Source organism: Diceros bicornis, chromosome 4, assembly GCF_020826845.1.
Source record: "Diceros bicornis minor isolate mBicDic1 chromosome 4, mDicBic1.mat.cur, whole genome shotgun sequence".
In the NCBI taxonomy this organism is placed as follows: domain Eukaryota; kingdom Metazoa; phylum Chordata; class Mammalia; order Perissodactyla; family Rhinocerotidae; genus Diceros; species Diceros bicornis.
The window spans coordinates 64,944,654-65,086,361 of NC_080743.1; the positions used below are offsets into that span (position 1 = coordinate 64,944,654).

Sequence of the window (141,708 nt, forward strand, 5' to 3'; positions counted from 1 at the left end):
ATAACTCTAGTACCATGGAATTTTCCAGGTCATATGGCCCAAGCAGCAAGGCTGCTCGTATCACAGACTGGACCTGCTGCAGAGGCCTTTCTTGCATTCCCAAGTACAGAATATGCTGCCACCCAAACTGGAAGAGCCCTACCAAGGCATTGTGCTTCTTTCTTGGGGTAAAAGACACAAGATGCAGTAACTTATCCTTTACTTTAGAGAATGTCCCAGACTGCTCCAGATCACTGGACTCCTAAAAATTTAACCAATGTGACAGGGCTCTGCATCTATGCAGGATTTATCTCCCACCCCCTGGAGTATATGTGTCTCCCCAAGGAATCCCAAAATATTTGACACTGCTTGTTCATCATATCTGATTAGCATATCCTTAACATCTGAGTAGCATAAGCTTAACAAATATAATATTCTGCGGAATGTCCAGGTCCCTTTGGACTATACTGTGACAGAGAGGGGGAGAATTAACATAGCTCTAGATCAAGACTGTGAACTTATACTGTTGCCATCACTTGCAAATACAAACTGCTTCTGATACTCCTTCCTGATGAGTATGGAAAAAACATATTAACTAGACCAGGGGTCAGCATACTTTCTGTAAAGGGCCAGATAGTACATATTAATACCCACATACCTATACCAGAGGCTGTGTTACTCTCGCCAGCAAAGAAAACACATCCAACACAGGACTGCAATTGGGACTACTATTTGCTTAAGTTTGCAGTAGTACATTGTAATCCCCAGTTTTTGCAAGGGCCAGACAGGTAAAACTAAATGAGGATATGATGCAGACCAATATCCCTGCATCCTTTTAAGTTTTTAAGGGTGGAACTAATCTCTGCCATTTTCCCCAGAATGCAATATTATTTTTTATTTACTAAGTAGGCAGAGGTGGGGGTATAGTTTCAGGGGCTTCTACTCGGCATTTCTGCCAACCACCAAATATGTCCATTCTGAGTATACATTTAGAAACTGGGAAAATGACCATAAAGTGGGTTTTTGGACCCACTGTGAGACAGATTTGAGCCAGCACTCCATTTATTATCTGACCCTATATTTCCCTATTGTAATGGGGTGGGATGGGAGGTGCTGTGGCAGTGCTTTGGGTCCCTGGGTATCAGTGTCAATTCAAACACTGTATCCCTGTTTTCTAACTCAAGAATTCTTTCCCTAGTATATGGTTAACTAAGTAAATGGCTCTTTCAATTGATATGTTAATCTGAGAACTGTCTCAGGTCTAGAAACTGAGCAAGGAATCCTAACTTTTCACTGAAGTTACTGATTTCAGCCTTCTGTTCAACCATTCTTGGTCTCTCTTAATTATATATAAATCAATACCCTCCTTGGCTGCCCATCTATCTGGTCCCCAGGACCACCCACATTCCATTTGCCATCTCCACTTTGACTTTGCTGCCCGTATGGCAATTCACCCACCTTGCTTCTGAGAGTTAAGTGTTGCCATATGGCCTCTGCTATGCCAGGATCCTATCATCCCCACTGCTAGTAGGGAAACCAGTTCTTAAACAACATCCCCTTCCATCAGCCTCCACCCACAGAGACAGCCACTTCTAAACTTCTCAAAGATGCTGGTGACCCCTTCATTAGTGCCTTTCATTTACAAAAAAATTTTCCCAAGGACTTCCTGAGGAACATAGTCAGCTGGTGGGTTTTCCAGTGTAATATACATTCATTCTTGCATGCCCACTTTCTCTAAGCCTTTTGATCATTTCTCATATGGTTGTCATCTCTGCTTCATTTACTGTGGGCCATTGTTTTTCCCAAGCCCCCCAAAGCCCTCTCAATAGCATTTTATAAGCACCTCATGGGGCCCTTGCCAGGATGTTCCAGGGTCACAGGAAAATGTTCCTATTATCACAAATTCTGTGTGAATTCAATTCTCAATTTATGAAACCATCCAAACAACCACAAATTTCTTTTCTAACATACAGAATTTTGGTACAAAGGGGCACCTTCTTTAAAGTTTGCGAGCACTATAAATACTTCACATACAGCTTAAACCTAAGCTTTTCTAATGGTTATTTTTAAGCAGAAGAAAAGGAAGGCTAGAAAAATACTAGAGATGTCCTTACAGTGACACATTCTTGCTGAAGAAAAAGCTCACTAGAGGCAACCCTCACATAGGAGAGAACTACAAGTATAGAAATGTATCAATTTGGCTGATGGAGCTATGGAGAGACTGAGGAGAGCCCCAAAACAGTGCTATTCGAAGGTGGTCTGACAGTTTTTCACCAGTCTGCAACATGATGAGTTAGAAATTGAGAGTGTTTAGAAACTTTTTAGCATTTTGACATTGCTGTGATATCCAAGCGCATGATCAGTGACTTACCCTGCTGAACAAGGGCTGGTCAGTTTGAGTGTTGTCAGACTTGCATGGTGGGTAGCATAGTGTGAACAGCACACTTGTCATGGACAACAGGAACACACATTGGTGTATGAAGGATTGGATATTTATAAAACAAAAAACATGGTCCTTTACCACAGACAGTTTAAGAAGAACTGCTTCATCCTTTCATAAGTCCTAGAATAATTCAGATGGTGTTTTCGGAACAGGGAGTTACCTGAGGTCAATTTGTTCCTGTTCAATTAAAATAAAAATGAAAATGAGTGACTTGGGAAGAAAACTAAAGTGGACTAGGGCATCTGTTTAGATTCATGGAGTAAGCTCTTGGCCAGGCCAGCACAAGTGAGAACTAGCAGGACAGTAGGCACACTGTTCAAGGGGGAGGGCCCTTTTTTGTTCTCCCCTCCTCCTCCCTATCCTTGTCCAATTTTTGGCTGGAGATATAAGGAGAGAATTTTGGCCATTCAGGCCTTGTGGCCATAATCACAAGTCTGCCTGTACTTTTCCCATCTCTTGCAGAGTAGAGGAGTCTCAGATTCAGACCTGGGCTCTTACATACTCTGATAAGGTACAGTAGCTGGACCTTCCCAGACAGCCTGAGGCCTCAAGAACACTACCTCCCTTGCCAATACCACAGAACGTATGGGATCTTAAGGGGTGAAAAGCTTTAACCCAGGGGAAAGTGACATGTCAGGAGCTCAAAGTGACTCAGATGATGAATGTGAATTTGTTCTGGCAGTTATTTTCTGAGGGCTGAACCAGGACAGCCAGCTGGTCTGACCAGACTGTCCACCAACATATGGCAGCCAAGGTCCATAGATCCATTGGCTCCCACAGAGAAGAGCAAGGTCAGTTTAAAGATAAATAATTTAGAAAACATATTAATAATATATTACCAATATTAATAATAATAATGTGAAATGTTAAAATACAATACCAATTGAAGGGCTTCCCAGATGGAAATACTCAAAGTTAATGAGGAAAGATAGCCATTCTGTCTCTTTTGCCAGCTGAGGTACAGACTGAGCTGGGGAAAGGGTGGTGGGTGCAGAATCCAGCACTGCAATGTTATGCAGAACTAGTCTGCTAACATTCCTCACACTGCAGCTTACAGAAGCTGAGGAAGATCAGAAAAAAACCTGGATGAAAAACAGGCCACACTCCTTACTTACAGTATTTATTAGTCAGGAAAAAGGACCCAGGATGCACCCCAACCCCTTTCCCAAGCCACTTCCCTGAATCAAGGGACAGGATTCAAAGGAATCAGACGTCTCAAATATGCCAGAATGTATCTAGAGAAGAACAGTCATTCATTTCCTAGACCTGATACTATAATTATATGTGTTTGCCAGGGAGAGAGGGGGCCAGGCAGAGCGGCGGATGGACTAGATGAGGAGAAACAGGAAGAGCCCTTCTTTGTCACAGCTTGGGCTCAAAGAAAGGTTGAAATAAACAGGTATTTATAAAAGAGAAGAGATAAGAGAAGAGGTAGGGGGAAAGGAAGGTCAAAAGCTGGGTTCACCCAGATCACACAGCACTGTAGAAAGAACCAGGGCAGCAACTTGAGTTCTCAGGCTGGAACAGGGAGTTAAGGGCTCAGCACCTGGACAGAGGAGAATGCCAGGGCTTCTCTTTCAACCCCATTGTGATTAGATGCAAAGCCCCCACTTTCTTTCCCTTCAGAGAATTCAGAACAGTCTGTCTGTTGAAGGCAAGAGGGCATGGTGACAGACCTATAGCCCCAGCCCAGGCTAAGTTTCTCCCCATTCATTCCCAAAGGTCCTGCCCAAGAGAACTACAGAAATACAGAATACCAGGACTCTGTCCCTGCTCCCCAGTTCCAAGAGAGGGAGTAGAGACAAGGCACGAAAACCCTGGGTGCAAAGGTGAACATCAGTGTGGCCATATATAACATTATTTCGGGAGAGGGAAGGAGGTGTATGCCCTAAAAGGGATGCCTTCCTTCACCTGGTGGGTAGCTGGGCCTTGGTTAGCAGCAGAAACCACAATGGATAGGGCTCAAAGAAATGGCCTTCAGAACAGACCTCATTCCTAGAAAGACAGAGAAAAAGCCTCAGCTGGTATGGCACAATCTTGGATGGGATGACAGAGGGCAGTGGGAAGACCGCTCCTGCAGATGACACTCCTGCCTCAGCTCCCAGTGGTTCTGCTGACTCCAGATGTTCCCCATGGCTGGGAATCAGGGAGGAAAACGTGTTGTGTTTCACATGATCAGACACTGTTCGCCATTGGCACCTGGTGGGCCCGACAGATTGAGGGCATCCAGGTCAAAGTTGAGGCCAGGAGGCTGGAGAAGAGATGAAGGGACTTAGATAGCTGCTCATATTTCGGATTAGAGCTTCTGAAGGTCCATCCCCAGTAGCCACAATTATCATCTTAGGTAGAATCACTATAGGTTACAGAATCCTGTAAACTTGGGCTCAGATTAAAATCCAGGAGAAGATATACTCACCATCTCCCCAGCCAGTTCTTTTGGCGGATGGCCCAAATCCTGTAGCTGGAAAATAAGGAAGAAGAACATGAGATAGAGAAAAATCCCAGAAAACAATATAGCAGCCCAAAAGAAGAATCTGAACTACAGTCTCTCTGCTTTCTCCTGACAACCATGCTATGTGGCCTCTCTTGTGCTTCCTCTTCCAGCTGGGTTTGGCAGTGTGGCATCTTTCCCAGATATTTCCTCCACTGAACACCCAAGCAGACAGCATCAGTGGGAAGACAACAAGAGGAAGCCTTACCTGCTGCATAAGATCCAGCACCATCTCAAAACGAGCCTTCTGAGTGGCCTCACTGTCTGTGGGGGTCTCTGCCTCAAACTGCTCACATATCTTGCCCATGACACTGTGCTGCTCCTGATATTTTTCAAACTGCTCTGGGGGTAAAGACTCCCGGTGACTCTGCAACCATTCTGGATACTAAAGAAAGAGAGCATGGGTGGCGAAAAATTAAGCGAACAATGGATAAGACAACAAAATATGAAAAACAATAAAATATGAAGGAGAGAGGGACATAAAAGAAAAGCTAAATAAGCCAGCTCAGCATGAGAAGTAGCACTGACTCCAACCAGATCACCTGTCTATGCTAGCATTTATGGTCACCAGAGAATGGCAAACTCTTTCTGTGAAGGGCAAATAGTAAATGTTTCAGAGTTTAAGGGCTACATATGGTCTCTGTCACATATGCTTTCTTTTTCCTTTGTTTTGATTTTATAACCTTTAAAAATGTAAAAACCATTCTTAGCTTGCGAGTTGGATTTGGTCCACCCAGACCCTGGTCTGCTGACTCCTGGTCTGCACTATTCATTGCACACTTAACCATACGTTGCCCTGTGTCACTGAAAAGCTTCTATTCCAATATTTTATCTCTTCAGTAAAACTATAAGCTCTTTGATGGCAGCGACCATCACTTAAACTACTCTTAAATTGTTCATAGCATAAAGCCAGCAAATTCTCAGTGAAACCTTGTTAGAGAAATGAATGAAGTTAGAAATGCAAAAACGGGTTGATCAGACAACAGTCTTGAACCAGTTTACAGAAAACTAGAACTGAAGGATTTCCCCTTCTACCTTAACTATCCTCAGCGTGGTAGCTTTATTCTCTTAGAGACACAACTCATCCCCAACTTTCCCCACTCCAAATAAACAAAGGAGAAAAAAACAGATGGACTTGCGCACTCAAGTTACTCTATCTCTGCAGGCTCTAAGCAGACAGAGTAGCCCACAGAAGTTGATACAATGGAAAGCGAGCAGGAAAAGCAGACACAGAAGTTCACAAACCTTTTCTGTGATCTCCTTCAGTGATGGGTAGAGCACATCCTTGGACAGTAGGTTCTGCATGATACTCTGCATGATGGGGAGGATGTTCCCTTCCCCATCCCCTTCATCCATGCCCAGCCCTTCCATGGCCTTGGTCAGCTCCTCTTCTGACATACCCGAGTTCTAGAAAGGAGAGGAGAGAGGTGAGCAAGTATACTGCCTTCTTGGGATGTTACCACCCTTTCAGATGGAAAGAACTATTTAAGCTTGCCTGTAGCAAAATAGTGAAGCAGGGACAGGCTTGAGAAGATACCCAAGAGAGTGTGTCTTTTGAAACTTTGTTGGTCAAGTGTCTGGCAATGGGCCCCTATGGTCCCCTACCTATTCCCCCTCACCTGAAGGTCAGTAGCATTCTTGGCTAGTCCACTTAATGTCTCCTTTAGGCAAGAAGTGAATTCTTGTTGGGAAGTCGCATCACTGCCTAGGAAAGATCAAAAGAGCCAAGGTCAATTAGGATTTTAACTGTTTGCTTACCTAGTCTGACCTGGTTAACAGCTTGGATACGGAACATTTACTAGTGAATCACTAGCACTCCAAATCTTTGAATATGCTATGGTTATCTTCATAGTCATTTTCACCTCTCTAGATGGACTGTGTGTCAGTTTGTTCTCCACGATGACACCTACAATAACACTGTGACCTTTAAAATGGTCCGTTTTCAATCATCTTTTCTATTACTTTCCAACCCATCTCATCTCTTTCATTAAAGAGGGTCTCATCCCTCCTCCCATCTCCTCGCCCCACTCCATGGCAGTGATATCATGACTACAATCAACTTTACTAAGAATTTTGTTGTTTTCAAACAACAATGACTGAAGAGATTTGTTCAGATATTTCCAGTTGTCTGATGCCCCCTCCTCACCTACTCTCCCAGCAGCCTCTGAGAGCTTTTGGAACTGCTCTACCAGGTGGGGTTCTTCCTCAGCCAGTTCCTTCATTGCCTTCTCGAACTCTGCAGTGGCTTGGGAAGCCAGCTCGCTGTCGAACAGTTCCTGGAAAAACTTCTCTTGGGAGGCGAAGAGGGCATCCTGCAAGGAGGAGTGGTCAAAATGCATCTCTTACTTGGCACCCCACTGCACCTGGCCTCTAACAGAAGCCGCAGGCAGTGGCTCTGGGAAATGCAGTGCTTCCCTCCTACCCACCTCCATTGGACATTCTAACTACTTCTCTTAATGAGGACAGCAAGAAAGGCATCTGGCCACTCAGGGAAGGATATGGAGAGGCATTCCCAATCCAACCATTTAAATCTGCTCTTTTCTCAAGAAACCTCCTTGCGATTCCTCCACTCAACCTTAAGTCCCTGTTTCACAAGGACTGAGGCCTGCAAGAGCACTCAGCAATGAGGCCAAGGCACCCTCCTCCCAACCCCTCTGGCCCACAGGGGCCTGCCCCACCTCTGCTCAGAACTGCATGCCCATCCCCTCCCCCTCCCTTAAGTGGGTGGAATTTATACTTTGGCAGTGTCTCCTGGCGATCTCTTCTGGGGCCCCGAAGCAGCAGGGGCCGTGGTGGTAGGAGGGGGTGCTGGGGAAGGTTTGGCCTTATCGAAATCATCAAGAGCACCTTCAGAGACAAGAGACATGGTGTGTGTTGGGGATGGATGAAGATGCAATGCTGGGGGGTTTCTGGGCAAAGCATTAAAAGCACAATCTTGCAAACTGCCAACTTTCCTAAAGTTTTCTCCTTTTTTTTTTGAAACTCTCTTTCCTGGCCCATCCCTCAACAAGCCTCCCTCTTCCTCCCCATTACCTAATTCATTGTGATCAAAGGGGAAGAAAGCCCCTGAGATGGAACAAGCATCTGTCTCAGAGCTGGGAGAAGAGAGTTAAAAGAAGTTCGGCAGAGACATCTCCATCTACACAGTGCCTTCTTTGCCACACTCTAATGATTCCCCAGAAATCCAATACGAATATTCAACAGGAGCAGAGAACACAGATATCCTTAACCCCACTGAAATCACTCTGGAGCCCTAAAGAGAATAATCTTTGGCAAGAAGGTAGAAGCCACAAGATGTCCCACCCAGCTTCCCATGGGTCCTGGTACTACCACAAACTGAGGGACTCCACACTACACTCCACCGGAGGACATTAAACTCTCTTCTCTTATCCTTCAATTTAGCCTTTCCTCAGCTAAGCTCCTAAGAGCTGCCAGTGCTCTCTCTGGCCTCATCTCTGCAGATAACCGTATACCAATTCACAGAGTCACTTGGCACTCCTCACCCGTTCTGTTCATCTTTCTGCCTGCCCACATCTCTGTGACAGGGCAAGAGAAAAAAACATTCACTTCTTCCCTGAGAAGCCTGTGTCCTCACCACCATTCTACTTGCCAGGCCTTGGGGGAGGACACTGTCCCCACTCTGGGCAAGAAACCAAAAGAGAAGTGGACAGGGCTAAGGAAGAAAAGCACATCCACCCTCAAGAGGGCGAACTGTCTTCCCTTGAGGCCTCTCTTCTCAGTTTTTCAAAATAATGGGAAAAGAGTCGTTTCGAGTTTTGACATGATGAAAGAACTGGAAAGGGGCCTGGTGAGAGAAAGGTGAAAGGACTGGGAGACGGAAAGAAGTGTCTTTTGTATTAAGGAGGACAGGACAGCGCATAGAAGGACGCACTACGAGCTTGTTAAGAGTTAATATAAACAATCCGTGAGTGTCAGGTTCGCTGACCACCAAGGACCGAGTGTTGGTGCTGGCGGGAAGGAAATTAGACTTCAAGAACTTACTAATAACCTAAAGTAAGGGGAGTTTGGGGCGGGATCGTTAAACACCGTCCTATGGATTACTGCTTCCCCTCAGGCAGGGAGATCAACGCTCTGGGCCGCTCAGGGACCCGAGGTGGGCTCCCCAGCCCCCACCGCGCAGGAAAGGGAGAGTGATTTCGGGTTCGCAGTCAGACCCTCCCCCCCCAGTCCAACCTTTACAAAGCCTCTCCTGTTCCGCCCAAATATCTCAAGTTTACTGAACCCCCTGAATTGGTCCTGACACCCACCCTCTTTGGGTCTTTCCCAATACGGGCTCTTACTTTCCAGAAGCTCTTCCAATTCCCGGTCCGCGTCGGCCCCAACACCACAGTCTGCCCCAGCGGCAGCCATCTTGCTACCTCCGACTTGCCGTAGGAGGCGGGACTCCGCGGCGCCCCACCCCGCCCCCGCCCCTCCTGCCAATCAATGGTATTGTCGGCCGCTGCGGAGCCGCCATTTTTAAAGGGACAGGAAGCTTTGATTTTTTTTTTTTTTTTTTCCTCTTTCTCCAGGAACCATTGAACAGAGAACTTTCTGCTATCTTCTGCCAGGTTTCTTACTGGCCTAGCCTCCTTTTTTTCAACTTCCCACATTATCTAGAAAAGTAGGTCTTTCATTATTTCTTCCTGAGCTGTGAGTAGGCCAGATTGGGACAAACTGCCTACAAATAACCAGAAGCTGTGCATGTACAACCACTAAGACAGTTATGGCACATAACATTCTATTTTCCTCTCACTTCCTTCAGTGTTTTACTCAAATATCGTCTCTGAAATGCCTTCTTTTGGCTTCACTAAATAAAATTGCAACCTTTCCCACACACATACATATACACTGCCTATCCCCTTTATTTTTCTCAACACTTAACGCTATGTATTTTACTTATTTATTGTCTCCCCCACCCCTTTAGAGTTTAAGTACTATGATGGGAAGGATTTTCATCTGTTGTCTTCACTGCTGTATCCCCAGCTCTTAAGCTAGGGCCTAAAATTTAGTAGGCACTCATTGGCCATTCCTTGCTCTCCCACACCCTAACGAGGAATTTTTCTCTGCAGCATCTAGTGGATCTCTCTCATTTCCTATTCTCCATTAAAATTGTCAGACTAAAGGACACGGTGCCAGGAACTTAGTCAGAACTCAAAGTTAGTCGAATCAAATCAGGCAGAAAAAGCAACTCTAGGACTTCAGACTGAGCAAGCGGGCAATTCGAATGTACTAGTAATAGACCTGCCTTCCCTGACCTATCTCCTTTTCTCCATACAGAACTCAACCTCCAATCAAGTGAAGCTGGGGGAGGCTTAGATAGAGACAACTCTAGACATCCCTTCCCTCCTCTGGAATTGTTCTCCTATTTAGATCTGTCAGAATGCACCAACTGCTTCAGACACAAATCTATTTTAGCACTTAGAGGGCACCTACCGTTGTTTAAGATCCTGTGCTGGGCACACTGGAGGATACAGAAATTAGGACCAGCCCCTGCTGTATGGTAGCTGACTGGGAATTAGGGTGGAGGTAGGATTAGACATACACACAGTAAGCATGGCACAAGGTACATGTCTTAAGAGGTAAGGATAAAGTGCTATACAGTTTAAAAGGGGGGCCGGCCCGGTGGCGCAAGCGGTTGAGTGCGCGCGCTCCGCTGCGGCGGCCCGGGGTTCGCTGGTTCGGATCCCGGGCGCGCACCGACGCACTGCGTGGCAGGCCATGCTGTGGCGGCGTCCCATATAAAGTGGAGGAAGATGGGCACAGATGTTAGCCCAGGGTGGCAGGCCATGCTGTGGCGGCGTCCCATATAAAGTGGAGGAAGATGGGCACAGATGTTAGCCCAGGGCCGTCTTCCTCAGCAAAAAAAAGAGGAGGATTGGCGGATGTTAGCACAGGGCTGATCTCCTCACAAAAAAAAAAAAAAAAAGAAAAAAGTTTAAAAGGGATAAATCACATCTAAATGAAAAGGCACATCACGGTTTTCATCCTTAGCTTGCTAAACACACACTTGAGTACTGTGTTAAGCACCAAATTAGGTATTTACTCTTTCCTTCCAGATAGAGCACATACTTTTAAAGTCATACCTGTGCAAAACCTACTGTATTCTTCCAAGCACAAGTGCTGTGATTGGAAGAAAACATTCTCAACTAAGAGTAAGAAGACCTAAGTTCCGGTTCCGACGCTGTCAATTACTTTGTTCAAAACCCTTTACCACGCTAGGCCTCAGATTAAAAATACGTAACAGTAAAGTTGGGACTCTAACGTCCTTTTCAATTCTAAACTTCTATAATTTAATCCGTCCCTGATTAACCTCTTTCTCCCCAGCATCTGTAACATAATCAATTCCAGGCTTTCTCATTCAACTCTCAACTGCTTACGTGTGTACCTCTAATATGACTAGTTGTATCAGACACATATTTCTATTGGCTTTACATTAATGTGGTAATATAAGCATGTCAATAAGGAAAACACTAGATGGTAACTGAGAATTAAGATGGAGTTGAAAACAAGCATGATTCTTCCTTTGCCTTATTTCTTACACTTACTTCTGCTTTTATATTTTTCCTACTGACACTCCCAACATCTGATCTCAGTATTTATTCACCACCTGGCCTTTCTAATGTATAGTGACAAAACAGTATTTTACAGCATTTTCTTTGTATCACTCTATTGCTTCAGGTTTGATGACTCTCCACTGTCTATTGACCAACTTCAAATTCCTACCTGGTATTCACAGTTATTTCACATATATCCATCTTGTTTTCTCAATTACATAAGCTTCAGGAGGCATGGATTGTCCACTTTTTTCATATCCTTCAGTTCAGAATGTTTATGTTTGTATGCAAAGCTAATTCTGTAATTTAATAAACTAACAAAAAGATTTTTTGCCAAAACTTATCAGCAACTTGCCTATTTTTACAGAAAGAATGTTTATAACTTGAGAAAATGTTATCAAAGTAGTATGCAAATTTTTGAGAAGGCAGGCTTAGCTTGGGGATACTATGTTTTAAGACAGCAACTCATAAAGCTCAAAAAATATAAATGCCTGTGTTCTTTGATGCAGGAATTACACTTCTAGTTTATCCTCCAGACACACTTTCCCCACCTGTACAATGTATATTCAAGTTATTCATAGCAGCACTATTTTTTTTTTGGTAAGGAAGATCAGCCCTGATCTAACAACACCCATGCCAATCTTCCTCTTTTTGCTGAGGAAGATTGGCCCTGGGCTGACACCTGCGCCCATCTTCCTCCACTTTATGTGGGACGCCACCACAGCATGGCCTGACAAGCGGGCAGCACTATTTATAACAGCCAAAGGTTGGAAATAACCCAAATATCCATCAACAAGAAGGCAACTTACATAAATTACAGTAAATAGTACAATGGTACATAGGCAAAGAAGTAAAAAAAAGAGTGAAGCTCTCTAATATACTGATATGGAAAAATCTCTAAAACATGTTAAATGAAAAAATTAACAAGGTGCAAAATCATTAAATAGTATGCTTCAAGTATAACACGGGGATAGGGAAGAACATTCATATCTGTTTGCATATAGATAAAAAAATCTCTGGAAGGATATAAAAAAGCTAACAACAGTACTTGTTTTGGGAAGGTTATAGGAACTGGGTGGCCGAGGAAAGGAGTGAGAGGAAGAAGCTACAGAACAGCTTTTTACATTTACTGGTTTTTGAACTATATAAGTGTATTGTTTATTGAAAACATGAAATTAAAATGAAAAAAGTAGATATTTTAATCAAAGGCACAGTACATCAGTCTACCCAATTAGTCTTAGCACATGACAAGCAAATACTGTATTGCCAATGTAATCACTGTAACATATACAAAGCATTACTAATTAACTTTATATACGTATATTACACAAAACATCTAGAACAGTGACGGGTACATGGTAAGTGCTCAGTAAATACTGGCTGTAATTAGCAATAGATGGAAGGCTGCAGTCAATAACAGAATAGGGGAGCTACTTGCTATCATTCTCAAGCAGTTTAATATACCCTATGAAAAATATGTGCTTTTTTAAAACAATGGGTACTTATTACTTTTGTAATTAAAAATAATTATTGAATGAAAGATATCTGCTTTGGTGGGGCAGCTGCATGGAGTAAGTAGGAATAAGAGAATGTCCAGGAGATAAACAGCAAGCCACGAAACTGTCGCAGAAATTTACTTTATTTAGTGTGAGAAACAAAACGTAAGAACAATGGTTGTAAAGAACAAATCAATAAAAAGTGATGTGCATTTTTGGAAAACCACTTGACTTTAAGTTTCTGGCCAGAGAGAGGGTACCTGCCTGGGAGTTTAAATGCCCAAGGAAAATGGGGGATGGCTAAGAGTTTGTTGTGACTGAGTAAAATATGCCATCTTATTCATTACATGCTGCTCCTTCCTAGCAAAAATGATACAAAGGTGGTGGGGAGGGAAAGGATAAATCTCGAAGGAATTTACTAAACACATGTTCATCACTGAGTTTTCATTTGTTTCTTCAAAGATCTAAGCTGGCAAGGCAAGGCCAACTGTGACCACAACTGTAATCACCTTGAGAAGATGAGAGGTCCTCAGAGGCAAAAAAAACAAAAAAAAAACAAAGTCAAGTTGAGACATTTTGATTAGCCAGAGAAGAAGAGAAAAGGACACTAGGTTTTAGGGCAGGTAGAGCTAAATGTCAACAATCTGAAGGGTAGTTGAAGAAGAGGGAGTTAGAAGGACAGAGAGACTAATTCTCCGGTGGGAAACATGGTGACTGACCCTACACACACAAAGGGAGCCTTAACGAAACTGCAGAGGACTGATCCTTAAGCCAATCACATCTTTGCCAATCTCTGTCACCTGTGGAAGAGGAAACAGGAAAAAGTTAGGGATTTGTGAGCGTGAGAAGCCTAAAAAGCTTACTCCCTCCATTCCTCAATAAGCACAGAATGTTTTGTTACTGTTTGTTACTTATAGCAGTAGGAAGAAGCTCGAGCTTTCTCCAGTATCACTACCTCAAGAAGCTAGGGGCAAATATAGGAGAAAAAAAGGACCAATATGCTTCTTTTTTTTCCCCCTTCCCTCAATATCCCAGAAGCATTTCTTGAGGACAGTACTTACTGTAGTGACTCTGCAGATCTGACCCTTGAACTCTGGGGAATAGCAGGCCCCACTGAGTGGACATTTCTCCACTGGTTTTCCACGGTAGATGGGCCGATAAGATGCAGCACAGATGTCAAAAGGGTTGTGCATGTCATAATTGAGCTGGTAGGCATCTGTGGGGTTCTTCTCACAGGCTGACAGGATTTTGCGGGTCTAAGGGAGGGAAGGAATATTTTATTTAAGAGGACTGAAAGCTGTATACTACAACTCAAGTGATCTTATCATCATGGTTTAGTAGTATCTTTGATGCAAGATATAATCATACTGAGTCAATACGGAATATGTCCTCTGTACAGGACCTAAGCGAAGGGGTAACAATCGCCATTCCTGTTGTATCAGGCTTTCCCCTTCTCAATACTAAAGTGGCTCCACAGATCTAGACCCACACTCTTCCACCAAGCCTGGGACTTATCAGGGTCAGGCCTGAAAGGGTTAAAACTGGCTTTCATTGGCCAAGAAGAATGCTTTTGGAGAACACAAGTAGTGAGCCATGTATGTGTATGTGGAGGTTAGTGATGGTGGTAATGAGATATCTGGAGCTTAAGGACAGGAATGGGGTTATTCTCAGGTACAGTGGAGCTATTCTAGGTTGCAGGACACTCTCACACTGGCGCCATGTCTAAAGTTATTAGTTCAGTTTCCAGGAACAAAAAGAGGCACTCATGCCAGTTAATAAACAGAGGATGGCACTCTGTTGGCTCTTTTGGTTGGATGTTGTTATTCAGTGCTTTGTTTCAGAGGCAAGGACCTCGGTCTTCTACTCTCTCCATGTAAGACTAGATCTGGTTCCCCTATGCTCACTGAAGGAATTCCCATCTACCTGTTGAGCCACCTCCGGCTTGGGCCCAAGTTCCAACAGGCGCCGAGCAAAGGTGGCAGCTGTCTTAAAGTTCTTGAGCTTGAAGAAGAGGTTGAGGGCTGTACGCAACACCAGGATCATGTGCACAGGCTGCAGGTTTGAGTGCGTGAAATAGGCTGCCATCTGGTGGAGAAAAAGAGGAACACATGCCAGGCTGATGCTACAGCTGGGATAGGTCATTTATAAGCTGCTACATACGCATCAAAAACAAAACAAATAAAAACAGGACTATAAATAAAGCAGAGAGGACTTCTGCCTCCTAGGTGCGGAGGGCTGTTGGGAAGAGAAAGAAGGGTGGAGAAATACATCCCTTCCTCACCAAAATGGGCCCAAATTTCTCTTACTCCCCAGATTGAGATCTGGGTTTGGAATTAAAGAATTCAGACCTAAATGGAGGATGCCTCTGTACTGCTCAGAGGCCCAGAGATCTTACTTCACAGATGCGCTTCTGCTGTTCCAGAGTCTCTTTGGGCAGCTTCTTCCTTTCTATCTCCATGGACAAACCCACAATGTACTCACGGCAAATGGTGATGAGCTGCTGGGCCTGGAGAGAAAGGCAAAGGAAGGTCACGGTACAGAGGCAAGAACGTAGGGGTGCCCATAACTAGGACAAGTGGCTAGACCCCTCCTACCTCTGCAATCTCCTGTTTGTTGTCCACAACAAGAAGTGGCACACTGAGTAAAATGAAACGGAATTTTTCTACAGCCTCCTCAAACTTGCCAACTGTGGTGAGCTGATAGCACAGTTGCAACCGCTGGATGAGGTCATTAAGCTTCAGGCCCACAGCCGGTACTCCATTCTTCAGCCCTGCATCCTTCCTGGAAGGGAAAAGTAGGAAGACGACAGAGGATAGTCAGGAGCCCACTAAGACTCAACTTCTTTTTCTGGCAATATGATCACAACCACCTTACTGTGAAAGTAGCTGGGGAACAGGATGCAACAGGTGTAAACCAAACTTCATAGAGTGGTAAGCTGAAGATCTTTTCCTACTAGGAGACCTCAGCTCTGGGACAATTCTGACTATCCCTGAGGCTACCATGTGAAATATCTACTGCAAGCTGGAATAGATAGAAGCCAGGAGCAAGGGGCCTTACCAATTGCGATTAGGGTAGCCATACATGGAGGGCAGGCAGGGCAGAGCCTGATAGGTGGTACGGCCTCGGGCATAGGTCTGTAGGAACAGTTGTTTGTAGGGGCCAAACTGGGTTACCCCCACCTGGTCGTGAAGGAGCTGGAATACAAGAGGAAAGAAACATAAGGGTTTTGGCCTAGCCACTTAAAAACTAGTTGACCTTGGGCAAAGTACTTAACTTCCCTGTACTTGTTTCCTCATCAGTAAATTACACTTAATTAGAGGACGTACCTCATTTAATAATACCTATACAGCATTTAAGACAGTGCCTGGTACACAGTCACCACTGAATAAATGTTAGTGGTTGTTGCAGTTGTGGTTGCTATTATTATTATTATTATAACATATGGCTTAGTGTTCAAAACATACACCTGTTCATGAAGGGGTGCTTACTTCACTGACGTGAGCTAGAAAGCAGGCTATAAATGGGTGGAAGATAGCTGGAAGGATCTACTTTCAGAGATTACCAGGCCAAGTAGAAAACCAGGTAAGAGGAAGGCCTTATGAGGCAAGTTTCCTCAAGCAAGACCAAGGGCTTCCATGATAAATATACACACTTCTGCCCTTATGGGTAGGATAATTTCCATTTGGTTAAAATGAGTCAACCATCTCCCTGGGACCCTGGGCAAGGCTCACTCAAGAAGAGCCAGGGTTACTTTAAGACTTACCCGCATGGCTGTTTCAAAAGAGCCTGCCAGGATGTGATCAACTGGAAGCTGGGAGTTATTGCACCAGATCTATCAAAAAACAGAAAACCCAAGCCAAGTGAAATTTTGCCCCTTCTCTTCCCAAACTATCCTACCCTATATCTGTAGTAGAAAAACGTGGATACTCTACACATTAATCAAGTATAGCCAGCTCAGAAACACTCATCCCCATAGGGCTGTGTTTCCCTGCTTACCTGAGTTGGGCTGGTTCCCTTGGTGGGGGGCACAAAGAACCCATCCTCAGCCCCACCAGCTGCCCCAGGGGGTATATCCTAGGGGAAAAATAAAAAGTGAGTCATTTTTTAAGCCATTCAAGCACTTTGTTCTGGTAAATCTAAACACAGCCCTTTACCTTGTTCCCAGCCTCTACTGGGAAGGAGGGGTGGTGGTTGTGGGAAAAGACCCTCAAAAGAGGAGCAGCTTCACCAGTAACAAAATGATATATCAGAAGCTCCAATTCAGACAAAAAAGCTTGCTGCCTTTTCAGAAGCTGCCCCTGGTGCAACCCTGATTATCTCATTCTTCTTTCTTTTAAAGAGGAGATAAGCATCCAATTAGGAGGGTCTAGACTCCCTCCTTTTGGGGACCTCAGGACATGGGTGGGGGGCAACAGCGTCACTGGCTTCCACGGGGAGAAATGGAAGGAACCTTATAAGGGGTAAGAATTCCACATACCAGCTCAGGAGGGAGCTCTAGATCTTCTTCTACATCCCAGCCACCTCCTTCTTCCTGTCCCTTGCCAAGAGCATCATCCCCCAAACCTTCTGTAGCCTCCACAAATCCATCTGTAAGGAAAATCCAGGCTCAAAATAGATTTGCTCAGTAGACACAGTCTTAGCCAAAGAAAAGAAAAACGTTGGGAACCTTGTCGGTCCCATGGTTTGGAACCCTGCAGACCTGTCCCACAACTCTGCTCCAAGTGCAGGGAGTCCATCTGCCCAGAAAAGTCCTAGAACAGCATTCTTACCTTCATCTAGCTGCAGCTCTGCATCCTCTCCCCAGCCCTCAGTACCAACGGTGTCAATGTCAATGTCAGCAGCCAGTGCTCCTCCCTTCCCTATAGAGGGAAGGAACAGAAAGGAGCTGGTTACAGCCAGGCAAGTCTGAGATACGGCCTCCTCTGCAGGCAAGTTGCATCCTTACAAAAGCAGGTGGCAAAGTTTCGTCCACTTATTGTTTTTGCTTATTATTTATTTTTGCAGTATATATGTTATGCTAACTTGCAGTAAGTTTCACAGAGAGAGGGAATAGAAGAGGATGGAAACAACTGGCATTTCTGCTATCAAAAACTGCCTTTTAAACCATTTTTTACTTACCAGCCTTTGGCTACCAACTCATAGAATTTCTTGCTGAGATCTCTGCTAAGTTACCACCACTACAGTGTGTACAGGGCATAAGGACACAGGGTAGGTGAGAGGAGACAGAGGAAAGAGCAGGGCTGGGCACAAAATGCCCCAGGGTCTATTTAGGCTCTTAGTCAGGAGAAATGACCTAGTAGACACATCCAAGAAAACAGGAGAAGGGTGAAGGTGAGAGTGGTGGAGGGTGGGAGCACACATCTGCATATACCCACATGATGGAATTTAAGGCAGCTCAATTTGTATCTTAAGATTTTATGTCATGAATGATACAATACTGAATGGAGAGTATGATTATATATATGGTAAAACCTAAGGAAATACACCAAAATGTTAACAGTGGTTGTTAGAGGCATGGACTAAGGGACATCTCTCTTTCCCCCCACTATTTTCCAAATTTTAATGATCTCATAATGCTTTTAGTTAGTTTTAAAACACTGTACCATGACTCTGATTGGCATTGCAGTGCTCCATGAGCCTTTATACACAAAAAAAGACAGATGAAAAGGACAGAAGAGCTGATGGTACTCTCTAGGACAGTGCTTCATAAAACAAACAACAAAAAAAATGCTATGAGAGAAGTGGACACTTACCCTTGCTGGCAATGGTGCCTTCAAAGAACCCTTTGGACACGGTCAATAAGGGCCAATTGGTATCTAATGGCATGATAGGGGCAGGTGGTTGGAGCAGCTTGGCATTAGGGTCAATGTCTGGGATCTGAAAGGTGGAAGAAGGTTAAAAGCAAACAGCTCTCAGGAATCAAGTAGGCAAAATTACAAAGCCTCCTTTGATCTCACTTGTTTCTCTGCCTCTCCCGGTAACCAAGTGGGAGGGGGACATTTGTAGGTTTAAATTGTCCCAAGATTTCAGAGTTAATCCTGTAATCAGAGATGCTCATGTAAATAAAGACTCACTGTCTCCTTCTCTGTGTCAAATGTCTCCTTCAGGCTCTCAGCTTCTTCATCTAAGCCATGGGTAGCAGCTGTGAGATAGGCCAGTGATTCTGTAGGGAAAACAGACTTTGTGGTATAGGTACATTTCCAAGTGAATACTGCTGTGGTAGGCAGCCTCCAAGAAGTTCCCCCAGTGATCCCTACCTCCTGGTATTTAAGTTCTTGCATAAGCCCCTCCCCTTAAGTGTGGGGTGGACTTGTTGCCTCACTTCTAATGAACAGAACATGGCAGAAGTACAGGGATTAGGATACAAAGACTGTGGCTAATCCAAGATTAGGATACAAAGACTGTGGCTTCCATCTTGGATGCCCTCACTTGCTCTAAGGGAAACCAGCTGCCATGTTGTGAACTGCCCTATGGAGAACCCTACATGGCAGAAAATTGACATTTCCCACCCAACAGCCAGGGAGGACTTGAGGACTGCCCGCAGCCACATAGTGAGCACGGGAGTGGATCCTCCCCAACTTGAGCCCTGAGATGTCTGCAGCCTTGGCCAACACCTTGATTGCAGCCTCATGAGAATCTCTGAGCCAGAGGCACCGAGCTAACCCATGTTGCAAACCAAGGTAATCAATGTTTTTCGTTTTAAATTACTAAGTTTTGGGATAATTTGTTGCACAGCTACAGACAACTAATACAGCTGCTTATCCTTAAGATCTATCATCAGTATTGATGAGAACCTTGGAATCATCCCTGACGCCTCTCCTTTGCATCCCACATCCAGTCCTTCAATAAATCATACTGACTCTACCTTTAAAATAAATGCCAAACCTGACCACTGCTCACCACACTGCCAGGACCTTGGTCCAAAACACATCTTTCACCTTTCTTGTTGCCTAATGTATCTCAAATGTCAGTATAATGCTTGGTATATAGTGGGTTCTCAAAAAATATCCCTTGAATCTATAAAAGAATAAATAAATAAATGAGTGAAACCTCCAGACTTGAAGTAACAGAATAAAATTCCAATGGCATCCAACCAACTGCATTTACTAAGGTGTCTGCTTCAAGACCTTTCAAAACCTCCTGTCTCCTCCACAACTATTAACTATTTTCGTAAGCATGCTTGGCCAGTCTGAATATTCTGGCTGTACCTCTGTTTGGCTTTGAAGAAAGTCTTCTGAGCATTGTAAGAGCATGTTGACTCTTCCGAAAAAATGCCCAAATGAAGGGAAATATCTCACCACTATACATGAATAACTCACCATAAAGAGAAAATACTTCCTAAGGCCTCAATGGAGCTGGTGAGTCCTGGATAGACACTTACTCTGCCCACAGTTCTTCAGGATCCGCACCCGCTCTGACACGTCACCCAGGTACAGGGCATTCTGATAATGGCCACTCATGTCCTTTCGGATCTCAGCTGCACCAAGTCAATGAGAGACTTCAAGTTAGGTCTTCTCTCTCAAGTTCTCTCTCTCCTCTATTTGCCTTCCTCCTTCCCCCAAGGACCCCTCTTCCCATTCTTAGTTTCTGGGGCCTCACCAATCTTCATCATCTTGCGAAGTTTCTCTAGGTTGCCAGTAATAAGGTACAGGAAGGAAAGTTTGTCAAAGTTTTTGGTGCGCTGATAACACATTTCCACAATCTGGTGGTTCCCCTGTAGCAAAGCTACTTCTCCCAGCTTTTCCCAGCAGTTCTTGTCATCCAGTGCTTTGGCTGCTTCCAGAGCAATCTAAAGAATCAGAGTTAACAACAGGTTGGAGAATACTGTGACTCAAAACCAGGGACTACAGTCAAAGTGTTTGCCTCTAAATAAATCTCCCAAGGAACTCTCTATACTTTCAATCACTGCTAGTTTTTGGTCCAATCCTATTGAAAATCCTATCAACAAATAGGATCCCTTTGGATCCACGGAGAGAAGAATCACATCACATTATCATCCTCCTCAGAAATTTACTTTTACAACAAAATCATCTCCTAGCAATGGTTGATCCCATAAGGCCGATTCTTGCTTAGCTACCTTATTTCCTACTTGCCAGGTCTGAAGATCCACAGGGGCTTTAGGAAAGACAGAAGAAATAATAAAAGAAGGAAGTTCAGAACTGGAAAGTCAATTTTCCTAAGCCTTCTCCCCATTTAAAAATAATTCCTGTTAGGGCTGGCCCAGTGGTGTAGTAGTAAAGTTTGTACGCTCCCATTTCAGTGGCCCAGGGTTCGCGGGTTTGGATCCTGGGTGTGGACCTATGCACTGCCTGTCAAGCCACGCTGTGGCAGCATCCCACGTACAAAATAGAGGAAGATGGGTGTTATTAGCTCAGGGCTAATTTTCCTCAGCAAAAAAAGGACAGGCAACAGATGTTAACTCAGAGCCAGTCTTCCTCACAAAAAATAAAAATAAAATAATGCCTGTAGACTCTAGGCCCCAACATTTAATAAGTACTCCTTTATCTAAGCAGCCAATCAGCAAATCAAATGTCAAAGAAATAACAAGATTTTCAAATTCCATGCTATCTTGCTCCTGCTCTAGAAGTTACTGAATTCACGCTAACTGAGCATGACAACAACAGTAGAAATGCTGTGGCAGAGATAGGAAAAGTGGAGATGGGCAAACAGCAACAGGAAGATGGTTCTATCAAACAACTAAAAATGTCCCAAATTCCATCATACTGGCTAAAGATGCGAGTACAGAATAATGCCCTCCCAATGCCACCCTAACCCTCTCAACTTCTCTACAACAATATGGGGCTTATGACCATATTTCTCTCACCTCAATGTTTCCACACTCCAATGCCAGACTAAAGCGAGTTTTCTCATCTTTGACGAAATGCAGTGCCACTTCAGGATAGCCCTTCTTCTGGAGATACGCAATGATAGACTGGCCTACTAGTTTGGCATTCCTCACCATGTGCAGTACCTAGACATTTGGAGAGGAGTAGCGCAGGAAATAGAGATCACATCAGGAAAAAAGGAGTGATTCCCCTCTCAATACTCCTAGTATGCTTTCTCATTTCATACCTCATCATATTTTCTATTGATCAGGGCCAGCTTGAACTTGAACTCAGTGGGATCAATGGTGAGCACCCGAGGACGACACTCCCTGTCTAGGCAATATACATTGTTCCCCTTCACCCGTGTGACATAGATGGGTAAATCCAGAGTTCGGATGATCCCATAGTCCCTAAGAACAGGAATTAGAGAGCACACTTTCAGCAAGTGAGGAGGAAAATCCAGCTTGTAAAGAAATGGAACAAGCCTAGGACAGAGCCTTTTATCTTCTCATTACCCTTTTGTTAAGTGTCATTTGAACAATGGTATAGATGGGAAGTGACTCAAAAAAGAGCAGAACTAAATGCCATATTTACTTATTTTATTCTTTTGTATGAAATGGGAGAACATAGGGCACATGGTATGATCTTTCTTCATAAGCTATTACTCTAGGAGCTAACAGACATGGTGATAGGAATCAGACCTAAAAATTAAATCTTAAGTTCCGATATATAATCACTATGCCACTATGGACAGTTAACTCCTTCCATATAAGCTACAGATGAAAGTAAAAGAGGGGTAGATGTGAAGAGTTCTGACACACAAAGAAATGATGAAAAGCAAAATATATTTTAAATTGAGTGAAAATAAACAGTTTACGAATTAAAACATGAGTACAGCTATCACAATACTTGATGGATAATTTATATTAAAATGCATATACTGTATTAGAGAAATACTGGAAACCAATGAGTTCTAATGCATATATTAGGGAAAAGACTAAAAATGAATAAGCACCCACTTCAAAAATTTTATTGTTCTTTTTAAAGTAAAACCAGGGCTGGCCCCGTGGCTTAGCAGTTAAGTGCGCGTGCTCCGCTACTGGCGGCCCGGGTTCGGATCCCGGGCATGCACCGACGCACGGCTTCTCCGGCCATGCTGAGGCCGTGTCCCACATACAGCAACTAGAAGGATGTGCAACTATGACATACAACTATCCCCTGGGGCTTTGGGGGCGGGGGGGGGGAAGGAGGAGGATTGGCAATAGATGTTAGCTCAGAGCCAATCTTCCTCAGCAAAAAAAGAGGAGGATTAGCGTGGATGTTAGCTCAGGGCTGATCTTCCTCACCAAAAAAAAAAAAAAAAAAAAGTAAAACCAAAGAATGTACTTAGAAGGAAATAACAAAGCCAATAGCAGAAATTAAGAAATAGAAAAAAAAAAAAACCCAGAGATGTTCAATAAAGGCAAGATCTGGATAAAATTAACAGACCTCTTGTGAGGCTAATTAAGAAAAAAGTGAAAATGGCAATAATAGGAATGAAAAAGGGGATATTACTATAGATCCTCCAGAATGAGGATATGCATAAACTTTTTTAAAATGATCAAATTCTGAAAAAAATAAAATTTACCAAAATTGACTAAAAGGAAATAGAAAACCCCTACAGTCCTATAATTGTTACACAAAATAAATTGAATCAGATAAAAAAAATCCTTCTATAAAGAAAGCCGTAGGCATGGATGACTTCACTGGCAAATTCTAACCCAACTAGTCAAGAAAGAATTAATTCCCATCTTATAAAAACTCACTGACAGAAGAAGAAAGTATACTATTTTGCTTATTTTAGGAAATAAGCACAAGGTCAATACCAAAACCTGACAAGGACAGAAAAAGGGAAATCATAGGCCAATCTCACTTATGTATATACACAGATGAAAAAATCCTAAACAATATATTAGTGAACTAAAACTAGCCATATTTGAAAAGAGTAAAACATCATGACCAAGTTAGATTTGTATAAGGAATACAACATTGGTCTAACATTAAAAAAAAAACTCAATTTAATTCACTACATTAATCAATGAAAGGAGAAAATCATATGACTACCTCAGCACATGCAGAAAAAGTGTCTAATAAAATTCAGTACTCATTCAAGATATAGCAAAGAAATTCCTTAATAGATAAAGGGTAGCTATAAAAAATCTACAGCAGGCTTACATAACGCCAACACACTTGCAAGTTTGCCCTTTAAGTTGGGAACAAGACAAGAAAGTCTGCTATCAGCATGTTTATTCAACATTTTGCTGGAGATCCTGGTCGGTGCAATAAGCCAAGAAAAATATATAAAAGTATAAGTACTAGAAAAGAAAAAACAAAATTGTCATTACCCATAGATGCTATGATTTGTAAAGAAAATACAAATAAAATACTAGAATTAATGAGTCTAGCCATGTCTCTGAAATAAAATCAATTTAAAAATTTAATTGTATTTCTAAATATCAGCAAAAATTAGAAAATTAAATTTTTAAATGGATACTATCCATTTACAAATAGCATTAAAAACTATCAAGTGCCTAAGAATAAATCTAACCAAAGAAATGTAAGATCTCCATGAAGAAAATTATAAAACTTTATTGAAAGATGTGTCAGAAGACCTAAATAAATGAAGAGCTACTATACTATGTTCACAGATTAGGAAATTTAATATTGTAAAGATGACAATTATGCCCAAAATGACATACAGATTCAATGCAATCACAACAGGGTTTTTTTTTTTGTTTTATTTTGCATGTAATTTCACAAGCTGATTCTAAAATTTATACTTTCTCAAGGCAAAAAAATATTTGAAAATTTGCCTTTTCAAGGCAAAATTAATTTGAAAATAGCCTAATAACTTAAAAAAAAAAAGTGGGAAAAATTTGAGGACCTGCTTTACCATATGTGAAGACTTATAAAGCTACAATACTTCAGACAGTACAGAATTAGATCAGAAACAAATAGACGACAGAAAACAGATCCTTGCATTTTTGTAAACACGATTTACATATGACAAAGATGGCACCGCAGAACTATGGGCAAAGGATGGTATTTTCAATAAATCATGCTGGGACAGCTGAGTGTCCTTACGGAAAAATGTGAAACTCAGCCCCTTACACCTCACATCATACACAAAAATCAACTTCAGGTAGATTATAGACCAAGATATAAAGGGCAAAACTATAAAGTTTCTACAAGAGAATATAAAAGAATGTCTTTATGATCTTGGAGTCAATAAAGATTTCTTAATTAGGACACAAAACCTAAGATCCATAAAGGATAAGATTCATAAATTCATTAAAATCAAGAACTTCTGTTCATCAGAGAATATCATAAAGAGAATCAAAAAGATATCCTACAGAAGGGGAGGAAATAATATCTGCAACACACATACCTGACAAAAGACTAATAATCAAATATATAAAGAACTCCTAAAATTAACAAGGATAACTCATTTAAAAAATGGATAAAAGATTTGAACAGAATTCACATAAGAGGAAATCCTGATGGATGGCCAAATGAAAAGCCGCTCAATCTCAATAGGAATCAGAGAATAGCAAAGTAAAATTATAATGAGATATCATCAGCTATCTACTAGATAAAAATAAGTATCAGTTCATTTGATAGAATGGTGGTATATTCATATGATAGAATATATACAACAATGAAAATAAATAAATTAGAGCTCAACATGGATGAATCTTACCAACAAAATATTGAGCAAACTATGAAATAATACATTCAGTATGATTTCATTTATATGAAGTTCAAAACCAGGCAAAATTAAATCATATTATTTTATGTCACACACTAGGTGGTAAATTGCAAAGAAAAGCAAGGAAGAAATTACCATAAAATGAATAATGTTATCTTAGGGTGGGGAACAGAGGGAGATGTGATCAATAAGGACCATGTGGCAAAGGGCTTCTGGGGTGTCAAAACTGTTCTATTTCCTGACTTGGGTGGCAGTTATACGGAAGTTTATTGTGTAACCATTTGCTATTCTCTCTATACATAATCTATGTAATTTTCTATATTTGTGACATAAAATTTACAATTTTAAAGAGTTGAAAAAGAATGTTCTGATGCCCCTAGCACATATATGCCAGACAAAGCTTTTCCATGACAAAAGTTTAGCACTTCAGTTACATCTCAAGACAGGACAGTGATTTCAAGAAGCCACCTTCTCCCACTCTATATATCAGATAAATAACTTACCCAGTGGTGACGGCATATTTGATGTGGTTGCTTGTGGTATAGATAAATACCCCACTCTCATCCCAGGCCCCACTCTTGACACGAATGTTCTCATGAATGTTACATAGAGCCTCCAGTTTGCGGTTACAGATCACAATGGCTGTAAGAGGCAAAGGGCATGAGTGCTCTGCTGGACAGGGTGAGTGAAGTAGACTGGCAGGGATGGGGAGGGAGGGACTGGTCTCTAAACCAGAGTGGATATAATGAAGACTTACCATGTTTGGCCAGTAGTGCTACATGGGACATGTCCGCTGACCAAATAACATATTTCACCTTGGAAATCTTCACAGATGCCAGAGTTCTAGGATAAAGAGAGAAAGGTAAACATGAGTGGACCTGACTCCCCCGTCTCAGGTTATGACCCACCTCCTTTTCATCTCCAAATTAATATAAACTCCGATTTCTTAAAATAAAAGCAAATAAGCATTATCTGTATTGTAGCTCAGTGACTTAAACATTTTGGCTCACACTGTACACCCCCCCCTTCCTTAACTCCCTGCCCTTCATGTATTATTAGGGATTTATGTATGTCTGTTTTCACCATCGGACTATAAGTTCCTTTAAGTACAGGAACTGTGTTATTCATCTCTGTATCCCTATCATTCTAAGTCCTTAGAGCATTCTTTGTTCAGATAAGTGCTCTAAAAACAGATAAATAAATAAACCCGTCATTGTAATGCTAGTGTGTATGTACAGGTTAGAGAGTGATCACAGAGGGGAAAAAAGTGGCTAGAAAGAGTCTTGGAGTTATACAGCACCAGAAGTGGCCAATCCACGAGGCAAACTCATTTGGGGAAAAAAAAACTCCCACTAAAGATTCCACTCTCCCCCACTACATGCCTATCTGCTTAGGGACACTTGACATGTTACCGCTTCTGCTGTACGTCAAAGAGTGTGATGGATTCTGCATCTCGAAGTAGGAGGTTGCCTGTGCCAGCATAAAAGATCTCATCACAGTTGGGCACTTGTACCTTTTTGGTGATCTCATTCTTTAGATTCTTGATCAGAAGCTGAAATGAGCATTAAAGGTGGGGTTAAGAGAAGTGTGTGTGTATAAGATGACAACAACCGACAACATCCCTCAGTAATTGTTCCTTAGCTTTAATAATTTTATTTATTTATTTTTTTCTCCCAAAGCCCCCGTAGATAGTTGTATGTCATAGCTGCACATCCTTCTAGTTGCTGTATGTGGGACACGGCCTCAGCATGGCTGGAGAAGCGGTGTATCGGTGTGCGCCGGGGATCCGAACCCAGGCCGCCAGCAGCGGAGTGCGTGCACTTAACCGCTAAGCCATGGGGCCAGCCCCGTTCCTTAGCTTTAACAAAGTATTTTTTTTTCCCTGTCCAGGTCAATCACCACTCTAGGTAGACCATTCGAATCAAGATCCTCTCCTCTCCAAAGGCCTTGACAGTTTTTTTTTTTTTTCAATTGAAACATCCTGAGAAGTCCAACTAAAGTCTGAATTCCTCAATCAACCAGAGAGAGAGAACAGCACTTTCTGGGGCTTAAATTTTGTTACATATATTCTTGAGAGAGCTTTGCTTATCTTGTTTAGGACCTGTTACACTTTAACTACCAACAAGGGTAGTAGGATAAGGACGAGGATCTACTCCTCATCCAGCCCACTTATTTCAAATTTGATGGTTATTCGCTCCTGTGTTGTCAAGAGTGACTTTAGCTTGATTCTTAAGCCCAGAGCCACAGTGATCATCGACCCAATCAAATCAATTTTAAGGCCCTTTTTTCTTAGGGGGATTTGGGTGGGGCTAAGGATAGAGGCAGAAGTGAGACACATCACTAATGCTCAGGGGAGAGTAAGGAATAAAAATGTTCTTTACTCTGTAATACACAGGCCACTGCCATCACACTCCCCCATCAGCTTCCCTTTTTAGTCTTAACTCACCGAATGCATCCGATCTAGGACAGCAAATCGATTTCGAGCAACCCAAACCGCTGTCAGGCCTGACGACCGTTTCCCTTCAGGAGCTGAGAAGAACAAAACCAAAAGGCGGAAGCATGTGGTAAGCCACTGGCAGGTGACAGAGTCAGGTGCCATGGAGCTGCCAGTCTTGCTGGCTGCCATGTTGGCTTTGCCAGTTCAGCTGCTTCCTAACTAATTCAGCCATAACCTGAGGCTATTGTCAGTGACTTTTCCCCACCAGTCTCCTCCAAACTCCCAACCTCCACCCCTGCCAAGCCTCTTTTCTCTGGGCCAAGTGGCTGCATTTCAGCCAACATGTACTGGCAGAAGGATCCCCCATCTTGGGAGACAGTATACTCCATCAGGCTAACGAGCAGGGCCTCACTGGCCAAGCTGTGGTACACTGCAAGCAGCCTGTCAGTGTCGTTGGACCTCCCACCTCAACAAGCTGGAGTAGAGACAGAGCCCCCTCCCCAGGACGCAGCTGCTCTGCTGCTTTTAACATGCAAATGTAGACCTCCAAGTAGAGCAGGGTGGAGCAGGATGCTTCCAACTAAATCTTGACAGGCAAGCTCTATGCTGGGCAGTATTTAGCACCAAGCTGTTACTCCATAAATATCAATAAATCATTCTTATTACCCAGAAGAAAGTTATAAAATGTTCCTCAGTTCCCAAATATTTCACTGGCTGATAAGAATTCTGAATGGGTCCACTCTCTGGGAAACTTCAAGGGGGATACACAGAAGGATGCACCGAAATACTCTTTCATCTATTAGTGTCAGCAGAAAACTGGACAGAACATGCTGGTCAGCCTTGCTTTGTACTTCTCTGGCACCTGGGGGTGACAGCCAATTTAGAAAACTAATTCTTATCACAAGCAACACTCCCATTTTCCAGTGACTGGGGAGCCATGCTATTCAAGCTTTTGCTCTCACATCCTCCTCCTCTCTGCTGCCGATCACTGGGCTGCACCCTTACTCCTTTACTAATTATTACCTCCCTCAAAAGATGGAGAAGAGAAAATAAAAGTAGTAATAAAACAAAACTAAGGTATTTAAACTCTACTCATTATAAACAGATGGGGAAAAAAAGCAAGGGGGTGGGTAGGGAGAGACCAAATCACAAAATTTGGTCAGAAATGGCTTAACTGATTAATTTAAAGGGGACACTTGATTTATGGATACCAAAGCCATATACAGGTTTTCTCTCTTCTTGCGATGATCACACTTAAAAGAGAGTGAATCATATTAGCAGCAATAATGACACAATGGCACCTGCAGTAGGGACAGAGCTAGCAAAATATTTCTCAGAATCTGTCAATGGGGTCTAAAACATCATGAAGTATGCTGGTAAGAGTGGGGACCCGAGGAATAAACCTCTGACTTATAAACCTACTGGAGGAAGTGAACTGAAAGGAGCATAAGCAAGACTCAAATCTATTCTGAAAATGTTCTGTCAGCAAATTCTAATAGTAAGGACATCAACAAGGGATGGTGGTGATGGAAGAGGTAGGCAGGGGTCTCAGCTGGATCCTGTGATCCCTGGCAGAGTGTGGGGCTGTTAGCAGCCTCATCTTTTTGACATGCAAAAAGGAAGCAAATGGAATCTGGATGTGGATGGGAGAGCATAAATCCCTAGTCCCAGGATGAGACATTGCAAGATTGGAACCACATTTTTAAATAAATGAAACTACCAGGGTGAAAGTCATACCAGCTGACAATAAACTAGGATAACATGCTGTGCTGCAAGAGAAAATGGAGAGTTTCTAATAACCAAATTATAAAATATATATATCTAGCTGGAGTAATAAAATGGAGGAGGAACATGAATATTTCACACCATGGTTGTCTCTGATGCAATTGTCAGCGGCACCTGCCAAGAGACATGAGTGATGTGACCACGGCCTGGGTAAGGAATGTGAAAAACTTAAAGAGGAGTGATGATGTGGGTGAGGAGAGCTAGAAGCAGAGTCGGGTAGACAAACAGAACACCTACCATCAGGATTCTGGGAGTCAGCATCCTTGGGGATGGTGTACAGGTCATAGGTACTATTCTCTAAATTGCTGGCTCTCTGTAGATGAAAGGGAGAAATTAAATTGTTAGTGACAGAAACCCAAGATACCAGTTTACTCTGACAGAGAAAACAGTACCATTATACAGACAACAATCTGAAACTATGTTTTTCACCCTTCACCTAGAGGTCATTTGAATATTTCTACAGCTAAAAATTCTAGGGCTCGCGGCCAAAGAACTCAGCATTCATGTCACTTTATTTTTTTTATCCTCCAAAGATGCAGATATTATTTGAAGAAAGCAAGGATTGCTCTCTATTCCACAAATTAACGGACTAAGACCCTAACATTCTGGTGCTCCACCTGAGTATACTCCTCAACTTAAAAGTCTGTTTGAAGGAGGAAAAAAAAGATATTAAAGAAAAGACATTAAGGAAAATTGACAGGAGGAAAGTACAGGACTATTAGATATTGAAGAAGGACTGGGATAAGACACTAAGAAGTCCTATGGGGAAAAACAGTTTTCATTCTTTTTAACTTGGCAAACAGGGCACTAAAGTTAGAATGTCACTTCTCCCACCACCCCCCAAATTGTATGGCAAGAAATAAGGAAGGCTACTTGATGGCTCTGAAGGCAACACCACTGAAAGGAATCCCTCTCAAAATCAGAAATCAAAATATTTTCACCCAAATGGAGGGCTCAATATAAGCATCTCCTCTGCATAGGATATAGTCCTGAACATTCTCTCAAATTACTTTTAGTGATTTGGGTCATTCATCTTGATGCTCCATTACGTTTAGAAGTTGTTAGCTTTATGAAAGCTATAAGTTCACAAACCCTTAACATTATTATGACAACTGAAGCCCAGCTGGTTTGAGCCTCTGATTACTGGGTTAGTTCTCTCAAAATGACCATTAAACAGCTTAAGGAGCCATCAGAGATTCCCAAAGGGTGTGAAAAAGAGATTTATGCAAAATGGGGGGATCCTAGGAGGACTCCAGGGGTTACTTACCGTACACAGTAGGACTGCATTTTCTGCTGGATTGTACGACATATTGAACACTGGAAACTTGGAACCACTAGAGGTATATATAGAAAAACGGGAAAATAAGGAAGAAGCATAAGGATAGAAGGAAGAAAGGAATTACTCCTATACCACCTCCTACTTATCCAGTCTTAACACATATACTCATCACTTTTATAATCAGGAATAAAAATAAATATTGCACCTATTCTCTTCTTTCCTTTAAGGCTTGGGGACTTGTCTATCTCAGCTTTGAACAGTTTAAAAAAAGCAAACCCTAGTAAAAGTCAAATTATTCAACAGAAGGTAGGGTTAGCACACACTGTAGTGAGTGGAATTGGTTCTTCTTGAGTATAAATTCCTACACATAATTGCAGTGGACACCACAGAGTAACATGATGTGATTTGTCTCTGGCTAATTTCTCCTGTCCCTTAGAGTGTTCACATAAACCCGTCCTTTTATTGTAGTGATGCTGGAGGGTGGTTATCAAACCCTCATGCCAAAGTTTGCCACCATGAATGTTTCAGTATGCTGATGCAGCTGGCTTTCCAAGAGGACAGCTCCTTTTGCCAGGCATCCCAGAGGTTATCATATCTTCGGAGTTAAGAGTTTCCAGAGACATATATTTTGGTTTAGAGTTGTGTGCATTTTGCTGGAAAGCAAAGAGTTACAAAAACGCCAAATAAAGGCAAAAAGGCCTGTCATCAAGTTGGGCTACTCTCTACCAGGAAACTTTCTCTGGTTTGCAAGAGATCTGGTAAACTGAGGCAGTATAATTTCCTCTCCACAGGGTCACTAGCATTCTCAACAGGGGAACTCCCATCCTCTTCATGGCCACCTCCTTGCTCACCATGCTCCTAGGGAATAAACTGAGCAGCCTCAGCCACTGGGAATTCCATCTGTGACAGTGGGATGAGACCCAAAATGCCACTGAAAGAGCAGAGTTCGGTTTGTGGGTATTTTATCATGGTGACAAATGAGGGTTTGGAAGGGAAAAACAAGTCTGATTTACCTCCGCAACTGCATTACAGCTACATCTTTGGAGCTATTGAAATCCAACTGACGTAAGAATCGGTCCTTGACATAATGCAGCATATTGCCATGAACAGCATAGGCTGGCCGTTCCCGTTCTAGTTTAAACACAATCATACCACCATCATGGCCTGGGGCACAGGGAGAAGAGAGGAAAGAATTAGCTGCAATCAAGAAAGAAAGCTGGATACACAAGGATGAGGATTGTATATGCATGCTAAAGACCAAGTAAAGACACCTAAATGCATCTTTTATTTGCCTAAATTCTCATGATTCTTGGAATCTTTATTCAAATAAATTTCTGTGAATCCTTTCCTAATACTCTGTCACACTGCCACATTTAGATATGCCCTCCTCTGTGTTTTCCTAACGTTTCTGTACAAACCTCTGTTATACAACTTATCATCTTGCACTGTAATCATTTAGGTCTATCACCTCCACTCTACCAAGAGCTCCCAGAAGGCAGAAATTACAATAATTTCCATCCTTCCCCAGTCCTTAGCATATACCAAGAACATAAAAATAGTTGCTGAACAAATGGATGCTAGTTTAAAAAGTCCTTTTGGTTCTAGTTTTAAAAAATGTTTTGCTTTTTCCCCACTAGCATCATCCATCTCTTACAGAAATCTTCAATCTCTGTCCCCCTGGTCTGCTCTCCATACATAAACCGGATCATGTCACTTCCTTACCCAACACCTTCCAATGGCTTTCTACTCATTGAGAATAAAATCTTAAATTCTAACGATAGCCTATGAGGCAATGCATAATCTGGCCTGGTCTTACCTCCTATTACTTAGTCCCTTACTCACTGTACTCCTACTGGCCTCTCTGATGTTCCTCAAACATGCTAAGCATCTCTCACATTATGGTCTTTGCATTTGCTGTACCCACTGTCAACGCATTTGTCATTTCCCTTCACTTTCCTGAACACCTGATATAAAGCAGCAGTCCCCACACTCACCCCTCTCTATCTCCTCTACTTTCGCTTAACTCTTCTTCAAAGCAGTTCTCACCATATGTTGTTTCATATATTTGTTGTTTTATGGTCTCTCTCTTCACTACAAATAGAAGTCTCAAAAAATCAGGGACATTGTTTCATGCACTTCTATAATACCAACACCCAGACTAGGGCCTGACACTCAGTATGCATTTCCTAAAGGAATGGATAAAACTGAGCTTCCAACTCCTCAGTCTGAGAACTGGAAACGTCCAGTATTAGCCTCCTATGTCTCCTAGGTACTAATCAGAGAATAGGCTTTATTGTTAAATGGATCTTGGTGGAGAAAGAACACTAAAAGAATACTATTCCAAGAAGGTAAGAGGGGAGAAAAAATGAGAAAAGCTTCAACTATGTGGCTCTGAGAATTCTGTTTCTCCTGGTCATCCTACCATGCATTTACCGGAGACAAAGCTAATGGAGAATCACTCTCAAGTCTTATAAACTTTGGACTAAAACAAGGAAAAGAAGAAGAAATGGCCCTTACCTGCTGCAAAGAGGTTAAGGTTGGGGTGAGCAGCTAGGACCCAGAAACGATCATGGTCCCTGCGGAAGGTCTGAACTCCAGTCCTAGGAAAGCAAAAGGTACACAAAGAAAGCAATTTTCAGCCCATCATATACAAGAGTATTGTGTGGTAAGCCAGCACACCGATTAAAAATTTAAATCAAGGACAGTAAACTGCATATCCTAAGTAAAGGTAGTCATGATAAATTCTACCAGGGAATAGAAAGAGAACACTTCAAATTGACTCTACTGTTTTGATAGTTCAATTGCCCCCATTCATCATAATTTTCTACTATACTACTTTTATTTCGTATTTCTTATTTATCTAGCTACAGAAGAACATGCTTAAATTTAGAGGAGAAAAAGAATACAGAATGAGGGTCGGCCCCGTGGCTTAGCAGTTAAGCTCGCGTGCTCCGCTGCTGGCGGCCCGGGTTCGGATCCCGGGCGCGCACCGATGCACCGCTTCTCTGGCCATGCTGAGGCCGTGTCCCACATACAGCAACTAGAAGGATGTGCAACTATGACATACAACTATCTACTGGGGCTTTGGGGAATAAATAAATAAATAATTTAAAAAAAAAAGAATACAGAATGAGATTTCTATTTGATGGAAAGTTTGTAAATGTTAGCTGATCTCTAGGTCCCTTCAAGTTTTCATAATATATGATTTGACTTTTCTACACGCTGAAGATGATGGGAAACAAACAGAAGTGTTCTAATCTAATTTCTAAAAAGACAGAGTGAGAGAAAGGGGCTTTCCCTTGGGTTTGGTCACACAACATCAAAACTTCCTTACCGCTTAGACATATCCCAGACTCGGATACTCTTGTCCTCAGAATTGCTGAGGATCAGCTCTTGGCGAGGGTGGAAGACAGCACAAGATACATTGTTATAATGGCCCCGACAGGTATCAACCTCCCATGCCTTTGATTCTGAATGACAAAAAAGAATTAGGTCATCACAACTCCCTACTACTTTAAGTTTGGGATTTGGAATAACTGACATCCTCTAACCAAAGGCTAGGTACCATCACAAAATGCTAAGTAAGCAACTTCTTTCTAACAGGGCAGTTTTCTTCATTTAAGCCTCTGAATCTTTACACATTACTTTGTTCTTTCATTCTGACCCCTCTATCAATTACAGCACCTCTTCTCCACCAGTCTTTATCCCCTTACCCTGTTTTATTTGTCACTAGCTGCCATTATAGAATAAATGTAAGCCCAAAGGGCAGGAGTTTTATCTGGTTTAGTCACCACTGTATCTCCAGAGCTTTGAACAATGGTTAGTACAAAGTAGGTTCTCAATAAATGTTTGTTGAATGAATGAATTCTTACTCTTAACTATGTTCATACTCTTCAAAATCAGGATGCCATCACAGGAGAAAAGGGAACAGGGCAATTTTCACGCTCTCAGGATTAGCATAAAATAACCACCAAAGGAAGGAAAATGGGTCACTAAGTCCAGAAGACCTGGCTACTTCACCTTGCTGGCCAGCAGTCAATTTTTTAGACATGAACATGGTGATACTGTCACTGGTTCACCCACCATTCATGCGCCAGATCTTCACTTGACGGTCATCTGCCCCAGATACAATAAGGGGCATAGTGGGATGGAAAGCAGCCCAGTTTACTCCACGATCATGACCCTGTGGAAAAAAAGAAGTGGTTCTTCCAAAATGGCTTTATATCCCTTACTCAAAGCAAACCAATAGACTATGCTGGTGGTTATAAGAGACGTCTCTAATTTTTACTCTTCACGTGAAAAGACTCAAGGGACCATGCTGCTCTAACATTTGAACATTAGAGTTACTATGTGAATTTATTCAGTATTACCCCCAAATTTTTATGGGAACTCCCAAATCTTTCTACTCCCTAATTCAGCTTCATTTGCATTTGGGATATACTGCCTTGTTTTGTTACTTTTCTACCTATATCTTACGTCCTTAACTAATTATTAACATCTCAAGAATGAAGACTAATATTATAACTTAATGAAGAAATTATCAAAGTCTGGTCAAGAAACTCTTGGATGATCCCCATGATCCTTTTAGGAAATCTGCAAGGTCAAACACTATTTTCATAATAATACTAAGACATTATTTGCCTTTTTCACTCTTACTGTCTCATGTGTGTAGAGTTTTCCAGAGGATACATGATATATGATGATGTTATTGTTTTGATGGCTAATGGAACATGTCCTTATATATTTCATGCTCTAAAAAGTTCTTGCTTTTAATTTCAAATATGGTAAAAACTGACAGATATAACCCACATAAATAAAAACTCTTTGGGGTCCTCAATAAGTTTTAAGAGTATAAAGAGGTCCTCAGACCACAAAGCTTAAAAACTGCTGATTTACCTTATACCTTTTTTATATAGTTGTATTCTGTACTGGAACAGAATCATAGACAAGGCAGTTTCGAATCAGCAGTACTTTTGAGAGGTATCATGATGTAATGCAATGCACCTGGATTTTGGAGTCAGATCCAAGCTCAAAGCCTAGTTCTTCCAATTAATAGATACATGCAGACTTTGGTAAATCGCTTAATTTCTCTAAATCTCTATTTTTTCATCCGCAAAATGAGGTTAAAAATATCTACTACAGTGGATAGGTGTGAGGATTAAACTAGATATTTTTAAAGACTAGTTTTGGGGCCAGCCCCGTGGCTTGGCGGTTAAGTGCTCATGCTCCGCTACAGGCGGCCCGGGTTTGGATCCCGGGCGCGCACCAACGCAGCGCTTGTCCGGCCATGCTGAGGCGGCGTCCAACATACAGCGGCTGGAAGGATGTGCAACTATGACATACAACTGTCTGCTGGGACTTTGGGGAGAAAAAGTGAAAAAAAAAGAGGAGGAGGATTGGCAATAGATGTTAGCTCAGGGCTGGTCTTCCTCAGCAAAATAAAAAAGAGGAGGATTGGCATGGATGTTAGCTCAGGGCTGATCTTCCTCACAAAAAATAATAATAATAATAATAAATAAAAACTAGTTTCTTTCCTTTATGCTTTTCTATTTTTCCACCATGCATGCAAGTTACTTATACATGGTTCGTTCTCAATAACCGATTAACCATCCTACACCTACACCACTGCAAGAGGCTTGAGAATGGGTTCTGCTTTAGGATGGTGATGCAAAAGCTATGCCAGCTTTCTCCCTCTCTCCCATTGAATTTATAAGGTAACATGACTCTCTCTTAGCTGGTATATAAGCTTCATTCCTCTGTTGGCTCACCCACTATTCTACTTCCTAGTGCCTCAAACAGTGACTGACACTTAGTAAGCACTTTGTTGAAGGAATGAATAAATGAATAGCATATTGTCAGTTTCGCTGGAGAAGAGAACATATCCAGCCACCGGCTGTAGAGATAAGTACCTCCAGTACATGCTTCACCACTGCATCCGTAGTTCCAAACAGATCAACGCCAGTTATTCCTCTCACATCTGACTCCACTGCACCAGGAGACAAGTTTTTTTTCCTTAGACCTTTGAAGGGGTAAGGATTGGGATGAAAGATGCAAACATAATGTTACCAAAAAGAGCCCAGTAACAGAAGCACAGAAAGGTACCATGACAGACTAACATTAAAGAAAAAGAAGGGAAAAAGAAATTTAGAGAGACTGAAAAAAGAAAAGAAACTCAAGAGCTCCTATCTATTTCTTTCTAAAAATGTTCAAAATATTGAAGAACATTCACTATTTTTTCTTCTCTACTCTTAACACTTAAGAGACCCACTACTGGGATTTCTTTCTAAAAGAGGACAATCCAAACTTCTGATGCAGCTAACTTATTCTTCAACAAACCTCACCTCAAGAGCTGTCTACGTGAGATAATGCACATTTCCATTCTTCGATGTCTTGAAATGTGGCCTCAAATGATAAACATTCAATTTCCACTTTCAACTTTATGAAATCTATAGCAACTTTTCTTCCACCACCTCAAAAAATTTTAAAAGGACAGCCATTTGGGGAGGCTGCAGCTCAGTATTTCTCAAACTGGGAGTTTTTAGGCAACTCATTAGGCAGTTCCCAAAGAAGTTAAGTAAACTAGATCTATTAAATATAAAAACAGCTATTTGGTGGAAGATACTGTAAAACTATAAACTATGCAAAAAATGTACTCATATCTTCTACTTGACTCTTGGGCAGGAGACAAAATAATTAAAACTGCCACCTTTTTAAGTTCTTGCTTAAAAGGCTAGTTGTAGATCTGAATACATGCATTTTGTCATTAAAACTTTTGGAGGCTAGTTTCACTGGGAGGAATTGGCCCATAATTTGAAAACAATGGAAAAAAGACACCACAATAAGAGTCTTATTAGTATAGGACCCACATTTATGGCTCAACTACATTTATCTTTAAAAGCTGATTATTTGTGCTATAGTCAGAACCAAAATTATGATAACAATATTACTGTCTTACATTTGAAAAGCACTTTGTGGTTTTCAAAGAGCTCTAACATGTTATGTAATTTGATCCAGATAATAACCCTTTGAGACAGACAAGCAGGTGTAATTACACCAGTTTATAGATGAGAAAGTAGAATTGGGACTAAAATCCTATCTTTTGAAGTATTTTGGAGGAAAGAGGAAGATGAAACCACCTAGCACTTGTAAAATAAAAAACAAATACCTATAATAGGGAGGAAATAAAAGCTATCATTGAAAATAAAACCTAGGCAGTTTTAAGCCTAAATTTTGGCATCTGCACGAAAATACAAAAATTTAAATTTAATGATTGTATTTATCTTCATTGTTTTAAAATTACAATACCCCTCCTATATTATAGTGGCACCCAAACATCAGCATTGGAGAAGCAAGTGCTTAAAAGGACACAACAGTTTTCATTATCTTGTCCCCTGTCCAAGATGAGCCTTTAGCCAATACATAGAGAGAAATAAAGCCAATGCTTTAAAAAAAAAATGTACTCTCTCAAGGTTTCATAAATACATTATCATAGGGATGCCTCCTTTCACTTATTTCACTTGTCCCTTTAATAGGATCTGTCAAATTTTTCTAATGCGTCTGGTGTATGAAACAGATTCAAAGGAAGATACAAAGACAGCTGTGAGGAAGTTCACCTCCAAGAAGCTTCAACAAACACATTAAAAGGAAAGCTGTATGACAGAATGGAAGCCTTTGTTATACTTGCTTGTAACGATCCGGAAAAGGGGAAGGGCAAAAACAGACAGATGAATAGTGACAGGCAGTGAAAAGATACTTAGAGAAGAAATATCTGAGCCTTCGACAAGTCACTCACTAGCACTGAACGACAGATGGAAAATTTCTACAGCAGCTACTCAAATCCAGAGGGAGAGGAGGACACTCTCAGAGTGGACCAGTTTGATGCACGCTTCCCAATGGGCACCAGGGAAAATAGTAAAAAGAGAGGGATGAAGACAGGATTTGGCAGCAAATTAATACTTTTTTAGTAGTCATTTCAAAGATTAAGCCTGAATTACATGAGCTTGACATGCAAAGGTATAAGCACATTAAAATAATTTAACTGCCAATTTACTTGTAAGCTCAAGCTAAAAAGTAACCTATCTTCTACATCTAGGTTGTAAATATATTCCCTTTTAAACAAATATTTTTTGCCAGATTAACACAAAAGATTCAGGTTAAGCTAAGCCCCATGGGGCCTAATCCTCATAGGAGAGGTACCAAGAAGACAGGTTTTCCTTTAAAGACCTCTGTTTTCTTATTGTTTACCTAGGTCAGAGAGTGTCCTCTTTCAAAGAGAGACATTCAGGAAAATGAGAATTTTCATCAATCCTCTAAATTTGAGTGTATTCATTCTCTGACTCAGAACTAACTTTTTCCCTCTTGGAAATATTAGCTCTGGTCCCTAACAGACCTGAAAGCTAACTCCTCTTCCTGTGTTTAGGCTTATTGGAACCCAGGCAAAAATAACTCTGCTAAAAAGAGTATGCTGATTTCTAGAAGAGGAAAGAATGCAAAAGTCTAACCCAAAAGCTCCTTCCACTTGGTTACATACCAAAGCATCTCCTTCCACTCTGGTTAAGGGGTTACAGGAAGTCAAGAAAGATGTGAGCAGAGAAAAACACTCAGAAATGTTAAAGAGAACATTAACTTTAGTACAGCAAGTCAGAACAAAATATTCAATATCCCATATACTGCATATAGCAATTGCAATGTTATTATATAGTAATCCGTGCACTTTACACATTCAAGAACAAGCATAAACCCCAACTGGGGTCACACTCTCTCACTCTCTTCTCTGATTTAGGGCCTTAATTCTGAAGCAAAAATGTTCTTCTATGAAAGTGGAGAAAAGGATTTCTTGCCTTGGGCATTTCATGATCACAAATGAGAATCCATCCTTTTAACTGCCCCAAATTGCTTTAGCTAGGCCACAGGAACCTGCTGTGCTAGCATCAAGTGGCATAAACAGTACTCTTAAGAGTGGAGCAATATAAGGCCCTTCTCAAGCCGGTGCTCTAGGAAAGAATTAAGCCCCAGTAGTCAAAGCATCATTTTATGCATGTAACAAATTAACTTCTCTATGATCTAGAATGGCATTACCTGTATACTATGGTTAGAAAAACTGAGAGAACAGTCACTCAAAGTATTTGAGTAGTGCTCAATTCTCTAGCAGAACCCCAACTGGGACAAGCTATTCTAAATAATTGCTCCTGATCAGCTAGAACAGGGTGAGCCGGGACCCAACCCCATCAGGCTCCTATATCCTGAGACAGAGAGGGTGCTTTGAATGTGTGCACAGTGAAAAACCATGGAAAGCCACAGTTAGGTTTCTGGGAGAGTGAAAAATAAGCTCCCTGGTACTAGCAGTGAGGAGAGGGCACAGGCTCACAGTGCCTGTGCCTAACCCCTCCTGTTGGCACGGCTGGTCACATCTGGGTGTACTTCAAAAAGCCTAGCCAGTCTGACGAAAAACTGCAATGGCAAAAGCCCTAGCGAAGAGAGTACAACTGCTCTATCTCCAATACAGTCTTGTTTATACCGCTCCCTCCTAATTCTGGACTTTTGAAAACCGCAAGACAACATGATCTAGAGGTTCTACTCTCCAACTGTCCTCATCTTCCCCTTAGCTTGTTTCTATGCTACACGAATCTTAACTGCTATTAAAACATTCTAAATGCTGCACCCAGGAATCCAAATTTTCGACTTGTTGTTCATGAACGGTACAGCAAATACCATACTGCCCCAGCACACATGACACAACAGTGCTGGGAAAAGTTATCACCTCAGCAATACAATGCAGAAAGGTGACTCTCATTACCACAAAGAACCAGGCAAGGACCTACAAGAGGGCCTTCCTTTTACAGAATGAAAAGTGTTTTGTAGTCTAGACTGATCTTTCAGAGAACCCAATCTCCAAGAATTTCTAAGGCAACAACCAATAGAAAGAGACAATTCAGCAGGCGATAAGTAAATTTAAGTGGGCAGAGAACCACAGCATTTAGAGTTCCATGGGCCTATTCCAACTCTCAACAAAGCACTTCCATCTATCCAGCATGTCAATCTCATAGGTACAGTCCTTCCTCTGCATTTAAATTCTCTGCTTAGCAACTTCTCACATCTCTATACAGCACTAAACATTTAAATCTTTATCCCAAAATCAAGATATATAAACTGAAAGGAGGGTCATCCCAACTATCCAAAACCTACAAGTTATTTTAACTTCGGGTCCCAGAAGTCTGCCCATTAAAAGGTATTCTGGACATAAAAATCCCTCCCCCACTCCCCATGCTCCTTACACTAGAAGAAATATAAAACAGGGATTTCCTATTTCTAAATGAAGCCACAGGATCCAAGAGTCCTGTTTCCCTGCACTCATCTATTCTCAAAATTCGTTTCTGTCAAAGATGTATTTTTTTAATTCTAGTGGAAAGCTTGATTCTTAAGTACTCCCAACGGTACACAGATTTTAACTAAAAAGTGAAATTTTATTCAAATTACATGAATTTTCTAGAGCAACCACTTTTCTTAGGGACTACCCCTAACACGAAAAACCATCAAAGTGGATTTAATACCCTCAGAAACAAAGATACTATTATACGAGAACAGAATATTCTAAATTTTCATGTTCTAAGCCAACTATCTTCACTATTTTAAGCAATTGCAGTTTTGCGCCAGACATGACTAAGTTGTCCCCTGAACTTGGGCAGCTCACCAGAAATATCCCAAACGCGCACAGTCTGGTCCAGGCTGGCTGATACAACCAGGTCTTCTGAAGGGTGGAACTGAGCACACATTACATAATGGTTGTGCCCTGTTAACACACTGCAAGAAGAAAAAAGAAAGACAATACCAAATTAGAGGCAGGAATCAACAGACTCCCACATGCTAAATACCATTATCCATATTCAATAGATGCAGATTCAATTATACTTTTCTGGAGGCAAAGGCAAGTCATCCTAACAATTCTGAGCTAATAATAATAATCAAGGTCAGTTGTTTTAACAATAGCTCTCTTCTTGACTCTAATGCTTTAGTATTTAAATATTACAAATTTCAGGAGAACTCAGATTGCACAGCTCTCCTCTCAGATTAAAGATACTAAAATATCAAAATAAATGGAATCTTAGTAATTCATACTGGAAACTATCTGTTAGATTTTAGTGGGGTAGTCCTTTTAAAGGGTATCATTATAAATGATCCTTACATCTTCATGGAAAGCTCTAGACCCAAACACAAAGCAGGACAGAGGTCTAGACCTTGACTCAGGTTTCACGGGAACAGAACTAAAAACCAGCTAAAAGTTTTGTTCTAAAAGCCTAGCTATATGACCTCCTTTCCCTGGTAAGAAATTATCATAAAATCCAGACTTGTACATTACTAATAAAATTGCCTCTATTTTTATCACTTTGTATGTAAAAGCATCTTATAAATACAGTCAGTAATTAATCAGCAGACATAGCCCATTAGGGAAGAGAGATAACTGTTCCAAAGAAAAGCTGATTATGAAGAAACTAAGAAGAATGAAGACTCTTTGAGCCCTCTGTCTCCGGCTTTACCAGACACAGGTTCTAGACTGCCAGTTCCATACTCGGATGGTCTGATCATCTGAGGCACTCAGAATCCAAGGATATTCCTGAAATATATTCCAGACAAAGGGTTTGAATATTAAACAAATGTGTTCTTTCAGGCTCCTGTAACCATTTCTCTCTTTGAAGGGAGCATTCCATTGACTAAAGTCTCAGCTATATTAACAGAGGGACTGCTGCTTCTCATTTATCAAGCTAGTTGTCTTCTCCTTCCCGCCATTCTACCGGCTTTTCCCAACACTGGCACTTTCACCTATAAGATTTAAGATTGGAAGCCAGGCAAAGGCATAATAGATTCTCAGAGTATAATATTATACTACTATAGACTTACATTTACTTTTATATGTGTGTATGTATATTTACATTTACGTATAGTTAACCTTGTAAATTAAGAGCCTGTGAAAAGATCTTCTCTCTTTAACTCGAGGAGTGGAATATTGTTGTATAATCTGACTTCTCCCTGTCAGACCATTTAGTCTCAGAAAATTCCCAAGTCTCAGTAACCAAAGCAGAAAGTAACATGTAAAAACAATCTAGCCCTTTTAGAGTCTATAAGCTTGTTGAGAAAAGCACTTTTTATTCACAGTTCTATCTCCAGTATTTAGCACAGAACTTAGTAAGCACAAGGCACACACATACTTATTGAACTGAAAAAATAAAAGAAAATAGTTTTTCATAACTTTCCAGCTGGATGGCAACTTGCCTAGGCAAGAGTCTTTAGCAAGTCCTTTATGGTACTGACAAATAGTCTGATCGAACAGATTACCTTGAGTGGTTATCATTCTTAAATGTTTCAGCTGTAATTTTTGCAGTTATTCTACCTTATTCTACCCTAAAATTTTTTAAATTTTAAAAAAGGAAGTAAAGTATACTTAGCCAAGAAATTCTAGTTTATTTCATTATATTCTTGCTAGCTTAATTCAAGAGATTTAGTTTACTGAGAGTCAAAGAATAGTACAAGTTAATTCTAATAGCATAGAATTATAGAGAGATCCAGTCAGGTTGGGAGTGGATTAAGAGGTTGGGAGTTTCTAACCTATAACTCAGTATCTGTCTACTATGATATCTGACATATCAAAGAAGGTAAAAAGCCTGGCTAAGGAAACAGCCTCTACTAGACCCTAAAATCCTAGGATAGAAGTACATGATTATTAATGTTTTAAAATATTTATTAGCTCATCAAAATGACATCTTACCTTGGCCTTCCTCCAGACACACCCACTTAATAATACCCTACATGGGATTAGCCTGTAAACTTCTGTTTGCTGGCTCAAAAAACCTGAAATAAAATCTCCACTTTTCCCTACAGAGAATCAATGCCTTCCTTACAGAGCCCATGGAATCTAATTAAATTAAACTCAATATAATCCTGAGTCCTTCCTTCTGCAGAAGGAAGCAAAGAAGAAAGGTCAACACCACACTGATCCTGGAAGAGCCACTCTAATAACATAGTTCTGTTATGAAAGCATGGGTTCTTCAGGAGGAAGTACAAGATTTCTTCTGGGAAACTGAAGAATACTCTAAAACTAGAGCCACCATGGCTACTTACGTGATGAAAAAATGTGGTGCGGATGTAGTCTAAGTGCCCAAGTAATGTGAAGAGACAGCGCCGAAGCTTGTAATTCCAAACCTGCAAAGAGAGAAATCCAACTAAGGAATAGGACATAAGGATTTTGAACCTCTAAAAGGCTCAGTTTTCTCAATAAACAAGTTTGGATTTACATTTTAGCACTTCTAAATAGGTAAGAACCTTGATAGTGAGTCTTATTTACGGTTGGAGGGAAAAAGACCAAGAATGAAAATACAGGTCAGCTAAACAACATGTGGGGAGGGAAAAAAGGCAAGGCTAGGGAAAAACTGAAGATAAAATTATGGAAAGGTTTTTCTTTTCTTTGGGGAGAAACCATTTCTATTTAATAACATGAGACAAGATGCTTATCCAGGGCTTAACTTGAAACTCTTCTTTCTGCATAATTGTGTTCTTAGCTTGAATATGGGACCCCTTAGTGCTTTACCTTAGTTCAAGATAAAAAAACTAGGACAAATAACTATGACTCCAAAGGAAACAATAACATAACATATGGCACCATCTTCTCTTAGACTAACTTGGTGGCAAACAATGCCCATACACTCATGGTCTGTACTCACCTATCAGGCAAACAGATTTGAACTTATCACTATGGGAAATACTACACTGCTCAGTTAGGCTGAGCTAACCAGAAAAACATCATATTCAGATATGAAGTTGAGCCAACTACTGAAGCACCAGGCATCAATGGACACAACTGAAGAAGACCATATATGTAAGATAGCTCACACTCCCCATCCAGAAAACCTCTCAAAAAGTGAGAAAATAAGGGGCTGGCCTGGTGGCACTTAACCTGGTGGTTAAGTTCACGTGCTCCACTTTGGCGGCCCGGGGTTCATGGGTTCGGATCCCAGGTGTGGACCTATGCACCGCTCAACAAGCAACGCTGTGGCAGCATTCCATATACAAAACTAGAGGAAGATGGGCACAGATGTTAGCTCAGGGCTAATCTTTCTCAGCAAAAGAGGAAGATTGGCAATGGATGTTAACTCAAGGTCGATCTTCCTCACAAAAAAAAAAAAAAGTGAGAAAATAAGAGGTCACACACCTTTTTTGTTCTTTTTTAACATTTAATACCTGTTTAGAATCTATCCAGGACAGTTTGTTACTATTCTTTTTTTTACTTAAAAAATTTAAAATTTTCTTTTGTAGGGATCCAAATTGGAAAGGAAGAAGTGAAACTGTCACTATTTGCAGATGACATGATTTTATATATAGAAAACCCTAAAGAATCCACCAGAAAACTTTTAGAAGTAATAAACGAATACGGTAAAGTTGCAGGATACAAAATCAACATACAAAAATCGGTTGCGTTTCTATACACTAACAACAAAGTAGCAGAAAGAGAAATTAAGAATACAACCCCATTTACAATTGCAACAAAAAGAATAAAATACCTAGGAATAAACTTAACCAAAGAGGTGAATGATCTGTACACCGAAAACTATAAAACATGGCTGAAAGAAATTGAAGAAGACACAAAGAAATGGAAAGATATTCCATGCTCTTGGATTGGAAGAATTAACATAGTTAAGATGTCCATACATCCTAAAGCCATCTATAGATTCAATGCAATCCCTATCAAAGTTCCAACATTTTTCACAGAAATAGAACAAAGAATCCTAAAATTTATATGGAACAACAAAAGACCCCAAATAGCTAAAGGAACCCTGAGAAAAAAGAACAAAGCTGGAGGTATCACACTCCCTGATTTCAAAATATACTACAAAGCTATAGTAACCAAAACAGCATGGTACTGGCACAAAAATAGATACACAGATCAATGGAATAGAATCGAAAGCCCAGAAATAAACCCACACATCTATGGACAGCTAATCTTTGACAAAGGAGCCAAGAACATACAATGGAGAAAAGAAAGTCTCTTCAACAAATGGTGTTGGGAAAACTGGATAGCCACGTGCAAAAAAATGAAAGTAGACCCTTACCTTACACCATACACAAAAATTAACTCAAAATGGGTTAAAGACTTGAATGTAAGACCTGAAACTACGAAACTTCTAGAAGAAAACATAGGCAGCACACTCTTCGACATCAGTCTTAGCAACATATTTTCAAGCACCATGTCTGACCGGGCAAGAGAAACAATGGAAAAAATAAACAAATAGGACTACATCAAACTAAAAAGCTTCTGCACAGCAAAGGAAACCATCAACAAGATGAAAAGACAACCTAACAATTGGGAGAAGATATTTGCAAACCATACATCTGATAAGGGGTTAATCTCCAAAATATATAAAGAACTCATGCATCTCAACAACAAAAAAACTAACAATCCAATCAAAAAGTGGGCAAAATAGGGAGTGACGTCAGCATCATGGCGGAGTGAGCTTTCCCATGAATTCTTCCCCCACAAAATACAACAAAAGTAACAGCCACAGACCAACAACGGAATCCCAGACAGTCAAAAGCTGGAGCGGAGGGATCCACACTGCCGCACATCTGAGAGCAGAACGTGCTGGGCCCCCGGAGGAAGTGGGGAGAGGTAAGGAGAACTCCGCTCCCTCCCCATCAGATCAGGGATCAGGTCCGCGCGGCTCCCAGAGAGGGGGGAGGGGCGGCCCTCGGCGGGAAACTGTAGCTCTTCAGGCTCTCTCAGCCAGTGGGAAACTCCCGCACAGAGGGCTCAGAGGAGCCACAGGGCTACCATCAACATCTGAGCACCCCAGAGAGCGGATAAAGAGGGGCAAACGAGAAGCCTCCCACGTCAGGGACCCAGAGGGCAAAAGAGAGAGCTCCCCCCTCCCCGCAACCCGGAGTCTGCAGCTCGACCAGATCTAGCGGTCCGAGGCAGACCTGAATAAACTGGACTGGACCCGTGGATCGCAGTGGGGAAAAGAAACAAAACAAAACAAAACAAAACTGCGGATCGCAGCAGAAAAACTGGGGCAGAGCGCAGGGGGCTTAGACTACACAGCCCTTTACCACCACACAGTGGCGGCAGGTGGAAATTGCAACCAGAGACTTCCAGGATGAGGAAAATCAAAACCAACACAGGAACCACAATGCAAAAATATATGAAATCACCAGACCAGAAACAAAATGACAAGCACCCAGAAATCAACCCCGAAGACACAGAAATCCATAAACTAAATGACAGAGATTTCAAAATAACTATCATAAAAACACTCAACGAAATACGAGACAACACAGACAAACAATTAAATGAGATTAGGAGTTTCTTCACAAAAGAGATTGAAATCATAAAGAAAAACCTATCAGGGCTGATGGAGATGAAGAACACAATGGAGGAGATAAAGGAGAATCTGGAATCTTTAAAGAACAGAGCTGACAATATGGAGGAAAGAATTAGTACTTTAGAGGATAGGAATACAGATATACTCCAGATGGAAGAAGAGAGAGAACTAAGACTAAAAAGAAATGAAGAAAGACTCCGAGAAATATCGGACTCTATTAGAAAATGTAACATAAGAACTATAGGTATTCCTGAGGGAGAGGAGAGGGAAAGAGGAACAGAGAGCCTATTCAAGGAAATAATAGCTGAAAATTTCCCAAATCTGGGGAAGGAGCAGGAAATACCAGTAAGCAAAGCCAACAGGACTCCTATATATATTAACAGACAAAGGCCTTCACCACGACACCTAGTGGTAAGGCTAGCCAGGGTCAACGACAAAGTAACAATATTAAGGGCAGCTAGACAAAAACAAAAAATAACGTACAAAGGAACTCCCATCAGGCTCTCAGCGGATTTCTCAACAGAAACTTTTCAGGCTAGAAGAGACTGGAATGATATATTCAAAATACTAAAAGACAAAAACTTTCAGCCAAGAATACTCTATCCAGCAAAAATATCCTTCAAATATGATGGAGAAATAGTAACTCTCCCAGATAAACAAAAGCTAAGGGAGTTCATGGCCACGAGACCGCCACTACAAGAAATACTCAAGAAGGCCCTCAGGCCTGAAAACAAGAAGAGAAAGGGAACACAAAGCTTGGAGTAAGGAGAAAAGTAGGTAGACAAAATCAGAGAAATAGTAGATCTTTACCGGAATAGGTTAGCAACCACTTAAATACTAAACTCAAAGATCAAAGGAAGAAATTCACCAAAAATAAATTTAACCTCATCACTGTAAACACACAGCCACAACACAAGATAGAATAAGGTATAACAAGAGCAACTTAGAAGGGGAAGAGGAAAGTGACTGAATTGACTTAGCATAAGGAAATAGGAGGCTATCAGATAATGGACTATCTCATACAGAAGATTTTTCGCCCAAACCTCAAGGTAACCACTAAACAAATAATCAAATTAAAACCACATATGATAAACAAAGAGAAAACTAGAAGAATCATAAGACAGAACAACCAAACTGAATTGGCAGTCCAAAACAAATGGGACAAGAAACAAAGGAAATGCAAAAGAACCAGAAAATAAGTGACAAAACAGCAACATTCAACCCTCATATTTCAATAATTACCCTAAATGTAAATGGATTGAACTCTCCAATCAAAAGATACAGAGTGGCAGGATGGATTGAAAAGCAAGACCCAACAATATGCTGCCTTCAGGAAACACATCTTAGCACTAAAGACAAGCACAGGCTCAGAGTGAAAGGATGGAAGACAATACTCCAAGCTAATGGCAAACAAAAGAAAGCAGGTGTTGCCATACTCATATCAGACAAAGTAGACTTCAAGATAAAACAGGTTAAGAAAGACAAAGAAGGGAAATATATAATGATAAAAGGGACACTCCATCAAGAAGACATATCACTTATAAATATATATGCACCCAACATAGGAGCACCAATGTACATAAAACAACTATTAACAAACCTAAAAGGAGAAATCAACAACAACACAATAATAGTAGGGGATCTTAACACCCCACTTACAGCAATGGATAGATCATCCAGACAAAAAGTTAATAAAGAAATATTAGACTTAAATGAAAAACTGGACGAGATGGACCTAGTAGACATATACAGAGCACTCCACCCAAAAACAGCTGACTACACATTCTTCTCAAGCGCGCATGGAACATTCTCTAGGATAGACCATATGTTGGGAAACAAAGCAAGCCTCAATAAATTTAAGAGGATTGAAATCATAACAAGCATCTTTTCAGACCATAAGGCTATGAAACTGGAAATGAACCAGGAAAAAAAAACTGGGAAAGTGACAAAAATGTGGAGATTAAACAACATGCTACTGAACAACCAATGGATCATTGATGAAATTAAAGGAGAAATCAAAAACTATCTGGAAACAAACGAAAATGATAACATGCCATATCAAACCATATGGGACGCAGCAAAAGCGGTCCTGAGAGGGAAACTCATAGCGATACAAGCCCACCTTAACAAACAAGAAAAAGCCCTAATAGGCAACCTTAAATTACACCTAACAGAACTAGAAAAAGAAGAACAAACAAAGCCCAAAGCCAGCAGAAGGAGAGAAATAATAAAAATCAGAGCAGAAATAAATGATATTGAGACCAAAAAAACAGTAGAAAGGATTAATGAAACAAAGAGTTGGTTCTTCGAGAAGATAAACAAAATAGACAAACCCTTAGCCAGGCTAACTAAGAAAAAAAGAGAAAAGGCTCAAGTAAATAAAATGAGAAATGAAAGAGGAGAAATTACAACGGATACCATGGAAATACAGAGGATTATAAGAGAATACTATGAGAAATTATATGCCAACAAATTGGACAATCTAGAAGAAATGGATAAATTCTTAGACTTATACAACCTCCCAAAATTGAACCAAGAAGAAATGGAGAATCTGAATAGACCAATCACAAGTAAAGAGATTGAAATAGTAATCAAAAACCTCCCAAAAAATAAAAGTCCAGGACCAGATGGCTTCTCCAGTGAATTTTACCAAACATTCAAAGAAGATTTAATACCCATCCTCCTCAAACTATTCCAAAAAATAGAGGAAGATGGAACACTTCCTGAATCATTCTATGAGGCCAACATCACCCTGATACCAAAACCAGACAAAGACAATACAAAGAAAGGAAATTACAGGCCAATATCGCTGATGAACATTGATGCAAAAATCCTCAACAAAATATTGGCAAACCGAATACAACAATATATTAAAAAGATCATACACCATGATCAAGTGGGATTTATACCAGAGACGCAGGGATGGTTCAACATCTGCAAATCAATCAACGTGATACATCACATCAACAAAACAAAGAATAAAAACCACATGATCGTCTCAATAGACGCAGAGAAGGCATTTGACAAGATACAACATCCATTTATGATAAAAACTCTCAATAAAATGGGAATAGAAGGAAAGTACCTCAACATAATAAAGGCCATATATGACAAACCCACAGCTAACATCATACTCAACGGGGAAAGACTGAAAGCCATTCCTCTGAGAACAGGAACGAGGCAGGGCTGCCCACTCTCACCACTCCTGTTCAACATAGTACTGGAGGTTTTGGCCAGAGCAATTAGGCAAGAAAAAGGAATAAAAGGAATCCAAATAGGTAACGAAGAAGTGAAACTCTCACTATTTGCAGATGACATGATTGTATATATAGAAAACCCTAAAGAATCTGTTGGAAAACTGTTAGAAACAATCAACAACTACAGCAAAGTTGCAGGGTACAAAATCAATCTACAAAAATCAGTTGCATTTCTATATGCTAATAATGAACTAACAGAAAGAGAGCTCAAAAAGATAATACCATTTACAATTGCATCAAAAAGAATAAAATACCTAGGAATAAATCTTACCAAGGAGGTGAAGGACCTATACAATGAGAACTACAAGACATTATTGAGGGAAATCTACGATGACATAAAGAAATGGAAAGATATCCCATGCACGTGGATTGGAAGAATAAACATAGTTAAAATGTCTATATTACCTAAAGCAATCTACAGATTCAATGCAATCCCAATCAGAATCCCAATGATATTCTTCACAGAAATAGAAAAAAGAATACTAAAATTTATATGGGGCAACAAAAGACCCCGAATAGCTAAAGAAATCCTAAAGAAAAAGAACAAAGCAGGAGGCATCACAATTCCTGACTTCAAAACATACTACAAAGCAATAGTAATCAAAACAGCATGGTACTGGTACAAAAACAGACACACAGATCAATGGAACAGAATTGAAAGCCCAGAAATAAAACCACACATATACGGACAGCTAATTTTCGACAAAGGTGCTAAGGACATGCAATGGAGAAAGGAAAGTCTCTTCAATAAATGGTGTTGGGAAAACTGGACAGCCACATGCAAAAGAATGAAAGTGGACCATGTGCTATCGCCATTCACAAAAATTAACTCAAAATGGATCAAAGACCTGAAGGTGAGACCTGAAACTATAAAACTCATAGAAGAAAATATAGGCAACACACTATTTGACATTGGGTTTAAAGGAATCTTTTCGGATGACATGCCTACCCAGACTAGGGAAACTAAAGAAAAAATAAACAAGTGGGACTTTATCAGACTAAAGAGCTTTTATAAGACAAATGAAATCAGAATCAAGATGAACAAACAACCAACCAGCTGGGAGAGAATATTTGCAAAACATACATCTGACAAGGGGTTGATCTCCATAATATATAAAGAACTCACACAATTGAACAACAAAAAAACAAACAACCCGATCAAAAAATGGGCAGAGGAAATGAACAGACACTTCTCCAAGGAAGATATACAGATGGCCAATAGGCACATGAAAAGATGCTCAACATCACTAATCATCAGGGAAATGCAAATCAAAACAACACTAAGATACCACCTCACGCCCGTTAGAATGGCTATAATCACCAAGACAAAAAACAACAAATGTTGGAGAGGATGTGGAGAAACAGGAACCCTCATACACAGCTGGTGGGAATGCAAATTGGTGCAGCCTCTATGGAAAACGGTATGGAGATTCCTCAAAGAATTAAAAATAGAGATGCCCTATGATCCAGCCATCCCACTACTGGGAATCTATCCAACGCACCTGAAATCAACAATCCAAAGAGGCTTATGCACCCCTATGTTCATTGCAGCATTATTCACCATAGCCAAGAAGTGGAAGCAACCTAAGTGTCCCTCGACTGACGATTGGATTAAGAAAATGTGGTATATATATACAATGGAATACTACTCAGCCATAAAAAAAGACAAAATCGTCCCATTTGCAACAACATGGATGGGCCTGGAGCGTATTATGTTAAGTGAAATAAGCCAGAAAGAGAAAGACAAACACTGTATGATCTCACTCATATGTGGAATATAAACCAACACATGGACAGAGAAAACTGGACTGTGGTTACCTGGGAAGTGGGGGTGGGGGGTGGGCACAAGGGGTGAAGGGAGTCATATATGGGGTGATGGACAAACAAAAATGTACAACCCAAAATTTCACAATGTTAGAAACCATTAAAATATCAATAAAAATCAAAAAAAAAAAAAAAAAAAAAAGTGGGCAAAATACCTGAACAGACATTTCTCCAAAGAAGATATACAGATGGCCAACAGACACATGAAAAGATGTTCAAAATCATTAACTATTAGGGAAACGCAATCAAAACTACGATGAGATATCACCTCACGCCCATCAGAACGGCTATAATTAAGACAGTAAACAACAAGTGTTGGAGAGGATGTGGAGAGAAGGGAACTCTCATACACTGCTGGTGGGAGTGCAAACTGGTGCCGTCACTATGGAAAACAGTATGGAGATTCCTCAAAAAATCAAGGATAGAACTACCATATGATCCAGCTATTCCACTGCTGGGTATTTATCCAAAGAACTTGAAAACACCAATGCATAAGGATACATGCACCCCTGTGTTCACTGCATCGTTATTCACAATAGCCAAGACTTGGAAGCAACCTAAGCGCCCATCAAGGGACGAATGGATAAAGAAGATGTGGTATATATACACAATGGAATACTACTCAGCCATAAGAAACGATGAAATCCAGCCATTTGTGACAACATGGATGGACATTGAGGGTATTATGCAAAGTGAAATAAGTCAGAGGGAGAAGGTCAAATACCGTATGATTTCCCTCATTAAGTAGTAGATAATAACAACAATAAACAAACACATAGAGACAGAGGTTGGATTGGTGGTTACCAGAGGGGAAGGGGGGAGGGAGGAGGGTGAAAGGGATAACTCGGCACATGTGTGTGGTGATGGGTTGTAATTGGTATTTGAGTGGTGAACATGATGTAATCTATGCAGAAACAGAAGTATAATGATGTACACCTGAAATTTATACAATGTTATAAACCAATGTTACTGCAATAAAAATTAAAATAAAAAAAATTTTCTTTTGTAAATTACAAAAAGTACTACCATTTCCTGTAAGAAACTCAAACAATCCTAAAGTATGATTGTCCAAATAAGAATGTAAGCTCCCTAAAGGCAGGGTCCTTGTCCATCATGCTTAACACTATACTCTAGCACCTAATATAGTGGCTAATGCTTAGCAGGTGCTCAATAGGTATGTACAGAAATGAGAACAGGTAAATAACATGAAAAGTGAAAGTATTCCAATACCCCCTCTTTCATCTGTCAAATCATCTATAAATAAATATACACATACACAGTGGAGTTTGAGTTTCATATGATTAAATCACAAATATAATTCTATAACTAACATTTTTTCCCCTTATACAGTTCAGTGTTTTAAACTTTCATATTTCTAGCTTCAAATGGTCTTGATTCCTTTATGGTCCTCTATCAAACTCCAAAACTGTGAATCCTTAAAGATCTATAGGGTTTTTAGACTCTAGCCATTTGTGGCTTCCTGTCTTTGTAAATCAGGATTATACTAAAGCTACATTTATCTGGATATAGCAAACAATATGATGGTCCATAAACATGACTTTTCTAGATAATCCAGCTTTCATTAGAGAAATATAAATTAGAACCACAGCAAGATCACACTACAAACCCACCAGCTAGCTAAGACAATTAGCATTTCCTCCCAACCCCTAACCCCAGACAACCACTAATCTACTTTCTGTCTCTACTGATTTGCTCATCCGGATATTTCATATAAACAGAAGATAATTCCCTTTTTAAAATATTAATGATTTTAGAAAAAAAACTTTTAAAAAAAATGTCACTCAGTCTTTCCTCTCTCATACAGATTATAAGGAACTCAAGTTAACCATTCCTGATACTCAATGGTCATCAGTATAACACTTTACTAGAAATATTACAATGAAGTGATATTCTTAGGAGCTTTGAGGTCTATCAGGTGGTTTAAGCTTCCACTAACTGCCCCCAGGATGCAGTGCCTAAAATCTAGAAAACAGAAAGAACTGTCCTTCCTACAACTCTAATGCCTCTTTTCTCTGCAGGCAGCTGTCACTTTTTATGCCTGTCACCTAAGTTCTGCTGTATAATCTATAATATATAACTTTCTGAAGTAGCTTCTGAAAAAGACTTTACCTTTTTTATGAAATAAATTTCACTGGTTTGGTTAGATACATACACTTAAAGAAAACGACTTGTGGAAGTAAATAGAGAAAATTTTGATTTTCTTTATAGGTTCAAAACCTCTGGCTCCTCTCGTCTTCATCACAGTCAAGCTTCTTCAAAGAATTGCCTATATTCTGTCTCTGCTTCCTCACTTCACATTAAGGTGCTAGGATCACTAATGTCGTCCTAATTAAGCAATTCAAAGGTTACTTGGTCTTTATCTTATTCTGACCACTTTCTCCTTCCCAAAATTCTCTCCTTCCTTGGGGTCCAACAGCCTTCTGCTTCTTCCTCTTGGTTCATCTCCAACCTCTCAAATCATTCTTTCCTATACTAACTCTACTTCCTTGATCTCTTAAACGAGGGTTTGTCTTCTCATTCAACATAATCCTTGAGTGATATCTTCTACTACTTCTGCTTTGGCTCCCTCCTTCGTTTATGACAACTTCCAAATACATCTCTAGTGCAGACATATCTCCACTAGACTGTCCCTTAGGTACCTCAAACTCATCAGAGCCAAGATGGTATTCATTACCCATCTGCTATGGACCGATTGTGTCCTCCCCAAAATTCATGTTGAAATCCTAATGCCCGATATGATGGTATTAGGAGACGGGGCCTTTGAGAGGTGCATGGATCGTGAAGGGTGTGGGATTAGTGTCCTTATAAAACAGACTCCACAGAGATCCCTCACTCCTTCTACCATGTGAGTACACAGCTAGAAGCCAGCAGTCTGCAACCCAGAAGAGTGCATTCACCAGAACCTAACCATGCTGGCACCCTGCTCTTGGACTTCCAGCCTCTAGAACTGTGAGAAATAAATTTCTGTTGTTTATAAGCAACCCAGTCTATGGTATTTGTTAAACTAACTAAGACAGACTAAGATACCATCCTGCTCCACTCCAGAAAACTGGACCTCCTCTTGTATTTCCTTTCCTAGTTAATAGCACCCCTTCTACCCAGTGACCTAAGCTAAAAGCCTGAGATAAATAAATAAAAATCATCTCATTTATTTCCCCTTACCATCCCTCCAAAATCCATCCAACAAACTTTCTGATTCATTTTCTTAAGCTCTCACATCCAACTCTTTCTCTCCATTTTGAATGCTACTGCCTAAGTTCAGGCTCTGTTCATCTCAGATGGACTTATACAAGAGTCTCCAGATAATATCTCTGCCTCCAGTCTTGCCCAATTCATCCAATCTTTTCTCTATACTATCACCCAAGTAATCTTTTAAAAAAATATGTGACTCTGATATCACTCCTCTATTTAAGCTCCTTTAATGGCTTCTTGTTATCTGTACGATAGCATCCAAAATTTTGAGCACTGTAAACAGGTACTCCATGATCTGACCCTTCTCATCTTCTGCCCCTTCTCTCAACTTTTCTCCAGATTTCATCCACACAAAACTAATTATAGTTTCTCAACTATATGTATCCAGGTATGTTATGCCTTTTGTCTTTGTATCTGGATTGTCCTTCCCTATTTCACTTTGGTTATCTCTCTATTATATCACTCACCAAACTGTACATGCTATTATTTGGGTATATATTTATCTCCTCCATTAGAAGAAAAGCTCCTTGAGAACAGGGACCATTTCTTATTTCTTTTTGAATTCCCAAAAAATAAAACAGTGTCTGGTACACGTAAGTATTCAATAAATGTTTGCAGGATAAGTGCTCTGGATAACATAGTCAAAAGCCTGAGCTCTATATGAATGACATATCCTGTTTTTTAGTCCCTTCCACAATTCCCAAACCCCATATTCCTCTGTCCTTTACTCCCAGTCATGACAGACCATCTGTACCTTAATCTTATAGTCATCTCCTCCAGAGACAAACAGTGGCTGCTGCTTATGGAAGTCAATGCCTCGTACTGGACCTGGGAAAGAAGGCAGGCAATATATGTTAAAGACAGCTATACTTCCTAATCTCTAAAATGATTCTTAGTCAATTTTCAGTTCTATCCCTTTCACATTCTTTAATCCTAAAGAATGTCTAACCTATTTCAGAACCTATTATATCTCTTTTAACTTTTTCCTAGAAACTGTTATCTTACCATCATGTTCATCAAACTTGTCGATGAGGGTACACATCCGATAGTCCCATAACTGGATAACCCCATTGTGTAAACTGGTCAAGATCCAGGGTCTTTTGGGGTGAAAACTGAGCCCTGAAAAAAAAAAAAAGAGCAAATGATCCAATAAGCTAAGTAAGCCCCATAATTTCACCTCCTGTCAATTCTGACATGAAAAAGAAAAAGCTAGGTTAATCCTAGGTTCATACATTCATTCTTTGGATGCCAGACATTATGAATTTTGTTATTAGGTGCTGGATTTTTGTTATATTCCTTTAAATATTGTTGGGCTTTGTTTTAAGATGCAGTTAAGTTACCTGGAATCAGCTGATCCTTCTGAGGTTTCCTTTTAAGTTTTGTTAGGGTGGGGCCCCAGCAGCCTTTAGACTAGGTCTAATTTGGCACCACTATTAAGGCAACACCCATCTGAGGTCTCCATGTGATGCCCTGTAGTATTAGGAGGTCTTTCCATTCTGGCTGCTAGGAACACAAGCTATTCCCAGCTCTATGTGAGCGCCAGAGATTGTTCTACCTTCTCCTCTCCAGTGGTTCTTTCCCAGGCTTTGGGACTTTTCCTCACAAGCATGTGCAGATTAGTCCTCAGACAAAGCCCTGACAGGATCCCCTGCAGAACTCCAGGGTTCTCTGTGCAGCTCCCTCTTCTCTGGTATTTTGCCCAGCAAACTCTAGCTGTCTTGTCTTCCCTGAACTTTAAATTCTGTCTCCTCAGTGAGACCACTGGGCTCTTCCCACCTCCCTATATTGCAGCCTGGAAACTCTCTCCAGGTAGTAAGCTAAAACAATCATAGGACTCATCTTGTTTAATTCCCTTCTCTCAAGAATCACTCTCCTTCACTGCCTGTCATCCAACATCTGAAAACCTTCATTTCCCACATTCGGTTCAGTTGTGCAGTTGTTTAAGGTGGTGAGATAAATCTGGTCTCTGTTACTCCGTTATGATTGGAAACGGAAGTCCACAGAAGTCACTACTGCTAACATTTTGGAGTGTATCCTTTCAGATTTTTAATGCAGACCATATCACTTTACTAAAATGGAGATAATATTATAATGTTCTGCAAACTTCTTTTCTCACTTAACTATATATCATGGATCTCATTACACTTAAGTACATATAAACATAACCTCATTCTTTTTAAAAACTGCAAGGTACAAATGAATCATATTTTTAAATTATTCTACTGATGGGCTTTTACGTTTTTTTCCCTAACTTTTGTCTATCAGAATACTGGGCCTAATGAAGACACTTCCACACATATTCTAGCCTATTTGCATTATTATTGCTTTAGGCTAAAGACCTGGAAGTGGGATTGCTCAGGAATAGCATATGTGCATTTAACATTTCGGTAGATACTATCTGACTGCAAAAAGACTATCAATTACAGTCTCACCAAGTTTCTGAAGGTACCCATATTGCACACCTTGGCCAATGTGAGAGGTTATCACTTATCTGTTGTTTTGTTTGTTTTACTAACTTAAGACCGAAAAAAAGGTATTCTCACTTTTTTTTTTTGCATTTCTTTCACTACTAGTAAAGTGGAGAACATTTTCATTTACTTTCATTGAATATTTACATTCTTCTAAATTGTCTACTGTTCCATTAGGTTGTTTTTTTTCCTTTATGATATATAGAAATACTCATTAATGGATATTAACTCTCAAATATTCTGACATCTTTTTTTTCCCACTTTCTTTCTCTACTACCCAACAAGAAGTTAGGAGCAGAAGAGAAAACTCAAGGATTATGAAGACCCATTTCAACCATCCAGGAATTCTTAAGGATACTCTTCATGATCAAGATTCTCATGACATTTAAAAACTGCTCAGAATCTCTTCTCACATTAATAATGACCTCCAGTTTTTGAGCTACTGAGTCTACGCCAGGCACTGTAATAAGCACTTTTCATATACCTTCTCGTTTTAATTCTCTCTATAAGAGAATGTTAATTATTCACATTTTACAGATGAGAAAATAGAGATTTAGAAATGTTAAGCAATTTGTCCAAGGTCACACAGCTTGTTAGTAGATGTTTCAGGATTCCAAAGCAAGCCTATCTGACTCCAAACACCAAGTTTCTAACCACTTTGCTATGCTACATCTCATTAAATGTTCAAGATATATATATATTTTTTTGTTGTTGTTTTCTTTTTTTAAGTCTCAGGAGACCTTACTTCCCCGCCTTTCCCACCCTACCATTCTAGGAGACTACTACAGTGATTTCAGTTATTTGCCCTCCACCCCCATCCATTGATACTCAAGCTCTAGAGTTGCCATATTTAGGAAATAAAAATAAAGATTCCCAGTTAAATTTGAATTTCAGATAAACAACGAGCAATACTAAAAAAATTACTTGTTGATTACCTGAAATTCAAATGTAACTAGACTTCCTGTATTTTACCTGGCAACCTTATCAAGCTCAGATTTTACTGGGGTTACAGGCCTCAATGTCCTGTTTCCAGGTAGGAAATAAAGCCCAGTGGTGGCACTAGATGTTGATATGGTGCAGCCAAGGGCTCCTTAAGAGAAGTAGCCAGTGCTCGCCTCCGAAAAAGCTGACTTAGACGCGAATTGTAGAGGTCGATCCTCAATCCCCAGGGCCACTCCTTACAACACGGTCGTCAAAAAGCCAACACACAGGGCCTTGAGAGCAGAAGAATAAATGACGGGAGCACAGGCCCTAGGAGAGGAGGGAAGGGGAAAGAATAGGAAGCGGGCTAAGGGCCCTCCTGCCACGCGGGAACCACTACAGATAAATCAAATCCCAAGGACACAACAAAGAAGAGAGGACTGGAGAACCGCCTGCCAGGCCTAGCCTCCCTCCCTCCCTCCCACTTTCCCTCCCTCCCACTTTCCTCGGGGTTCGTACGGTGGGCCCAATTCGGCCGGCACGTCAACCCTCTCTCTCTTCCCCCGTGAGAGCGCCGCCCCTGACACCGAGCCTCCATACTCCCCCTTTTCTTCTCACTACCTTTGACTCGCGCGCTCTTGGTCTCGAATTTGGTTAGCATCCTTCAGGCCTCGGGCTCCAAGGTGCTAATCAGAGCCCCACCGCTCCCTGCCGCCCTTCGGTTGCCTCCACGTCAGCGCCCCTCAGCAGCGGCTCCCGGAAGCTCCACGGATACCAACTTCCGGTCCGAGGAACTCCGGGCCACAGAGACGGCGCCAGTGTTGGCCTAGAGAGGCCGCTGCTGGACCAGAGGGGAACCGAGGCTTCCGCTCAGCCGAGAGGCAAGATGGCCACGGCGGGGGGTGGCTCTGTGGCTGACCCGCGAAGTCGAGGTTTTCTTCGCCTTCTGTCTTTCTGCGTCCTACTGGCAGGTGAGGCCTTCCCCGCCCATGAGCTCCAGTGTAAGGAGAACCCTCCGGATCGGCCCAACCGCAAGCGCCGCTGTCTTTCTTCTGGTTTCCGCTGCCCCTCTGTCCCCCCACCCTCTAAATCCGTCTTCTCTTTCGTTCCCACGACAGAAGTTCCCCCTTTGCCTGGACCTGAAGGTCCTTTTTCCCCTGCGGCACGTCATGTCGCCCCATTTCCTCCTCCAGGCCTCTTCCTGGACTTCCAGCCCGACTCTCTCCCCCTTTATCCAGATGCCTCATTGTCCCCGTGGCCCCAGTCAGCCCACCTACAATCAAAACGGACATTATCAGAGTTCAGCTTCACTTCTCAGCGCGTTTAGACTTTCTGAAAGCAGCCTGGTTGTGTGTGTGCGCAGTGTGACTCTTAGGAAAGTAGATTTTCGTTTCTTCGTTTGTTGATTCCACTGTAAACCCGCGTCTCTGTGCTTTGCCTCAGTTTGTCTCGTCAGGCAAGTGAGACAAAGATAGGATATGGGTACTCTTAACTGTTTAGACCATGAAAGAATGATTCAGGGAACTTTAGGCATTTACAATGTGCATAAGTGTTTGCTTACACACATTTATTTTCTGATATATGGCTTTCTAGTTGGTCAAGCCCTAAAATATAAACATGCCTGTTTATAACCCTGACCTACCTTCCCCCAAACTTACATTGTTTTTAAAGATCTCCAAAGGAGAAACTATAGCTGCCCCACACTGTGGGCACACATGGATGACCTACTGATGTTAGAGTAACTGACAGGTGTGTGGTGTAAGGTTTCTCCCAGTTCTCTTCAGACTCCTGGAAAAACGTCTCAGAAAGATTTTTTTATTTTAATCTATGTTCGTAGACTGGCACTCTTTTATTAACTAATTAGTAATATACATACAGGATAGAAAAGCAGAAGTGTGGTCACCCGTGCAACCAAAAGCTAGTACATCTGTGGTTAAATTGCCTTTCCTTTGACAAACCAAATTTTCTGTCTTTTAGCTTCATTGTCAATTGCTCTATGTGGAATTTGTAGTAACCCTCTGAGGCAAACAGCTGAGTGCATTTATCTTTCCAATAATGTGCCCAAGAAGTAAGAAGAATGGACATTAGTCCCATTTTAGAAAGTATGATATACCCAAGCAGTCCAGCGAGCTAATGACATGATAGAGGCTGGTACCAATGTCTCTTGTTTTCTTCTAACACGTTTTATCTTCTGATCAGGTTTGTGTGGGGGAAACTCAGTGGAGAGGAAGATCTACATCCCCTTAAATAAAACAGCTCCCTGTGTTCGTCTGCTCAACGCCACTCATCAGATTGGCTGCCAGTGTGAGTTGAGGTTGGGATTTGTGTTTGTGACTGTTGATGTTTCAGTCGGCCCCAGATATAAAGATCCAAGTCCTGCTTGGGAGTCTGCACACACAAATTAGGCTATGTGGGTTGGAGGTAATAGAGAACCATTTGTCAAACCAGGCAAGATAATAAGAGCTAACATTTAGTGAATGCTGCATATTAAGTGTCTTACACGTGCATGTTATTTAACTCACAACAACCCCATGAAGTAGGTTCTATTATTATCTTCATCTTACAAATGATGAAACTGAGACTTGGAGAAGTTGAGGAACTTCCGAGATCATCCTGACAATAAGTAATGAAGCCAGGATGTGAGCCCTGGTGGTCCAAGTTTTAACCAGCCAGTAGGTTAAGTAGCAAACTATACTGTTTCCTAAGCAGAAAGAAGTCTCGTATTCTGTGGAGTCCAGTCATCATCCGTACTCTGAATGATCTTTTTGGAACCAAGATGGGCTTCTTTAAGGCAGTAAACTATTTGAAGGGAAGGCATTGAGAAAGCCAAATTGTTGCAAGAGGAATTAGTGAAACATTTAGATTTGTCTTTATGCTTTGTAAAGGTGTTCCAAAACAGAGTACCATGACAACATGGTTATAAAACTATAAAAGGGGAAAAAGTTGTGATCTGAAGGCTGAATCCTGGTTCCTCTGCTGCTTAACCCGCTCTCTTCAGATTTTGTTCTTCTGTGGCTAGTTGCTCTGTCAGAATGTAGTTTGCAGGTAAGCAGGAAACTTAGACTCAGCTCTTGGCTGCTTCAGCCTCAAATAGGTCACCTCTGAATTTCAGTTTACTCCTATAAAAATGGTTAGAATATACCTGCACAAAGCTGAAAGTTGAACTGCCTTTAATAGATGTTGATTGATGATGCTGAGTAAGTAGTGTGGTCTCAGCAGTACTGTATGATTGCGTGAAACCTTCCAATTTCGTGGGAAAAAACTGAGGCACTGGGAAGTGAAGGACTCGCTCAAGGTGGCAGTTACTACTTTTCTACGCTTCCTTCCATGAGCTATACTCTATGTTAATTGCCCCGCGTCCCTGTTACAGGAAGTACTGAGAGTAGGCTAACTGGTTCCAAATAAAATTTTTTGTTGGATTTAGTTCTTAAACTGGGTTTGTGAGGAGAAGGGAGCCATGTCCAGTGTGGGCTGAGATCAGACTATTGGTCTTGCTGGAATCCCACTCTCGTGCAAAAGGCTACGACCCTATCCTCCTGGAGCTGGGCTCTAAGATATCCTCTTTGAGAATGAGTCATTCTGCTGCATGTTCTTAGAGCAGCAGCCCTGTGGGAAGCAAAGCAATAGCCTCTAGAGATAAAGCCAAGTGCCAGTACAGAGAAACAAGAGGGGAGGGGCTGGACTCTGGCCACTTCCTCATTAAGATCTTGTTTCCTTTTCAACCTACTTATTTCTAAGTCTTACTTCATCGTATTTGTCCATCCTGAGCAAGCTATACCCTCTTTACTTAGGGTTTCTAACATGATAAAATTAAGGAGAAAAAGACCCAGGTTTGATTTTCTGATTATAATGCTCTGTTTCTATTAGACCCCTTTAAAGTGCCCAAAGGGGGCTATATGTGGGTTTCTTTTCTTTTCTTTTCCTTTCTTTCTTTCCTTTTTTAATCTGTCCGCACAGTCTGAGATGAATAGGGGTGGAAAAGCTTCTCCTCATTGAAGCCCTAGAGAAAGTAAGCAAGTTACTTAAGACTACACAGTTACCAACTGGAATCCAGATTAGAATCCAGATTTTTTCAGTCCAGTGTCATAGCTTGTCTTCCTGTCCTCCTGGAAGCTGAAGTTATATATTTTTTATTTGCCAGACTAGTTTTTCCTTTTCCTGTGTTTTAAATGCTGTGGCAATAACTGTTGTCTTTTGTTTTACTTGGGACTGCCATTGGTAGCTAGATCTTTACTAAAGTTATTCCAGATTCTGATATTTCTCTATATTTTATTATCATCACTATCAACATAAACTTATTAAGTATTTACTATATATAAGACATAGTTCAATGTTTAGGATCTGCTTCCATGTCTAGATTTTACCAGATCCCGTGGGAGAAAAATTCTACTTGGCTGGCAGTCTAAAAGTACTTACGCTTTTTGTCTCATGCAGGTTATAAGTTTTCAGTACCTTGGTTTTAGAGCCATAATTCTCATGCCTGGCTGTGTATAATAAAGAACCACATGTAGCCTGTTTTGAAAATAACACTTACCTGGGCCTCACCTTAAGAGATTTTAATTTAATAAATCTGAGGTAAGGCCCAAGTATCTGTATTTTTTAAAACTCCAGAGTGATATTCTGATACACAGCCAGGGTTGAGAACTACTGCTCTAAAACAGTTTATGAATAACACATCCAATTTTGAGTGGGGATAAGACTCATGGGGAGACCCTAGAATGTCTCTATATGGATCACTGGGGACTTGAGGGGTATTGCTACATAGAACTCAAGTCATTCTGGACTGGAGATCATCCATCCTCTAGTGCAGTGCTTCCCAATCTTTGTCATGTCATGAGACATAGAAAATGTTATTTGTATGGCATCTTGGCACATATAGAAATGGATGATATTTGTAGGGCGTCCTGGGGTAATAGATGAGTCGGCTCTTGGCTGGGGGTGACCAGCTTAGGGTCTTTGGAAACCTAAGTCCCCAGAAATGATGAGAATCAATATCAACACATCTCTCATCCATTCAAGGTCCATAAGTTGGGAAGCTCTGTCTAGAGACCTGAAAATTCTTGATTAACCTTACCTAAAAGTGGCCAAAAGCAAGTCAAGTCATTCCCAAATAAGGCAAAGGAATGGAGATCCAGGGAGGCTTCTGAGGCCAAGGGAATCTACACATATGTTTTCACAAAGGAAGATTCAGTGTGAAAATTCAGCTAGAGATCTAGAGGCTGCCACTTCCTGGAGAAAATATAGGTTTGAAAACTTTGGTGTCTGCTGTTTTGGAATCTTGTATATATGGCTAAATGAGGTTGAGGGAAGAGGGCAAGAAAATGAAGATTACAGAGCCTGTCTGACATTTACTGAACAAGACCTGATGAGTAGACTTCTTGGGCTCTTTTGTCCTCTGTTCCCTCCTAGTAGCCTTCAGATGGAGCCCGGGCGATTCAACTATTCCATTCAAGTCCAGACGTGGCTGCATTAACCCAGATGTTTCGTGACATGTTTGGGGGATAAATGATCTGCAGAATCAGTGAGGCAAGGTCAGAACTGTCAACTGTGGGAGCTTTAATTTGACCCATTCTGTCCTGGCAGCTTCCATTAGTGGGGACACAGGAGTTATCCACGTAGTAGAGAAGGAAGAGGACCTGCAGTGGGTGTTGACTGATGGCCCCAACCCCCCTTACGTGGTTCTGCTGGAGGGCACGCTCTTTACCAGGTAAGAACTGCATGTGCCTGCTGGGAAACTACATCCAGAGAGGGGACGATTGAGTGACTAGTCCTTACACTTGTGAATGAAAACTTCTCTTGGCTGCCCTGGTCTGATCAGGGCACGGTTAGGGGTGATCCTCAGAAGGAAAGATGCGCCATCAAAAGGAATCATCTCAGTGACCTTATAAGTAGAGCTCTAGTGAGTAAGGACCCCAGGAAGGAAGGAGGGGTGCACAGTGTCACTCAGACATAGAGTAGATGAGATTAAGCCCTGAGCTCTGGTTGGGTCCTAGTCTTCATTCAGAAGTTAGAGATTAAAAGGCAAAAAATGAGTCAATAGTTTTGATTCTCCTAATTCCCCATTTGTTTCCATCCTTGGGGGCAGGATATTGGGCTGCCTAATAACCTTCCTATCTTCCTTCTTGGCGTTCCCTCCCTATTCCAGAAGTGTGATGGAGAAGCTGAAGGGGAGAACCAGCCGAATTGCTGGTCTTGCAGTGTCCTTGGCCAAACCCAGACCCGCCTCAGGCTTCTCTCCTAGTGTGCAGTGTCCCAATGATGGATTTGGTAAGACGCCCCCAAGGATCAGGGGAGCCTACTGTCACCCAACGCTCATTGTTGCTTTAGTCTCATGTCTCTGGGTGGGGGGGTACATGTCTGTCTGTGTCTGTGTCTGTGCGTAGTGTGAGCAACTGACTCCTAAACAGAAGATGGTGTTTCTTTGTCTTTGCTGCTCGTCCCTTCCCTCTCCTGCTTCCCCTTCCAGTTACCTTCCATTCTCCCTTTTTGTCACATGCTCAGATCCCTAATCAGCCAGGCTACGGCTCCCTGACACCAGTGTCTATTTTACTGCAGGTGGTGATAGGTTGATGCTTGCTTCTTTGAGTCGTAGTCCCAACCCTATGATATTCTAGCCATCCTCCCTCACCTGATCCCTAAATGCTTGGTGTCCTAAAATCCTGTCCCTGTGTCCTCTCCTTCAGGTATTTATTCCAACTCCTATGGGCCAGAGTTTGCTCACTGCCGTGAAATAAAGTGGAACTCCCTGGGCAATGGCTTGGCTTATGAAGATTTTAGTTTCCCCATCTTTCTTCTTGAAGATGAAAATGAAACCAATGTCATCAAGCAGGTAATGACTCTGCCAGCTCCTAGCAATTCTACTTAGAAAGAGAATTATTTTTTAGGCTCTCCTCCTGTTTGGAGGGAGTCTCATTCTGCTCACCCTCTGAAAGCCAGTTGCTCCAAGAAGAGCCAAGACATTTATTTTCTCAAATTCCCATCTCCCATTTCTCTGCTGCTTGCTTTAAAGGCTTTTAGACTGGAAGAAATGTAAGGGATATTTAATACAAAACAAGGTGTAGAGCCCTAATTAAGTACGTCTAGTATTGGACTGGGAATTGAGAGATTCAGCTAAGTAATTTCTGAAGTTCTTTTTAGCTCTAATATTCTCTGGTTTTAGTCTAGCTTCTTCATTTTGACACACAGAGCATAAGAGATTTGTCCAAAGTTACACGGTGAGTTGGACAGTTGGACAGTTGTCCAAACTGTCTTGAATTTGATTTTTTTTTTTTTAAAGATTTTATTTATTCATTTTTTCCCCCCAAAGCCCCAGTAGATAGTTGTATGTCATAGGTTCACATCCTTCCAGTTGCTGTACGTGGGACTCGGCCTCGGGTTGGTCGGAGAAGTGGTGCCCTGGGGCGCGCCCGGGATCCGAACCCGGGCCGCCAGCATCAGAGCGCGCGCACTTAACCGCTAAGCCACGGAGCCGGCCCTGAATTTGATTTTTGATCTCCAGTTTGGTGCTCTTTACATCAAATCACATTAGGAACAGTGGCTGAAGCTCCACATTGGGCCAGGCCATTTGGTGTTGGGTAATTTCATCTGCCCCAACTAAGTCATTGAGTCTGTGCCCTTGCACACCTCTTGATGAGTTTTTCTCTGTGATCTTATAGATCCTTTGGTTGTACCAGGACAACTCTAGCTCAGGGACAGACGTGGGAGCGGCTTAAGGATGAAGCTGGGCCCTTCTCTTTCTGGGAAGTGTGGGAGGGACTCCGCAGCTAGCTGCCTCAGTGAGGTCCATCTCCCCTTCTAGTGCTATCGTGATCACAACCTGAGTCAGAATGGCTCAGCACCAACCTTCCCACTGTGTGCCATGCAGCTCTTCTCACACATGCATGCTGTCATCAGCACCGTCACCTGCATGCGGCGCAGCTCCATCCAGAGCACCTTCAGCATCAACCCAGGTAGGACAGATCTGAGGCATGCTGGGTATCCTGGGGTGGGGATAATGGGACTAGGCCAGGGGATGTTGGAGAGACCACTGTAGGGAAGGAGTGGGCACAGGCAGGGAGCATTGGGTGGGAAAAGTGGATATGATTCTGAACAATTGAGGCAGAATTGTCCCTGAAGCAGACAGCAGCAGAGAAACTGGCATGGAGCAGTGGAGATAGAGAAAATGACTCACAGGGTCCATTGGGCACTGATCAGAGAAGTCTTCCATGCCTTCTTTATAGCTGCCTTCTCACCTACTCCTGTTGATCTCTCACTGTTTGTGTCCTGCTCAGAAATCGTCTGTGACCCCCTGTCCGACTACAATGTATGGAGCGTGCTTAAGCCTATAAATACATCTGGGACGTTAGAGCCTAATGACAGGGTTGTGGTTGCTGCCAGTCGGGTGAGTGTTGGCCCCTGATCAGGGTGGGCAGGGCTCTCTTAGGCATCAGATTTCAGAGCTGCTATAATGGGGAGCCTCAATTGGAGAGGGATCTGAGCTGTGGGACTCCTGGGTTCTAGCTATTGCCCCAGGACATGAATACTCTCATGGCTGGAACCGGAGAAGGGAACTGGGGCTGGGTCCTAATTTCCATTTTCAAAGTGTACCTCCCTGCCTTTTTTGCCGTACCCAGCTGGACAGTCGTTCCTTTTTCTGGAATGTGGCCCCAGGGGCTGAAAGTGCTGTTGCCTCCTTCGTCACCCAGCTGGCTGCAGCTGAAGCTTTGCAGAAGGCACCCGATGTGACCACCCTGCCCCGCAATGTCATGTTTGTCTTCTTCCAAGGGGTGAGGGCTCTTTAGCTGGGGTGGAATGGCAGGGAAGGAGGTGGATAGTAAAGGTAGGAGTGGCTGTCACTTGGGGAGCATCTTGGCACTCAGCAGAGAGCTTCTAGATGTGTCTATGTGTGTTTCCCTTCGGATTTCCCCATTCTAGGAAGCCTTTGCACTCTGGCCTGAAATTGGTGTACTGCTAACCCCCTCTCTTCCCCACTGATCCCTCTATTTGAGGCATCCTTTTACTTTTATTCTCTGGCCCCATTTACTGCCACCTCCACTGAGGAGCCCTGAGGCTCCTACCTCTTCCCATTGCCACCACAGCTTGGCCCTGGAAAATGGGAACAGCAGCCGTGGCTCAGTCGGCGGAGGTGGGGGAGAGGCAAGAAGCAGGCACATAACAGCTGATGTTCGCCTCGGGCCTTTACCGAGGCTGCTCTCCCCATTTCTGGACTCAAGAAGTCCTGTGACACATACATGTGAGGGATAGTCACAGCTGAGAGGCGGGGTAGGGAGGAGGGAAAGTCACGTGACTGTGTAAGCTGGCCAGCAGTTGAGATGACATGAGGCAGTAGCCTTCGTGCCTAGAGCTTTGATGATCTGGCCTCAAGGAACTGAGGCTGTTGTAACCCTTTGGAATCCTTGTTCCCTTTCCCACCCATCTCTACCCCTCAGGAGACTTTTGACTACATTGGCAGCTCAAGAATGGTCTATGATATGGAGAAGGGCAAGTTTCCTGTGCAGTTGGAGAACATTGACTCATTCGTGGAGCTGGGACAGGTGTGTAGCTTGTGTCCTCCACCCCTTCCTTCCTACTTAGAGCTTCCTCCCCTGTTCCGTTGTCCTCACTGCAGGTACCATCACCTCTTGCCTTGACTTCTCTCCCCATCCCACTTCTTTCTCCCAGGTATGGGCCAGAATGAGAGACTGATTATAAGTGTTAACTTCTTCATCCTCCCCCCAGGTGGCCTTAAGAAATTCACAAGCGCTTTGGATGCACACAGACCCCATGTCTCAGAAAAATGAGCCTGTACGGAAACAGGTAATCTGAGCATCTCTCCTCCTCACTTCTTGTTTTACCAGCTCAGAATATGGGAACCCCTGTCCCCGGCCCTATCCTCGCCAGCACCCAGAGCCTGTGAGACAGGACCTTAGGTTGGGTGTTGGCTGAAGGATGAACACCACAGCTGTTACAGCTCCCCGGGAAGAACCATGAACTCAGCTCATATTATTGCCTCCCTGGGGTAGGTAACTGATCATTTGGTGCCTAGCGAACTATGGCTACCCAGTAAGGGCAAAGGTGTAACTAGCTCCTTTCTCTCCCTGCTGCCCCATGGATCCTGTTTTCTGGCCTGCCCTGCCCAGTTCCTGACTGTGTCAGACTCCCTACCCAAATTGTCCTCCACTTTCCCCACTTGTTCAAGACCCTGCCTCCCCTTCAAGGTCCAGCTTTAGGCCTCTTTTTTCCATGCAGGCCTCTCTTCCTGCCACTCCAGCTTCAGTGTCATCCCTGCTCTGGACTCCTGTAACACTTTCAGAATGGATTACCTGGGTGGCATTCAGCATAGTTTTGTATAATTATTTGCCCCTCCAATTCTGCACAACAAATAAGTGAAGCATCTACTGAGGATAAGACAGAGTCCTGAGGACAGTGGGGTTTGCCTATAAATACAAAAAGACACAGGCCTCTTCTTTCTTTGTGCCCTAATTTCCTACTTTAAAAAGTATGGTAGGAGCTGCAGGAAATTCAGAGAGCCTTGATCCCAAAAGGATTGAGGAATTTAGATCTAGGAGGGCTTAGGGCAGCTCCCCAAGCAGTGGACTTGAAGTAGAGGGCATTTCAGGCCTAAAAGAGACCTCTTGCTTCCCATTCCCCAGCCTCCCGTCAGTTAATCCCCCTCCTCCCCCCAGGTGGAGGACCTCCTGGCCACACTGGAGAAGAGTGGTGCTGGCATTTCTACTGTAGTCCTCAAGAGGCTGAATCATTCCCAGCCTCTCCCACCATCTTCTCTGCAGCGATTTCTTCGAGCTCGAAACATCTCTGGCGTTGTTCTTGCTGACCACTTTACTGTCTTCCATAACCAGTAAGAGTCACCCAGCCTGCATCCTCTTCATTCTTGAAGAGAGTCTATTCTGCAGTCTGGGGTGCATAGAGAGAAATGTCTTCTGTGTCAAGAAGGATCACCGCTCTCCCCTCTCCCCGCACCACCCTCTCCAAAACCTCGGGTCAATTTGTGTTCTTTGCTCAGTGGCCTATTCAGATCTAACCTGGTCCCCTCATTTGACTTGATGTTCATCTTAGAAAACTGTCCTCACCCTTAGCACTTCCCTATCACAATCATCCTCGCTTGTGGTCCCACCTCTCCCAGGCTCTCCAGGGGCCCGAGTTCCCTAGGGCTGCCAGCAGAGGGCATCATCTCAAACAAGAGTGAATGATGATGGGGTTTCTTTGGCTGGAGGACAGAGAGCTGTCCCCGTCTGGGGCCTGCCCAAGGGTGCTACAGATGATACTTATAATCTGTGGAATGTAGCGTGTTGTCGCCATGTGGTAAGTGCATGTGGTTCAATGTGGGGGTAAAAGTGTCCCCTACAGCTGAGGGGGCTCCAGAGATAAGGGGTGAGGCCCTGTTAATCACCTCTTTCCAGGTCCTGGGCACCCCTAAATCACCCCTAATTGAACTCTGGGTTAACAGGGACTTTTTACTCAGGCTGGATTGCTAAACCCCCAGCCTCCCTTCTCCTCTTCCAAATGAGTCTCTGAGTAAAAACACTTTAGCTCTGGTTCTCTGACCCCAGCCAACTAGCACCTTCTCATTTATTTAGGGCAGTGACAGTTCTAGTACATAGGGTCAGCTCTCTTCTCCATATCTATCCTCCGCATCACTTTGGGGTGGGGGATGATTTGTCATTTGAACACCTTTAGACTGGATTGTGTGGTTGACTTGATTCTGTGTGGGGCAGGCATTTATTGATGGTAAAGGCTGAGAGCTCTCTCCTCTTAGCCACTCTTCTGAGACCCATCTCCTTGGGGCTCCCCAAGGAGCATCAGGATGGTTGGACCTGGTGTAGTATTGTATGTCTGAACAGACCTGCTAATCCCACTCTACTCCCAGCCGCCCTCAGTGGAAATGTTCACTGGAGAGTCATACAATTGCTCTGATAATGTGTGACAGACAAGATTCTCTGAAAGTCTTCTTAGCCATCCTATTATGTGTCCAGCCCAAACGATATACGATATAGAAGTGTCTCTCATATTTAAAGATCTCCCAGGAAGGAGGGATTCCTGCCTCTGATCTCATTTACCTCTTCTACCTTCTCTGTTAGAAAACTCTTTGTGTTTAACCAGCCACTCTCACTCTCATGCCTATCTCCCCATTCTCCATACCTTCTTCAATATGGGATCCTAATTTTCTCTCTTCCTTTCCCCCTGGATGATGAAAAATGAGGTACCAAGTTCCTGCATAAGGGACATTTTGAGGGAGGAGAGGGGCAGGGCACTGGCTGAGTGTAGCCACGGCTCATGCCGGCTTTTTCCGGCAGCTATTACCAGAGCATTTATGACACTGCCGAGAACATTAATGTGAGCTACCCTGAATCGCAGAGCCCTGAAGAGGACCTGAACTTTGTGACAGACACTGCCAAGGTAGTGCTGACCTGGGCTGGGTGGGAGCATGGGGAACACAGTGAAGATGGTTAGAGTGTTAGTGTTTGAGATTGGAAGAGGTGGGCCATTCAGCCCCCCTCCCCTCCTACCACAGGCCCTTGCAGATGTGGCCACGGTGCTGGGACGTGCACTGTACCAGCTTGCAGGAGGAACCAACTTCAGCGATGCCATTCAGGCTGATCCCCAAACAGTAAGAGCAAATGGGCCCTGGCTCCTTTCTGTCTGCTTACACATAGGCTGCCCCATCCTTGCTCTCCCTTGCCTGGTCCCCCAAACCTTGGAATTCAGCATGTCTGTACATGCCACTGAGGACACCTGATCCCCCAGAGAGCTCTCTGGTGGGCCTCATCTGCATCCTTGTGAGCCAGCCACCGTCTCCCCAACCTCAGAGTCTATCTGGCCAGTCTGGTTCCTACCCCACAACTGGATCTCCACTAATAACTCTTCCCTTTGCTCCAAATTAAGGTTCTCTCTTCTCACTATCCCAATGCTAGGTTACCCGCCTGCTCTATGGGTTCCTGGTTAGAGCCAACAACTCATGGTTCCAGTCTATCCTCAGGCAGGACTTAAGGTCCTACTTGGGTAAGTACCTGGTGTGGGAATGGGACCCTTAGCCAAATAAAGGGATAGAGAAAAAGTCATCATTTTGGTTTAATCCTTTTTTTTTTTTTTTTTTACTTTTTCCTCTATTTTCTTTTCCCCCATTTTCCTTTCTTTCTACTGATATTTGTTGTGTACTTTTCTCTTAACCTTTTCTTCTCTGGCTCCTGCCAATCTTGGGCTCTTCCTGTCTTTGCCCATCTGCACCGCACCTGCCACCCCCCAAACCCTCCCTTCTTTTGTGGTCTCCAATCAGGTGATGGGCCTCTTCAGCATTACATCGCTGTCTCCAGCCCCACCAACACCACTTATGTTGTACAGTACGCCTTGGCAAATTTGACTGGCAAGGTGATCAACCTTACCCGAGAGCAGTGCCAGGATCCAAGTAAAGTCCCCAGTGAAAACAAGGACGTGAGTGGTAGTGGGTGTCGGAGGTGCCCTGAGGGCCCCTTTCCCTAGGAAAAGTTTGAGGGTCTCCTAGGTCCAACTGGACCCAAGGGATTGGGCTGGGGTGGAGGGATGCAGCCCTTTGAACTTGAGTGTTGAAGAGGCAGTAGCCTGGGTGAAAACAGACCATCTACAGGGTAGAGGGAATGAGTGAGAGAGGTCACCTCAGCTCTGTGCGGTGGCCTGTCTTCCTGTGCAGCTGTATGAGTACGCGTGGGTTCAGGGCCCTTTGAATTCCAACGAGACGGACCGGCTTCCCCGGTGTGTACGTTCCACGGCACGGCTGGCCAGGGCCTTGTCCCCTGCCTTCGAACTGAGGCAGTGGGGCTCTACTGAATACTCCACATGGACTGAGAGCCGCTGGAAAGACATCCGCGCCCGGATATTTCTGATAGCCAGCAAAGAGCTTGAGGTGAGACGGGCAGAGGGGAGGTGGCAGATTTGTCTGACCTCTTTCTATTGCATCTTGTCTTGTACCCACTTCCATCTCGCATTTGCCCCAGATTCACCACAAAAACCTACTCCAAATCTGTCCCTTGTCAGCTAGCATGCCCCTTAGGAAGTTTGAGTATGTGTTCTTTCTGGAGATATGCTCCCAGGGAGACCTGAGAAATACTCCTTACCCCATGAACCCTCGGTAGCCCTTGCACAGCTCACTCCTATCCAGCATTCCCACCTGGCATAGCTGGGATGAGTCAGTCTAACATTTATTGAGCACCTGTCACAAGTAAGTCATTAATGTAATTGCCATGGGAGAATCAAAGTCATAGGTCTTAACTTCAAGATGTGTAAAATCTTGAAGTAATAAGTAAAATAAGTAATTAAGTAAAATAAGTAATACAAGGTGGAAGCAAGAACAGAAATACTTTACTTCTCTTCTCAAATGGGGAGACTGGGTCTCCAGACTGGGGTGATGTTGCCTATGGTTGTTCAGTACTTGGTGCTTGGAGCCAGCTCCAAAATTCCAGTGTCCTGGCTCCCAGCCCCAAACAATTATCCAAGACTGCAGTGAGTTCTGAGAGCACCTTTCTCCTTTCCTGCCCTCCTCCTCCTGCAGTTTATCACCCTGATGGTGGGCTTCGGCATCCTTGTCTTGTCTCTCATCGTCACCTACTGCATCAATGCCAAAGCCGAGGTCCTTTTCATTGCTCCCCGGGAGCCAGGAACTGTGTCTTACTGAAGAGGACCCCAGCTTTTCCTGCCGGCTCTGCAGTTCACTTCCTAGATCATTTGTCCCACTGGGACATAAACCACTAGTTTGTCACTGGAACCTCCGTGGGCCTGGCTCAGACTGGGGTTAACATAAAGAAGTGGAACTGCCCAAAAGAGACAGAGATAACAGGTCACCGCCCTCCCCAGTTCCCCCTTCCTGTCTGCCCTTCCCCATTTTTTCTTCCTCACCCCTGCTGGATTCTGGGATGACAAATAGAGGCTTCTTGCTCCTGTTTGACTCCTAGCTACCCACCCTAGCTTACCCTTCTTCAGGATCCTCTTTACTCTTTCCCTCCTGCCCTGTACCTCCCTCCACTCCCTACCCTGCACCCCCTGTCCGCAACCACCTTCCTGACCAGGGAGAAGGACATGAAGGGTTGAATGCCAGGAACAAACTACAAGGAAGCCCTGAAGGGGACAGGGACGATCTGTGGGCTGAGCCTACTGTCTCCCTCCCGCTGTCCTGTCTCCAGGCCCTTAGGTGGCACATCAGGGTGGGTGTGCTGCTGAGTGGGTATCCCACTTCCGGCCCACAGTGCTCCGTTGTAATTTTTATTAAGCTGTAAAATCTATTTTTGTTGTTTTCTTTTTTCCTTTTTGTGTGTGTGTAAATATATAAATAACGAGTTTCATTAAAATAAACTGTCCCACATGACCTGTACCATTCCCTGTTTTTCTTCTTGGGGCCCCTTGTTCGGTGACCCTGGGCTGAAAGTCATGAAATTGTTACCTCACGTGCTCTCTCTTTGGTCTCCAGAGGGCCCGAGGCGTAAGGCTCTGTCAAAAACAGTTGAAGTCCTGAAAGTAGGACTCCTTGTGGAGCCTGGGAGCCCTGGTTTCCCTCTCATAATAAGGATGTTAACATAGATTCTTCCCACTTTGTATTCGACAGACATTTCTTTATTCACTCTGAGACACCGGCTATGTACAGAGATGAAGCCCTGACCCTTGAGTAGCTCACAGGTGGGATGAGCGGAGAAACAGATAGACTCACAACTAGGTGTGATCCTGTGTAATAAAGGGAGTAATTGCAGTATGTCCAGAGTGCTCTGGTAGCACACCGAGGGATTCAGGGCAGTGAGGGTGGCATTTAGAAAGTGCACAGAGGAGGAGGCATTTGAGTTGCGAGTTAGAGTTCCCCAGGTGTGGGAACGCAGAGCCAAGAAAAGGCACGGGTCACCTTTGGAAACCGTAGGTTATTCAGTGTGCCTGAGCCATGAAGATGAGCGGGAGATGAGGCTGGGGCCAGGTCACAAAGGCCTTCAGATGGCATGCTAAGGAGTTTGGGCTTTCTGTTGATGGTGGGCATTTTGTAGACAAAACAACAGTGGTTTTGGACTCTTTTCCAAAGAGAACCTTGGCTCTTTGGAAATGCTCTAATTCCCTGGGTCTTCACAGAGACAAAATTCTGGAGGATAGCAGCACTGGTAAGTGATAGTGGGCAGTGGCTGTGTGAGCTGAGGGGAAAGAGAACCAGCAGGAGTGTTGCTGAAGCCAGCTTTCTCCCCTCACTGCTGGCCAAGAGGCTGTCTCCCACATGCCTGAAGACAGCAGAGATGGGAAAAGCACTGGCCATTTTCAGAGTCCCAAGCACTCCTCTTAGCTTCCTGATTGGGCTATTTACCTTTTTGAATCCTGCTGAGAGGAGGTGATTTTTCTCTAGGTTTCTCTCCAAGTTCCCTCAGGGGTTTGGGGTTCTGGGATATGGAAATGTACCCCGCTGCTTCCCCCCACTGCACCCCTCCCAATTTGAGCTGGAGAAGCTGTGTGCTGTGCTGGCGGGAGTTGAGCACAGCTGCCACCATCGTCTGGGCTGACTCCACGCCTCCCTCGGCCAACAGGTCTCCCAGCGGACAGAGCAGTAAGCTCCCTCATCCTGCTGGCAGCTTTGGGAAGCAGGGAAGTGGCTGGGAACCAGTGAGGGGGCTGAACAGGGAGGTAAGGGTTGGGCAGAAACAAGACGACAGGGTGGGCAAGAAAGAAAGGTACAAGATGTGAGGCTTTCCATACCCCAGTCTCCTCTGCCTAGGAAAGAATCCTCAACACAAGCTTGTTTTCTGCCTTCCATGCTTCCTCTACTACACAACCCCCCAAAAATTACAAAACCAAAAAAACGGCTCATTCCATGGCGCTTGGGGAGGTGAGGCTCCATGGAAGGGGCACAGACCCCCAAATGACCCATGGGGGCCCCCTTTCTGAGACCATAGTCTGGCTCCTCACCAGGTACCTCCTGTGCCCTGGAGATCGCATGGGACTGGCTGGCAGCATCTTAAGGCCACAAACTTGACCTCCTTAGCCTCCCTCTTCCTGCTTGCTCTAGGCCTTGCTCATCCCTGTGCCTTCTCAAATTTGTCATTTTCCAGCCCCTCCCATTCCCATAGGGCTTTCCTCCCTCCCTACTCCTACCCATTGCTAATGCACACCTTACCTTCTCTTCCACCCAACCCATGCAGAAAGTTGAATAACTGACTATTCTTCCCTGACCCAGCCTGTCTCTACCTCTTGTGACACCTCATCCCTCAGGATGGAAGTCTTTCCTATCAGTTGGTGTCTCTTCCCCAGCTTCTCTGAATGAAGACTTTACTCTTTTCTGTTCCCTCATCTGAGTCACTGTTCCCAAAGTCACATCCTGGGAGGAGATATTTTCATCCAGAGTCTGATGTTCAGTACCAAGATCCCACCTTATTCAGTAGGACTTTGTTTCTTCAAGGGACCATATAATAAGACCTTAGAAATTATGTGTGTGGTCTAATTCATTTGCTAGATGGAACAGTAGCCCAGAGGAGTGATGTGGCTTGCCCAAGGTCACACAGCAAATTAGAGCAGAGATGAGAACATTTCTTCTATCTGCACTGGCAGCCACAGCAGTAATAAACATTTATTGAGCGTGGCTATGGGCAAGGCACTCTGTCCTGGCATCATAAAAGGGTATGAGATGTGGCGCCTTCCCTTAGAGACTTAGGATCCAGAGTCTAGATGGTAGGACGGGACACGACACAAGATAAATAACCAGGCAGGGCAGCATATGCTCCATGTAAAATCAGTGCTATAAACAGCTTCCACCCGAGTTCAGAGGATGGAGTGTTTGCTTTGGGCGGGGCCCATAATGAGGGTTTCACCTTGTGGGAAGAGCTCAGGACGAGATTTTCTAGCGTGCCATGAATGCTCTGTGTGACTTTGGAAAGGGCATTCCCTGTCTCTGGGCCCCAGTGTTCTCATCTGTGCACTGTGGAGTCAGTCAAGGGGCTGCTCTCTGAGGTCCCCGCGCCCTGGCTCTTGACAGTTGAGTTCTGTATAGCCTCCCTTCCCTTCTCCCTTCCATCTAAACTCCTCAGGGCAGGGGGTGGGTTTGAAGGGTTCATCAGTCCACGAACTTTCTAAGGTGGTTAGAAAGTTCTCCCGCTGGAGAGCGAGGCCTGAGGGGCACTTACTGTCCTCTAACCCAGGCACAGTAGGAATTTGGGGAGATCGTAGCATAAAGTGGTAGAAAAGAGACCCTAAAACTCAGCCTCCCATCCTCAAAAAAACCTTGACAGGAATTGCTGAAGTTGAGCTTGGGAAGCAGAGACCCTTGGAAGGTCAGGGTCCGAATGGGCTTCAGGTCAGATTTTTATTCCTTCTTGAGTCCACACACAGAAGGTAGAGGGGCTCCCACACCCCTGTCGTGGAGAAGAGTGGCTGTGGCCCCTGTCCCAACCAGGGAAGACATGGAGCAGGAGTGGAGGGGGCATCTCAGGAGGCCTGGGGAGATGATGCAACTGTGAGTAAATGTTACCAACCTCTGTCTCAGGCTGGCTGGCTGCTCAGGGGCTGGGGGCTAGGACCCGAGAGTCCCCACTCTCAACCGAGGAGGAATTAGAGAAACTGGAGGGAGAAAGAAAAACTGAGATGAAAAAGGGTGTCTGGAAAAAAATAATAAACTAGTGAAAGGAAACTGGGAAGTAGGGAAGCCTAGCAGGGCTGAAGGAGGAAAGGGAGGCCGGAGTGCTGCAAGGGAATCGAGCCTGAGGGGAGAAAGGCCAGGCAGGCGTGGCCGGGAGGGGAGTGGGCCCAGAGCTGGTGGTGACAGATGGGTGGACACAAAGAGGAGAGCTGTGGGGAAGACAGATGGATGGGGGAGGGAAGAGAAGAGGTGGGGGGGTGCAGTGGTCGTAATGAGATTGGAGAAGGGCTCTGAGCTGGGGAGAGGTGAGTGGTGAGGAAGGAAGAAAGGGGAGGCTGCCTTAGGAGACAAAGACGACCAGGCCTAGGGGGCCAGGGGCGAGAGAGGGCTCAGGGGCCGGGTGCTGGAAAGGGGGGCTTCCAGCCAGGCTGGCAGCAGAGAGAGTGACAGATTGTGTAGTTAGCCAGAGTGGAGACCCGCTGTCACCTTCAAGAGGCACAGAGAGGTGGAGACAGAGAAAGACAGACTGACAGAGACCGTATGGAAGCAGGCAAGGAGAGAACCTCAAAGATGGAAGAAGCCCCAAGACGTACTGCTGCTTCCCAGGAACACAGCAGCTCCTGCCCAGCCTCCTCCTGCCTGCCTTCCTCCTGTGACCCTGAACACGGCCAGTCTCTTACCAGATAACACCCCTGCCACAGGCCACTCTCTGGGAAGGGTCAGGCAGTGTGGCACAGCGAGGGTTAACGCCGTCTGCTCTCCCTGCCAGCCGCTTGCCTAGTTGGGTCCCCAGGGCTCCCCACATATGTCACCCCCTCTCCTGCCAAACCCACTGCTTCCCAGCTCCTCCAGGCCCTCCCCCCACCCTCAAGGACTAGGCCCCCACCCCTCTGTCTTCCCAACACACCAACCTCCCTCCTCCAACAAACTACCTCAAATGCTATGTGGAGATGAAAAGACACTGTAACAGTCTGAAAAAGAGAATGCCTATTAAATGCAAAATAACAATAAACCATAGCACCATACTCATCCCCAGGCTCTGCTCCTCCTGCCCTCCTTACAGCAAAGAGCCCACAACTCATGAGGTTCTCCTTCCCCCTTGGTGCCTGGGTCTGCTGACAACCTGAGCTGACCTGAGAGTTCTCCCCAGCCTCCCTCAATCGTAATGCCTCATTTCCACATGTGTATGAAACTTCTTGCCACCTTTAAATCACCGTGCACAAATGTAAGGTTTGGGGTGAGCACTTTTCAGTTTACCTAGCACTTTCCCACACATTGTGTGGCAAGAGCCCCATGAAGAAGGCAACACTATCCCCATTTCACAGATGACAAAACACACTCAGTCAAGGTTAAGCGACTTGTCCAAGGTCACCAGGACTTGTCCCGGGTCTCCTGGCCCTGAATTCAGTGAAATTAGTAGTTCTTTCCACCACTCCATGCTTTTAGCTCCTCTTTATCACACGCTTATGGTCTTTTTAGTTACTCCACTGAGGAGACAAACTGAATCCCTGAGGGAAGACTGGGGCTTGGGGCCCAGAGTCCAGGATCCTGGGACGACAGATGCAGAGGAGAAGGTGGTGGTCTCCAGAGCACTCTCTCACCTCCCTGTACGATCAGACCTCAGCTTGCACTGGGGACAGCTTGGGCTGGGTGCTTCAAGGACAGAGGTTGCAGGGCTGAAGGGTCTGAACTAAACAGCCTGAAACGATTCCTCCTGAGGCTGGCAACAGGAATTCGGTTCCTCCCTCCCTTCACTCAGTGGCCCCCACAGTTCCCTCCTGCTTCTAGGGTCTCTCTAGGTTCTGCTTGTTTTCCTCAGTCTCACCCTTGGAATCCAGGCCTCCCCTTTTCAGTAACAGTCCCTCATCTCTATAGTTCTGTTTCTCGTGTCTCCCCACCTCGTCTCCTGTATGGTATTTTTGTGTTTCCTCACAACTGTCTGCACTCTGCCTCCTCCATGTCTATGCCTCCAGCCTGTCTTGGGGCCTCCCTCAGGACTCTCTCCCAGGATCAGTATCTGTCCATGCCTGAATAGCTGTGTCTCCCCATATCTTCATTTTGCCTAGGTCTGTATCCCCCTAATGATCTCTTCCTCTTTTCAAGTCTCACCCCATGTCCCCCCCTCAACCCTGGCCCCATATCTTGCAGCTCTGAGCTTCCACAAAGCCTTGGTAACCTGGCAATTCTGCTCCCACCCTCTCTTTTTTATCTCTCTGTCTCCCTATGTCTCCATCTCCCCGTGACGTGTCTTCCCCTTTCTCTGTATCTTCCCCATGTTTGCTACCCAGTGACTGTTTTCTCATCCTTTTTCTCTCTCTCTGGGTCTCTATCTCCCCATGTCTCCCCCTTCACTTCCTCTCCATCTCCCATTCATTCTGTGTCTCTCTCTCCCCCATGGCACTTTCTCCTGAGTCTCTTGGTCTCCCAATTTCTTGGATGGGGTGGAAGGCAGGAGGGTGAGGGAGGTAGAATTGTTGTTGCTGGGGGCTCATTAGGTGGAGATTGGTTTTTAATCAGCACCATGGCAATGATGATGCAAGAACTGAGATGCCACCTGATCCCATGCCCCCCCAACCCTCCTCCCCAAGCCTCCTTTCCCCTCCAGCTCAGCCCATCTGCTGGCGCCTGGGCACCTGTCTGGGCCTGCCCAGGTGGGAGTTGGCACCTCCCAGACCTGGGGGTGGGGAGGGTTAGGGGAGCTTGGGGAGGAATTATAGGACTCCCCTTAGGGAATGCCTCACCCTGGAGAAAGCCCAGAAAAGGGTGATCAGCAACAAGGAAATGGCAAATGCCTCCAACAGCCTGAAGATGGGGTGCACACCTACTAAGGTCCCAGCCCACAAGATGCATTATCTCAATCTCCATGGCAACCTAAGAAGCAGCTATAATTAACTCCATTTTACAGAAAAGGATGATTGAGGCTCAAGAGGTTAAGTTACTTGTCCAAGGTCACACAGCCAGTGGGGCTTTATCCACTGTAGCACACTGTCTCAAGTCCTCCCAGCCACGGTTTGTTTTTTTTGTTTTAGATACTCACAAAGTATCAATGAAGACATTCAACAGCTAAGTGGGGAAGAGAACCTCAGATAGTGAAACCCAGCCCACTGCCTGTCTGTGCTTCCCTTAGTCCCTGCTCTCGCCACCCTGCAACACACACACACACACACACACACACACACACACACACACACACACTCAGACATGCACACAGAGGCTGGAGGCAGCTGAGCTATTGATGTGAACTTAATGCATATTTGCATATAATTTTGTATCTAGTTTTCTTATTGCTCATTTGATGCCCCAGCATACTTGAAGCCTGCCTGGGCTGCCCTGCCCTCCTCCCCCAGTGTCCTTCTGACCCTCCTTCCTCTCTCGACACTCCTGCACTCTGCTCCCTTTAGCCCTTACCTCCTAAGAGCCCCTAAGTCCCAGTGGGTCAGGTTGGGCTGGCCAGCCTAGAAAAACTCCTTGTGGGATCCATGTCAGGAATCAGACCCTCCTCCTCTCCTGGTGATGGGGTAGGTGGAGGATGGGGGCTGGGATGAGAGGGTGTGAGGTGATTAAGTTCCAGGGTAAGAAGGGCAGGGACCTGAAGAGTAGTCACAGGTGGCCTGCCAAGGGACTGGTGGGCACCAGCTTTGTGAAGGGTGAGAGTTCAGTGAGGGTGAGGACTTTCTGGTCCTCTCCTGCCTTTTAGAGCTGTCCACTTGCGCTTTTCTAGATTTCTCTGTCAGTACCTCAGAGAGCCTTCTTCCCAGGGAAAAGGAGTCCTGGGAAGGAGCTGTCAAAGTCACGCTGGGACTCAGAATGGGATCATGGCGCTGAAACCTGGCTTGCTGGGGGCCTCTGTCCCTGTCACCTCTGGTGTGGGAGACTGAGGAGGTTCATCTGTGATCCTGCCCTGGCTCTCGCCCCAGCCCCACCCCTTCCCAGCTCTCCATTTCTTGCTTATGAAATATGCATGGAGAACAGATGTCCCTGCTCCCCCACTCCCCGCCCCCCCCCAGGGCCAGCCCCCGCCCCCAGCTCCCAAGGGGGTTCCCAGATCCCCCTGCCAATGGCTGCCTGGCCTGCCTGTTTAATATTGATGAGGGGGGGGAGCCTGGGCCAGCCAATGGAGAGCTGGGGGTGTGTGTGTGTATCTCCATATATATACATAGGGCTGGGCCAGCTCAGGTGTGTATGTGTCTGTGAGTGTGTGTGCATGTGTGTGTGAGTGTGGGTGGCCCCAGTACCTGGCCAAGCCCACCCCCTCCACCTGGGCCCTATATCCCCACCATGTGTAGCCCTCTCATCTACCCTGGAGCCTGTACAGCCACGCCACGCTGTCCCTGAGACCTCTAGAAAGCTGGTCACTAACTTTGCAGACGGATGAGCTCTGAGCAGCCAGAGGAGACTGGGGCTGTCAACGCTGCCCCCTGTCCTGCCAGCTTGGATCCCCTCACAGGGTCCTCCTAGGTAAAGGGGGAACCATGGCTGGGGAGGGGTGGGCGTGTCCCTCCCACTCTCTGGCTCATGTCCCTTCCCAGAGCCTCCCTCTAGTTCTTCTCTCTCATGCGCTGTGTGTCTCTCGGTCCCTGCACCGCCCTCTTCCCCACTTCTCCCCTTTGACTCTTTGTGCCTATTTATTCTCAGTCAGGTTGGGGATGGCAGAAGTGGGGCAGGAAGTCCTATCCTCGATGCTTGGAATTGCTGCTCTCCTTGATCCTCGGAGCCTGGAACTTTGAGACCAGAGTGGATTTGGGGGTGAGGACTTGATGGGTAAATAGAAACTGCTGCCAGGACTGGAGCTGGGGAGGACAGTGGGGTCAGGGAGATGAGACTGGGGTCAGATTGGGAGCACACAGAGGGAAAGGGAGGGCATGACAAAGTGACCAGGGATGAAGGAATATGGGGATCGGGCAGAGGGAGAATCGGGCTGTGATCGATGTGCTGAGAACCTCACAGCTGAACTCCTGAAGCACGGGGTGGGGAGTTGGAGCACTGAACGTGTACTGGAAGGTGCTGACTTTGGGGCCTCCCACTCTATTGCCATCCCCTCTTGTTCCTTTGGACCCTGGTATATGGGGTATGTTGTAAATATGAGGACTAACCACCTTCTGTTTTGTGTTATGACCATTTGTGTATGTACATGTCGTCAGATGTTGGTGACCTTACACCCTCCCCCAACCCCAGAGCTTAGTAACTGTATGTTGACTATAATTGAGCCTGTCTTCTGTGCAGTGGGGTGGGGCAAGCCTGGGGGGTCCTGACTCCTGTGAGGGTGTCTGTCAGGCAGAAGAATCAGGGCTGGAGAGAAAAGGGAGATGGTGACTGTGAAGGAGCCTCAGTGCTTCTGTTTCTGACTAAGTCTAGCTGAGCTCACAGTGAGTGGCACACTGTTCCCGCTTAACATTCCACCCACCCCCCCTCCCCCGAGCAAAGCCCTTTACCCAGCTTTTCCCAGGCCATCTTCCTGCTGCCTCACCCTGACCTCCTCTGGCCCCAGGGAAAGCAAACCTTAGCCAAGCCCCATAATGGTGGCCCCAAGAAGCTGTTCACATCCTCCTCTGCAGGTCATGTCTGAACTGACCTTGGGCTGTGGGAGGGTGTGGAGTGGACAGTTGGTTATGTTCACTTTCCCAAATCTTCCTTGCAGAGGAAGGGCCAGGGAATGGTGAGGGCTCAGGGTATTGAGGACAGAGCCAGAGGAAGGGGCTGGTCCTGAGCATGGGGGCCGTGGCCAGAGGAGATACATTCCCCTGAGTCTAGTGGACAGGGTGGTAGGATCCATGTCTGTGGTGGTCATGTTGGGGGGGGTTGAGGGGGCTGGGAGAGACTGAGCTGGGGCAGCTGTGCCGAGCTCCATATGTCCCAGTCCACTCTACAATGGGCAATCTGCATGTTTATCCCCGCTTCTCCCCAACACAGAGAAGCAGCAAGGGTGGAGAGGGGCCCTGGGAGGGAGGGGATCGCGGGATCAAGGCTTGCAGTTCTCCACACATGACTGGGAAATGTTTAGAGTCATAGCCAACCTCTCTGGGAGCTGTGGCTTCAGTCTTGCTCAGTTTTTTCTTTTTCCTTTTTTTTTTTATTAAAATTTTTTTTTATTGTGGTAAAAAACACATAACATAAAATTTACAATTTTAAGTGTACAGTTCAGTCGTGATAAGTATATTCACGTTGTTATGAAACAGATCTCCAGAACTTCTTCATCTTACAAATCTGAAACTCTTACACCCATGGAACAACACATCCCCTTCCCCTGCCCTCCTCCCCCAGCCCTTGGTAACCACCACTCTACTCTCTGTTTCTATGAAGTTGACTACTTAGATATGTCATATAAGTGGAATCATACAATATGTCTTTTTGTGACTGGCTTATTTCACTTAGCATAATGTCCTCAAGGTTCGTCTATGTGGTAGCATGTGACAGGATTTCCTTCCTTTTTAAGGCTAATATTCCATTATATGTATATACCACATTTTCTTTATCCATTCATCTGTCAATGGACGTTTGGGTTGCTTCCATATCTTAGCTATTGAGAATAATGCTCCAATGAGCACAGAATGGCAGATATCTCTTTGTGATCCTGATTTCAACTATTTTGGATATATACCCAGAAGTGGGATTGCTAGATCATATGGTAGTTCTGTTTTTAATTTTTTTAAGACCCTCGATACTGTTTTCCATAGTGGTTGCACCACTTTACATTCCCACCAACAGGGCACAAGGGTCCCAGTTTCTCTACATCCTCATCAACACTTGTTCTGTTCTGTTCTTTTGTTTTGAGTTGCATTTCTCTAATGATTAGTGATGTTGAGCTTCTTTTCATATGTTTGGTGGCCATCTGTATATCATCTTTGGAGAAATGTCTATTCAAGTCCTTTGCCCATTTTTTAATTGAGTTATTTTATTTTTTGTTGTTGAGTTGTAGAAGTTCTTTATAATATTCTGGATATTAACCCCTTATCAGATAATATGATTTGCAAATATTTTCTCCCATTCTGTAGGTTGCCTTTTCACTCTGTTGATTGTGTCCTTTGATGCACAAAATTTTTAAAATTGATGTAGTCCCATTTGTCTATTTTTACTTTTGTTGCTGTGCTTTTGGTGTCATATCCAAGAAATCACTGCCAAGTCCAATGTCATGGAGCTCTTCCCCTACGTTTTCTAGGAGCAGCATAGTCTTAGGTCTTACATTTAGGCCCTTAATCCTCTTGCTCGGTTTAATCCTGCCCTGTGTCCTTCTCATCACTTCTCTTTTCTGTTGCTCACTTTCTGGATTCTCTTCCCTTCTTCCCATCTTGCCGCCTGCTCCTTTACAATGTGTCCACCTGCCTATCTCTCCTGCTGCCCCACCTCCCCTGCCCTTCCCCATGTTTCTGCCGGTCTTCCCCCTCACTTACAGTACCTTTGTATCCCAGCCATGTCAAACCTTCTTCATGGCCCTCCCCATCTCTGAGCTGTCCTTCCTTCCTCCCTCTGCCCTTATCAATTTCCCCTTCTCTCTTCCAGGCTCCCGACTGGAACCCTGACCATGGCACCCTGAAGTGGCTCTGACTCCCCAAGCTCAGTGGCACACCCCACCACTCCAGGCCCTTCCTGCCCCTCCCACAACCAGCTTTCCCGGTCCCAGACGGAGGGGTGGGGAGGGGATTCTGATCTCACAGGGCAGGGGGCTTCCATCATGATGCTCAACTCAGACACCATGGAGCTGGATCTGCCTCCCACCCACTCTGAGACGGAGTCAGGCTTCAGCGACTGTGGGGGCGGGGCAGGCCCTGACGGAGCTGGGCCTGGGGGGACAGGAGGGGGCCCCGCCCGGGGCTTGGAGCCCGGAGATCCTGGACGGAAAGACCTGCAGCACCTGAGCCGGGAGGAGAGGCGGCGCCGGCGCCGGGCCACCGCCAAGTACCGCACGGCCCACGCCACGCGGGAGCGAATCCGCGTGGAAGCCTTCAACCTGGCCTTCGCCGAGCTGCGCAAGCTGCTGCCCACGCTGCCCCCCGACAAGAAGCTCTCCAAGATTGAGATCCTGCGCCTGGCCATCTGCTACATCTCCTACCTGAACCACGTGCTGGACGTCTGAACCGGGCGCTCTCCTGCCCTGGATGCGCCCCTCCTCCCGGGCCTCGCTGGGGTACCTTCTCACGCTCACCGCTTAGAACGGCCATCTCCTCTCTGAGCCCCTGCCCCCTGGCGTGGAGTCCTCCAGGCCCCAGGCCCAGGCAGAGTGCCCACCGGCGGGTCGTGAAGGCGGCTTTCTTTTACCCACCCATGCCCCCCCAGGGCTATTCTCATGGGTACCTTACAGTTTGTGGTTGGGGCCCAGCTGGATAGAAATGTTTGCTGGGGTGGTCAGTGTAAGTCCTTGCTGGCTTTACTAAGCCAGCCACACTTGGCATCTACCCCTAGCTCTCTCATGGGCTCCTGCCCCTTCTACCCCTACGTCCAAATTTTCAGAGACCCCAGACCCCACTCTGTCTCCCATTCTCTTTCCACCCTGTTCCAGCTTCGCTTGCCCACAGTAGGGAGGGGGCATCACAACAGGAAGGGAGGAAGGCTGGGCTTAGAGTTGGGGTGGGCTTCTTCCTTGGAGATCTCAGTTTAGCCATGCTTGGCAGAGGAGCAGGCCCTGGGGAGGCAGGTGCATGGTGAGATAACAACTGTGAGGGGCATCTCAGTAGCTGGGAATTATGGAAAAACTTCCTGTTTTCTATCTTGTACCTGAGGCTTAGCACATGCAGACCTTGGATCTTACTTGGTAGTGAGTGCCTTGCCCTCTCTGAGCTATTTGGCCTCCTCCCTGCCCCCTCACCCCTACCCTCCCAATTTCTCCTTCCCTGTGTGCAGCTAGAGAAAGGGAAACCTAGATACTGGGGTGGGGGATGATGTCCCCAAACTCAGCCCAGAGAATCTGAAGGCCCAGGCAACGGGTGGGTCAGATCTCACCTCTGCTTCCTGCATCCCAGCCCACTGTGAAAATGTGCAAAACCCACACTGGTTTCTCCCTCAGGGGCAGGGGGGATACCCTGTTATTGCCCTCTGGGAATACTCAGCTCATCTGGCCCTAGGGCCTGTTTATTACACTTTTTTCTCCTTCCTTAAGCGGCTTCCCTGTGTTGCTGAGCCCCACCCGCTCACTGTAGCCGAGGGCCAGCAGTAGGATGAAGGGCCCTAGGACCTGTGTGAAAGCAATGAGCCCACTGCACTTCCCACGTTCCCTCCTCCCTCACACCAAACTCCTAGCTCTACAAGGATATTATTTATTTATGTATTTATTTATTTATTCATCTATTTATTTACTTATTTATTTATAAATATTACTATTTATTGCCGAATTGTGCACTTTGGGGTAGAGTGAGGGGGCTCCTGGCAGCACTAGCCGGCTCTCTTGCTTCCCTCTGGTTACTCCTTTCCCTTTCTTGCTCCTTCTGCAACTCCAGGTGTGTGTGGGGATCCCCTTTGCTCGCCACACCTGTATCCCTTCCTCAGATCCCTCTGTCCTGACACCCAAGTCCTCTGGGCTGGTGCCCCTCCCCCAGCTACAGGGCTCCTGGATCCTGCCTCAGCTCCCTCCATCCCCAGACAATCCCACTACAGTCCCACCTGCCCCTTTTCTCTCTCCAGCCTCCCCCATACCCTTCACTTTTTCCTAATACCCCCAAGAGCGGGCCCTAGGGGTCTGTGTCCTGTGTCCTGTGTGTGATTCCCTCCTGTCGCTTTTCTGATTCCATAAAAAGAAAAATTAAAGTGACCTCGTTCTAGCACCAGGAATGGCTGTGGGTCATTTGATTGGGTTGGGAAGCTGGCCTGCAGGTTATGGTAGGGTGGGCAGTGAGGGTCCTGGGCTCTTCTGATGGGGTCGTGAGAGCTTAGTATAGTGGGTAAATGAAGACAGAAAGAAGGGGCCACAGAGTAAAGAGGAGCAGGGGAGGGCATTAACACACAGATCTCAGACATCCCACCTAATGTCCTATGTACCCCCATCTTGGCACTCATGGGGTGACACATTCTGACCTTTCTGTTGTGCTTCTGCTTCTGGCTCTCTATGGGCCTGAGAAGAAGCTGAGTGTCCCAGTGGTTCCCAAGTTAGACATGTGTCTGTGAGTCCGTGCTGCTGAGAGAGGCCATGGCATGAAGCATTGCCCTCCCCATTATTGTCTCTGAGCTCGGTCAAAATTCCTTACAATCTCAGTTCTTGGCCCATTTTGTGTTCTCCACCCTTAGGATCCTGGGGACAACACGACAGAAGACCTGGGACTAACAGAGGAATAGGGAAAGGGATAAAAAAGAGTGTTGAATGAACATCAAAGGAATCGTGGAAGGGACCCTACAATCAATTTATAGATGAGGAAACTAAAGCCCAGAGAGGAGGAGGGTCTGGTCCAAGGTTACATAACTCATTAGGGGGCAGAGCTAAAATTCAAACCCAAGTTCTTTATGTCCTATGCTGCCAATGTCCCTCTGCCTCCCTGAAAGGACCCGGTCTGACAGGTGGCACTCTTATAGACCCCATATTTTAACAAGGACAATGATAAACCAGAGAGTATTCAGAGTTGTGTGGCCAAGAAGGCAAAATGTCAGGAGACTACTTCACAGAAGGAATAGTTGAAAAACTGAGGATATGTGTCTTTACAAGAGGAGATTTAGGGGCAATATGATACCCGTCTTCAGCTATTGAAAGAAGAAACAAAAACAGACATTCTGCGTGGCCCCAGGAGGCAGAACCAGGACTTGTAGGTGGAAGTTATAGGAAACAGATTTTAACTCCAAGAAAAACTGCAACACCTGGAGCTGTCCAGCAATGGAAGCCCCTGCTTCAAGGAGGAATCCAAATCGACAGGCTGGAGAATCACCCATGTGTGGAGACACCCAGGAGCACACTCCTGCCTAGGGAAACTCGAAGGTCATCTGAGAAGGCTGAAGGCACACAGTGGAAGGGAAATGCTGAGCCGTTTCTGAAGGGAGCCATTTTCATCTCTGATAAGCAAAGAATGACATCAGCAACAAGACAGGTTTGAGTTAGACTTAGGGAGAAACTCTCATGTGGGAAGGATTTGACCTCTTTCCTTCCCAGTCTAAGTTAGATGAAATGTTCTGCCCAGAGCCTGACAAGAGGGAGGGCTGAACCAAGGCCAGGGAGAATCTAAGGACTACAATGGGCAAGAGTTGGAAGGGAGAACGGATATCGCTGAATCCAACACCTTTGTTTTAAAGGCAGGTAACTGCTGTCCACAAAGGTGATGGGACAGGGATTAGCACCCGTGTCTTGCATTCCTGGCTCCCAGCGCTTTGTGACTTCCCCTGCGCAGCAGCCACAGTCCTGCAAGCTCACTGCCTCCCTCTCTTGTCACTCCGCCCCACTGGAAGCAGAAGGGGTTATGGGGCCCCTCCTCTCCTGGATCCCTCAGGGCCTGGGGGTGGGAGAGGGGGCAGGTGCAGCTGTTCTACTGCTAGCTCCGAATTTCTTCAGATAATCAATTGGCCTCGGCTGCTGCTTGGCTTCGCAGGATGGAGAAGAAGGAGGTGGGAGTGGGAGGGGGAAGGGAGCAGGGGACCAGACGCTGGGAGAGGAAACTGTCCGGGAGATGGAAGTCCCAGGCTGAGGACTGAGGGGAAAGTAGAGCTCTGGAGCAAACAGACAGGGAGGAGGGAGGAAGGGAATGTTAGAAGAGGATGCATCTTGGGGCCCTCATTTCGCATCCTCCGAAACCCAGCAAGTGGGCCAGTAGGGTGGGGGAGGGGTGGTTCAGGGGCTCTGGCACCTCCCCCCGCAACCCCACGGCCTTTCTCCATCCCCTTCCCATCCATGGCCATGCCCTTCCCAGCTGTCCATGCCCTCTTCCATCCCTAGTTACTGCAGGGATAGAAGTAACTGACCCTCCAGTCCTGTCTGTCATAATTGCTCTCCTCTGCCCTCTTTGTCAGCAATCCCCACCCCCAGTGACAGAGCAGACAGCAGGGCCCCAGGGGTTTGGTGGGGGAACTCTTAGCCACTCCTCCCCCTACACACATACACACACACACACACACACACACACACACACACGCACTGTGTGTGCTGCCAGGCATATGGCCCCTTTGTGCCCACACAATGGAGGCCCTGCCTGTGCCCCCTTTCCAGTCTGGGCACGGGGGCTCCTCTGCGCCCTCATTTCTCTTCCGGTCCCTCATTTCATCCACGTTCCTTCCTTTTCCATCCCCAATGCAGTGCCTGCTTTCTTTGCCTTCTCTTCTTCCTCTATCTGGAAGGCCCCTTATACCACCCCTTTCCTTCATCTTTCTGTCTCTTTTTGTGTCCTTTCCTGAGCTCTTGAAATCTGACTGGGTGAGGGTTCTGAGCAGAAGAAAGAAGCTAACAGGTGGGTCACAGTCCTCGAATGTTAGTTCGGGGAGAGAAGAAGGAAGCAAGCAGAGAGGGAATGGGGCAGAGTGGAGGCAGTGCAGCGGCAGCAGCAGCAAGGTTGTGCTAGAGGGGAGAGAAAGCCCCGCTTGGCAGCCAGAGGACCTGTGTCCCAGCTCCACACTTTCCTTTACTCTTTGTGCCATAATGAGCAAACCACATGCCTACCTGGGTCTCAGCTTCCTCATCTGTAAAATGGGGAAGATAATATGACCTGCCTCACAGGGCTGTCATGAGGATTATATGAGATCATCTTGGCAGCATAAGTGCTCTTTAAATGGTACTTCAGGGGCAGTAAGTAGCAGTTGTACAGTTGTACTGTTGTACAGTTTGTGCACTGCACAAGGGCCAGGAGAGTGAAGGGGCCTGACATCCAGCCCTTGCTCCACCAGACCAGTCATGCACCAGTGAGGATGCATGCATCTCCAGAGAGGTGGCCCTGGAATCAAGCCCCTCATGTGGGTGCTGAGCATCAGTTAGGAGTCCAACCGAAAATTCAAGAGTTCTGACCTTCTAGGAAACCAAGATAGAATGAGAGGGGACAAGAGGCTATGGGGATAATGAGGGGAGATCCTCTAGCTCAGTCTTCTCTGGAAAGTTGGGAAGAGCCAAACTATGAAATCAGCTAACCTGAGGATGGAGACACTGCAGCTGAGGAGAAGAAAGGGGCTGAAGAAGCAGAAAAGGAGGGAGACCTGGGTTTGGGGATGTGATCAGAATGCGGTGTTGGTCTAAGGACCTCTGGCTCTTGCTTCTCCTCCTGCCTTCCCTCCTTTAAGCGTTTCTGTAAGCCTGGCTGATTATTGCTTGTGGAGCACTGCTCCCTGCTGGCCACAGGCAGAAATGCTCTCACTCTTCCTCTTCTGGCTGGGAGCTGCTAAGAAACTGGAAAAGAGAAGACCAGACCAGACTGGGGACAAAGGATGAAGGAGATGTGGTGGGTCTTGCAATCCAGAATTCTGTTCTTGGCAGGGGTTTCTGGAAGGTGAATGACGGTTGATTGCCTACTGGGGATAAATAGAAACTAGAATTCACAGGTGTTTCATTTATGCATATCAAGGGTCTATAATTTTCAAATCGATTTTTTCGTGTTTGTGTCCATTTCATTTGTTTTGTGTCTTTGTGTGTGTGTGTTCTGTCTGTGGGGATGCTTGCCTACTTCTGTGGTTGCTGTATGTGCGTACATCCGTGTGCTTGTTTCTATGTCCTTTTTTATGTAGGAATCTGAAGGACAGCTCTCAGGTATGGGCAGAGGCCAGAAGCTGTTTAATTTCCTCTCCTTCGCTCCAGTTTTTACCTCTGCCTTCTGGCTCCATCAGCCACATGGCTATTTACAGGTGACAGTCTTCTGCTGGCTCCTGCCCTACTTTGGAAGTTCCAAGCTCAGAGCCTTGCTTTGCTCTATCCTGGGACTCAGTTCTTCCAAGCAGGGCCTCCAGCTTGGTTCCCAGGTGAAGTGAGAGGAGAGGGAGAACCCTGAGATCAGAGTCTCTCTGCCACCTACCTCCCTTTTATCCTTACTGGCATTTAAACTCCAGCCTTCCCCTTTTATAACCTTGTACCTGTCTTCTTCATTCCCATTTTATTCAATGCACCACACATTTATTGAATAGCCAATGTGTGCTAGGCACTGTTTTTGGTTCTGAAATACAGACAGGCTCTCACCATCTACTGGGGAGGGGATGTGGGGACACAGACGTGTAAACACATCAGTTTCTTGACAGTGAAGACATATGCAAGAAATAGCAGTAGTGCAAGGAAGGAAGGATTAACTCAGAGGGAGCGTTGGTGAGGGAGGGAGCAGGCAAAAGCTGAGCCTGGCTTTGAAGACCAGTAGGGATTTGCCAGGTCTGTAAAGGTGCTTGCAGAGAATTTTGCGGTGTGCTGCCAAGACCTCCCTTCACAAATTTCCTCCTTCACTGGACAGGAGCACTCACTTCTGCAGCTGCAGGAGTGTTGACTCGCAGCCAAGTCCCTCTCCTAGAATTGCCTGTGGAGGAAGAAAACTGTCTTGCCTAAGGTTGTGCTCCCTCCCTGGGGCAATCTGTATGCAAGGACTGTTTGGTGTAAGGTGACAAAGTCCCAGTCCAGGGACAGTCATGAAGAGCCATCCCAGCTTGAGATCTCCCATGGGATTGCCAAAGGCCTCTGCTGCAATTGCATTGCATTTCAGCTTCTCTCTCTGCTTAATCCAGCTTCTCTCTCATCAAAATATGTTCCCAAGAGCACTCTCTTGCATACAATCTCAGAGCGTAAGGATCTGTTTCTCAGGGAATTCTACCAAAGGCAGTGATATTCCAGATAGAAGGTGCTGCAGGTGAAGGCGTGGAGGCCTGAGAAGGCTTTGTAAGCAAGAGTGCACTAAAAGCAGTTTGTTCTGTTGGGACATAAGATGCAAGGGCGGGTGGAACAGAAGAGTGATGGAGAATGGCCTGGAGAGGTGAGCAGGGGCCAGGTCAGGAAAGGCCTTGTATGTTATGCTAGGGAGCTTGTACTTTGATGGGAAACAGTAGACGTTGTCTAGTAGGGTAGATTAACACCAGCAGATTCACGTTTTAGAAATACCACTTTAAGCACAGTTCTGAAGATAGCCAAGCAGAGGTAAGATTTGTGCAGGGAACCGTTTTAGGAGGCTGTTGCAAGGCCAGCTGAGAAAAGATAAGAATCTATATTTAGGCAGCGACAGAGGGAATGGGGAAGAGAGGAGAGATTTAGGAAAGCTATTTAAATGGTAGATTCAGCAGGACTTGGCGATTTATTAAATGTGGTAGGCTAGAAGAGAACTCCCAGGCTTCTGACTTGGGAACCTGGATGCAGAGTGATGCTACCTTCCAAAATAGACCATATAGGAGGAGAAACTTTGTAGGGGATTGCGATGGGGATGGTGGCAGTAGTGGTGACGTAGTAAGGACAAGTTGAACAAGAGCTGTTGAGGAGCTTTTGTTGCAGCTTTCCGGAAGGAGGTGGCTCTCTGGATTTGTAGCTGAAGAGTTGGACCTCTTTACTAGGATGTCTCCCAGAAATCTCCAACTCCGCATACCCCAAACTGGCCTCCTTATTCTCCCCTTCCCTCAAGTCTACTTTCCCCTTGGTGTTTCTCATGTGAATAAATGGCACCATCAGCATTCAATTGCTCTGGCTATCTCACTTTTCTTTCCTTCTACTCCCACCTCCAATCCATCTTCAGCATCTATCTATTTTACCTTCTAAATGTGACTTGAAACTGTTTCTGTATTTCTACCAGTACTACCCCTGCTTTCTCCCACCTGGGCTGTTGCAGTTGCCAGCTGGCCTCTCAGTTTCTTGGCTTCCTCCTCTTAAATCCACCCTCCAGACTGCCAGTAGCCAGCCCTGGTGGTCTAGTGGTTAAGATTCGGTGCTCTCACCTCCAGTCAGGGAACCACACTACCTGTCTGTTTGGCAGCTGCATGTTACTGTGATTCTGAAAGCTATGCCACCCCTGGTCACCCATGGTGGACAGGTTTCAGTGAAGCTTTCAGACTAAGACAGACTAGGAAGAATGACCTGGCCACCCACTTCCGAAAAATTGGCCATGTAAACCCTGTGAATAGCAGCAGAGCACTGTTCTGAGCCTGAAGGGAGAGGATGGTGCAAAAAGACCGGGCAGGGTTCTGTTCTACTGTACACAGGGTCACTAAGAGTCGACTCAATGGCACCACCAACAACAACCAAACTGCCATCATAGTGACCTACCCAAAATGCAAATCTAATCAAGACAGTTCTATACTCATAAAATCCAAATTCTCCAACATGGCATGAAAAGTCTCTTCATAGTGCAGCTCCTGCCAGTCTGTCCAGCCCCACCTGCCATTCTATCCTTCACACTTTGTGCTCTAACATTCTGGAAGCTTGAAGCTCTCTGGCACACTCCCTATTGTTCCCTACTTCTGTGCCTTTGCTCAGTAATTCCTCCTCCTACTTCACCTATGTTAAGTCTTACTCATCCTTCAAGACAATGCAGGTGTCCTTTCCTCCAGGAGACCTCCCAATTTGGTGTGCCTTCCTACAGCTCAAGCTTGGCTCCTCCTGTGCCCCCTTAGCTTTCCACGTATATCTCCATGATTGCCCTCCCCACAATGAATTGTACTGAAATCATCTCTCTACCACCACATGGGTTTCAGTGTGACCTGGGGTGAGTTACCTGAAATTTCTGAGCATCTGTTTCCTTGTCAGAGATAACATGTAAAGTCCTTAGCCCAATGCTAGTGCATAACAAAGCTCAATGAATGGTGATTATTAGGATAATTACTACTTTTATTATCTTCCATTTCAATTTGCTGAGTTGTCCCAACATCCAACTGCTACCATTCACCTGGAGAATGCCTGGAATATTTGTTCGTATATTCCAGTCCATTTGGTATTTCAGATGGGGTTCTCATAAGTTATTTCCCTCCAGAAGCTGTGTCTTATCTTTTCACTTCACTGGAAGCCATAGGATTACTCATTTTTAAAAAGTGTTTTAAAATTACCAAAGTAATATATGCCTGTTGTAACAAATGCAAATAATACCAAATTATGTAGAGTTAAAAGTAAATGTATGAGCCCTGCATATCGATTATTTAGATGTGAATTACACATCCCCCCCAGAAGTAATCCATATTAACCATTTGATCTGTATCTTTCCAGACTTTGCATTTTACAAATATATGTAAATATATAGGTGAATGCATTTGAAATTATATTGTACCTTTACTGTTGGACTTTGTCTAACAATATGTACTGCTACTTACTTTTCCTGTAACAATACATTATAAACATCTTTTTATATCTATACGTATAGACTAACTTCACTTTTTAAACTTCTGCATAGAACATATGTATTATAATTCATATAACTGTCCTCCTGTTGATGGACACTTAGGTTAATTCCAATCTTTTGCTGCACTACACATCATTCTATGCATATATTTGTGCACTTATGTGAGCACTTTTGGAGGGTAGATTCTTAGAAGTGGAACTGCTGGATTAAAGAGAATGTACATTTTTTAAATCCAGCTTTATTGAGATATAATTGTCATATAACATTGTGTAAGTTTAAGGTATATAACATGATGCTTTGATACACGTACATATTGCAAAATGATTGCCACAATTAGCTTAGTTAACACATCCATCACCTTACATATTTACCCTTTTTGTGTGTGTGGTAACTATTAGGATCTACTCTCTTAGCAACTTTCAAATTTATGATACAGTTTGGTTAACTATAGTCACCATGCTGTACGAGAATGTACATTTTAAATTTTGATAGATACTTCCACATTGACGAGAATGTACATTTTAAATTTTGATAGATACTTCCACATTGACGTCTCAAAAGTCTTTATCAGTATATATTATTTCCACTGCACATGAGGGTCTACTTTTCTTCACACCTTTCATAACAAGGGCTATTATCATTTTTAAATTTTTTTTCCAATTTGATGGGCAAAAGGAAATAACAAATTTTTCTTTATTTAGAATTTTCATTATTATTTGAGGTTGTTGATAATTTCGTATGCTTATTAGATGTTTGTGTTCTGTGAATTGCCTTTTTATATCCTTGGCCTCTTAAAAAAAATTATTTCATTGCTTTTTTATTTTGTGCAATATTCTTTTCTTTTTAAAACATGCAATTTATTTTAAGTAAAATGAAAATGTTTTTGGTCTTCACAAAATAGAACTGCTATAATCAATTAAATTCATCAGTTTGTGGCACACTAAATAATTGGTTCCTGCCAATTTTCCCAGTACCATTTATTGAACAACCTATCTTTTCTTTATTGAAAGAACGATTTTTTTTCTTCCTTTGCAATATTTTTACATATTACTTCCTTTTGTTTTTTTTGTTGTTGCTGTTTTGAGAGTCCCTTATATAATCTGATACAAGTTCTTTATCAAATATGTGATTTGCAAATATTTCCTCCCAGTTTGTGACTTGTCTTTTCACCTCTCAAAAGTGTCTTTTGAAAGGAGAAGTTCTTAATTTTGGTAAAGTCCAATTTATCATTTTATATCTTTTACAGATCATGCTTTTAGTGTCATAGCTAAGAAATCTTTGCCTAACGAAAGGTCACAAAGATTTTCTCCTATGTTTTCTTCTGGAAGTTTTATGTTTTACATTTAGTTTTATGATCAATTTTGAGTTAATTTTTGTGTGTGATGCAAGGTATGGATTGATATTCTTTTTTTTTTTTTTGCATGTAGATATCCAACGGTTCTCTATTAAAAAGACTGTCCTGGGGCCGGCCCCATGGCTTAGCAGTTAAGTGCACGTGCTCTGCTACTGGTGGCCCGGATTCGGATCCCGGGCGCGTACTGAGGCACCGCTTGTCCGGCTATGCTGAGGCCACGTCCCACATACAGCAACTAGAAGGATGTGCAACTATGACATGCAACTATCTACTGGGGCTTTGGGGAAAAAAAAGGAGGAGGATTGGCAATAGATGTTAGCTCAGAGCCCGTCTTCGTCAGCAAAAATAGGAGGATTAGTGTGGATGTTAGCTCAGGGCTCATCTTCCTTACAAAAAAAAAAAAAAAAAACTATCCTTTCTCTATTGCCTTGCCTTTTCATATTTATCAAAGGTCAATTGACCTTATGTATGTGGATCTATTCAGGAACTCCCCATTCTTTTCCATTGATCTGTCTTTTTTTATGCCTATACTATACTGTCTTGATTACTGTAGCTTTATAGTAAAACTTGAATTTATGTAAGATGGGCCTTTCAACTTTATTCTTCTTTTTCAAAGTTGTTTTGGCTGTTCTAGGTCCTTTGTATTTTCACATGACGTTTAGAATCAGATTGTCAATTTCTATAAAAAAAGATTGCTGTGATTTTGTTTGGGATTGCATTGAATCTTTAGATCAATTTTGGGAGAATTGAAATCTTAACAATATTGAGTCCTCTGATCCATGAACAATGTATATCTTCCTATTTATTTAGATCTTCTTTAATTTATTTGAGCAACGTTTTGTAGTTTTCATTGCACATCTTTTGTCAGATTTATCCCTAAGTATTCTATAGTTTTTGATGCTATTATAAATGGTATTTTTTAAATTTAACTTAAGTGTTCACTGCTGGTGTTATGGGTTAAATTGTGTCCCCTTTCAAGAGATATGTTGAAGTCCCAACCCCCTGGGTACCTGTGAACGAGACCTTATTTGGAAATTGGGTCTTTGCAGATGTGATTAGTTAAGTTAAGACGAGGCCGTATTGGAGTAGAGTGGACCCTTAATCCAATAAGATTGATGTACTTATAAGAAGAGAGAAATTTGGACACAGACATGCAGAGAGGGAAGATGATATAAAACCCCACAGGGAAAAGATGGCTGTGTAGACAATGGAGGTAGAGATTGGAGTGGTGCATTTACAGGCCAAGAATGCACAGATTGCTAGAAAACACCAGAACCTAAAAGAGGCAAGGAAGTATTCTCCCTTAGATCCTTCAGAGAGAGAGCATGGCCCTGCCAATACCCCAATATCAGACTTCTAGCCTCCAGAACTGTGAAAGAACAAATTTATGCTGTTTTAAGCCATCCCAATTTTTGATACTTTGATATGGCAGCCCTAGGAAACTAAGACAGCTAATATGTAGAAATATAATTTATTTTTGCATATTGATTTTATGTCCTAAAAGCTTGTTAAACTCACTTATTAGTTCTAGTAACTTTTTTAAATAGATAATTATGTTATCTGTGACTAAAAACAATTTCTCTTCTTCCTTTCCAATCTGGATGCCATTATTTGTTTTTCTTGCCTTGTTGCACTGGCTAGAACCTTCAGTACAACATTGAATAAAAGTGGTGAGAGCAGATATACTTGCTTTGTTCCTGAGCTTAGGGGGAAAGTATTCAGTCTTTCACCATTAAATACGATATTATCCTGTAGATGCCCTTCATCAGGTTGAGGAAGTTTCCTTCTATTCCAAAGTTGTCAAGGGTTGTTTTTTTAAAATCAGAAATCAATGTTGTATTTTTGTCAAATGTTTTTCCAATAGACATTAAGAAGATATATGTTTTTTTTTTCTTTCTTTTTTGGGGAAGTCTTTCTTTTTTCAATCTTTTAAAATGTTTTCAATGTTAAATCCACTTTGCATTTTTAGCCACAATGTGTTATCCCTTTAGTATAATACTGGATTTCCCTTACTAAAATTTTGTCAACGGTTTTTGCATTTATGTTCACATGGGATATTGGTCTATAGTTTTCTTGTGATGTCTTTGTCTCATTCTGGTGTCAGAGTAATGCTGGTCTCATAATGAGTTGGGAGGTTTTCCCTGTGCTTCAATTTTCTGGAATAGTTTGTGTAAATTTGGTGTTATTTCTTTCTTAAATGTTTGGTAGAATTCACCAATAAAGCCATTTAGGTCTGGTGTTTCATTTGTGGAAAGATTTTTAATTGCAATTCAATTTCTTTTATAGCTATAGGATGATTCAGATGATCTAGATCTTCTTGAGTGAGTTTGATATTTTGTTACTTTCAAGGGATTTTTATATTCATTTAAGTTGTCAGATTTATTGGCATAAAACTGTTCATAATATTCTTTTCTTTTCTTTTCAATATCTTTAGAATCTGTAGTGATGTCACCTCTCTCATTCCTGATATTAGTCATTTGTGTCATTTTTGTTGTTTTTCTCTGTTCAATCTGGCTAGATTTATCTATTTTATCTAACTTCTCAGAGAACCAGTTTTTGGTTTCATTGATTTTTCTCTATTGTTTTCTGTTTTCTATTTCATTGATTTCTGCTTTATCATTATTATTTCTTTTCTCCTTCTTACTTTGGGTATAATTTACATTTTTCCCCTAATTTTGTAAGGTGGAAGCTGATATAATTGACTTGAGACCTTTTTTACATTCTAGAATGGGCTGTTAGAGCTATAAATTTCCATTTAAGTACTGCTTTAGCTATATCCCACAAATTTTATTATGTTGTGCTTTTATTTTCACTCAGTTCAAAAATTTTAATTTCCCTTTTGATTTCTTCTTTTACCCATGAGTTATTTAGAATTGTGTTATTTAGGGAATATTCAATATTTGGGAATTTTCCAGGTATCTTTCCATTATTCATATATAATTTAATACTATTGGAATCAAGAGAATATATTTTGTATGATCTGATTCCTTTTAAATTTATCAAGAGTTCTTTTATGGCCCAAGATGTGCTCTATCATGGTAAATGTTCCATGTGCGCTTGAAAAGAATGTGTATTCTGCTGTTGTTGAGTGGAATGTTCTATAAATGTCAATTAGGTCAAGTTAGTTAATAGTGTTGGTCAGGTGCTTTATATCTTTGTTGATTTTTTGTCTACTTGTTCTATCAATTATTGAGAGATGGATATTGACATTTCTGATTATAATTATGGATGTATCAATTTCTCCTTGCATTTCTATCAGTTTTTGCTTCATGTACTTTGAATCTCTGTTTTTAGGTACATAAATGTTTATAAATTTTATGTCTTCTTGATGAATTAACCTCTTTATCGTTATGAAATGACCCTCTTTATTCCTAGTAACACTCTGCCCTGGAATCTACTTTACCTAGTATTAATATAGCCATTCAAACTCTATTTTGTTTAGTGTTAGCATGGTATATATGTTCCCATCCTCTTACCTTTAACCTATTCATGTCTTTATATTAAAAGTTGTTTCTTATATAGCTAGCTATTGCTTTTATAATTCAATCTGACAAGCTGCCTTTTAATTGGAGTGTATAGACCACTTAGAGATAATGTGCTTATTGATATAGTTGGGTTTAAATTTTCTATCTTGCTATTTATCTATTTGTACCATCTGTCCTTTGTTTCTTTTTGCTCTTTTTCTTTATTTTTCTCAATAACATAAACAACTGAAAATCAAAATATAAAATATGGGAAGAGAGGTTCAGAGAAAGATTTGGGATTTTAGAGAAGGGAGAGATTAGGTCAAAATGGTGGTGTCAGGAATGGCTGGAAAGAGAAAATATCATTTGAATTGGACCTGGACATATTTTGGATAAGGGTGATGGTGAATGGAAGGCACACCATATAGAAGGAATGGGATCAGCAAAGGGAATGGAGGCAGGAAAGTATGTGTTTGGTTCAGATGGTCTGAGTCAGAGTGGCAAGAGAAGATGTGGAAGGTACTTGTGTTATTGCCAGCTTCCTATGGACATCTTTCACTCAGACTTCTGAGACAGCTGTCAAACCAAGCACATTATCTACCCTTCAAACCTGCTCTCTCTCAGTAGCCTTTAATTTGATGTGTGGCATCACCATCTCCCTTAATATCTATACCAGAAGCCTCTGAGTCATCCAAAATACCTCCTGTTCCTCAACTCTGTCCATCACACATACAGGTCACCTATCAAATTCAAACTTTCTTTTCTATTCCCATAGTCTTGGAGCCAACTCGCTTGCTCTCACATTCTCTCTCTCCTCAACTATTGCATTAGTCTTCTCACTGGTCTCTCCATTTTTAGATTCTTCTTCCTTCAAACCATCCCTCACATAGCCACTAGCTCCTTGTACCCCCTGAAAATGGATATGAAATTCTATGCATTTTTCTGGAGAGAGCCTGTAGCTTTCATCAAAGTCTCAAAGAGAACAAAAGTCTATGCAAAGCTAAAAGCCACTGCCCTGTATCTTTATTTCAAAGGAAACAATTAATGCTCAGTTAATATGGTGCAGTTGACAGACTACTGAACAAGAAGTCAGGAGACCTATGTTCTAGTTCTGGTGCTGCCACTAACTAGCTGTATGATTTTTAGGCAATGAGTTACCTGCTCTGCACCTGTTTTCTCATTTGTAAAATGGAGAAAGATCTCTTCCAACCTCAAAATGTTATTATGCACAAGCAGATTCCCTGAACATCAGAAATTCCACAGTTCATCTCCTCTCAGGCTCTTCTCTGTTCTGTTTCACTAGACAAGCATTTACTGTGGTGTACAATTCATTGAGCTAAGTTCTGGGTGTAGAAAGATAAATAAAGCACTGTTTCTTCGACTTCAGAAGCTCACAGACCAGCTGGGCAGACAGATATGTAAATAAGAAATTACCGTACAATGTCATAAAATGCAGAGCTCTGGGAGCACAAAGGAGGCTCTCTCAGGGAGGAGCCATCTAACATTGTTCCGGAAGGTTGGGGAGGAGTCAAAGAGAAAACCACAGCTGAGTCTGGAAGGATTAGCAGAACTTTCTAGGCAGAGACGGACGGGGATGGCATTTCAGGCAAAGGAAACACCATGTGAAGGCAGAAGCAGTAATAGAGCCTCAAATTGGGAGAACAATGAGTAGATGGGTATAGTTTGAATGTATGTGTGTTGAATGTTTGGGCTTTGAGTGCACAGGGAGTAACAGGAGATAAGGCCGCAGGGAGAGAGTCAGGGACTGAAGGTCCTTACATAGAGTGCCAAGAATTTTTGACTTCATCTTGTAGACAGCAGGGAGCCACTGGATTGTTTTAGGCAAGGGAGTTACAGTCTGACTTCTCTTTCAGAACAATCACATTGGCAACAGGGAGGAAGATAGATTGGGAGGGAATGATACAAATTTGGAAGCGAAAAAGGTCTAAATAAGCCAAGGGGATGGGGGTGGAGGGAAGATAATGTGTTCCCTTTAAACCTATTACATTAGGAATACCCAAAGAATAATCAGGTTAAAAGGTCCAGTAGGAAGCTGGAAATATGAGTCTGATGCTCAGCAGAGAGATCTGGATTTAGGAGGATTCATAAGTAAGCAGTGACTGAAGCCATGGGAGAGAATGATATTACTTTGGGAGAGCATGCAGGGTGAGGAGGAAAAGGTCCAAAGGCTGAATTCCAGGAAATATCAATATTTGAAGTCAGGAGGAGGAAAGATAGTAAAAGGATGGCTGGGTTGCGAGGAGCTGAGGAGTAAAGGACGGTGGTGAGGAATCTACTCTTTTAAGAAGGTTGCATGATAAAGAAAGGAAAGAAAGGGCTGAAGCAAAAGGAAACTGGAGGGAGGTATTTTATTTTGTTACCTCTGCTAGATGAAGATGAGAAATGGAGGTGGGAAAGGACAGGACCTAACGCACACCTGGAGGGATTAGTCCTAGGCAAGGGAGGTGGGAGGCATTTATTCTGCCAAGAAAGGAGGAAGGGATTCAGAAAGAGTTTGATTCAGTGGTTTTCAAATTAGAATCACTGAGGCAACTTGAAAAAAAAAGCCAACATCTGGGCCACACGTTGGAAGTTTCTGGTTTAATTAGTCTGGGATGGGTCCTGGGCATTGGTGTGTTTTCAGAGCTTCCCAGATGATTAAAATCTGCAGTCATGGTGGAAAACCTCACTCAAGGTAGAGGTTTAATTGTAGGTAACTTTTTAGATTGGCGGTGACGGGATGGGATTTGAGGAAGCTCACACTTGATAAAGGTTGGGTGAATAGGGAGTGGTAGAGGTTTGGGACAGGTGAGGAAATTAGAAGGGAAGGAAACTAATACCAACTCAGTGACGTTTATGTGCCATTAACATAGAAATAAATGAGGCTCACTGTTTGTTCTCAAAGAGAGCTAGAGCTTACCGGAGAGAGAGATACACCTCACAATAACCCTGAGTCATCCCAGAGTTCTTAAGCAGTTAAAGTTTTTTTTTGTTATTTGTTTTGTTTCTCATTAAAAGTGAAAAAAAAATCCAGTTGTTTCACAGTGTAGACTGGATCTGGAAATACTTTTCTAAACACTGAGAGTAGCCGTTCTAGGAAAGCGGGTGCTGGGGAAAGAGCTCTAATTATCCTGGAAGATTGAACTGTTCCTAGTTTTATCAGCAGGGCTGCAAGAAGATGGTGATTCTAGCCTGGGATGTGGGTACACCACTGTGGTCAGCTGTACCTGGGAGGTGGCTGAAATTGCTAACCACTCACATTTAAAAACTTTGATGGCCATCCTGCCATCAAAAAGCTTCCAGGGTGTGAAGCTTTTTATGTTTGAGCGAGATACTAAGGATTCCCCTCTCTCAGCAGCAGTGCTGTAAAAGGGCCCTACTTTTCGTCAGAGTAGAAGACCTAACCTTTGCCACCATGGTCTGGGCCTGACCTCTGGGAACAGCTTCATCTGCAAGGAAAGCAGGCATTTCTCTGTAGCTGGGACCTTCCCTTGGAGAGGGTCCACTGCCGCTTTTTGAGCCCTTTGCATCTTTCCCAAGAGACGCAACCTCCCAGGGCTCCTGAGAGGCCTGTGGTCTGCCTGTTACATCCCTGCTGCCTCAGGCGCATGAGCTGTGGAGTTGAAAGAGCTTTTACTGAGGGTTCTAGCTTTTGTCTAGGAGCCCCCTTCCTTGAGCAGGATTCCCCAAAGTACTAGGAATCCCCTAGGCACTTAACAGAGAGGGGACCTTTGATTGGGAATGGACTGGGGCACTATGGGTATGCAGAGGGGGTCCCTTCCGTCACCTTATTAGTTCCATTTTATATATAGGTATTGAGGCTTAAAGAAATTAAGAAGCTTGCCCATGTCCTCAAAGCTAGGAGCTGTGCATTCAAAGTTCAATCTGTTCCACTCTGTTGTCCTTCAGGCTCCTGACCTCCCTCTATCACTGCAGTTGGACCCTTTGGGAAAATCTTGGTTGAATGTCATCTCAGTGCCCAGCTCCCTCCTAAAGAGTTAGGCTAGGTCCCCTGGGCCCTAGGGTACGTGGGCCTCCTCTTTGGGTCTCCATTTCCTCACCCTGTGAACTAAGGATGTGTGAAATCCAGATGGGTTTCCATCCTAGTGATGAGGGTGGAGGGCAGTCCGGGGAATTGCTGCATGGGACACATTAAATCAGATTTTAATGGTGGACCTCTCCTCTGTAATCCAGTGCTTTTGTTACAGAAATAGAATTGAAAGCCCCCAATTTCCTCTTCAGAGAAGAGAAAGGAGGGACGGAGCTTATTCCAATTTGATGTCTGATATCTTCGTTTGTTGACTTCCTGACTCAAGTTTTGAGCTTTAGGTGTGGGCCAGTCTACAGAATGATTTGCAATTCTGGCATCAGAAGCTGTGTTTCTTATTCTTTGGACCCTTTTGAGGCCTGTGAAACAGGGTAGCATCACGAGAACACAGTTCACACTGAACCTGCTGGATAGTCAGCCAGGGCCCTGGCAGCTAGGGCAGCCCCGACACTCTGTCAAATGACACACTTGCTGCCCAGTCTGGGGGTGTGCTCTGGGCAGGGCTGGGAACACCCTAAGCTAGCCCTACCTCTCTTTACCGCTCCCCAGCTCTCTTGCCACTCATCCCTCATACACCTGGTTGTCATGGTCACTGTGGGACCCCCAGTGCAGCCTAGCACATGACAGGCACCAAGCAATTGAGTCCGTGCATGCATGCAGGGACTTGGGTACCTGAAATGATGATTCTGCACATTTCATGCAGTCTTGGTGCTGAGTCACTTGCTGACCCACAGTGTGGGAACCCGGAGCGAGGAGAGGAAAGGATTTGGGATAAGGAGAAGGAAAGTGTTTCTAAAGGTTCTCCATCTTTGAATGGTCACAATGCAGATGAAGATGGCTCTGTCCTCATCTTTGGGGAGGTTAGAATGGATGACCAAAAGGGATGAGATTAGGTCTCAGAAAAAAATTTCATCAGGGAGGAGCAAAAATCCCCAAACGAGTGAGGAACAGAGGCTGGAAGTCTCCTTCCTTGGGACCTAATCACAGGGTTGGGTGAGAAGTGATCAGGATTGGAAGCTGGAGGATGTTGAGATGTTGAGAGGGCCCTACCCTGCCTGGGGAAAAGTGTGTGAAGGTGCTTTTGAAGTACTTATTACTATTCTAGGTAAGTGCCAGGTTGCACAGCAATAATACTAATGATAATATAATAATACTCTTGCTTTCACTCACTCCAAGGGGAACATGGACTTCCCACAGCCCAGACTTCTATGGTGGGGGTCACTCTTGGTGGGTTCAGTCTATTGCCCCACTTCATCAACCTCAACTGGTTTCTTGGAGTACTTTAACGCAGAAATGCCCCCATTATGGCGAATATTTTGTGATACCCTATAATCCCCGTGTAGTACCCTCAACTCCAAGGTATCTGAAACCTCTGGGGCCGAGAGCCCTGCCTACTTGGGGTTAGAGACCCGACAGACCAACGCATTTTAACTCCGGGAGGTTTCCTGGGAGAAGGGCCCCTCTGTTCCTTCATCCAAACTCCTTGGCGCCTTCGGCGTCTCCCCCCTCCCCCGCTCCCCTAGGGCAGGGTTCCCTTTGTAATTAATCTAAACGCTCAAACCAGAGGGGAGGAAAAAGTGTTAATGAGGGAGCGTCTCAGACTGACTGGGCGGTCGCCGCTCGCAGCTAGAACCGAGTAATTAAATTATTTTTGGAAGCAGGGGGATGTGGTGGTGTTGGCGTCAGGGAAATCCCCGTATGCACGGGAAGAGGGGAGTGTCTCTCGCCACTAATTAAAATCAGGGACGACTCTCCCTTCTCGCAGCCCTAGGGGGGAAAAATCAATTTTTCCACGTCCCAGATTCCATTGGATTTCGTGTAGATGGGTATGTGGCCCAGAAGAATTGAACACGGCCGTCCCCGGGGGTCTGGGGCCACGGTCTCCGACAGGGGGTCGAGGAAAACAGTCCCCGGAGGGGCTGCAGGCTGGGCCAAGGCCAGGAATCGAGGCATCCCTTGGCCACCACTCGGCTCCGGGGTCGCAGCACCGCCGCTGATTCCCAGGATCGCGGAGGGCCGCCGGGCATCTGGAATTGAAAGGCTAGGGGAGCGGCGACTCCGGGAACAGCCGGGCCGCAGACAATGGACGCGGCGGCGGGAGGGGCGGCGAGTGCGGGAACAGCCGGGAGGCGGCACCCGGGAGCGCGCGCTCCCCCGCCCCCTGCACCCCCTCCGCTCTCGTCCCCTCCCCCTGAGCCCCCTCCCCCCTCCGCCGCCGGCTCCTGATCTGATTCCTGATCCCTGATTCCTTGATCCTTGGTCCCGCCATGGGAGCCTGAGCGCCCCCCATTCCCCCCGGCCCCCTGCCCCCGGGGCCTTGAGGGGGAAGAGGCAGCGGTCTGGGACGGACAGGGGTGACCAGACTCAGGAGCCCCCCTTAACATCCCCCCATCGTCCGCGCTGCCCGTCCGGGAGCGCGGAGTTCGGAGCGACCCGGAGCGCTGCGGATACAAAGGCGCCGGGCCGAGCGGGGCGCCCGCCGAGCCCACCCGGCAGTTCGCAGCGGCGGGTGAGTGCCGGGCCGAGGGGGCGCGGGCAAAGTTTGCAAAAAAAAAGAAAGAAAAAAAGAAGCCGAAGAGGAGGACAATCATGCAAGGGGCCAGGGGGTGCCCAGCCCCCGAGCGAGGGGGGTGGTTTATGGGGGAAGGGGCTCTGGGCCACCCCTTTCCGGTGTTCGCCCACTGCACAGCAGAGTGCCCCCCCAACTTTGGGGAGGGGAAGGGGCGCGTGGGGAGGGGGCGGAGCCCGGGCCTGGAGAGCCGGGGACTTTCCTGGGCCCCGGGCCGGGCAGGGGCCTTAATGATCCCGGGGGAGCCGGTTGAATCCGGAGACTGGGAGTGTGTTGGAGGTGGGGGGAGAGGCAGTGGTAGGATCAGAGTCTGGAGGTTTTGGAAGACGAGGGTGTTTAGGGGTGCATACACACCTTGGGAGTGTGGGGAGGCATGGGGGCAGGTGTGCGTTCAGGGTATGATGTGGAGTCTGGGGAGCTGGCCAAGGAGAGTAGAAGAGGTGTGTGTGCAGCTCTAGGATGGAGCTGGTGGCAGAAGACCCACTTTGTATCCGGGCCCAGGGGGCAGGAGGCCGGCATCCCTCTCCCCACTCATATTTACCTATTTAGGGGGCTGTGGGCTCTGCATTAGTGAGTTTTAAAGGATTGGTGGAGGATCAGTGTGCATGATTCTTTGTTTTTGAGTGTGTATGCCTTGACGTGCTGCATGCTCCTGCAGGTGGGCCCCTGGGTTTGAAGGTATAGTTGTTTTTCGGTGCCTGAGTGTACGTGCAACCAGGAAGCGGCTGACTATGTGTCTGCATGTGTTTGGATATGTATTTATGTGTACATTCTGAGGAAAGGATGTGCATCTATGTGTGTGTACTGGGGAGGGTTTATGGGAAAGAGGTGTATAGGTACTGAGGAAGGTGGGTGTGTAAGAGCAGAATGGGACATACCTGGATAGGTGTGTGTGCACCTTTGTGAATGAATCTGTGTTCTCTTGTGTGTAACCTGTGTTGATAGATATAAGTACCAGTCTGTGTGCCTGCCTCAAGTGGTGTGTGTGTTTTTGAGAGTGTTGGGGGAACTACCTTTTGCCTCTGCAGGCAGATTTTCCTGGCAGAGATCCCAAAGGGAGTGTTGTCTGGAGGATTCCGAGGCTTCTGGGATGGCCCTGCCTGGGTTTGAGGGTAGTGCCTTAAGTATCTGAGACCTACGGGTGGGAGCGAGTGGGCCATCTTATGAGGTGCCTATTTTGGGAGGTGGGTTTTTCTAGAAAAGGGTGTATTGTGGGGAATAGGGAAGGGGTTCTTGTTGTAGTCCTAGAGGAATCTGGGAGATTGGAGGACTCAGGGAGAAGAATAAGAGGGACTTCCTCCTTCACCATCATAGGTTGGGTTCTGGTGGGTGAAGAGGCTACATTCTTGGCTTCCTAGCCCAACTTCAGCCCCCTCAGGCCACAATTCTCTTGGAAAGCTGTCTTGGAGTTTGCTGCTTCAGAGCCTGCTAACTCTGCTCTGCCACCAGGATCCTACAGTTCCCGGAGGGTCTTGGGATTTTGGTATGGGATGGAGGCAAGAGGAAGGAGCATGCCTGGAGGGATGAGATCTGGTGAGGAACAACTTGGGTTCCTTGCCCATGGGGCTGAGAAGGTCACATGGGAGTTCTGGGGAGGGCAGTGGAGGGTGTTTCTCCAGGAGTTTCTGGAAGTGTATCTGTGTGATTTATCACAGAGTTTCCCTTTTACCGGGTAAGAAGCATGTTTGGGATAAAGCTGTGGTCTGGGGCCAGATCTGAGGGTGAGGATTAGGGGATGAGCTTGCAAGAGGGCAAATGTCTGTGTGTTGGGGAAGGGGCAGGCACCCATCGTAGCTGTACTCATCATCATGATAGTGTGGAAGTGGATCTATCTCTCCCCAGAGAAGCAGCACCCACCTCCTTTCCCTCTCCTCTCTCTTGTCCTTTCTCTTTTGGGGTGAAGAAAAGGGACCAGCCATCTTCTTTAGGATGCACACGTTGTTCGCCCATTTCACTCTCTCAGCCATTTTCCTCCTGCTGCCAGAAGTTAGATGGAGACACCCAGTTCTTAGAGCTGAGGCTTTGATTGCACATGCCCATTAGGGTCTCTGAGTAATTGGAATTGGAATGTTAGAGTCCCTAATGGGCATGTGCAATGGGAATGTTCCGTCTTTAGTCCTCAGGGCTCCCCACCTTTCCTAAGGCCCTCGGGATAAGAGTAGTGGGAGTTACAAAATGTTGGGACTAGGGATAGGGGCAGAGTAATTAAAGACTAGACTTAAAAAAAAAAAAGCATGATTCTCTGACATCTGTCTGATGGGTTGGGTTGCTAGGGTGAACGAGGCACTTGTCTCTGGGATGTTGTGCTCTGGCTTCTGGGGTACCTTGCTTGCTCTTTGTACTCTCACTACATGAATGACATGCTGGTGGGGGTGCTCTTCCAAGGAGGAGGAGCTGTGGTCAGACAATAGGAAGTGCCATCTCTGAAAGTACTTCGGACTGGAACTAGTGGCCACATTGGCCACTCCTCCCCCATTGTCTTGCTCCTGCCTTCTCTTTCCTCTAATTCTTCGGGGGCAGCCCTCTCTGGTGTGACCCCTCTCCCCCCAATCCTTTGAGATCTGAGGAAGGGCCCTCTTCCCTGGCCCTAGAGCAGGACAGACTTTTATCTGCTCATCTGGTTTCCAAGAGGTCATTCTGGTTAAAGGAGGCGTGAACTTGGCTAGCAGAAGCTTTGCAGAGGAAGAGGGAAGAGATCTGGGACTGTCCTCAGCCCCTCTGAGTTTTAGGGCCTCCAGTCTTCTCCTTTGCTTATTCCTCCCTCAACAGCTCCCTAACCTGTGAGGCCCAAATGGAAGAGTCCGTCAGAGTTGGTTGGAATTAGTACTTAATTGTGGTGTGACGTTGGGCAAGTTCTTAAACTCCATTCCTCAGCCTCTCAGGTGTCTTAAGACACCATCTTCCAACCCCAGGCTGGGCCTTGCTCAAGGATCTCCGGGTCCCCCCAGCGGCCTCCTTCCCTGGGTTTCAGTTTGCTCTTAATGTCTGGTTTTGCCACTTCTTAGTTCTGTGACCTCAGAGAAAATAGATAACTTTTTGAAGCCTCACCTGTAAAATGGAGTTAATTATAGGCTCTACCTCCTCGGTTTATGAGGATTAAATGAAGTAATATATAGAGAGAGCACTTCACACGGTACTGGGCACATAGAGAGCATTCAGTAAGTGGTAGCTGGTGTGGTTTGGGTTCTGATTGGTGTTGTTACAGGAGAGAGTTCTGGGTTGGGGAGAGGAGATAGGCTTTGGTTCTGCTCTTCTGGCAGATCGTGTTGGGCACTGCCTACTGTCTGCCAGGCACTGTGTGAAGCACAGGGGATGGAGGGGCAAATAAGACGGGATTTCACAGTGGAGACGTGCACAGACACGTTGATTCACTGTAGCCCAGTGTGTGCTATATGGAGGTGTGTTCAGGAGGCCACTGGAGTGTAGAGCAGGAGTGCTTGGCCCTGGGTTGGGTGTCAGGGACGGTACCTGGAGTTGATGTGCTCTTGGCTGGATTCTTTTTTAACTGAAATGAAGTTCACATAACATAAATTAACCATTTTAAAGTGAACAGTGGCATTTAGTACATTTGCAGTGTTGCGCAACCACGGCCTCTACCTAAAAACATTTTGACTACTCCGAAAGGAAACCTGTGCCCATTAAGCCGCTAAGCTCCCCATTCCCCATCCCCCACCCCCTGGCAACCACCAATGTGTGTTCTGTCTCTATGGATTTACCTATTCTGGATGTTTCATGGAATTGTACAATGTGTGACCTTTTGTGTCTGGCTTCCTTCACTTAGCATAATGTTTTCAAGGTTCATCCACGTTGTAGTATGTATCAGAACTTCATTGCTTTTCGTGGCTGAATCGTATTCCACTGTGTGGATCAACCTTAGCTGGATTTAAAGGATGAGTTAGGCAGACAGGGAGGGGATGGAGGAGGGCACTGTGGCTAGAGGCTGAGCGTGAGAGAGAAGGATCAAGGGGCGTTGGTGAACCACATGCAGCTAGGTATTATTGGATATTGAAGGATAAAGTGGAGATTTGGCCTCAGTTTCCCTGCCTATAAAACGAAGTCCTATGTAGTTGATGGGGATGGAGGTATTAGGGAGAGGAGAGGCTGGGGTATTATTGCCCTTTCTCAGGATCTGGGTAGGGGGATAGGACTTTTTTTTTTTTTTTTTTGAGGAAGATTGGCCCTGTGCTAACATCTATTGCCAATCTTCCTCTTTTTCTTTTTCCTCCCCAAAACCCCAGTACATAGTTGTGTATCATAGTTGTAGAGTTGTAGCTCTTCTATACGGGATGCTGCCTCAGCATGGCTTGAAGAGTGGTGAGTAGGTCCCCGCCCAGGATCTGAACTGGCGGACCCTGGGCCCAAGCGGAGTGCGCGAACTTAACTGCTACACCACCGTGCCGGCCCCCTGGGATAGGACTTTTTTAAAACTGCTCTTTCCTGGGCAGCTCCCTCCCACATGCATTTTTCTCATCCCTGTGTGTACTCATCTTCCTGTTTTACTGGGCATCAACTTCCCCTCTGAATTGACCTGAAATTTCCCCTCTCACCCTCTCTAGGTGGGTAGCCTTGTTCATAGGGAGATTTTGGTAGCAGAGGTGAAGAAAGGCCCTGGGAGTAAATCCTACTCACGCCCATCCCCCAGCAGTCCTCCCTTCTTGAGCCTGCCTCTTGGTGATCTGACGTGGGCAGCCCTCTGTCCCCTTCTCTTGTGATCTGGAGAGAAATGAGGTGGCTCAGGGAGACTCTTTCCATCCCTTTCCTCCACCCTGCTTGCTCCCGAGTGGGAGGCAGAGGCCTTGTACGGTGGAGCCCTTTGGAAATGAGATGTTACTGTGCTTGTCTGATGCCCCTGGTGAGGCTGGTAATTACGGACATGACAGCTGGGAACGGGTTTGGGAGAAGCCGGCTTGGAATCAGCAGAGCTGAGGATATCCTGGTAGTCAGGGTGGAGCAGTGAGAAGGGAGAGTGGGAAGAGGCTGGGGCTGGGGTGGGGCGAGAGGCTTGGGGCCTCCTTCCCCTGCCACTGCACACACGGCTGGGCCTAGCACCTACTAGAGAGTGGGAGGTGGTTGGAGCCCAGGCCCTGCCCTACTGTGAGTGTGGAAGGAGGAAGGGGAAGAGGAGGGAGGGGATCCAGGAGCCCCTGAGGAAAGCGGCAGAGAGTGGGAAGAGACTGCTCTCTCAGGCACTGCCTGGGTGTGGTCTCGGTTAGAGAGGGGCCGTCATTTGGGGGCTGGGGCCAACACTATAACCAAAGGTGATTCCTTCTACTCTGGGTGGGGTCTTACTTCTCACAATGAGGCTGTGGGAACAGGAAGTGGAGGGGATTGGCAGTGCACCCTCTAAAGGAGAATGAGGTGGGAACTGACATTTATTGAGCATCTATTCTGCACCTGACTCTGTGATACTCTGTATACGTTATTTCTTTGAAAACTCTTAACCTTCTGAAGTGGGCACTGTTATCCCCATTTTACAGATATGAAAACTGAGGTTTAGAGAAGGCATGCGACTCATCTAAGATGACATTGCTCTCAGGAGGCTGTGGCAGGTCTATCTCACTTCTTGGCTCTTCCGTTTCCCAAAGTGCCCTTTCTGTCTTTCCCTACTCGCATTCCAGTTAGGTCTAATTTTGCTCATTATTGCCTTTAATCCTGAACTTGAATAATTCTCTTATCTCCTGAAAAGCAGACGTGAGTCCAGATGTCAGGCTGAGGAGTAGAGAAGTCTACTCCCGAGGGAGGGGGCCAGATGGAGTCTCCTGGAGGAATGGGGTCTCCCAAGAGGAGCACCTCATTGTCACCAGCCTGGGGCAGGGCCACCACCTGGGCAGAGCCTCTCTGGGGCTGGCCTCTTCCTCTCTGCTGAGTTGCTTCACACTTGAGGGCTCCGGCCACCATAGCCCATGGAGTCTTGTTTGTGATTGGGAGGGGCCTGGCCCTCATTATCTATAGAGTTTTCCAGCACCCCCCTAACAATATCGCTCAGACCCCCACTTTCACCAGAGAGTTCCTGGCTCCCCCACCCTGGCCAGAGGAGAGAATGTGTGTTTGTGTGTGAGTCTGGGGAGGGGGCTCTGGCTTTTTAGGGTACGTAGAGGTTGGACAGGAACAGGTGCTGAACCAGAGGTGTGACTGCAGTAACTTAAAAAACAGCTGAGTGTGATCAGAAACACTTATTTTGTCACCTGTCTTACTCCAGGAATGGAGGGGGTAGATACAAGGGATGGTGGATGTTGCGACTCCTCAGAAAGAGTGAAAACCTCAGGTGGTGGGTTTGTCAAGATGGTGGAGGTTGGTTGGTACTTGGGCCTTTCAACTGGCTCGGTTTTCCCAGATAAGAACTGACTGACTTGCCAGATCTGGTGCCCTGGGCTGAGGTGTGACGACAAGGTTTTCAGAGTGTGGAAACCCAGGCCTGCCACCTGCACCCTCAGCCACACTGCGTCTCACATCCTTAGTCCCACCCTACTGCTTTTCCCGTACAAACCAGCCCTTGTTGTCAGTGTCCGCACATCATAGCTGTCCCCATCCACACACAAACCTAAGGTTGGCTGCCTCCTCCTCCTAAGTAGCTGCTTTCCACCTCCTTCTCTCCAAGGCAGGCACTGAGTGAGCAGGCTTTGAAGGTCTCTTGGGGCCGGGGACTGTTGGGGCTGATCCAGGACAGTAGGCTACAGAGAGAGGAACACATTTTTGTTTTCCAGGAGGGTGGGAGCGTGGAGTGCACAGGAAGTTGGCCTGAGGGTCAACACAGCTTGCCCACCACCCGTTGTCTACCTTCTCCTGTCCCTGAGGACAACTCGAGGTGCCTGTTTTCCTTCTTGGCTCTTCCACAGCTTACCTGGTGGGCAGGTAGGGGCCAGTCCTTTGCCCTAGCTGAGGGAGGAAGAAGCTCAGAGCCTGGTGGGTGGGAACTGTGGGGCTGCCCATTGGTGAAAATTAAACAGCATCCAGGCATCTAGAAGTCCTGGTTACCTTCTTACCAGCTTAGCATCCTGTCTCCCCTCTGGCACCCACCTGGGACAGATGCCAAAGGGATTACTCACTCTTTCTACTGCACACTAGTCCCCCCTGCCTAGTGTTCCCTTCCAGACTGACTGGAAATGAGTCTGGGGGAGGCTAGGGAATGAGGTGCTGTGGTGTGTGTGTGCGCACGCATGTGTGTGTGCTTGTGTGTGATGTGTTGGGGAGCAGGGAGTTTCTGAGAGCTGGGTGGGGGTGGGGGTGCCAGAGAGAAAGCAGAGCAGGTCTCTACAGAACCTGCCTGGCCAGGGTGGGTGGAGCTGGGTGGGGCAGGCAGGAGCCATTCCAGGTTTCATCGGGGGAATACGAATGTGGGTGTATGTGTGTGGGGGTCTGTGTTTTAAGTGTGTCTGTGGATTTGGAGGGCACTCAGCCTCACCTCTGCCTTAGATGGAGGGAAATTAAGGAAGTAGGAGGAGAGGGGCTTGGCTCTGCCTTCCCCAGCTCTTTTTCAGTTAGAATGCTAGCTCAAGTGTCCTGGCCAGGAGCCCAGGCCATGGACCCTCCCCTGCGGTGCTCCTTACACTGGGGTCTGGTGGTGAGCAGCTGCTCTGGAAGCGGAGACGCCTGGGTGACCCAAGCACTGCCCCTCCCCTGCTACGCAGCCCCGCAGCCCCATGAGGAGAAGGATCCTGCCTCCTGCCCTGGGGCTCTAAGGATGGTGAGCTCATGTCTGGGGCTGTCCTGGGAGAGTGCTGGGTTAGCAGGGTGGGGGCAGGGCACTTGGTGCCAGCTCCTGGGCTCCCTGGTCCAGCTCCTCCTACCCATCAGCCCTGAGATCCAGCCGTTCTCTCTGGCCTCCTGGACAGCACTGTCACCCAAGGACACTGGGCCTTTTTCAGGGTACAGGAATAAGGGTGGGAGCAACATCTCCATCCCATTCTTGGTCTAGGCCTGGGGCTGGTCCTGGCCCACTCTGTGCCTTCGTTCTTTCTCTGGTAGGGAAAACCCAGCATGGGCCTCTGGGATGGGTGGCTTGTCTGTGGTGCAAGGCTGGATGGGAATGAATGAAGACACATCAGGATCCTCAGTCAGGATTGGTGGGTGGGTGGGGCAGAAGCCACCCTTTTGAAAGAAGGGGGCTCTTTGGTCTCAACTGGTTTGGCTTAGGCCTGTCTAGTCTGTCCCTTTGTCACTGGTGAGAAGAGGGGGTAGGACAGGAGTCAGCACATTCTCTCTTTTCCTGGCCTTGTAGTCTTGGCTAGTCCAAGAAATAGAAGGAGTCTCAAGGAGGAGCCTGGTCTCCCTCTGAGTGGAGCACACCTCAAAGTCACAGTGTTAGTAAGGTCTTCCTAACAATGCAGGCCAAAAAAGAGCTGCTTCAGACATAGTGACCATGGGATAGCCACCTTCTTTCTCGCAAACCCACCTTTTTGTCTGTAAAACTTGGGGTTGCACCTTCAAGGCCTCTTCAAGCTTAGTGCTGAAACCTGCTGAGAACTGGGTGCGTCATTCCACTGTCTCCTCCTGGGGGGTGGGAGAAGGAGAGCTTGGGGAATGATGTGGGCACAGTCAGGGGTTCTGGTACCTCCCTCTCCTCCATGGGAGCTGTGTTAGGTTCTGCATTTCTCCCCCCCCACTGGACACCTGCCACCCCCACCTGTGTCTGACAGGAAGGCCTGGATTGAACACATTGATGTAACTCAGGGAATAGCATGGCAAAGAGGAAAAACAGGGTCTGAAGAGGGACAGTTGTGACTTTGAATGACTTGGCAAGGTGCTCTATCTCTCTGGACAGACATCTAGCTCCTTGGATACTGAGTGAGGAGATGGGACTCCTGGTGCCACCCAGGAAGGTGGGCATCCAGCACTTTGGGTGGGACTCACATTGATTTACTAGAGCATTGGGGCTGTGGTGGGTGAAGCTTAGGGGGCACCCCCATGTCCACATCCTCCTATAAGTTGTAGTGGGGAAGGGGGTGCAGGGCACATGCAGTGAGACCCCGGCTCTTGTGTAGGAATCAGACACCTTTAATGGGCAAGGGTCCAGACTCCTCTGCAGGAGGGGTCTGAAGAGGCGATCATGCGCATTCCCCTGCATCCAGGCAGGACCACCCTGCCCTCATCCTGGACTGAGGAGAGGGAGGCCATTTGTTTAAACAGTGGTCCCCTGCCTGTAAGAGGAAAACTTTTGGCTTCTTGTCTTCTTTCCCGTCCTCTTCCCCCCTCCAGCTGGAAGTCCTTTCTAAAGTCCAACCCAGGTTCTTCCACTGCACTGCTGGTCTGGTACCTCCTGCCTTGTCTTTCATAGAGATGAGGACAATAGGTGCCCTTTCTAGGTGCGTTTTTGTGTCCTGTCCCCTCCCCACCTTTTCTTCTCTGACAGAGTCGCCCTGGATCCCACAGTGCTTCCCTCCAGCCCCGTCCTCATCTCTGCCCTGCTCCCTTTCCCCACCCCAAGGCTGAAGGAGCTGGACTGGGCGGAGGGGTGGCTGCGGGCTAGAGCAGCAGGAGAAGGAGGTGGTGACCATAGCCGCCTGCCCTCTGGTCTTCGGTCCCAGCACATGCCCCATATGGGGCTGTCTGTGTCTGTGTCAGAGGCCTTATCCATCTGAGCTGCTCCTCTGAGTGGGGCACTGGGAAGGGGTCCAGGCTTGCTCTGCACTTTGGCCAACACCAACCTCCCCCCACCCCCCCCCCCCCCCCCCAGGGCTTTGCTCCCTCTGCCTGTTGCCAGGTTCTGAGTGTATTTTTTTCCAGAGGCCTCCGATTGTTTCCTGAAGAAACCCAATCCCAGAGCTCAGACAAAAGCTGGGGCTGCCAAAGCAGAAACCCCATTCTCTCCCCCTCTGTCCCTAACCCCCCCACCTCCATAACCTCCCTCGCTTTGGATGCTGGGTATGGGTTCCAGGACCTAGCTGCCATCACCTAGGCAACAGGGGGCTTTGGTTGCCATGGTGATCAATGTGGGAGAAGCTGGGCAGCCGGGACAAAAGCCCCCACATTCCCCCCCAGCCCTCCCCCCAAGCCCCTTGGGATGATACTGAGACACATTCCATTAATTTTATTTCTAAAAGGCCTTTGGAGGGGAGAGGGGTCTCCTTTTGTGACGGACTCTCTCTTGCTTCCCTCTCTCCTCTCTGGCCTCCTTTTAACCCCAGATAATCCATGGTTGGTTTGAGCAGGGGACTGAGTGAGTGTGTTTGTGTGTCTTGGGGGGTGGGGGCAAGGTGAAAAGCAACAGACACATTCTCCTTTACAGCGTCCCAGACCAGGGCACTCCCTGCCCTGCACCAAGTCCGGACTTCCCTCCCCGTCTCGTCATGCCTCTGACATTTCCACTTGTTGATCTCATCCAATGATCCCCTCCCCCACTCTCTTCCCTGGGAACGCTGCCCACCCGGAGACCCTCCAAACCCCTGATTGCTGAGACTGATTAAACAAGGGAACTTCTGCCCTCCTCCTTTCTCGCCTCCCATCCCTCCCCCAAGCCTCTCCCGTGCTTCGATTAGTTCCCTGGGGTACTTGAAGGGACAGCGGGCAAGAGTCTCAGAAATTGGTTCATATTTGGCCCCTCTGTTTGGTAGGGGTGGACAGAGGAGCATGTTTCAGAGCTTTGGGGGCACTCTGAGTTGGGCTGGTCGTGGTGGGAGAAGCGGTCCAGGGGAGCTGGGTGACATTGGGTCTTTGATGAGTAGCAGAGAGGAAGATAGGGGGCTCTAGGCTGAGCAGCTCAGAACAAAGGGTTGGGAAGGGACTGGCACCCTTGTCTGCCTTGAAATTTATCTATAGGAGAAACAATGGCATCAGCTTCCCTCCTTGGTGTGTTTGAAGTGGTGGTTCTGGTCAGGGATGTGTGTGTGTGTGTGGATGTGACTTCTTTATTTAGTCATACAAACAGCAGAATTTATTTATACTGCTTCTTTCCAAAGTCTCAGAGGAAGTGTCTGGGGAGTGTGAGTGATCCTGGAGCCAGAGCGTATTAATTGCTTAACTAATTACTAGCTGAGCAGTTTATGAAAGCACTTCTTTCACTCTTGTGATCCTCACAGCAACCCCATGAAGTAGGTATCGTTCTTTTCCCTATTTTACTGATAAGCCTACCAGGCTACAAAGTACAGAGAAGTTAAGTAACTTGCCCACAGTCGCACAGCTAGTCAGTGAGAGAGTTAGGTTTTGAACCCCGATCCTTGGGGGCAAACTGCAGGCTCTTTTTGCTGTTGGCTCTGGCAGACATGAGTGTGCAGGCTGAGGAGATGAGAGTCCAGGTTCTGGTGTCTCTCTCTAGACCCCAACCCATGGCAGTCCTTTTCCTCCTTACTTCTCCACCCCCCTCACTCTGTAACCTACTTGCTCTCTTTGAACCTCCTGGTGAAATTCAGTTTTTAGGAGGAGGACTAGAAAGAATAGGCTGAACCACAGCAAGAGAGATACAGGTGAGATACCTAAACTGTACTGAGGACTAAACCAGTAGAGTGAGTTCTCAGGAGACGGGGCAGAGGAGCCCAATGTGTAATTTGCAGATAGGGCGATGAACAAGGGCCCTGTTTATGGCAGAGATTTTGAAGAAGGTTTAGGGTTGGGTTAAGGTATTGTGTCTCTGTCACACGCTTTCCTTGACATAGGGATATTGACAAACATCACTAGGCCACAGAATGCCTCCAGATAACTCTGCTAGGAAGATAAATGAGTGGATTTAGCATCGATTTCATCTCCCAACAGTCATTGCGGTTTCCTGAGAGTCAGAGAGGCATGTTCATTTACTAGTTGGGTATCAGTTACTAGCTGTGTGCCCACGGGAGGGTGTGGATACAAATATGTATCAGTCATATTTCTTATTCTCAAGTTGCTGATGGTTTAGTTTAGCTGGAGAAAAGTTAACGACACAAAGCAAACCCATTTTAGTTCTTAACGTAATTGACCTCTCGGCAGCACTTGACCTGTCTGATTTTATTCCCACCTCAAAACACTCTGAATTCTTGGCTGCATGAGAGCCCGCTCTTCTGGCCTTCCTGCTGCTCTGGCCTCACCTTCTAAGCCCCTTTGCCTGCTCGTTTTACATATTGGGGTTCTCAGGGACCCTTTATTTAATCCTCTCTCTAGATAATCCCATCCATTCCCTTGACCTTGCACACTGTCCATACCTCCAGCTCAGACCCTCTTCTGAGACCAGCTCCTCTGACACCCAGCTGCCTGTCTCACGGCCGTGAACTCAGCACGCTGGAAGCTGAACTCATCGACTTTCTCCCCAAACTGTCTTCCTCCCCAGTCTTCCCCACCTTATAATGACACTCCCAGCCACTCTGCTGCTCAGCCAGAGAGTTTGACAGTCCCCTCCCTGCAGCCGGTCCTCCTTAGGTCCTGTTGATCCTACCACCACCATGTCTCGGACGTGACTATTCCTCACCTCCTCTGCTGCTGTGCGCCATCCGAGCCTGCACGACTACAGTCGTCTCCGTACTCATCTCCCTATTTCTACTTTCCCCTCTTCCCAGTCCATATCCGCATTGCTGAAATCCTCTGCAGCCTTCCCATCGCCCTTAGAATAAAACCCAGGCTCTTCACTGGCCCGCGGGACCTTGTAATCACCTGGCCCCTGGCTGCCTCTTCAGCTGCACCTCGCACTGCCCTCTTACCTCCTCAGCTCTGGCTCCAGTGGAGAGCTCTCTGCTGCCTTGGCCTTGCCCTTGTTGCACGGGCTTTCCCCTCCACTCTACCTGGTTAACTCCTGCTCTTCCTTCAGGCTTAGGTGTCATTTTCTCATACTTTCCAGAACCATCCAGTCTAAAGTAGCCCCTGCTCCCCGTCGTGTCTCTCATAGCGTCCTGTTCTTCTCCTTCCATCTCTCCTACAGTTTGTCATTTATAGTCATCTGTTCACTTCTTCAGTGTGCATCTGCCTCACTAGACTGTAAACTCAGGGTCTGTTTCACCACCGTATACCCAGGGCCTACCAGAGTGTGTGGTTCATAGAAGGTGCCTAAGAAGGAGTTGATGACTCAGTGAGGGAAGATTGGAAATAAGTGCTCAGCGTGTGGTGATGATTACCAGTGGGGTCAGGGTCAGAGAGGAAGATATAGCAATGGGTGCTAGAGTAGGTGGGGGGCTTCTGTGAGGAGGTGGGGCTGGGCTCTGAAGAATGAGCAGGTTTGGGTGAGAGTTGGGGAAGAGGGGAGAAGGAGAGGTCATTCTCCTCTGCAGAATTAGAAGGTGAAAGTATAGCAGAAAGACGCTGCCCCTCAGCCCGTAAATATCCAGATAAACTCATGACCTTGCCTGTTTCAGGACATTAGGCTTTTGGAGAACGGTTTCTACTTGCCTTCTCCTCCCACCCGCACCACATTATCCGTAGTTTCCATCCCTCATCCCCGCCTCTTAGTGTGCATGTGCACACATGCACGTGCACACACTCACACACACACACAGACCCTCAAGGGGAGCAGCCAGCCCCACCTGGCCAGTAACTATGGGTGTGTTTGACTTAGATGCTGGGGAGATGGCGTCAAGAGAAGCAGCCATAGGCAGCCTTTTGTGGGCACACTCAGAAGTCGTGAGCGGGGGGAAGATGAGTGGAGGGGGAAGGAGAGGCCTGGGGTAGCCTCTGGAAAGAAGCCCGCTGCTTTCTGCTCTCTCAGGTCTCCATTGGTCCAGCCTGTTGGCCTGGCCAGAGCCTGCCTTCTATGAGCCTTAGTTTTCCTGGCTGAGAATTAGGAAAGCATTGCCCTGGGGTCATTCTGGGTGGCTTTTGCTGGCCATCTTCCCTCCACCCTGAGCCCTTGGCACAATCTGGGGCTGCTCTTTCTAGGAGGCAGAGCAGGAAGAAGTGGGCCTATTGGACAGAGCAGGAACCTGGGTGGAATATTCTCAGGCAGTGGCTAGCTTCCTGTGGCTGAGCTTCCTGTGGCTGCTGTTTGGGGATGGTCTTCCTCTGCTCTGACCCCCCAGGGAGCTCCAGCCACCCGTAACCAGCTGCTTCCTCTCCTCAGGAGCGTCGCTTGATTTTCTCTGAGACAAGCCCACCCGTCCAGCAAAATAGAGTCCCTCAGGGTGACGGTTGATTTCCTGAAGGTGCCCCTTGGCCTGAAGAAGCCGGTGCTGAAGGAGGTGGCTGTGGGGCCCCCCAGAAGGCCCCATCCTGTGGCCCTGGAGCGCTACAAGGCACGGCGTTCAGACGCCATGGACACCGAGTCCCAGTACTCGGGCTATTCCTACAAGTCGGGCCACTCCCGCAGCTCCCGCAAGCACAGGTGGGCGAGCGGTGGCAGTGACACAGGTGGTGGAGGGAGGGTTGGGGGCGCTTGAGAGGTGGGCATGAGCAGGGGTGGTGGGGTTGGGGTGGCTGCTGAGAAGACCCAGGTCCTCCCCTTGACTTTCTGTGCCTGTTCCCCCCGGCCTCCTGCTGTAGGGACCGCCGGGACCGACACCGCTCTAAGAGCCGAGATGGGAGCCGTGGGGACAAGTCGGTGACAATCCAGGCCCCAGGGGAACCCCTGCTGGACAACGAGTCCACGCGAGGGGATGAGCGGGTGAGTGTCAGGGATGAGGCCCAGGCCGGGTGTTTCCAGTCTGATCTTTGGAGAAGCTGGAGGTCCATCAGAGAGGGGAAAAGCCTGGAAACCTGGTCTCTTCGGACAGAGGCTAGATCAGGGAGGGCATCTTGTGTCATACCTCCTTCTGCTTAGTGTCCCAAGGTCGGACCCTGTTTCAGTAAATTCAGGGAATTTCAGTAGAGATCCCTTTGGAAGGAGCAGCCTCTTCCTCATCTCCAGAGAGGTGGGGGTGACTTGGACTGTAATGGGAATTGCCTGGTTTCTCTGGGCCGATGCCAACTAGTCAGCAGACTGGAAATCTGGAGTAGGAGGGCTGTGGTGTATGGCGCCCAGGGGTGTGGGAGCCGAGTTTTCCTTGAGCCTTAAGGTGTGGGCACTCCACCGCCCTCTGGTGTGGGCCTGTGGAATAACATCACCCAGGTCTTAGGGAAAGGAGGTGAGGGAGGGAGGAGTAGATGGAAGAAGGGGAGGGAGAAGTGAGGCAGGAGGGCTGAGAGGGGCTGGAAGAGAGTTCTCCAGGACGTGAGTGAGCAGGTCGCTTCTGCTCTGACCTCTGGCCCATCCTGTTCACCTGATCAGGATGTCAGTAGGAAGAACACAGTACAGAGGTGGGATTGAGATGACTCTGAGGTTGCCCATGTTGCATTCCTCCTGCTCTTTCTTCTTGGGAGCATCTTAGACGGCTGGAGACTCCCAGTGCCTTTTTCCTCACAAGAAATCTCTGTGACTGACATTGGGAATTCCTGGGTTTTGGGAGCAGATTGATAACCAGAGGGAAATGTTCTTTCTACCTCTTTCCCAATCTCGTCTTCTCCCTGAGACCTGCCCTCCTGAGTTTTTGAAGTGACCCTGAGATCAGCTCCCCTGTTGTAGGGGAGGAGTTCCCAAGCCCTTGATCCTTGGAGAGGGTAGACAGTATGTCTGGGGTCACACTAGGGTGAGGAGCAGACCCAGTTTCTTGAGCTGAAAGCAGTCAGCGCATCCACTTTCTACAGGTCGGACCCTTCTCCTGTCCTTGGGAGAGGAGATTCCTCAACCCCCTAATTGTTGACCCTGCCAGGCAGTCTCCTACACTCTCCAGTCCATATCTTAGTCTGGTAGCCTAAATCCCCTGGGTATCAAAATGTGATTCCATAACCCCAGGCTGTCCAGGAGTTAAGGGTGTGGGCATTGATGGCCACTAGTGGTCTTGGGGCTCCTCTGTGGGATGGTGTCTAGTTTCTGCAGAGAAACAGCTTGAGTGGACCACACTCTGAAGGCCACCTGGGGACCTCAGCCTGTCCACCCTCTTGTCTCTAGCAACAGGCAGCCCGTGAGCTGTGGGTGTTCAGATGGCCTAGCAGAGCCGGCTGGGGAGACCAGAGACCCAGAGTGACCCTAAGTCTGCACCATGTCTTGCATGCCCTGTACTAACCGTTCATCCTCCCACCCTCCATTCCCCCTGGTGTCCTCTTCTCTTCATCCGCCTCTTTTGTCAGGTCACTGCCTTAGTCAGAAGCCTTGAGTGGCTCACGGTGCCTGGAGGATAGGTGCTTCCTGCTAGCCTGGCGCTGCAGGTTGGCTGCTCTCAGCCTCACCTTGCTCTGCTCCTGCACATGGATCCCCCGCTCTCACAGTCCTCTGGGGGTGAGCTCATGTCATTCCTGCCCCTGGGTGCTCCCCCTCTCGCTTCTGCTGAAATCATGGAATGCTGTGAAAGCTGGAAGGAACTTATGGCAGTACTTCTAAAATTTTAATGTTTGAGTGATTTATGGGGATCTTGTTAAAATGCAGATTCTGGTTTAGTACATGTGGGGTGGGGTCTGTGATTCTGCATTTCTAACAAACTCCCGGGTGATGACCACATTGCTGGTCCACAGATCACATGTTAAGTAGCCAGGCCTTAGAGATCATTTAGTTCAGTGATTCTGGATTTTGGATGAACATTGGAATCATCTGGGGGGCTTTTTAAAAAATAAAGGTTGACACCTTCTTGAATGGGATCTGGGCATTGGTGTTATTTTCCAAGCTCCCTAGATGATACTAATGTGTGTAGCTGGGGCTGGGAACCACTGACTCAGTCACTTCTTCGTGTCACCTGCCCCCAAGGGTCGCTCAGGTTGCATGGTTTCCTGGAAGCCTGCCTGCTTTGCCAGTCTGATCTCTGATCCCAGTCATTGCCGGAGCAGCTCCTTTGGCATCTCTCTTGGGCCGTCTGCTCTGAGGGTCCTCTGTGCTCACACAGTTTTTTCCTGTTTTGCTGAGTGGTGTGAAGCTCCTGAGGCCCCAAGTCTCAGATGTCCCCTCCCTGCAGAGGCCGGGCTTGGGCACCAAGTCTCAGACGTCCCATCCCTGCAGAGGCCGGGCTTGGGCACACGGTGGAGCTCAGTAAATACTTTGATGGCTGCGTATTTGTTGATTACCCCTCCTCTCCTCTCCTCTCCCATGCTTTCCTCTCTGTCTTCTCTCCCTCCTCCTTTCCCCTGTTTCCCCTCCTCATCACATCTTTTCCCCTCATTGCTGTGGCCGCTCCTGCTGCAGGACGACAACTGGGGGGAGACGACAACGGTAGTCACGGGCACCTCAGAGCACAGCATCTCCCACGATGACCTCACACGCATCGCCAAGGACATGGAGGACAGTGTCCCGCTGGACTGCTCCCGTCACCTGGGTGTGGCGGTGGGGGCCACGCTGGCACTGCTCTCCTTCCTCACGCCACTGGCTTTCCTGCTGCTGCCCCCACTGCTGTGGCGGGAGGAGCTGGAGCCATGCGGGACAGCCTGTGAGGGCCTCTTCATCTCCGTGGCCTTCAAGCTGCTCATCCTGCTGCTGGGCAGCTGGGCCCTGTTCTTCCGCCGGCCCAAGGCCTCGCTGCCCCGCGTCTTCGTGCTGCGCGCCCTGCTCATGGTGCTCGTCTTCCTGCTCGTCGTCTCCTACTGGCTCTTCTACGGCGTGCGCATCCTGGACGCCCGGGAGCGCAGCTACCAGGGCGTGGTGCAGTTCGCCGTGTCTCTGGTGGATGCCCTGCTCTTCGTGCACTACCTGGCAGTAGTCCTGCTGGAGCTGCGCCAGCTGCAGCCTCAGTTCACGCTCAAGGTAGTGCGCTCCACTGATGGGGCCAGCCGCTTCTACAACGTCGGCCATCTCAGGTATGGGCACGTGGGAGCAGGCTGAACGGGCATGGGAAGAGGTTGACGGGACTGTAGGGCAGGAGGGCGTGATGCTGAAGCTGGAGGTGATGGGCTAGGAGGGCTGTGTGGGAAGGAGTTGAGTACTTTGCACATTGTTTGCTGCTTGATGGGAGGGTCATGCGCAGGGTCCTGGAGCAAGATGGGGTGGGAGTTAGGAGTTGGGAGTGAACAGATGAACAGACAATTAGAGAGCCAGATCTTACAGAGGGATGGACCAAAGAGGAGAAAGGTGTGGGCATGAACAGGGGCTCTTTGGAATCACTTTTCTAGCTCTTTCTTGGAGACACAGTCTCTGTGAGCACTCAGTGTGTGGTCCCTGAGATGAGGTGGCCCGAGGAGGGACCCCTCCCGAAGAAGAGATAATGGGGAGAGTTCTTTAGTCCCCCTGTGGGCAGGAGGCCCCCAGGCCACACAGAGTACCAGTAGCACCTCCTAGTCCTGTGGGGAATCTTGAGGGGATGCTGGAGGGGTTGAGGTGACCCTTTGCTGGGGACCCAGGCCCAATGCCCTTTCTCCCCTGGGCTTTAGCACAGCAGGGAAGGACTAGCAGGCCCAGCCCTGGGGAAGGCTTGGGAGCCTGGTAAGTAGACCTCAGGCCCTGAGCCAGGCTTCTTGCAAGCAGCTTGTGTCTGTCCTGTGTCCTTTCCTGCCCTGCCAACCTGCCCTGATGCGCCCCTTCCCCTGTGCCCCTTGTCTGTCCCTTCTCCCTCCCCCTCCTGCCATCTCCCCCACAGCATCCAGCGCGTGGCAGTGTGGATCCTGGAGAAGTATTACCATGACTTCCCTGTCTACAACCCTGCCCTCCTCAACCTGCCCAAGTCCGTCCTGGCCAAGAAAGTGTCTGGCTTCAAGGTGTATTCCCTTGGAGAGGGTGAGCGGCCCTGCTCCTCCGCGCTCCTGGTCTCTTCCCAAGCAGGACTCCCAGTTACCTCCTCCCTGTTTCTCACCCTCCTTCCCTTGCTTTCTCCTTTCCCCGGCCCATGTCCCAGCCTCTGCTGTTCTGTCAGTTTCCTTGACTCCAGGTGGCTGGTCTTAGCTGTTGATCTACTTGTTGTCCCTTTATGCTATGTTGTGTCCCGCAATCTGGCTCCTCTGTGTCTGCTCATCAGCCCTGGTCCTAAGCCCTTGGCTCTGTGAGCTCCAGAGCCTCCTGCACTGGGAGGGCCATGTGCAGGACTGCTGCCCCACAGTGCCCTCCTTGTTGCTTTCCTGGGAGCCTCCCTCAGACGTGGCCAGGAGGGTTGGAAACGGGAAGTATTGCTGGGGGGTGGGTACAGCTTCCTCTGGTCATGTCAGGTTGCTGTCTCCAGAATCCCTGGAGTGGGAAGCGAGGCCACGCTCCCAAGTGACCATCCCCTCTCTCTCCTGCTCCTGTGCAGAAAACAGCACCAACAACTCCACGGGCCAGTCCCGGGCTGTGATTGCAGCAGCGGCTCGGAGGCGGGACAACAGCCACAACGAGTACTACTACGAGGAGGCCGAGCACGAGCGGAGGGTGCGCAAGCGGAGGGCCAGGTGGGTCCCTGGGGTGGAGGGGCGTGCCTGGCTGGTGGGGCTGTTGGGTGTGGATAGGCTGGGGAGAGCAAGACCAACGGGCTTCTGTAACTGCTGGAAATAGATGAGCAATGATGCTATCGGTGGGGGTGTGCATTCATTTTCTGTTGCTGCTGTAACAGATGACCATAAACTCAGTGCTGTAAGACAACACGTGTCTATCATCTCACAGTTCCACGGGTCAGGCGCGGGTTAGCTGGACCCTCCACTCAGGTCTCACGGGCTGAAATCAAGGTGACTCTCATCCAGGCTCACTGGTTGTTGGCAGAATCAGTTCCTTGCCACCTGATCCTGTTGGCAGTTCACGACACGGCAGTTCACTTTTCCCCCAAGGCCAGCAGGAACAGGTCTCTCTGACTTCTGCCGGAGAAAACTGTGTTTTTAAAGGGCTCATGTGGTGAAATCAGGCCTGCCAGGATAATCTCCTTATTTTAAAGTCAACTGACTTGGCGCTTTAATTATATCTGCAATATGTACCGATTATTGAATAACCAGGAGATGGGAATCTGGTGGAGGTAGGCGTCCTACCAAGATCGTCCTACCTACGATCTTGAAGGCTTGCTCAGCAGACAGTACATTTCTACCTGCAAAAAATGAGGTTCCAGTGCCCGTATTCCTTCCTTTTTCCTGTTCACATTATTATGTGAACTTCAGTCATGCCTGAAGAATCTTTCTTGATGACTACTGCTGCCAGGTCCCGCCTTGGTTGGTCGGGATTTCCATGAGGGAGGAGGAGCAGAGGGCCCTGGGACTTGACCATCCACTCTGCCCTCTGCCCCTCCTCCCACACGATCTCCAGGCTTCCAGGGAGGAAGGCTGCACAGCTGCAGCCTCAGTTCACGCTCAAGGTAGTGCGCTCCACTGATGGACTTACCCTGTAAGAACACGAGGCTGCTGCCCCTCTCAGAGACCACAACCCCATTTCGGTGACATTCCAGCATGTCTCCATTTGTCTCAGAAATGGCCCTGGTGGGAAGGAAACCAGAGATGTCACCTACCCCCTTTACCTTCTGTCCTGATGAGGGTCTTTGGATCTCCTGTGCTGTCACCACCATTCTTGGCCCATAGGGGACCCTTTCCTTCCCCCATTACTTTGGTTGTAACAAGGAGTCCCTTGGTTCACCTGAGACTAAAGAATCTTTTCAAAAGGAACCTTGCTGAGACACTCAGGGGAAGCAAAAGAAGAAACAGAAACGGTAGACATACGCAGATCCACACATTTACTTAGCCCGGATGCCATCCTAAGCTCCTTGAAGTTCCCGGGTTCCTGGGTTTCTGGATACTGGTGTTGGTTTGTGTGTCTCTATGCTTTTAATGTGAATTGGCTTCTTTCTCCTGCTTCCTCCTCAACGTTATCTATTTGAGATTCACCCATGTTGTCTATCCTCATCCGGTGTCACATCTTATCACTGCATAGTAGTTCATAGAGTGCTCCCACCATCCTAACCAGTGTTTGGATTATAGTCATCTTCCCAATTTTTCCCATTTTGATGGATAAGTAGTATCTTATTAACATTTTAATTCTCTCTCTAATTACTAGAAAGTGATGACTTCATATATTGTTCAGCCTTTCAGGCCTCTTGTGAATTGTGTGTTCACCTCCTTTCCCCATTTTTATATAGTGTTCTTGCCTTTTTCTTCTTGATTTGTAGCAAATTGTTTGCATATCTCTCCCCCTCAACAGATGTCAGTTCATGTTGCCCATGCTGTCATGGTTGAATAGGAATCTGTTATTTCACGTAGTTATATCTATTAGCTGTTCACCTGATGAAGTGTGATTTGGGGGTCTTATTAAGAGGGCTTTTCCTAGGGTTTGATGCAGTGCTCATCTTTCCCATAGCACAGTTCCTGGTTGTTGCTCTGGGTTTGACACTAGATTGTCCTCTGTGAGTCCCTGGGCTGGGCTCACTGAGCTATACAGCTGTTTCCTGTCCCCAGTGGGGGAAAGTTCACCCCTCCAACCACACACACACACACTCTCTCACATCCACATGCACGCACATGCTCACACACACACACACACGCACGCGCACAGCCCCCAAAGCCCAGATGGGTTTGTATTGCTTTTGGGAGAGTACAAAGGCCTGACCTCGCTCAGGCTGCTGGGGGGGCCAGAGCTGGGCGGAGAGGAGAGGTGGGCGCCTGGTCCAGACCCCTCCTATTCTCCAGGCTTGTGGTGGCGGTGGAGGAGGCCTTCACTCACATTAAGCGGCTGCAGGAGGAGGAGCAGAAGAACCCCAGGGAGGTGATGGACCCCCGGGAGGCCGCCCAGGCCATCTTCGCATCCATGGCCCGGGCCATGCAGAAGTACCTTCGGACCACCAAGCAGCAACCTTACCACACCATGGAGAGCATCCTGCAGCACCTTGAATTCTGCATCACACACGACATGACGCCCAAGGTAGGCTCACTCTGCTCCCAGCTTCCTTCCTCTTTCCCCAGTTCTGGCCTCTTCTTTTCACCTTCCTTTTCCCAAATTCTCTTACTTCTTTCCTTTCCCTCCACCCATTCTTCTCTCTCCTCTCCACCTCCTCATAGTCTCTTCTCTCATTCCTACCCCATCCACCCCATCTCTGCACATTCTTAGGTGGTAAGGAGAAGGGGGAGCTTCAGGACTATTTTGGGAATGGCTGAGACCTATTTCTTTTCTCTGTAAGGACTCTGGAATTTCCAGATCCAAAGTCCCACCTTTATCCCCCTCACCTCTACCAGGTGTTCTTTGCTCTGTGCTCTTTTTGAGCCATTAACCCCACTCAGCTCTTTTGCCAGCTTCCTAGAATTGCTTCCCCTGAGCCATCCTTGGTGACCAAGTGACTGAAGATGTTGCACTGTAACCATGACACCTCCTCTAGCTTTCTGCTGGTGCAGACCTGCTCCACGCTAACCATATGAGCTGTATGGAGAGGAAAGAAGAATGAGGGAGGGCTTGCCCAGGTCACAGCATGGTATAGGGGGAATTACAAAGATGAGAGGTCAGGAGAACCGTGCTCCAGTCCTGACCCTGCTGAGCCACCACACTTCTGTGGGCTCTGGCTTCCTCATTTGTAAAACAAGTGTCTGAGGCAGATGGTCTCAGGCCCCTTCCTGCTCTAACATTCTACAGTCTTGTGGAGTGAGCTGGGGACATGTTGGTTGTCTCTGGAAGTGGTGCCCCCAGGGGATGAAGGATGGCGAGTGGGTGGGAGAGATGCCTACACAGCCCCTTCTCCCCTCCTCAGGCCTTTCTGGAGCGGTACCTGGCGGCCGGACCCACTATCCAGTACCACAAGGAACGCTGGCTGGCCAAACAGTGGACACTGGTGAGCGAGGAGCCGGTGACCAATGGGCTCAAGGATGGCATTGTTTTCCTTTTAAAACGCCAGGACTTCAGCCTGGTGGTCAGCACCAAGAAGGTCCCATTCTTCAAACTCTCTGAGGAATTTGTGGATCCCAAGTCGCACAAGTTTGTCATGAGGCTGCAGTCTGAGACCTCGGTGTGACTGTGCAACAGCAGGGGGAACGGGAGACGCGGGGGGCTCCTGAGGGTGGTGGGCAGGGGCTTGGCTCCCAGGCCACATTCCTGCTGCCCTTCTTCTTCTTGCTCTTGGTTTTTTTACTTGAATTTACTTACCCCCCTCTCTGACTCCTCCCCTCTTCCTTATTGACCCCATGTGAACCTGGAGAGACCATCCTGCTGTCAACAGTATCTGGGAAGTCCCCTATCTTTTTTCCATCCCCTCACTTTTGTATCACTCCAGGCCCTGCAGGAATCAGTGCCTCTCTCCCTCTTTTCCCAGATGACAGTTCTTCTGAAAGGGCACAGGGCCCTCGTGAGCCCCCACTCGCGAACCCCGGTTCTTGTGGCAGGTCTGTCCGGTGGCCCCCCACTGGGTGTCTCTGTGGGGCACAGACATGACTCCAGAGAGCCATGGTGCCAAACTCCTCCCAGGCAGTGGCTTCCCGCGGCATCCAGATGGCGGGGGAATCCGGCCCTCCTGCCCACTCACCCCGCCGTAACAAACCCTGAGTTCTGGGACAGCTCTCCCGCGTCCTCCCACACAGCCTCAGAGTCAGGGGTCTCCCTGCAGGGGTTGTTTGTTTCCAGCTGTTGGATCCTCCTTCCCCCAGCCTTCAGAGCACACATAGGCTGTTAGAGCCTCCCTTCCCCATCCACATATATTCAGAGCAAGGGAAGAGCCCATCCTTAACCCTGACGTCTCTGCCTTTGTTTCTGATTTGTATGGTCTCATGTGACCACAGGCAAACTGAGGCAGGAACCCTTTCTGACCACTTTTCCTGGGCCTTGGGGGATGGTATCCTTCTTCCATTGCGTCTTTCCTAGGCAGCCTCTGAGGGAAGGGCAAGAGAGACCCCTGTGAACATCACTGAGCCCTACCCTCTGAACCTGCCCACATCTTCGTTCCTGCCTTGGAGGGGCAGGTTTCCCCCTCCCGGTGAAGGATGGCATGTAGACTCCTGTACGGATTTAGTGGCTTGCAGACCCTGACCCAACCCCTGTGGTCTTAGACAAACGTTTTTCTTTCCTTCACCAGCCACCCCCCACTCCCGCTGTTTCTTCTCTCAGCTCTAGAGACCTGTTGCCTCATCTCCTTTTGTGGGGAAGCCAGCAGCTCCTCCTCATCCCCTGCCTTAAGTCTACTTCTTTGCCTCAGGGGTCTCTTTTCCTTGGCTGCCAAGATCCCCTCCTCTTCTCTCCCTGCCTGGTTCTCTGGGCTCTGGTCTCCCTCTGTACTGGGGTGAGGGACCAGGATTGCTGCCTTTTGTGGATACTTAACCCCTCACCCATTTAGCTTCCATAGTCTTTGCAACCCGATTTGAATTCTAAAGAGTGTAGGTCTCATTTTGAGCAAAATTCGCTGACCCTCTAATACATATTTTCAGTGTAAATTTGAGCCTTTAAATCAGACAACTTTAAATTATGTAGTTTTAGCCAAGAGGAATAGAACTAGGAAACACCCATATACCTCCAGCCACGATCTATGTGGAGGACTGTTCTGGTGGCTGGGCTGGAGCGTGCCCCTGGACCAGTCCTCTAAATAACTCACAATGCCCCTTTATAGGCCCATGTTTCTCCTGGAAAACTCACTGGTTCTTGCCTTTTGGAGTGCCCTTGGGATATGATCCTCATTGATCTCTCACCAGGGAGGCCTCCTGTCTGTATAGTGGCAGCCTGGGCAGGATGGAGCCTAGTGATAGGGATTTCTTCTGCTGTCCTTTCTGAAAAAGCACATCTGTCCACCCACCACTTACTAGAGAAGGGCTCTTCAGCCAGTGTTTACTTTGTCCCACAGGGGTGGGTTGTGGGGCTGACTTAGGCAGGGCCTGGAGGTCAGCCTTGGGCTAGGGCTGTGGTTTTTGGATAGGCCTGAGTGAAATACATCCTGGCCTGGGGATCTGGGAAGGTATTTCTTCTTCTCTTCGAAGACCTGGTTTCAGAGGAGTCCCTTCAGGGTCACATTTCTAAATACCTCACTATCCTGGAAAATAGGGCCTGGATGGTGATTGGGGTGATTGCTTTTGTGGGCAGGAGTGGGATGTGGTGTGGTTTGAGGAACGAATTGGGGTGGGGAGAGGGAAAGTATTTGGGATCTTAGTTGCTGCCCTAGATTAGGGACCGGGGAGTGTTTGTTTTAAGAACCTGCCATGTTTTTAATCACTGTGATTTTTTCATTCCTTTTTCCTAAAACAAAAAGAAAATTTTTTTCCCCCAAACTCTCTCTCTAAGCACTAAGGGCTGTGACTGAGAATGGTAGTGTTTTGGTCCTTTGCGTCAGAACTGTGGTATCTTTGTCTTCTTTGATTATTATTATTATTATTATTTTTTAAAATGTCAGGATGAGTTGTCAAGTGTATGGTTGTGTTTGTCTTTTGCTTCTCCTATATGCGAAGTTGTTTTCATGCTGTGAACTGCTGTGGGGCGGGCAGCTGACTCAGTCCCTCTGAGCAGTGTCCCCCACCTTGCTTGTCCCATCATGTGCCCACCTGTTGCCACTCCCTGCCCCCATATCACCACAGGGGATGCCGTGGCAGGGTTTCTCCAGTGCTCTTTTTTCTATGACTACATGGCATCCTAGCCCATCCCCACCATACCTACTAGGCCTTTCTTTTTGTCACCTTGGACTGCTTGTCTTTCCCTCCACACCAGGATACTGTGCCTCAGTCCTTCACCTACCGTGCCACTCTGCCACTGTCCCCACTGGTCCCTTCCTCTTAAACGACTCTTCATGCTCTCTGTTTATTCTTGTTTACAGTCATTTGTCACTTAACAATGGGGATAAATTCTGAGAAATGCACCATTAGGTGGTTTCATCCTTGTGCGAACATCACAGAGTGTACTTACACAAACCTAGATGGTATAGCCTACGACACACCTAGGCCATATGGTACTAATCTTATGGGACCACCATTGTATATGCGGTGCGTTGTTGATAGAAACATCATTATGTGGCTGTGACTGTATTTCCTTTTAGTCTTTCATTTTTTCTTCCCATCCCCCTTCACTTCAGCCCTTAATTTTTCCTTCTCCATCCCACCTCAGTATTCCTGTTGCAAACCCTGATTGCATTACCAGTGATGAGACATTGGGATCCTGGAACCTTCTCATCTGAAACATGGATTTCCCAGAGTTTGTGCTTCTCTCCTTCTCTGTTGGGCCTGGATGAGCTCCCTCACCCCTCCCTGGTGTCTGTCAGTCTGTCTGTCTTCTCTTTCCTCTGCCCTCCCCACAGGGCAGCGTCTGCTGATGGATTCAGTCTGGTGTGTGATTGTTGTGATGTGTTCTGTGTGTGAAAGGAAAGGGGCTTTTTGAGTCTCTTCCAAGTGAGATTGTAAATGTAGAATTTGCCACTGTTGGATCTAGATTTCTTTTTTTCTTTTTTTTGGGTTACAGAGCTGAGACCTTGTGCATGCATGTAGAAAATTGTAAAATGTAAATTTTTTTTTTTTAATATATAAAAAGCTTGTTTTTACAGTTTGCAGTGGATCTAAACATTATGGCAATTTTAGAGTTTTTTTCCTTAAACAAACATAGGAACTAAAACTGTAAAAATTTTTTTTATATAAAATAAAGACATTTGACTTTTGTGGGGGCATTCTGTTGTTTTTCTTCTTTTACAGGAATAGGAGCAAAAGAAGGTCAGGAAACAGTAAATATGTGCTCCTTGTCAGAGAGCGGGGCCAGGAGGGGGCAGTGTGAGCTCATCATTGCTCCACTGTTCCTCAGGGTGAATGAAAAAGGAAATTGCTTCTTCTGAAGCCTGATTCTGAGAAGAGAGAAACAGTGGAATGAGAGGACTCACTTAGCCGTTTCCTGGGGTGGTAGTCAGGATAAGGAGGAAGGAAAGATGACTTTCTGGGTAGATCCATAGGAATTTCAGGGAATAGTTGATTTCAGTCTATAGTGACAGCTCATCACATTTCATTAAGAAAAATTCCTGAAGTACATCTCTTATTTCTGAGTATCTTCTTACTTCTGCCATTCTCTCTCTAATCTTTCAGGCACTGCACAAAAGAATACTCTAGCAATAGTTATTTATTTAAAATGGAAATGTCCAGTCGGTATTGTGCTTGTAGTCAAACATCAGAATCATCACCATGAGATCAGGGCCCTCATCACGAGCTTGGGTCCTCACCAAGATCCAAGCTTCTCTGTGACTTTGGGCAAAATGTTTAGCACATAAACAGCCTTCTAAGGTTAAGAACAAACAAACAAGCAGATGTAAGCTTTCCTGGGTGGAACTGACTCATTTACTAGATTTAGTCTTCCTCTCCCCTGCCTCATACTTTGCCAGGCTCTGAGGATGCAAAGACAAGAGACTCGGTCCTTGTCCTGGAGGAAGATCCAGTCTACAGGAGGTGACAGACCAAATAACCTGATGAAGCCCACATGGTGCTCACGGACAGAGCACAGATGAGCTTTGGCTGAATTTCAAGGAGCTCAGGGAGCCTTCCTTCAAGAAATTTAAAGAATTTGTTTAAGAATCAAGAGAGGGTAACACAATGTCCTTGAGGGGAGGGGCTTTATCTGTTTTGTTCACTTAAATATTCCCACCATCTATAGCAGTTCCTCACCTGTAGTTGGTGCTCAATAAAAACTGAAAGAATAATGAATTAAAAAACACTAACAATATAGCAGCCAGCGCTGGTGGCCTAGTGGTTGATCATTTCCCGGTCAGGGAACACCACCATCTGTCTGTGGGTTGTCTGTGGCAGCTGCGTGTTGCTGTGATGCTGAAAGCTATGCTACCGGTATTTCAAATACCAACAGGGTCACCCCTGGTGGACAGGTTTCACTGGAGCTTCCAGACTGAGACAGACTAGGAAGAAAGACCTGGCCACCCACTTCCGAAGAAATTGGCCATGAAAGTCCTATGAATAGCAGTGGAGCATTGTCTGATATAGCGCCAGAAGGTGAGAGGATGGTGCAGAAAGACCGGGCAGGGTCTGCTCTGCTGTACGCAGGGCTGCTAGGAGTTGGAGTTGACTCAACTGCGCTAACAACAAAAAGCAATACAGTAGGGGCGTATAAAAGGGATCATATACTTACATCTTCTCCCACTAAAATTGCACTCAAGTCTTTCTTGTGAAAATGAATTAAAAAACTCCCCTTAAAACTGCATCCCCCATTCTCATGGCTCTGTCCTTTTTGTAACTAGGCTTCTAGTTTCACTTGCTATTTTCAGTTTACCTCAAAGCCAACTTTTTTTTTTTTTTTTTTTTTTTTTTTTTTTTTGTGAGGAGATCAGCCCTGAGCTAACATCCGCCAATCCTCCTCTTTTTTTTTTTTTGCTGAGGAAGACGGCCCTGGGCTAACATCTGTGCCTATCTTCCTCCACTTTATATGGGACGCCGCCACAGCATGGCTTGTCAAGCAGTGCGTCGGTGCGCGCCCGGGATCCGAACCAGCGAACCCCGGGCCGCCGCAGCGGAGCGCGCGCACTTAACCGCTTGCGCCACCGGGCCGGCCCCCTCAAAGCCAACTTTTGACTTTCTGTGATCAAATTTCTACCCTAGCATGCTTCTAAAATTGTTCTTACTGTTAATGACCAAATAGAATAAATACCTTTTAGTTTAATAAGTCTTCATTCAGTGCCTAGGATGTTCCCAGCCTAGTACTGAAGTGCTTTTTTTTTTTTTTTTTTTGAGGGAGAGTGGCCCTGAGCTAACATCTGTTGCCAATCTTCCTTTTTCTTTTTTCTCCCCAAAGCCCCTGTACATAATTATATATCCTAGTTGTAGGGTCTTCTAGTTCTTCTGTGTGGGACGCCACATCAGCATGGCTTGATGAGCAGTGACTAGGTCCGCACCCAGGATCCCAACCGGGGAACCCCAGGCCGCCGAAGTGGAACGTGCAAACTTAACCGCTACGCCACTGGGCCAGCCCCTGAAGTGCTTTTGTTATAAAGACGGTGGATATGTTCCTGCCCTCACTGAGCCAAGGTTTGGGGATCCTTTTGGAGTCTGTGTTTAACCTCACAGACCTCCTCTAACGCCAGCCCAGGAATAAATAGATTTAAGGCCAGGTCTCAGTACTTGACCTATGGGATCATATTTTCTCTTGGGGTTTGCTGGAAGCAGAAGTGATAATCCCAACCATTTGTCTGAGGGTTACAACCATGTAACTGAGGGTTTTTAGCTATTTAGTATTCACGGTAGTTAGCTGAAAGGACATGTTTTCCATGGAAGTACTGCCTATATCACTGAAGACAGGTACAGCCTGGTGGATTGTCAGGATCACGCCTGGGACTTCTCCTTGACATTGCTGCCCAGGTGTGACGATTTTCCAGCCTTTGCCTTGGAAATACAGCTGAGGGGAAACCTGGGGCTGGGGGTCTCGGGGAGGAGATATAAGAATCTTTAGACCCTTTAGCGAATCCTCATTAATTATTTTGTTTGGGTCGGTTCAATGGCTTCTATAGAACTGAAAACCAGCTGCTTAAAATAGCCCTTGGCTTTTGATACGTTAGTTTAACCATGTGATGGAAATATTCTTCCAATTGCTGGAAAAACTGGGGAGGGAGGAAGTCAGCCTTTGGAAAACTATGACAGCATTAGTGTACAAGCAGTCACGGAACTTGCTAGAGAGATAGTAGAGGACCATCCACATAGTAGAAAGATCTTGGGGAACATTCATCCCTGTCCAGCTCTCCAGTTTCTCTGTAGGCTTGGAATGGGGTCCATTTTCTTTATTACAAAGGGCAGGGCAGACATGATATCCTAAGAACTCATAACAACAAATGCCAAGCTTAAGTATGTATGGAACAGTGGAAGAATGTTCTGGTTTAGAGTTGGGAAACCTGGGCAAGACATTGGCTTCTCTCATTTCATCTCAGCAAGTTTCGGGGGGACACTCAGTGCTATGCAGTGGTATACAAAGATAAATAAATCATTGTCCCCTCCTCTGGGAGTTCATGGGACTTTAGCTAGTAAAACAGGGAAATTTCATTATTTTGTCACCTGTTGTAGGCAACCCAAGGAAGTAAACTATTCCCTAGAGGTGGTGAATACTGCTGGCAGAGACAGACTGCAGACAGCGCTTGGTGAGTGCATTGAGCTTGATAGGCAAACTGATGTCACTGCTCAAAAAGAGCCATCTGTACTCTGATATCCTGTGAGGGAACCCACTTTAGTTGAAAAAAGTTGGGCGTGTGAGATCGTCAGTTGTGTCCTGTCCCTGCTGCTTGCTTTTGGGTACCGTTAGCCCATGCTGCTGCTTTACCCACGGCAAATATGTGGTTAAAAGTGAAAGTGTGGATTTTTAGGATTTTTTAGGGTAGTGAAACTCTGTATGATACTATAATTGTGGATTCATTCCATTATCAATCTGTCCAGACCCATAGATGTGTAATACTAAGAGTAAAACCTAATGTAAACTATAGACTTTGGGTGATAATGATGTGTCAATGTAGGTTCATCCATTATAACAAATGTACCACTGTGGTGGGGGATGCTGATACTGGGGGAGGCTATTTGTGTATCAGGGGCGGGGTACATATGGGAACTCTCTGTACCTTCTGCTCCATCTTGCTGTGAACCTAAAACTACTCTAAAAAATAAAGTCTGGTATAAACTTCCAGTTATAAATAAGTACTAGGGAGGTAATGTACAACATGATGACTATAGTTAATGCTGCTGTATGGTATATTTGAAAGTTGCTAAGAGCGTGGATCTTAAAAGTTCTCTCACAAGGAAAATAATTTTTTCTTTTTTCTTTCCTCTTGTACCTATATGAAATGATGGTTGTTAACTAAAGTTATTGTAGTAATCATTTCACAATATATGTAGATCAAGTCATTATGCTGTACACTGTAAACTTATACAGTGCTGGGTGTCAATTATATTTCAGTAAAACTGAAAGAAAAAAATAAAGAATATTAAAAAACAAAACAAAACTAAGCATAACTTTGCTTAGTTCTAGACACAGATTAAGTAATAAAAGTAATGGTATAGGCACTTGTGATCGGAAAAAAAAGTGAAAGCATATGCTATTTCTCCTAGATCCTTTAATGTGTGTCACTGGGGGGCTTGGAAATCAGATAAAGCCAACTGAAGGGGAAGAGGAGGGTCTGGTGGTCTATCACCACTGTGACGGCTGAAAATTTGCATTGAGCGCATTTAAATGTGTCAAGAGATATGTGGCTTAACTTAGTTGTGGTTTTCGCTCCTTTCAAGTTCCTGTTAATGTTTGCTTTTCTCATATATGAATGTGTGATTCTAGGGTGAGGTTGACTGGGAGAGTTTTTTTACTGCAGTAAAGAGCTGTTGTTGAAGGGAACAAGCTTTCCATTATAAGATGAATACACTCTGGGGTCTGATGTACTGTGTGGTGACTATGGTTAGTAGTGTACTTGAAATCTGCTAAGCGAGTGGACCTTAAGCATTCTCACCACAGACACACACGCACACACATACCAAACGGTAACTGTGTGAGGTGATGAATGTGTTAATTAACCTGACTGTGGTAATCATTTCAGAGTATACATATGTCAAATCACCATGTTGTATGCTTTAATATGAAACATTTTATTTGTCAATTGTACATCAATAAAGCTGGAAAAAAAAACCCCGTTTTTGGAGGAATGTTTGTCTTCCGCTTGTATCCTAACACAGTACCTCTGGCCTCAAAGATATCTAAGATTGCACCATCTGTATCAAATTCTCATTTATGAGACTCTTAAATAATATGTTGTGAGATGGCCTTATGTGTAGAGTTTATGCAAAAGCAGTTCAATGGACCTCTTCACTGACCTAATGAGATGGTTGATAATGACGTGAAACAGAGCCAAGCTGGTGAGACTTCATCACTAAAGGTCACAGAAATGATGGAAGCAGCTTAGAATATAAATTGTCTTTGGCCATAAATTTCTTGCCAACGTGATCAATAGAACAGAGGAAATCCAGGAGTTTTACCAAGTTTGGAGAATTTCAGATAAGATGCCTTAAAGTACTTTAATACTTGCATTAATGGCTATGGGTGTAGAATGAAAGTAAACTGTCATCATATGTCAATAATTTAGAAATACCTTCTCAAGTTTCTTTGCCAAAGTCGTCGTGATGATTACGTAAACTTCAAGATCATAATGATCACGTAGTTGATGTTGCTGGAAGCTGCCTTATCTGTGCCAAGTGTTTTCCACTCATTTAGTCATTCAACAAACATTTGTTGAGCACCTTCTATGTGCATGGAACTATGCTAGGTATTGGTGATATGGCAACGAATAATACAGATGTGATCTTTGTTCACAAACAGTTACGTCTCACATAATTTCAAATGTGATGAATGTAATGAGGGAGTATGGAGGCTATGGCATCATTTAAAAGGAACCTAACCAAGAGGGAATGTCAGGGAAAGTTTCCTTAAAAAAATGTCATTTCAGCTCCATGGGAAAACTTCTGCTTGAAAGGGTGGGGCACAAAACCTTTTTGACCAGGAAGAGACTCTTTCTCTTCAATGAGGATGCTGTGTGCAAGTAATTGCTAAGAAGTGAGTGTCAAAACCTTAGGAAGTTGGCAGTAGAGTTCCTGGAGAACTGAAGGAGTGTTATTTTATTAAAGTCAGTGCTGGCAACTGAAATAAAAGTTGTAAACGTATCTTTTGTTCTAAGAATAAAATAAAAAAAGAGAAGGAGAAGAACTGGAGCATCTAATGTGCCCTGCTGATATATACACCAGTTGTTCAAAACTCAAGAAAGGAGGGGCTTTGTGGAAATCCCTCATGTTTAGACCACAGAGCCCATACCTGGTACTTGCTATTCCTTAGCTGCCGTGGTTCTTCCTGAGGGCAGGATCTCTGCCATGCCAAAGCTTATAAATAGCTTCTGAAACAGTATGTACTATTTGAGGAAGATTCTGAGTTAAACATTTTCAGTTCAGAATTTTATTTCCCCTTGAATTTTCAACAAGCTACGTGGAAACCCTACTTTCCAGAATTCCTGGTATGACACATATTGTGGCTAGAGAGATGCCCAGGAGAGCCTGCTGGGTACTTCAGGTAGGACCCCACAGAGTGTTAGTGTCTTGGAAGGCACTACTGGTCCAGACATACTATTTTTATCTGTTAATTAGAGGGAAATAGTGTTCTGGGGCTGGACTCAAACCAGCCGTACATACAAGAGAGCAATTATAAATAAGAATGCTACTTTATTAATTTACAACAGCTGGTAGATCTAGTTTGGAAACTGGGGTTGGTCATCTGTACAGCACATTTCCTGATGAGACAGAGCAAATTGATAAATTAGCATCTCATCTGGTAAGTACAGAAGCAGACAGAGGGAATTGTAAATTCTGAAAGGCCATGACTAAATTCTGCAGTACTTCAGTGCCCTTTTCTGTTTATCTACACACCAGCCCTGGGTGACCTCATCTCGCCCCATGGCTTTAAATACCATCATGTACTGGTAGCATAGCATAGTGGTGATGAGCTTGGGCTCCGTAGTCAGCCAGCCTGGGTTTTTCTTCTGGCTTTACCTCCACTAGCTGAGTGACCTTCAGGAAATTTTGTCTGTTTCTCCATCTTTAAAATGAAGATAATAATACAGTGCCAAGCCCATATGGATGTTAAGAGTATAACTAAAGAGGGCTGGCCCTGTGGCTTGGTGGTTAAGTGCACGCGCTCTGCTGCTGGTGGCCCTGGTTCGGATCCCTGGCGTGCACCGAGGCACCGCTTCTCCGGCCACACTGAGGCCGAGTCCCACATACAGCAACTAGAAGGATGTGCAGCTATGACATACAACTATCTACTGGGGCTTTGGGGGGAAATAAAATAAATAAATAAACTCTTTAAAAAAAGAAAAAGAGTATAACTAAAGAAAATATTCATAAACTGCTTAGATAGTGCCTGGCACATAGTAAGCACCCAATAAATGTTAGTTATATACCAACTACTCTCAAATCTCTATTTCTTGCCCTCACTTCTCCCCAGAACTCTAGATTCATATATCTAAGTGCCTATCTGATATCTTCACAAAGATATCTAAGAAACATTTCAAACTTAATATCGCCATACTGAACTGATTTCCTGCCCAAATCTGCTTCTTCCCTGGTGATCATGTTTCATTAAATAGCATCACCATCCATCTACTTGCTTAAGCTTAGAAACGTAGGAGTTATCCTTGCTTCCTCTCTTGTTCTCATTCCCCCCATCAGTCCTGTCTGTTTCTGGAATATGCCATGCTCATTTTCAACGAAACGTCTTTGCATTAGGTGTTCTCTGCCTGGAGTGCTCACCACTTGATCTTCACTTATCGGGCTCTTGTCATTCAAAGGTCAGCTCAATGCTACCTCATAGAGAGGCTTTCTATAAGCAACTAATATAAAGTAGTTCAACCTGTAGTAGCCTTGGAAGATAAAGATAGTGTCTCTTTCTGGGGCAGAGGGCAATGACTTAACGAGACTCTTGAGTGTGGCCCTGTGTCAGTAAGCACTGACGTTCAGTTTTGCGTGACTGGTGGTGGTCCAGGCTCAAGCAAACCAATTTCTCATTTTGGTTTACTCAAAGCTCCATTTCCTCACTACTGACATCACTAATTTTAGCTTCGGGAATATCTTGACTAAGTCATCACTGCCTTACTGCCTTGTGGCTGGTGCTGTGTGGCTTGTTGTTGCATTGTCACAATAACATCCTCTCCTCCTCCCACTCAGAGGAAAATGAACAGCATTCAAACACCATTTGGACAGCTTGTCTCAATCTTAACTCCCACCTCTCAGCCTCATTAACAGGTAGAATAGTGGGGACACTTACTCCTGAGCTCTTGCCCACCCCTGTGATGAGAACATTTACTACTGGAAGCCAGGGAGTCTCTCATATCTCCCAACCCGGCCACAAAGTCCCCTTGTGTACTTTCCTCTCCCAGAAAGCCATGTCTCTGTCAGCATTTCATCTTCATTGCCAAAACTGTCAACGACTGTAAAGGATGTGAGATTTTACCTCACTTGAAAGCTAACAAGTTTTGCCTTCCACCATTTCATGGATGCTCACAGAAGATACAATACTCCGGGATCAGAGACAAGGGACTTTATTACTCATGGCCCAGCAGACAGCAAAAGCTTCACGTTTGCATTGGTCCCTCTTGCCTCCAAGTCCCATTGGATGACGCAGAGAAGCCTAGGTGGATGCTCTGCATACAGTAGGTTTGTGTCACAGCTGAGGAACTCTGAGCTTAGGAAATCCCAGTATTTTAAAGGTCATTTACATGGGACACAAATATCTTCACACTCTGACCATTTCACATAGTTCTTTCCCAGACTTCCTTTTCACCAATCTTCAAATTTTGTTTTTCTTTTAAGTGTCTGACCAGGTAGCCAACCTGTTAGATACTGCTCATGAGTCATGTAGATACGTACCTCAGGCATCTCCTTCCAAACAAAGTGGACAACTAGATATGCTGCTTACAGTTCTGCCTACTGGAGAGATTTTCTTTCACTGATTTTGAAGCCACCACTGAGTGGGGTTGTAGGGGAGAAGCCATTTTCTTCTATTTGGAGCTGGCATAGTGTGCAGATCTAGGTACATACCTTCTCTTCCTCCATCAGTTGTTCACAGGGAGCTGACCACGAGGCCATAGGTGTGGAATGAGGGAAGAGACGGAAAAGCACCTGGAGCAGTTAATATGCCACCTGCTTATGCAACTTACTGTGCATTCTGCACCTGTTCAGGCCCAGCCTGCTATATTCCACTTCTGTTTCATAAGGGATTGATGTGAGGCACATTTAATTTTATACTT

The 141,708-nt window shown here is 45.5% G+C and overlaps 5 protein-coding genes across 7 annotated transcripts; 3 read left to right on the forward strand and 2 right to left on the reverse strand.

Moving 5' to 3' along the window:
* Positions 1 to 2,453: 2,453 nt before the first annotated feature.
* PEX19 (peroxisomal biogenesis factor 19) lies at positions 2,454 to 9,303 on the reverse strand. Of its 2 annotated transcripts, none has more exons than XM_058539587.1 (8): positions 9,215 to 9,303; positions 7,651 to 7,760; positions 7,060 to 7,225; positions 6,533 to 6,618; positions 6,159 to 6,320; positions 5,122 to 5,298; positions 4,839 to 4,883; positions 2,454 to 4,673 (listed from the first exon to the last, which is right to left on the reverse strand). In XM_058539587.1, exons 1-8 carry the CDS (start codon positions 9,282 to 9,284, stop codon positions 4,590 to 4,592), a joined length of 900 nt encoding a protein of 299 aa, XP_058395570.1. In that variant the 5' UTR covers positions 9,285 to 9,303; the 3' UTR covers positions 2,454 to 4,589. The 2 variants fall into 2 exon arrangements, with proteins under 2 accessions (XP_058395570.1, XP_058395569.1); XM_058539586.1 differs by having other exon boundaries at positions 9,182 to 9,303.
* Positions 9,304 to 13,091: 3,788 nt separating this feature from the next.
* On the reverse strand, positions 13,092 to 59,852 carry COPA (COPI coat complex subunit alpha). The gene is made up of 33 exons (XM_058539588.1): positions 59,712 to 59,852; positions 56,707 to 56,820; positions 56,456 to 56,529; positions 44,154 to 44,234; positions 42,575 to 42,651; positions 41,731 to 41,840; positions 36,950 to 37,059; positions 35,124 to 35,223; positions 34,375 to 34,510; positions 33,558 to 33,640; positions 32,054 to 32,204; positions 31,029 to 31,095; positions 29,999 to 30,074; positions 27,986 to 28,068; positions 26,952 to 27,091; positions 26,297 to 26,382; positions 26,043 to 26,181; positions 22,039 to 22,201; positions 21,791 to 21,937; positions 20,566 to 20,755; positions 20,348 to 20,443; positions 19,041 to 19,129; positions 18,720 to 18,843; positions 17,736 to 17,825; positions 17,444 to 17,553; positions 16,963 to 17,040; positions 16,730 to 16,798; positions 16,024 to 16,160; positions 15,561 to 15,747; positions 15,362 to 15,472; positions 14,890 to 15,051; positions 14,028 to 14,222; positions 13,092 to 13,766 (listed from the first exon to the last, which is right to left on the reverse strand). The coding sequence occupies exons 1-33, from the start codon at positions 59,749 to 59,751 to the stop codon at positions 13,707 to 13,709; spliced, it is 3,675 nt and encodes a 1,224-aa protein (XP_058395571.1). The 5' UTR covers positions 59,752 to 59,852; the 3' UTR covers positions 13,092 to 13,706.
* A 76-nt stretch (positions 59,853 to 59,928) lies between these two features.
* NCSTN (nicastrin) lies at positions 59,929 to 74,427 on the forward strand. Of its 2 annotated transcripts, XM_058539589.1 has the most exons (17): positions 59,929 to 60,061; positions 61,290 to 61,394; positions 64,674 to 64,797; positions 65,236 to 65,357; positions 65,774 to 65,919; positions 66,889 to 67,039; positions 67,361 to 67,470; positions 67,703 to 67,855; positions 68,519 to 68,623; positions 68,808 to 68,885; positions 69,755 to 69,927; positions 71,384 to 71,486; positions 71,602 to 71,697; positions 72,002 to 72,089; positions 72,364 to 72,518; positions 72,754 to 72,966; positions 73,612 to 74,427. In XM_058539589.1, the coding sequence occupies exons 1-17, from the start codon at positions 59,977 to 59,979 to the stop codon at positions 73,732 to 73,734; spliced, it is 2,130 nt and encodes a 709-aa protein (XP_058395572.1). In that variant the 5' UTR covers positions 59,929 to 59,976; the 3' UTR covers positions 73,735 to 74,427. The 2 variants fall into 2 exon arrangements, with proteins under 2 accessions (XP_058395572.1, XP_058395573.1); XM_058539590.1 differs by lacking the exon at positions 59,929 to 60,061 and having other exon boundaries at positions 61,317 to 61,404.
* Positions 74,428 to 85,318: 10,891 nt separating this feature from the next.
* On the forward strand, positions 85,319 to 85,795 carry NHLH1 (nescient helix-loop-helix 1). The gene has a single exon (XM_058537902.1). The coding sequence runs from the start codon at positions 85,319 to 85,321 to the stop codon at positions 85,718 to 85,720; it is 402 nt and encodes a 133-aa protein (XP_058393885.1). The 3' UTR covers positions 85,721 to 85,795.
* Positions 85,796 to 105,923: 20,128 nt separating this feature from the next.
* Positions 105,924 to 132,571, forward strand: VANGL2 (VANGL planar cell polarity protein 2). Its single transcript, XM_058539591.1, has 8 exons — positions 105,924 to 106,192; positions 120,201 to 120,461; positions 120,620 to 120,740; positions 123,285 to 123,892; positions 124,669 to 124,805; positions 125,314 to 125,449; positions 127,658 to 127,889; positions 128,707 to 132,571. Exons 2-8 carry the CDS (start codon positions 120,391 to 120,393, stop codon positions 128,965 to 128,967), a joined length of 1,566 nt encoding a protein of 521 aa, XP_058395574.1. The 5' UTR covers positions 105,924 to 106,192; positions 120,201 to 120,390; the 3' UTR covers positions 128,968 to 132,571.
* Positions 132,572 to 141,708: the final 9,137 nt, after the last annotated feature.

What these genes read in the sequence shown, in the direction of transcription:
- PEX19 (XM_058539586.1), bottom strand. Translation starts at nt 9,284, where the DNA reads ATGGCTGCCGCTGGGGCAGACTGTGGTGTTGGGGCCGACGCGGACCGG. An exon ending in AGAGGCTGCTGGGAGAGTAG is followed by an intron (nt 6,619 to 7,059) that starts GTGAGGAGGGGG and finishes GATCTTTCCTAG; the next exon opens with GCAGTGATGCGACTTCCCAA. An exon ending in AGAATGCTACTGACCTTCAG is followed by an intron (nt 6,321 to 6,532) that starts GTGAGGGGGAAT and finishes TCTCCTTTCTAG; the next exon opens with AACTCGGGTATGTCAGAAGA.
- NCSTN (XM_058539589.1), top strand. Translation starts at nt 59,977, where the DNA reads ATGGCCACGGCGGGGGGTGGCTCTGTGGCTGACCCGCGAAGTCGAGGT. An exon ending in CACCTTCAGCATCAACCCAG is followed by an intron (nt 67,040 to 67,360) that starts GTAGGACAGATC and finishes TGTCCTGCTCAG; the next exon opens with AAATCGTCTGTGACCCCCTG. An exon ending in TGTTTGTCTTCTTCCAAGGG is followed by an intron (nt 67,856 to 68,518) that starts GTGAGGGCTCTT and finishes TCTACCCCTCAG; the next exon opens with GAGACTTTTGACTACATTGG.
- NHLH1 (XM_058537902.1), top strand. Translation starts at nt 85,319, where the DNA reads ATGATGCTCAACTCAGACACCATGGAGCTGGATCTGCCTCCCACCCAC.
- VANGL2 (XM_058539591.1), top strand. Translation starts at nt 120,391, where the DNA reads ATGGACACCGAGTCCCAGTACTCGGGCTATTCCTACAAGTCGGGCCAC. An exon ending in CGCAGCTCCCGCAAGCACAG is followed by an intron (nt 120,462 to 120,619) that starts GTGGGCGAGCGG and finishes CTCCTGCTGTAG; the next exon opens with GGACCGCCGGGACCGACACC. An exon ending in GTGCGCAAGCGGAGGGCCAG is followed by an intron (nt 125,450 to 127,657) that starts GTGGGTCCCTGG and finishes CCTATTCTCCAG; the next exon opens with GCTTGTGGTGGCGGTGGAGG.
- COPA (XM_058539588.1), bottom strand. Translation starts at nt 59,751, where the DNA reads ATGCTAACCAAATTCGAGACCAAGAGCGCGCGAGTCAAAG. An exon ending in CAAGAGCGCGCGAGTCAAAG is followed by an intron (nt 56,821 to 59,711) that starts GTAGTGAGAAGA and finishes TTTTTTTTTCAG; the next exon opens with GGCTCAGTTTTCACCCCAAA. An exon ending in CTTTTGAAACAGCCATGCGG is followed by an intron (nt 16,161 to 16,729) that starts GTAAGTCTTAAA and finishes CTTGTATTCCAG; the next exon opens with CTCCTTCACGACCAGGTGGG.